The sequence below is a fragment of the Polypterus senegalus genome, chromosome 9 (genome assembly GCF_016835505.1).
Source record: "Polypterus senegalus isolate Bchr_013 chromosome 9, ASM1683550v1, whole genome shotgun sequence".
Taxonomy (NCBI): domain Eukaryota; kingdom Metazoa; phylum Chordata; class Cladistia; order Polypteriformes; family Polypteridae; genus Polypterus; species Polypterus senegalus.
In genome coordinates, this window is record NC_053162.1 from 27,234,145 (window position 1) to 27,378,323 (window position 144,179).

General features: G+C 38.1%; 1 protein-coding gene and 1 long non-coding RNA gene across 2 annotated transcripts; one reads left to right on the forward strand and one right to left on the reverse strand.

Annotated features, from left to right (window-relative positions):
- Positions 1–66,784: 66,784 nt before the first annotated feature.
- LOC120535155 lies at positions 66,785–105,007 on the forward strand. The gene is made up of 3 exons (XR_005634860.1): positions 66,785–70,210; positions 103,485–103,624; positions 104,745–105,007. It is a non-coding gene; the product is annotated as an uncharacterized LOC120535155 (long non-coding RNA).
- urm1 (ubiquitin related modifier 1) lies at positions 75,602–118,330 on the reverse strand. The gene is made up of 5 exons (XM_039762772.1): positions 118,221–118,330; positions 106,626–106,696; positions 88,440–88,521; positions 78,984–79,032; positions 75,602–76,492 (listed from the first exon to the last, which is right to left on the reverse strand). The coding sequence occupies exons 1-5, from the start codon at positions 118,259–118,261 to the stop codon at positions 76,424–76,426; spliced, it is 312 nt and encodes a 103-aa protein (XP_039618706.1). The 5' UTR covers positions 118,262–118,330; the 3' UTR covers positions 75,602–76,423.
- Positions 118,331–144,179: the final 25,849 nt, after the last annotated feature.

Below are 144,179 nucleotides of genomic sequence, written 5' to 3' on the forward strand. Positions count from 1 at the left end.
ACCGTTATGATAAAGAGTAAACCAATAGGTGTCATCAGCAAAACATGTGGTTATGGATTGTTGAGCCTGTGCTCTGTTTTTTGACTACACCTCTGGATTCTGTATTGGGACTTTGTTTACTGTGATCACCTTGCCTTTTCTGGCAATTCCTTTGAGCTCTTCTGAGCTTCATCTTCTTCAGAGCCTTTGATAAAGTAAACCTTTTATTTTAAAAAGATTCTTCAGGACCCTTTTTGGTGTCTAGTCAGGGTTTTGATGGTATTTTCCCCCCTACAGGGCAACTTTACGACACTGAGGAGCCGTGTTGACATTCATGAAAGGCATCGTAACATATCAGAATCCAGTAGCAACTTCATGTCATAGAGATCACTGATGGTTTCAAGGCTCAAATGCAGTGAGATGTACCGCCTAATGTCCACCTTGGTTACTATGATGTTGCCAGACACCCCTAGGATTAGACATCAGGAGGTGTTACCTCGTCTACAACCACAAGTCTGTAGTTTTCCTGCCTTCAGTGTCTTAAGCTGCGCATGGAAACTGAAGGCCTGTATGTGTTTAAGGAAACAGATTTCAGCAACACCCTGCACAAGGGAGAAACCAATACTAGATAGAAAGTTAAGTTCAAAATGGGCATTCAAACAGAGATCTACACTCAGTTTTACTCTGCAAAGCTGGAAAGAATTGCTGATGCTGTGATCATGGCCAATTCCTCTAGTATAAGAACACAAGAAATTAGACATATGAGAGGAGACCATTCAGTCCATCAGACTGGTTTGTTTAGCTACTAGGTACGCTGTCCCAATACCTCATCAAAGTACTTCTTAAAGATATCAATGTTTCTATGCTAGTGCATCTGAAAAGAACAAAAGAAAAGGATTCAAAACAGAGAGTAAAATAACTTCTCATTACAGATATCCAAAGAAGTAGACAAACATCTGGCAAACAGGTTAGACATCTGACATGGTTAAGTTTAGACAAGCTGCTGCCAACTCACCTGGCATCAGATCAAAGTGGGGAAAAAATAGTGCCGCACATCCAAGATTAAGGTGCTTAAATGGGGAATTAGCAACATATATGCTCTAAGAGTATTGAATACTTGCCAGTGAAGAGCTCTTCATGCTAGTCTGTTTATCAGTTGAAACACCATCTGGAGAAATACTCACTCAGTTTTACAAACAGGTTTGACCAGTTGGTCCTACGATGTTCTCATTGTCCACAAAGACTCAAATTCTGCCTTGTAGTTTAAATCAGTTATCTCTATGTTTATTTTACTTACTGCCATTCAGCTATGCTATTGATTCTACTTTATTGTGCTGCTCTTAACTCTTAAATTCAACCTACCCCACGTTTTCTTATCCTATTGTCAAAAAAAATCTGTAGTATTGGTGGTCCCATTTGTGCAAATTGTTGGCTAAACACTGAAATCTTACTATTGTAATATGGAATCTACTAAGGTGTGTGTGTGTGTGTGTGTGTGTGTGTCCGGTCCCTGAGCAATCTGATTGGTCAGTTTGGCTTTGATGTGATTGGTTAGTAAGGCTTTTATGATGCAACTGAAAGAGGAAGTGCAAGTGAGAAACACATGAGGAGGAGTAATGGCATAGAAGGCATGCTGAGAGAGTCGCCTTCAAAGACAGGAAGTATAAAAGTGGACAGGAGGCAAGCAAGGCGCCTTGAAAGGACAGTCTGAGAAGAAGGCTTTATGGGAATGCCCTTCAGAGATGGAAAGCCAGAAAAGAGAGGTTCAGACACAAGAGAACACTGAGGAAAGACGCTGAAGTTACATGTAGAACATCCATCCATACATTATCCAACCTGCTATATCCTAACTACAGGGTCACGGGGGTCTGCTGGGGCAAATCCCAGCCAACACAGGGAGCAAGGCAGGAAACAAACCCCAGGCAGGGCACCAGCCCACCGCAGTACATGTAGAACAAGAGAAATCAAATATAGGAGTTAATCTACAATGAAAAAGATGAAGTTTAAGCTTCATGACCCGTAATCCTTCAGGGGATGAGCAGGGGTTCTTGAATAGAGTTTACTGTAATTCAATACAAAATAATAGTTTAAATTAACATTACGTTTATTAAAGCATCATGTAGGCTAGCCGTAAATGAAAAACTTTTCAGATTAAGGTTGTTTCATTCTAAATATATTAAATATAAAATAATTATCAACATTTATGACAGAAATTACAATTTTTATTAAAATTACTTATCTTAGGCTAGCCAGAAGCGAAAAAATGAAAACATTTCTCATCTTGCAGTGATTTTAAAAGAAAACACTCCAGTAACTTTTTATTTATTTCTCAAAGGCGTCTAAAATAAGATTACTGTATATTGATGGTGGTCTTTTCTGTATTTTATTTCATCATTCTATGATGTATCATGCATGTATAATACAGAAGAGCTTCTGCAAAAAGCCAAATTTCCCCCTGTGGAATCCTCTGTTCTACCCAACCTACCTGGAAAGGGGTCTCTCTTTGAACTGCCTTTCCCAAGGCTTCTTCTATTTTTTCCCCACAAGGGTGTTTTTTGGGAGTTTATCCTTGTCATCTTCTTAGAGAGTCAAGGCTGGGGGTTTGTCAAGAGGCAGGGTCTGTTAAAGCCCATTGCGGCACTTCCTGTGTGATTTTGGGCTATACAAAAAATAAATTGTATTGTATTGCATTGCATCTCTTTCTCTTTTCCATTCTGTGCTAGCTTTCTTTAGAGAGCCTATCTATCTATCTATCTATCTATCTATCTATCTATCTATCTATCTATCTATCTATCTATCTATCTATCTATCTATCTATCTATCTGTTATATAGTGCATTTCTTATATATCTATCTAACTATCTATCTAAAATTTAGTGCATTTCATATCTCTCTATCTATTATACAGTTAGGTTCATAAATATTTAGACAGAGACATTTTCTTTCTAATTTTGGTTCTGTATATTACCACAATGAATTTTAAATGAAACAACTCAGATGCAGTTGAAGTGCAGACTTTCAGCTTTATTTCAGTGGGTTGAACAAAAAGATTGCATAAAAATGTGAGGCAACTAAAGCATTTTTTTTAACACAATCTCTTTATTTCAGGGGCTCAAAAGCAATTGGACAAATAAAACAACTGGAAATAAAATGTTCATTTCTAATACTTGGTTGAAAACCCTTTGCTGACAATGACAGCATGAAGTCTTGAACTCCTGGACATCACCAGATGCTGGGTTTCCTCCTTTTTAATGCTCTGCCAGGCCTTTACTGCAGCGGCTTTCAGTTGCTGTTTGTTTGTGGGCCTTTCTGTCCGAAGTTTAGTCTTCAACAAGTGAAATGCCTGCTCAATTGGGTTAAGATCAGGTGACTGACTTGGCCATTCAAGAATTTTCCACTTCTTTGCTTTAATAAACTCCTGGGTTGCTTTGGCTGTATGTTTTGGGTCATTGTCCATCTGTATCATGAAACGCCACCCAATCAGTTTGACTGCATTTAGCTGGATTTGAGCAGACAGTATGTCTCTGAACACCTCAGAATTCATTCGGCTGCTTCTGTCCTGTGTCACATCATCAATAAACACTAGTGTCCCAGTGCCACTGGCAGCCATGCACGCCCAAGCCATCACACTGCCTGACTCCACCGTGTTTTACAGATGATGTGCTATGCTTTGGATAATGAGCTGTTCCACGCCTTCTCCATACTTTTTTCTTGCCATCATTCTGGTAGAGGTTGATCTTGGTTTCATCTGTCCAAAAAACGTTTTTCCAGAACTGTGCTGGCTTTTATAGATGTTCTTTAGCAAAGTCCAATGTAGCCTTTCTATTCTTGAGGCTTATGAGTGGCTGCACCTTGCAGTGCACCCTCTGGATTTACTTTCATGCAGTCTTCTCTTTATGGTAGACTTGGATATCGATATGCCTACCAAGCCCTGGAGAGTGTTGTTCACTTGGTTGGCTGTTGTGAAGGGGTTTCTCTTCACCATGGAAATGATTCTACGATCATCCACCACTGTTGTCTTCCATGGACGTCCAGGTCTTTTTGCGTGCCGAGTTCACCAGTGCTTGCTTTCTTTCTCAGGACGTACCAAACTGTAGATTTTGCCACTCATAATATTGTAGCAATTTCTCAGATGGGTTTTTTCTGTTTTTGCAGCTTAAGGATGGCTTCTTTCACCTGCATGGAGAGCTCCTTTGACCGCATGTTGTCTGTTCACAGCAAAATCTTCCACATGTAAGCACCACACCTCAAATCAACTCCAGGCCTTTTATCTGCTTAATTGATAAGACATAACGACGGACTTGAACACACCTGCCCATGAAATAGCCTTTGAGTCAATTGTCCAATTACTTCTGAGCCCCTGAAATGAAGGATTGGGAAGATCTAAGGAAAATATAACATTAGATGTGTCTGTCCTTTTACTGTATTCAATAGTTTTATTTTTTCAGTTCAGAAGTGAAAATGCCTCTGCTTCTGTTGGGCAGAACCGGACAGTCCATTAGGAGGGTGCTGTCACTCAAGAAGCACCATATAAAAGTTAAGGGGTTTTTGCTCCAGGCACTGAAGTGACCTTTCCATATGGGCTTTGGGAGGCACTGTAATATAAATTAATGGCAAGAGTTTCTAAACAATTTATGACCTTTCATAATGAAGAGGAAGTTTTAAGGGGTTAAGAGTGCTGTCTGAAGGAAGACCAGCAGGCATCGGGTATTTCCTAAATTGCAAACCACTATTTTGAGTTACTGTTAAAGAAGAAGAAATGAGCAGTGAGTACAAGGGATGCACATTTAATCCTACGATGGACATACCATATCTATACATTGCTATAAAACAATAAGTTAACTTGATCATCATTACTTTACTTGCACACAGTTACAGCCAGTGCCAGAGCTAGGTTATTTTGTGCCCTAGGCCAAACTTATTAGTGCACCCACCAACTATTCGGTAGGTAACCCGTGCAGCTGTGTTTTTCCATCTTTGTGGACCTGGAGAAAGCATATGACAGGGTGCCTTGGTTCGAGAGGAGCTGTGGTATTGTATGAAGAAGTCAGGAGTGGCAGAGAAGTATGTAAGAGTTGTACAGGATATGTACCAGGGAAGTGTGACTGTGGTGAAGTCTGTGGTAGGAGTGACGGATGCATTCAAGGTGGAGGTGGGATTACATCAGGGATCGGCTCTGAGCCCTTTCTTATTTGCAATGGTGATGGACAGGTTGAAAGATGAGATTAGACAGGAGTCTCCGTGGACTATGATGTTTGCTGATGACATTGTGATCTGTGGCGATAGTAGGGAGCAGGTTGAGGAGACCCTGGAGAGGTGGAGATGTGCTCTAGAGAGGAGAGGAATGAAGGTCAGTAGGAACAACACAACAGAATACATGTGTGTAAATGACAGGGAGGTCAATTGAATGGTGAGGATGCAAGGAGTAGAGTTGGCGAAGGTGGATGAGTTTAAATACTTGGGATCAACACTACAGAGTAATGGGGATTGTGGAAGAGAGGTGAAAAAGAGAGTGCAGGCAGGGTGGAATGGGTGGAAAAGAGTGTCAGGAGTGATTTGTGACAGACGGGTATCAGCAAGAGTGAAAGGGAAAGTCTACAGGACAGTAGTGAGACCAGCTATGTTATATGGGTTGGAGACGGTGGCACTGACCAGAAAGCAGGAGACAGAGCTGGAGATGGCAGAGTTACAGATGCTAAGATTTGCACTGGGTGTGACAAGGATGGATAGGATTAGAAATGAGGATCATCTCAAGTCGGATGGTTGGGAGACAAAGTCAGAGAGGCGAGATTGCGTTGGTTTGGACATGAGCAGAGGAGAGATGCAGGGTATATTGGGAGAAGGATGTTAAGGATAGAGCTGCCAGGGAAGAGAAAAAGAGGAAGGTTTATGGATGTGGTGAGAGAGGACATGCAAGTGATGGGTGTAACAGAACAAGAAACAGAGGACAGAAAGATATTGAAAAAGATGATCCGATATGGCAACCCTGAATGGGAGCAGCCGAAAGAAGAAGAAGAAGATGAGCAAATGCCTAAATTGCCTTAATGATGGCGCTGGCCCGGTTACAGCAGACTACAGTAATCAATTTCAGAACTCTGGATGAGCTGCCATCTGGCGTTATCAAACACACCACAATCCAACAAACAGAAAGATCTTTACTGGCACAAACCCCCAGCTTGGGGTCTTCTTTCAAGCTTGCTCACCTGCAATATTTAAAAGGCCTTGCCTGTCCATCTACTTCTGTTATCCATTTTTCTAAGGCAGGGTGACACAATAACCTTCTGAACGTCAAACGAGTCCTAACACCTCCACAAAGAGACCTGACAAATAGACATCTGCATTTTAGGTGGTCTCTCTTTCTAAAGCCTTGTCGCTGGTGTTTTGTAAGGATTATTAAAATTAGATTAAGATTTCTTATTAAGATTAAACAACGCGTTTGTAAGGTCGAAGTTTTAACAAAAAAAAAAAAGGTTTAATTACTTATATTCGTACGCGTTTTATCTTAAGGCGTCCGGTAAGTTTGATGAAGTAATCGGAAATGTCCAGTAGATGGCAGCAGGTGACCGTTTCTAATTCCTGGTGGACCTCGCAGGCGCACAGACGAAACCAAAGTGTTGGGGTGAAGTTCCAAATATGTAATTTTATTGAATAACAAGTCCTGCACTGAAAGTTTGTTCTGTGTGCTATATTTATTTCAAAACACTTAAACCAAAAAAAAAGTTTTTTAATGCGATTTTCCTTTATGTTAGACATTTGAGTAGATACAATTATTATATAAACGGACAGATACAATATATTTATTTATTAAATATGTAAAATTAGATATATTTAAATAAACACGTACCTATTTTGTAAACACACATTTCTTGGCATGAAGGTTAAGTGCATTGGTGATCCTAAATTGTCCCAAGTTTTTACTTGGTGAGCGTTGGCAGATTCAGTGACTCGCTCAGGGCCTGTCATTAAGAAATGGTAGGCTTTGAATCTGGGGGGGGGGTCCTGCTGTTTTACAGTCCATTTTCTAAGCTCAGACCCCAACTTATACGCCTGTTCAAAAATGCAACACTTTTTTTTTTTACATCTTCTTGCCTCCTCTAATCCTGCAACAGTTTCTCAGACACTTTGAATTTTGTTGCAGCAGTGCAGTTACCAATTTCTTTCGCTACTTCAACAACGTTTAATTTAAAACCAGCTTCATATTTTCTTATGATCGAATGTTCCATCGCAGATATGGGATGCTCTTACGATAAAGGTGTATGAGGGTGTGAGATACAAAAAACACAAAACAGTGCAAACGTTGCTTCGGAATAGTTTGGGTATCACTGTGTGGTCACATAGGCACACTAGAGAGAGAGAGAGAGAGGTTAGGAGCAGATGTTGATACAGCGCATTGCCACACCCACATAGAAAAAAGGCAGTGGGCTCCATGGTTACTGTCTCAGGTGTGCGTTAGCATATCATAATCTCTTGGACCAATAGTGTGAGTTTTACACATTCGACTTATATGACCGACATTATAAAATACCAGAAATTATACAGTACAATCAAGTCCTGACTTATCCATGGGTATATACGGTATCTTATTTTTCTTAGATGCTCACACTTTGCTGTATTTTCATGCTAAAAGAATAACCTCCCCTGGACTCAGATTTTAGGAGATGGCCAATCTAGGTACTCTGAGGTGCCTGTTTAACTTTAGGACAGATCCCCTTTAGTCTCACACGCTTGTCCACATTAATTTCCTCCCAGTTTCTAGTCCAAAGTCCTAGCAGGGTCCACAAAGTCTAACCTGAAAGTCAGACATATTGAAAGAAGAGACAGAGCCCTGGCACTCCGGCTAGTTCAGGGGTCCTGGCTCAACTCCCTGAGAGGAGTTGGCCTGTTTTCTACGTCCATGTGGGTGCTTCTGGTTTTCTCCCACATCTCAAAGATCTGTGTGTTATTTTGCTCCTGTTTTGAGATGGATGGACACTCGTCCTAACTAGAGATGGTTCAAGGTGGGCACACACATACATTCAAACTCCACAAAAGGATTGAGCAGGCCGACAACTGAATGCCGGACCCTGCAGCTGTGCACCTCTGCTGTACAGAATAACAAACAATTCTAATGACAATTGCGAATAAAAGATCTGTTGGAATTGGTCACCATTTTGTTTTACATTCTAACACATTCAAATAACATGAATTATAATAATTAGCAATGAGCCAGCAGTGTATATGAAATTAAATTTGCAGCAAAACTCAAAGCTTCACTTCACCAAAAACATTCATGGAACTGTAGAGTTTTGCAAGTGGTGAATTTTGTGCCATTGACACAGGAAGAGAGATATTTACTTTAATTGGGAAGCATTCCCAGGATGCTTTGCAAGAAAGATGACATCTCAAGGCTCCTTCCAGTCAGCGAGGGTGAGGTGGGTATGGCCACACCCCTCTCTGCAAAAAGGCAATGCCACATGATATTGGCTTTAAACAATCATTTGTGCATTAGAACATTAGAACATGTAGAACGATTTGGATGAGAACAGGCCTTTCATTCCACCAAGCTGGACAGTCCTACCCACCTTAACTCTTCCAAAATGACATCAAGTCGAGTTTTGAAGGTCCCTAATGTCTTAACTGTCTACCACACTACTTGGTAGTTTATTCCTAGTGTCAATGGTTCTCTGTGTAAAGAGAAACTACCTAACATGGCTGCAAAATTTACCCTTGACAAGTTCCCAACTGTGTCCCTCTGTTCTTGATGAACTCATTTGAAAATAACAGTCTCGATCCACTGTATTAATTCCCTTCCTAATTTTAAACACTTCAATCATGGCACCTCCAAATCTCCTTTTGCTTAAACTGTATAGGCTCAGCTCTTTTACGTAATCTTTCCTCATAATTCATCCCCTGCAGTCCTGGAATCAGCCTAGTCGCTCTCCTCTGGAGTCACACTGCTCTGGGGGCCTAGACACAGGCGTGAGACCACCACATGTATGCCTCCCCACCCCCAATTAACACTTCCCAAAACATGAAATTGGCTAATAGCGGCACCAAAATTTTGTGCTAGCCATGTCACAATTCCATAAAACATTATTTTCCCTTCTTAATTTTCATCTAAATGTTTTTTCTGAAAAGTGTACGTTTCCAAAAGGGGTTCAAGGTATTGCCCAAACCAATATTATACTCAATTTCCACCCCAAAAAAACCTTTAAAAACTCCAGATAACCTCTGCAGTGAGTTTCACCTTTTCTGATTGTGAAATTGCAGGCAAAAAAATAATTTTAGTGAAGTTGCTAATCACTAATAAAAACAGGCAGCAAGTTATATTACATTGTGAATTTATTCTAATGCTTTGTAGAGGCTTCACCCTTAAATGTGTCCCATTTACAGGTCAACATGAAATGCCACACTTTAGGCTCATGGGAATTTCACAGACAACAGCCTTGGGTGTTTACTCAGAGTGGCATAAAAAAAAAACTTCAGTGAGTGGCAGTTGTGTGGACAGAAACACCTTGTTGATGACAGAGGATAGAGGAGAATGGCCTGATGGTTCAAATTAACGAATAAGCCACGGTAAGTCAGATTACCATACTGTACAACTAGGGTGAGCAGAGGAGCATCTCATAGTACACAAAATGTCAAACCTAGAGAGGCGGGTGGGCTACAACTGTTGGAAACCACATTGGGTTCCACTCCTGTTGGCCAAGAACAGACGCTTGAGGCTCTAGTGGGCACAGGCTCAACAAAACTGGACACCTGAAGACTGGAAAACTTAGCCTGGTCAGATGAATCTCGATTTCTGCTGAGGCACACAAATGGTAGGGTCAGAGTTTGGCACCAACAGCGTGAATCCACGCACCAAACCTGTTTTGTGCCAACAGTCCAGGCTGCTGGTGGTGGTGTGATGATACGAGCAATGTTTTTTTAGGCACACTTTGGGCTTGTCAATACCAATCAATCATCACCTGAATGCCACAAGCTCTCTGAATGTTGTTGCTGCCCATGTGCTTCCATTCACGGCCACAATTTACTCATCTTCTAATGGCAGCTTCCAGCATGATAATGCACCAGGACACAAAGTAAACATCATCTCAAACTAACTTCATGAACATGACAATGAGTTCAGTGTTCCTCAGTGGCCTTCCCACATTTGGGTTGTGGTAGAACAGGAGAGACACGCCATGAATGTGCAGTTGACAAACCTGCAGAAATTGAGTGATGCAGTTGTGTCAGCATGGACCAGAATCTCAAAGGAATGTGTCCAATATGCCCCCAAGAACTGAGGCTGTTTTACATGCAAAAGGAGGCCCCATGTGGAATTAGTAGAATGTTCCTAAGATTCTGCTGAGTGAGTGTAAAGCTCAGTGATCCTAACATTCCTGGTTTCTAATTCAAAATGGGATTTTTTAGATCGATACGTGAACACTCTAACAAATTAGCTGACGCCATTTTCTAATGAAAGGACCTTATGGAATAAATGCCACCTCTGTGAAAGGAAATTTTATAACACAAGCGTCGTCAGCAGCCTATAATACCAGACTGAATGAAAATATTTCTAAGGCACTATGTCAATTTGTAACGTCTTATATCTTATGTTATAATCCAGTGGTTCTCAACCTGTGGGGCAGGCCCCCCTTGGGGGGCACGAAGATAGGAAAAAAAGAAAACAAGAATCAAAAATATGAAAAAAACATCTGTTGAAACTAAAAAAATTAACTTAAACTACATTCTGATACTAGAACAATAAATATAGAGTTAGATAAATGTCGATAAAAGTTAAGTAGGTAGAATAAAATATACATCTACATTTCAAACAAATGTTAGGGGGGGCGCGATTAAAACTGTTATAAAAACTCGGGTCACAAATACTTAAAGGCTGAGAAACGCTGTTATAATCCATGGGACGGCAGAATGGTTAAGCAGCAGTCATGCTGTCACATATGCAGAGCACAGTGAAATTCTTACTTACAGTTTCTACCAATATGGAACACATAAGCATTCACAGACACCATGATGAGCAAGTTGGGTTTTGAAAATCTGAGTATCTATTAGTGGGCTAATTACTAAATTTTCATTGAAGCCCACCCATTTTCCTATACAGTCCCTATAAAAAATAATTGCTCCTTTGGAAGTTCTTCACATTTTATTGTTATACATATGTCTTTTTTGACAACTGGTCAACTGATTTTGACTCTTTAATATCAAAGTGAAAACAGATCTTTGCAAAGTGGTCTAAATTAATTACAAATCTAAAGCTTAAAACGGTCATTTGCATAAGTATAATTTGACACACCTAAATTACAGCTGCTGCAGCCAGTTGATTTTAGAAGTCACAGAGTTAGTTCAATGGAGACCACCTGTCTTGGGATTCAGTTGATTGTGGTATACAGTCAACTTGTAGTGAGTCAACATCTCATGTATGACCTTATAGAAAGCACACAGAAAATCCTATGATATGCATTTATCTTATTATGTGCTTTTATTGCTTCTTTATAAAATTCCAGCATATTAGTGAAATATGACTTCCCCATCTTCACCCATTTGCTAACACACTTACCTGTTCTTGACATGCACCACTCAAAATTTTCCTTAATAATTTCTTCCATTATTTCACCTCTGATGCATTCACCTCTAGTCTAAAGCTACTTGAATCTGCCCCATGATCCCAGTGATCTAAGAACGGAAGGTGCAGAAAGTAGACTGAGAGATGTTTATAGATAGATAGATAGATAGATAGATAGATAGATAGATAGATAGATAGATAGATAGATAGATAGATAGATAGATAGATAGATACTTTATTAATCCCAAGGGGAAATTCACATACTCCAGCAGCAGCATACTGATAAAAAAACAATATTAAAGATTGATAAAAATACAGGTAAAACAGACAATAACTTTGTATAATGTTAACGTTTAACCCCCAGGGTGGAATTGAAGAGTCGCATAATGTGGGGGAGGAACGACCTCCTCAGTCTGTCAGTGGAGAAGGACGGTGAGAGCAGTCTGTCGCTGAAGCTACTCCTCTGTCTGGAGATGATCCTGTTCAGTGGATGCAGTGGATATCCATGATTGACAGGAGCCTGCTCAGCCCGTCGCTCTGCCTCGGATGTCAAACTGTCCTGCTCCATGCCTACAATAGAGCCTGCCTTCCTCACCAGTTTGTCCAGGCGTGAGGTGTCCTTCTTCTTTATGCTGCCTCCCCAGTACACCACCTCGTAGAAGAGGGCACTCGCCACAACCGTCTGATAAAACATTTGCAGCATCTTATTTCTGATGTTGAAAGACCCCAGCCTTTTACGGAAGTTTAGTCGGCTCTGTCCTCTCTTACACAGAGCATCAGTATTGGCAGTCCAGTCCAATTTATCATCCAGCTGCACTCCCAGGTATTTATAGGTCTGTACCCTCTTCACACAGTCGCCTCTGATTAATACACTTGGCTGCATGATGGCTCAGTGTTGCTACCACTCCACATGGTTTCATTCCTCTTGCCTTATTGTGAAGTGTTTGCAGTCTCTGGGTTCATGTGGATCACTGCCCAATCTACAGTAACACGAAATATTAAAAATGTATATAATCCATTGTGAGGAGAAAGCAAAGTGTGCAAGTCATGGAGCCATATGCTCACCTTGTGAATGTAGACTCTTCTGAGATTCCACTACAATATTTGATGTCAGAGACAAGGAACAATCCCACACAAAGACAGGAATAACACACAAACTCTACACAGAAGACCAATGAGGTACTAGTCAAACCTGACTCCAAGCGTTAATGTGTCATATTCCAACAGTGAGACCTAACAGTTTGTGTGTGCATATACGGGACTTACATAACACTTACAAATACAAATTGTATACACGGTAGATTATGAAAGAATTTAGGACCCTTCACTTTATTCACATCTTATTATTTTGAAGCCTTGTGCTAAAATCATTTCAATTCCTTTCTCCCCATACCAAGCAACACTCAATAGCAAGGAGTGACAAAGCAAAAACGGGATTTTAGATATTTTTGCAGATTTATTTAAAAAAACCTGAAATTTTTGGACCCTTTACTCAGTACTTCATTGAAGCCCCACTGGCAGCAGTTACAGCCGGGAGTCTTCTCGGGTCTGATGTGACAAACTTCACACATCTGGATTTGAAGATTTTCTGACATTTGTATCTGTCGAACCTCTCAAGCTCTGTAAGGCTGGATGGAGAGCATCAGTGGACAGCTATTTTCAGGTTTCTCCAGCGATGGTCTATTGGGTTTAAGCCTAGGTTCTGGCTGAACAACTCAAGGACATTCTCAGAGATGACCCTAAGCCCCTCTTGTGTTGTCTTTCTTTGCTTTGTGCTTTGGCTTATTAAACTGTTGGAAGGTGAACCTTCAGCCCAGTTTGAGACCCAGAGTGATCTGAAGCACAGGCTATCTCTATACTTTGCTTAATTCAGCTTTCCCTCAATCTTGTCTAGTTTCTCAGTCCCTGCTGTTGATAGACAACCCCACAGCTTGATGCTTCCACCACCAAAATTCACTGCTGGGATAGCATTGTACAAGTGAGGAGCGGTGCCTGGTTTCATCAAGACATGACTCTAATTTTGGTTTCATCAGGCCAGAGGATTTTGTTTCTCACAATCTGAGATTCCCTGCCTTTTTTGCAAACTCCAAGAATACTTTCTTGTGTCTTTTAATGAGGATAGGCATCTGTCTGTCATAAAGTCCAAATCAGTGGAATGTTGTAGTGATGCTTGTCCATCTGGCAGTTTTCCACATCTCTGCACAGGTTCTCTAGAGTTCAGCTAGAGTTACCATTGGGTTCTCTGTCACTGCTCTTATGGTCACCTCTCTTACCAAGGCCCTTTTCCCTAGCTGGACCAGGCAGCCAGCTCTAAGATGAGTCATGGGTGATCTAAGCCATCAAGCTCACAAATGGTTAGTTTCATCCCACCAGGCCTCCCAGGGTCTTGTAAATGCTGTTCACATAAAGTTGTGCTTGAAAGTTTGTGAACCCTTTAGAATTTCCTATATTTCTGCATAAATATGACCTAAAACATCATCAGATTTTCACTCAAGTCCTAAAAGTAGATAAAGAGAAACCAGTTAAACAAATGAGACAAAAATATTATACTTGGTCATTTATTTATTAAGGAAAATAATCGAATATGACATATTTCTGAGTGGCAAAAGTATGTGAACCTTTGCTTTCAGTATCTGGTGTGACCCCCCTTTGCAGCAATAACTGCAACTAAACGCTTTCCGTAACTTTTGATCATTCCTGCACACTGGCTTGGAGAAATTTTAGCCCATTCCTCCATACAGAACAGCTTCAGCTCTGGGATGTTGGTGGGTTTCCTCACATTAACTGCTCGCTTCAGGTCCTTCCACAACATTGGGATTGGATTAAGGTCAGGACTTTGACTTGGCCATTCCAAAACATTAACTTTATTCTTCTTTAACCATTCTTTGGTAGAACGACTTGTGTGCTTAGTGTCGTTGTCTTGCTGCATGACCCACCTTCTCTTGAGATTCAGTTCATGGACAGATGTCCTGACATTTTCCTTTAGAATTCTCTGATATAATTCAGAATTCATTGTTCCATCAATTAAGGCAAGGCGTCCTGGCCCAGATGCAGCAAAACAGGCCCAAATCATGATACTACCACCACCATGTTTCACAGATGGGATAAGGTTCTTATGCTGGAATGCAGTGTTTTCCTTTCTCCAAACATAAAGCTTTTCATTTAAACCAAAAAGTTCTATTTTGGTCTCATCCGTCCACAAAACATTCTTCCAATAGCCTTCTGGTTTGTCCACGTGATCTTTAGCAAACTGCAGACGAGCAGCAATGTTTTTTGGAGAGCAGTGGCTTTCTCCTTGCAACCCTGCCATGCACACCATTGTTGTTCAGTGTTCTCCTGATGGTGGACTCATGAACATGAACATTAGCCAATGTGAGAGAGGCCTTCAGTTGCTTAGAAGTTAACCTGGGGTTCTTTATGACCTCGCCAACTATTACACGCCTTGCTCTTGAAGTGATCTTTGTTGGTCAACCACTCCTGGGGAGGGTAACAATGGTCTTGAATTTCCTCCATTTGTACACAATCTGTCTGACTGTGGATTGGTGGAGTGCAAACTCTTTAGAGATGGTTTTGTAACCTTTTCCAGCCTGATGAGCATCACCAACTCTTTTTCTGAGGTCCTCAGAAATCTCCTTTGTTTGTGCCATGATACACATCCACAAACATGTGTTGTGAAGAGCAGACTTTGATAGATTCCTGTTCTTTAAATAACACAGGGTGCCCACTCACACCTGATTGTCATCCCATTGATTGAAACACCTGACTCGAATTTCACCTTCAAACTAACTGATCATCCTAGAGGTTCACGTACTTTTGCCACTCACAAATATGTCATATTCGATCATTTTCCTCAATAAATAAATGACCAAGTATAATATTTTTGTCTCATTTGTTTAACTGGTTTCTCTTTATCTACTTTTAGGACTTGAGTGAAAATCTGATGATGTTTTAGGTCATATTTATGCAGAAATATACAAAATTCTAAAGGATTCACAAACTTTCAAGCACAACTGTTTTGTTAACACTTCATGCACTGAGTTGCACGCTACACTTTGTATGCATATATGCAATATTTCATTTATTTATTTTTAATAAACTTGAAAAAAAAATGTAAATCCTCTTTTAGCTTTGTCATTCTTGATACTGAGTGTTGTTTAATGAGGGGAAAAAGTTAATTTAAAAAATCTTGACACAAAGCTGCAACATAGTAAAATGTGAAAAAAGTGAAGGGGCCGGAATACTTTGTGAACTCCACTCTAATTGCACACTGTATATACAGCACACATGTTGCACGCTAATTGTTCTCCCCGTGTAGGTTACCTCTGTGGATTGCTAACAAACTAGGAGCTCCAAAAACACACAAGTCTCATAAATACTTCCAAACTTGCCCACTAGAGGGAGGATTACCATCAAAATCCCAACTAGACACAAAAAAGGCGTTGAAGAACTTTTATAAAATAAAAGATTTATTTCAACAAAAATGCTCTGTCACCCAAGAAGCTACAAGCAGCACAAAAAGGAATTGTTTAAGAAGGCAAGGCAATCCTAGGCAAACACAGTCCTAATAGAGAATTCAAAAACAGAGCACAGGTTCAAAAATCCAGTAATCACAATAGGCACCAAGCACAGCAAAACACAAGTAAACACTCCACTCCACAGCGCATTCGAAATGAACCGCCAAGAACTATAGAAGACCCTCCAGATTTACAGGGCGGAGGGCAGTTCCTGGTGGTGATCAGCAGGTGGCTCTGCCTGTTAAGGTCTCCATCCAGAAAACACAAGGTACTGATACATAGATAAAATGAAAAACAAAGAATAAGAATAAACACAAGCAATATTAATGTAAAGAAAATAATCAAAAATGATGAAAAAGGACATAAAATGAAGATTTGAACTGAGGGCAGAGGGGGAACCCTGGCTGAAACATGACACGAGTGCTCTGATCTCCTCCTATGATTCGGAGACGTGCAGGTTAGGTGAACTGGCGTTGTTAAATTGTCCCCTGGAGTGTGTGTGTGATAGGCTGATGCTCTCTCCATAGATTATTCCTGCCTAGTTCACTATGCTAGCTGGGATAGGCTCCAGCTTCCTCGCAATCCTGCTCAGGATAAAGTGGGTTTAGAAAAATGGACGGATGTTGCATGCTACGTGTGTGCGAGTCTTTTGTTTGTATTGTTTTATGGCCAGCTGACTTTGTACTGATTACACATGATGATAAAGTTGACTGGATTTGATGCACTGGTTAATTCCGCCACCTCATAGCTGCAGAGTCCTTGGCTCAGATCTTGTCCTCGTTTGCATGGCCTCCTTATGTCTACATGGGCCTTTCCCACACTGGCCCCACATGTATATATGTGTGTGTATTTGTCCTCAGGCGGTCCAGTGCTGGTCCCTGTCTTGTGTCTAATTCTGCTGAGTTAGGCCCCAATCTCTTGGACCGCATGACTGGAATAAATAATGTCAGTGAATATGTGGATTCATAATTGTGGAATGTTAATAATTGTATAATTCAATAATGATGTAGTGTTGTTAGAGGAGAGTGAAATCGGAGGTGGTGTGACTTAATAGCCTTTTTCATTTCATTTTTGTTTGTTGACTTAAATATTTTGCATGCTGTTACATCAGGTGTACAACGTGATTCATTGTATTTAATTCCATTATTATGCATGACTTCCAGTTGAGGATAGCTGAAGACTGAACTGTGGCTAAGGGGTCCGAGTGTAAAGAGAGTTCAGCACACAATTCAATGGGATCAGTGACATCCTAAGGCTGGGGGGACTTGTGTGAAAGAACTGATGCCCCCCTGACCCCGCCACCAACATCCCAGCCACCCTAATTCGACCGCCTTCTCAATCAAACCGCACGACAGCAGGATACTTTCCCAGGACAGCAGGGAGAATGGCGGCAAAAGTGCAGAGAGTGATCTAATAACTTTGCATAGCGGGGGCAAAGGTTAGCCACACAGGGCAGCAGACGAGCCCGACAGGAGGACGGCCAGAGGACGTGGGGGGTCAGCCCACTGTTGGCCAAGGAAATGGTTTCTCTGGAGTGCACAAAACCTTTCCCACAGAATTTCTCAATGGGAATTGCACTCGCTTTAACTTCTCACTTGAGGGTATAAAAGGTCATCCTTGGTGTGTTGGTTGTCTTTTTTTATAAAGGAAATAAAACTTCCCATTTGTGGTATCTTCTTCAGCTACATACATAGCACAAAACACGTGTTTATAAATTATAAATAAGGGCTTTTCAGTTCTTAAATAATGAGTATTATCGTGTTTTTGTAGATTTTACATATTTTGATAGAAGTTAATTGCAGTCCTGCCTCATGGCTACAGAGTCCTGGGTTCAAAAACTGGGCTGGGGAGTTTCCTGGACGGTGTTGGCACATTCTCACCGTGTCAGTGTGGGCTTCTTCAGTCAGGGAATGGTGACTTATAAGTTGTCTGGTGGGAGTAAGGGTGCCCTCAGCCAGAGTTGGTTCCTGCCTTACTATCAGTGTGTTTGGGATAGGCACTGGCTCCCTGTGACCCTGAACTGACTAAGTGCTAAACAAAATAGAAAGGTGGGTGAATGAATACATGGAGATTGAAATTGTACGTGTGGATGGGTGGCATGTTGGCGTGGTGTCTAGGGGCATGTGGAGTTTGTATGTTTTGTCTGATATATTTGGTTTCCCATTGTTGCCAGCGGTAAGGAACCAGTTCAGAATAGTATGAATTGCTGGGTTACCAACTCGGTAATCCCAGTTCAGTTGTTACAAAAGAAAAGATAAAAGGGTGCATGGTGGCACAACAAAAAGTTCACTGGCCGAAAAATCATACAGTACAGAGTTCTCTGTGGGTTTCATATTTTCTTGGTTTGAGGCCTTTGGTTAGTCATATATAAAATAAGGATAAGAAAAAAGGAATGTAATCAAAAAAGGTTATCATTAAAAGAAACATACCTTTTATGTGACACTCAAAGCCTAAATAACAAACATTAGAGGCTGATTAATAATACAATCTAATGAAAGTTTTTGCTTACTTGTTCTTTAAGACCTTATTTAATTAAGCAATGGCACTTACATCTCACATCATGAAGACCTTTGAGGGGCTGGTCCTGGACTATATAATTCCTTTTGTGAAAGACCACCTGGACTGAAAGCAAAGATTGGTATGGAGGATGCAATTAATTCTCTGCTCCACAAGGCTTATTCTCACCTGAACAAAGTTGGCAGCACTGTGAGGATTATGTTTTTTGATTTCTCTGGTGCCTTCAATATGATCCAGCCATCTCTGTTAAGGGGTAAACTCAGAGAAATGCATGTGGGTGAGCCTGTGGTGTCCTGGATAATGGACTATCTGTCTGAAAGAATGCAGTTTGTGAGACTCAAGGACTGTGTGAGCAACACTGGAGCACCACAAGGAATAGTCCTGTCTCATTTTCTCTTCATACTGTACACCTCCGACTTTAAATTTAATAGCAGGTCATGTCACTTGCAGAAATTCTCAGATGACTCTGCACTTATGGGATGTATTGATAAGGGGGATGAGAGAGAGGATGGGAGTCAGATGGAGAACTTTGTTTCTTGGTGCAAAGAAAACTGTCTGCATCTTAACATCAGCAAAACCAAGGAACTGGTTATAGACTTTCACAACACCAAAGAGCATCTATGGCCTGTCTCTGTTCAAGGAGTGGATGTGGAGGTGGTCCACTGATACAAGTACTTGGGGGGTTCACATTAACAACAGGTTGAATTGTTCTCATAACACAGAGGAACTATATAAGAAAGGGCAAAGCACGCTCTTTTTCCTTAGGAGACTGCATTCCTTTAATGTTTTGAAGTGACATCCTTCACATTTTCTACACTTCAAGAGAGGCCCACCAAATCAATAAGCTAATTAAAAGGGCAGGCTCAGTTATTGGATGCATTGTGGACCCCTTGCAGGTTTGAACAAAAGAGAAAATGAAAACAAACCTGAGTGCCATTCTGAACAATGCTGCACATCCTCTCTGTGACACAATAACACTGAGGACTTTCAGCCAACAGATCATTCGGCAAAAGTGTGTTAAGAAACGTTACCGGGCTCCTTTCCAATATTCCTGAATAATGCCTCTCTCTTTTTAATTTTTTTTCTTTTTAGTCATTCTGGTGTGTGTTCAGACCATAGTGTGTGTGTAGATCAATTTATTTATTTATACTGTATATGTATGTAATTATTTATTTAAAGAGCTACTTTAAAAAAGTTGAATTTCCCCCTGGAAACAGATAAATTACCATCTATCTATCTATCTATCTATCTATCTATCTATCTATCTATCTATCTATCTATCTATCTATCTATTATATAGTGCCTTTCACTCTATCTATCTATCTATCTATCTTTACTCTTCATATCAGACTATCTTACCTAACATATGCTGCACACTGTCTTTATGTAGATAGTGATGGGTCCACTCTGACTCTTAGATCCTTCTCATAAAAGGTGAACAGATTCACAGAAATAGATTAAAAAATAATACAAAACATTAAAAAGAACACCAGAATGATAGAGTCTGGATTTCTAACAAGGATTAGAGGAGCCAAAAAACACTGTGATGTAGTCATGCCCATTATGTGATGCCATAATGTCATTGACATCTTGGATTAGACTTCAATTAGACTTAAGGCAGAGTGCCATGCTGTGCATTTTCAAACTACCCATAAGCCATCATAAATGTGCTGTATTGTGTCAGCTTTTATCCATTACAGTTACTGCTTCATTTTCAAATTGACTTTACTGTTTTGATTTACCGTTGTATTATTCCACTTTCTAGTCTACCTAAGATTGAATGTTTTCTTGTCATGTTAAAATGTCTAAGTCACATTATTTCAGTCTGTGCTGCTAGGTTTCTTTTTTAGGATACTTTTGTGAATGGACACAGTACAAAAGATCATTCATTGAATTTCTTTAACAGAATTTCTTTCTCATGGCTCCATGTCTCCACCGCATGGCACCTGGTTATTCTGGTGGCGTGCCATTCAGGAATTTTGTTCAGACAGCTACTGTATGTTGTTCACATCATCTTGATTTTCAAAAACAGCCCCAAGGTAGAAGCAGGACTCATCACTGAAGCTGGTGAGTCCCACCTCTGCCTTGACATTGCAGTGCAATTCAGGCTTTTTCAGTCCAATGCCATTCTAGTCATAGTCAAAATGTATGTAAACAGTCTTTGAGAACATGGAGGGTATTCCACCTCTGCATGTTGTCAACTCATTGCCTAAGGTGTAACCCGTCGATCTACTGAGGACCCAAGCCCTGACATACACATGGTAACTGCTGTCCTCATGATCTTGCAGTACTCCCCTGGTATTGTTCCTTTGGGACTTCTCTCCGTTATTTCTAACACACTGGCTTGACAAACTGGCCTCAAGTGGGCTAGCAGTTTGACTGCATGAGTTCCATCAGTTTAACTGCCTTGAGATCACAAAGATCCAACCCTGTCTGACTAACTGCCCATTCATATCTAATGGTGGTCAAGAGCATAAAGGACATGCAAACTCAGTCCTTTTCATATCTGACCATGCTTATCTCCTACGATGAATTTTAAGACAATTTGACCACTATTGTCTTTGTAACCACACAGAGTAAATACTTGAGTGTAATGGCATCAGCGAAACAGACAAGTGTCTTGATGTTAGCAGCCATTGCTTCCATACTCTTCACAGTAAGTGCCTCTCCCCACTAAGCTGATTTGTCGCCAAACAAATTAAGATTCATTTCCCAAGAGAAATGGCTGTACCCTGATTCACATAGGCACGACTGGTGACATAATTGCAAGAAGACTCGGCCTTACCTCCTTACTTTTTCGTCCATCCTTTTCCAATCCACAAATTAATTGTGTGAGCTGTGATAAGAGGAATGGAAGCCCCGGTTTTAATTAGTAACCTCTCAAGACGACTCTGTTCAGATGTCTTCTGAAAATCTAAAGAAGCTATATATTGTGTCCTTATCACATTATCAATACTGATGACCTCTTTCAAGAAATCAATAGGACGTGTTTTCCAGGAGCATGCTTTCCGTATAACATGCTGATTATCCCCAAGAGTGCTGTTTTCTTTTTAAATATATGCTTTTCTATGGCCTCTCTTCCTAACCTTTCTTTAACCTTTTCAAGAAATGAAGTTAGCTTCAAATCTTTGTCATTCCTCTGGTCTTCTTGGTCAGTATTTTGAGTGGAGTTTGCATATTTTTAAATCACAGGAGACCACTTTGCATTGATTGTTAAATATCTGCATGGCAGTAATGAATACAATCTCCCAGTGAACTTTCCAGGGTGAAGGTAAGAGTGGCCCAGCTGGATTCCTAGGCTGGCACCTGAACTATTACTCAGTGTCTGCCACCTCCAAGTATAGCACAGCTTAAAATGGCATCTTTTTTAGTCTCTGGTACTCCAGCTGCCATTCCCTGCATTTGAAAAGTTCAACATTATCATTATATGAAGTGTGTCTTAACCAGCCACAACGCTTGATCATGCGATAAATTCTTTCATTTCTTTAAAGGATGAACACATTACTTACACTACAATGGGTGTATCATATGGATTATGGTCTTCAATCACAAAAAACACCTTAAAATATTCACCATTTTATTGCAATTGCCTATTTTCGTGATTTCTTCTCAAACATCTGAGGTGACCTAAAAGTAGTGGCACTGCTACTAGAAATGCAGGTCAGATGCACCAAGTACTGCAAATGGGACAGCCGTCCTAAAGAGTGTCATTATATTAAAAAGAATTGGCCACTGAGTAAGGTCAGAAAAGTGTGGTAACATAAGCCACTTGTCAACCCAACAATACATTTTTACCTCCTCTTCATATAAAACTTGAACTAATCAAGAATTTCATGAAAGTAATGAAGAAGGAAGGTGAAGGATTTCTATACTTGAGACAAATGTTCCCATGATGCCAAGAAAAAAGAAGGCATTTTTGTTGGTCCACAAATCAGACATTTCATCAATGACAAACAGTTCGAAGATCAGCTAGTAGGGCCAGACTAAATCATATGGAAGGCTCTCAAACATGCTGTTGAGAATTTTCTTGGCCAATTACAGAGCACAAAGCAAGGTTATGTTCAGCCAGTAGACAACATACTCCAAACATACTGGTCCCTACAAAAATTTTAATTGGTCACTTTGGTTTACTGCGATTTCTCAGTTGGACTTTAGTGACACGATTGAAAGAGGAAGTGCGAGTGTGATACAAACGAGGAAGAGTAAAGGCATAGGAGGCATGCTGAGAGAGTTGCTTTCAAAGATGGAAGCAAGGGGGCCTTGAAATGACAAGGTTTGAGAAGCAGGGTTTATAGGAATGTAATCAAGAAAGGCATTACCAGTCAAGAGAGGTTCAGACACACAAGGATACCAAGGAAAGGCGCTAACGGTACACAATGGGCAAGAGATAGCAAATATTTTTAATTGATGTTGCTAGTAGTATGGTAAAGTCCCATAAGTTTTTTTTCTCATCTTCTGGCCACTTTTTTCTTAGTTTTTATTGGTTCAATTGGTTATTTTATATCTAGAGAAGCCTGGAAACACACATTCGGTATATTATGAGTGGCTAAATTTATAATTCAAAGGAATCCCATCTTTGTATCTTAAAATGGGAAAATTCTCCTAAAAAAGAAAGCAGATTCTTAAGGCTATTCCAATACATTTTGTGAGCTGGAATGTTAATGGTCTCAGTCATAAGATTAAGTGAGAAAAAAAGTGTTTCACTACTTTAATAAGATTTAAAAATTACTTTTAAAAATAATGCATGCCAAGTTACTTACTCCGTGATGGACTGTCATCTTTGCCCTTCTTAGAAGAAATTCTGGCCTTTTTACTAATATTGTTCTGAGTAAACTGAATGTATACACTGCAGAGATATTAAATTAGATTAGATAACTTTATTGATCCCAAGGGGAAATTCAGAAATATCAGCAGACCTGTGGACTGAAGATTCAGAAACACTAAAGAGACTTTCTCTGAGAAACAGCACAGCACCACTAGCACTTACACCAGTCAGCACAGGGACAGTTTCTATTCACAGGTCATAAGGTTACTGTACAGCCAGCTGTACAAAGAAATAATGTACTTGTTCTTGTATATATGGTGTCACACAAAGTAGACCAAAGAGTCATAAAAAGGTTTGGGGCAGCCACTCATATATTGTTCCCTGGCTGCAAAAGGTTATGAATTATAGCACAGATCAGAGTTCAAGACAAAACTGATACTATAGATGAAAGATGGCAACTTTAAAGGCCAGCAAAGGAAATTAAGTTATCTAGGGTGGAACGGGAAGGGTCCTCGTCCATAGGCTCAGACCCAGACGCAACGTCATCCAAAGGGCCAGAAGGGTCTTCATCCATAGGTTCAGGCCCGGAAGTGACATCATCAAAGGGCCTGAAACCGGAAGTGTTGTCATTGAGGCCTGGCGGAATTTTCCATGAATGGTCTGCAGGAAAGTGAGAAAAAGTGACAGCGCACTCTGCCACCCCCTGGTCTGGTGTGGAATTACTCTTGTTCAGGCCCTTCAGCTGCCTCCCATGCGCATGTGTATGGCAGTGGTAAAAAAGAAAAGAGACCGCATAAGGGGGATCCATGATGTTGGGTAATTCTATTTAATTTGCTTAACATAGACAAAAATAAAAAACAACAGCAACAGCATAGAATAACTGAAAGAATGTAAAATAAATTGTGCTGATAACACTGATATGTCTACCTGGTCTTCAAAATGACACAGACATGATGTTAGTTTTGAGTTTTATCTGCTGGCAGAGGACGAGAGCGCAACTGAAGGTAGTTCAAGAGTAGTGACAAGTGAAACAGCCAAGTTCTGATACTCGTACAGTTAGAGCATGTGAAACTGATCATAAAATTGATTTTGCAGGTAATTTTGTAATTGCAAAATTCAAAGCTCACTAAAGTAATTTTTAAGGTGTTTTCTTTAGTGGATAGCAAGGAATTCTGATCCATAAAGCCTCTTTCACCCTCATGTGTTTACCTTTGTTCTTTTCAGCAGCTGCATATAGATGTACTATATCACTATGTAACAAATTTTTATTTTTATTTTGTTCCTGGGTACAAAGTGTGTTTTCCTAACCCATTATGCCTAAAAAAAAAGAAAATAGCTGTTGTTCCACAAAAACTTTGCTTTTGTGATCAGGACAATGATATTTTGAAATTTGTCTGTTTTCAAGAAAATTCTCGATTCACATTCAATACTGAGTAGTCTTCTAGAATATTCTTGAACTGTTAGAATTGTCCAGAAGTTTCTAGAATTTTCCAGAATTATCTAGAACCTTCAAGAAACTTTTAGAACGTCCTCGGACTGTCCAATAGTAGTCATACAAGTATAAAAGCACAGGTGACTCGAACCAACATTTCGGTTTATGTTATTTTTTTGATTTGATTTAGATGGCATCAAGAGGTTGCTTGCACCCAGCAGATGCATTTTGCTACGTCTGTGGTAGATTTATAAAGACAAGAGTGAGAAAGTATTCCGTGAAAGCATATCGTAAGATGTGCGAGGCCTACAAGGCATACTTCGGCATGCCTGTCTGGGATCAAGACAAGCCCTGGGCACCTCATTTCACATGCGAATATTGCAAGAAAACTCTTGAAGGTCGGTACAGGGGAGAAAAGAGAGCCATGAATTTTGCTGTCCCGCGAATTTGGCGGCAACCGACTGACCACTAAAGCAACTGCTACTTCTGCATGGTAGATCCTACCAAACGTCGCACTGGCAAGAATCAGCCATCTTCAGGAGACAGCACCAAGTCAGACAGCGAGGAAGATATTGCAGAGAGAAGGCCATACTTCCCTAACCAGAAAGACGTCAACGATCTGATCAGAGACCTTGGTCTTACCAAGTCTAATGCTGAGCTTCTGACATCCAGGCTCAAGCAGTGGAGCTTGTTGGATGAAACCGTGCAAGGACAGTATAACGAAAACATGATGGGGGACTACATTTGGGGGCTTCTTCGAGAAAGCGATTTGCAGTACAGTCGCAAATCTAGAAAACCTACTCATTTCTGAACCTTTTTGAGTGGTTTTGACTGTCTTTGTCTATTTACCATGCAAGCGTTGTTCTTTATCAGACCGCATGAACGAAAAGATAAAAATTCCCTTGTTTCGTCAATATAAATACAAAATTTTCTGGGCTGTGGTCATAAAATCAAAGTTTGTGCTGAATGTAGTCGTTTTTCCATAGACTTTAGACATAAGCAGTTGAAATATAACTCTTGGAAGCCATGAACAAAAATTGTGTTACATAGTGACAAGACCAGCAAAGTCAATTTTAGTTACGTCACTTGTTTATATCATCAGGGAAGAGAGCAGCATGTTTATTAAAAATGTTATGTACTGCCTATTTTCCACATGAAGATGCGCACATGTACTGCCTTTTCCCTACAGAAAATATCAGTACATAGAAAGTCACTGCTGCCAACCACCAGCCTTATCCTAGCTGAAGATATGAACAATTCTGGTAATTTTATGTAAATACTAAATGACAGGCAGAGGCACATGGAATTAATGTATGAAAAAAACATTTCTTTTTTTACTAGACGTGTTACTAACTAAGGTGAGTGGAAATAAAAGCAGTGAAGTAGAACCTCAGCGTTAACATTTGCAGTCCACCATGTCTCTGTTATATGTGCATTTGCTATGGGACAAAATAAATTAATGGCACAAATTTTGTAAGTAAAAATGCAATTTATTTTGTGAATTGTTTTGTAAAGTGAAACACTGATATTCACTGAGAGCTTAATTTCATATGAATCATTTCATTTATCACTATTCAAGAACAATGTCATTAGACATCTTCATGGGTGGGCTTGTTGAGGCTGAGGATGGAAGCAGAAGACAGAATACAGATGGTGTCACTTACAAATCCCTTCTCTGTTTAACCCTGAAATCAGTCTCTGTAAGAGATGTACCATGCTCATGTGCATGACAGTATACAGAGTATACTGTATATAGTTACGTAGTGGATTAGGTAAGTATTCACACCCCTTAATGTTCTGCAAACTTTATTGTGTTGTAGATTTAATTTTAAATGGATAAATCTGCCATTTGTACAAATAAATGTAGTACTAGGGTGTTGTACTGTGTTAGCCATTATGGATGTGGTGAGAAGTTACGCATCTTGGCTGAAGAAGAGGCCTGAGTCCTTGAAAGCTTGCATATTATAATCTTTCTAGTTAGCCAATAAAAAGTGCCATTTTGCTTAACTTCTCACCATACCCATAAATGTACACTCAATAACTCATAATGATAACATAAAAACATGTTTTCAGAAACATTTGCATATTTCTTAAAGATCAAAAACTAAAATCTCTCATTCATATGAATATTCAGACCATAATTTAATACTTCATGGAAGCCTCTTTGGCAGCAATTGCAGTGTCAAGTCTTCTAGGGTAATTCACTACCGGCTTTGCATACCTGGATTTGGGCAGTTGATCCCATTCTTCCTAGCAGATCCTCTCACGTTTCGTCAGATTGGATGGGAAGCATCTGTAACCCGCCATCTTCAGGTCTTCCATGTTTGTTCTATAGAGTTTTAGTCTGAGCTATGGCTGGGCCACTCACAGACTTGTCCTAGAGCCACTCCAGTGTTGACTCGGTTGTATGCATTGATCGACTATCCTTCTAAAAGGTGAACTGTCAGCCCAGTCTGAGGTTGTGTGTACTCTGGAGCAACCTTTTGTCAAGGACCTCTCTGTATTTGGCTGTATTCTCTCAATTCTGCCCAGTGTCCCTGATCCTGATACTGATACTGAGAAGCACCCCCATAGCACAATGTTGCCACCACCACCACCACCAGGCTTCAGTGAAAGTATGGTATTAGGCAGTTGATGAGCATTGCCTGGTCTTCATCAGACAAAATGCTTAGGGTTCTGCCCAAAGAGTACAATTTCGGTTTCATCAGACCAGAGAATCATTACCCTCATGTTTTCATAGCCCTTTAAACTATCATTTACTCAAAAGTGACTTTAATCTGGTCAGCCTACCACAAATGCCCTGATTGATGAAGTGCTGCTGAGATGGTCATCCTTCCGACAGGTTTTCCCATTTCAGCAAAGAACTTTTGAAACTCTGTTGAAGTGAACTTTGGGTTCTCTGTCACCTCCTTTACCAAGGCCTTTTTTTTGTCTGGTTGCTCAGTTTGGCTGGATACCAAACTCTAGGAAGAGTCCTGGTTGCTCCAAACTCCTTCTGTTTCACAATTATTGAGGGCACTGTGTTCCTGGGGACACTTACAGCTTTACAAAGGGCTTTATATCATTGCCCAGATATATGGCTCACCACAACTTGGTCATGGAGGTTTACAAAAGGTTCTTTGGCTTTCAAGGCTTAGTTTTTGTCATGATATGCAGTATGAATTTTGGACCTCACATCCAAGAGATATTAATATCTTTGGATGCATAAACACGGGTGTGTGCCTTTCAAAACAAGGTCCAGCAAATTCATTTTGCCTTGTGTGGACTCCAATCAAGTTCTCTGCATATCGCAAGGATAATTAGCCTCCTTGGTGTTAACTCTGGTTCAGAACTCCATGTAATTATAGTTAACCAATGATTTACTGATTTACTGTACATTTTTAAGCCTGCATAACTCTCAGGACTGAATTCTGCAGCCATCTATTAAATGAAATAACATCATGCTGCAGAAAATCATTAATTGTTGTATGTGTTTTGCCATGGTAAAGTAACTCATCCATATTCATAAGTGGGGCGGAGCCTTCAACCAAAACATAATGACCCCACTTCTGGTACCACTTTGTCATGCTTGGGTCACAAAGTTGCACAGGTTCATTCAGGGTTTTCAAGAGACAGAAACTTTATTCGAATACAGGCGGAACAAACACAAGTCTCTTTCAGGAGTGATCTGGGCACACTGTCAAACTGGTCGCCACAGCTCCACCTCTCGATCAAAAGAACACAAAATCTTCCTCCTCAAAGGGGTGTGGCGGCTCAGGAGTGCCAACCATACCAGAGGATGTCTGGGGGAAGAGAGGCAAGGCAGTGAGACTCTAGGACAGCCTAAATGTGGTCTTTTAAATATTCAAAGCCCAGCGCGAGATGCAGATCACGCGCCACGGCAGCAAGCAGCAGACTGGCAGAGATGAAACCGCTGTGTTTGTTTCCCATTGAATCACTGTTTAAGAGGGGGTTTCAGAGGAACGGCCATGTAAACTTGGGGCTATGTTCACCATGTTCACAGCATGTAATCGAGAAGCTGTAAAGCCAGTTTTAGATCCAACTGAAAACGAATCATTAGTTGAATCCAACGATTGTGATGATAATGTGAATTGGTCATCAGATATTGACTGAGAGAATGAAATGGCATAATGTATATAGGGTAAGTGCCATCATTAGGGTAAATTAGGCATTCACCTCAGACACAGATGATAAGTTGAGGGGGAAACCCAGCTGCTCGGATTAGCTATGGAACAGTCGGATTATGCAGTAATAAGCTTGGCCTGTGGCACAAAATAACCAAACACCAGCACTAAGTGCATAGTGCACGATACAGCCAACATGCATGGTGACTTCAGTTGAGTAATCCCCCAGCTGGGTATCTACATGGCGCAAAAAGACAAAATGATTGCGACAAGTAGAATGACAAGAAAGACATTAGCCCCCCAAGCACTGTTCACAAAGCAGCCACTGTCAATGTTTATGTCAGGGTAAATGTGGATGTCACTGTGCCTTGCTCAGTGGTATCCTACAATAACACAAGGAGATTGTGTCAGGCACTGACGACATTTCAACCCCAGTTTGGTGAATGCAAGAGAAAAAAAATCTAATAAGAAAAGTGTGCAAAGAAACACATCCCTACTGTCCCAACTGCAACACGGGGGCTGTGTGTTGGTCATGGTTTCAAAGCATCTCACATGAAGTACGTGAACTAAATCTGCATCAGTAAAGCAGTGGGCACTACACTAATCTTTCCTACTGTATTTATTGTGACATTGTGGTATTTCAATATTTCTGTTACACATAATGCCATTTTTTATTGTTGAAAAAAAAAATCAAGGCTTTGACTCATTTTCTTCTGGTAAACATAACACTAAGGAGTGTACAGCAAACAGGAGGCACCTGACCACAATTTAGACTCAAGAAAGTGAAGGAGTGTGAATACTTTTTGTTGCACTTTATCTATGTTGTGTGCTTGTTTATTTATTTCTTCATTTTGTGCGTGTGATTTTCTGACAAGAATTCCACTGTGCTATGTATACATGACAATAAACTTGAATTTGAGACATACTTTACCTCAAGATAGTGATGAAGGAGCATAATGTGGCTCCAAACATGCATGAGCCAGATGTGAGTTAGTAGGATGAAGGATGGGTAAGGATGATGAGGCTCTAAGGTGCCCTCAAGGGATGACATCTTTTGCAAGATTGACACTGCGTGAATGTTTGGGCTTAAAGTAAATGAGTCAGTCAGCAGTGTATTTTTGAATGTTGGATCCATATTAGAAAGACAAACTATCGGAGAGAGCAGAGACGTCGTCGCACAGGCAAGGGGAGGACAAAGAACAAGCTTAAACAATTGTATGAATTGTAGTCCGGGGGATAGCAGACACAAAGTCAGGAATATGTGAAACAGCGAGGGGCATGAAAAGGGGCATGAAAAGGCTGGGGAATGAGAAATGAACAATGATAGAGTAAAACAGCACTAACTTCAATCCCTCTCTTAAGTAGCAAATACTAATTAGGGTTGGAGCAAGTAGCCTGTATTGGGAGTGTACTGTTATTGGTGTTGCCTAGCAACTGGAAGTAGTATGCTAATAGAAAAGGGGTGTGGTCAAGGTGAAAAATAAACAGGGAGAACAACCACTGGGAAGTGGGACACTCCATTGAATTAGACCTGACATCATGTTGGTGCAATTGGGTAAAACTCAGATATACAGCTAAGGGCAAGTGAAGTAAATGGTCCTAAGATAATGAGTGGAAATGTACAGGGACTGCATGACAATTCTACTCAGAAGACACTGTAATCTGGGACTGAAGATGGAGCCATATAGCTGTGGGTTGACAATGCAAACATGTCATAGCAGATAATCGATTTTTATTTCAACACTTATGGATTCTGTTTTTTGTTTTTTTTCTTTTGTGAGTAAAGAGAAAAATTAATTGTACAAGATTCCTGATGGCAGTGGAGGAGGTGGACAGCTCAAGTGTCACATGTGAACCCTAAATTGAACAAACCCACCACACCAATGTATTGGTGCATAAGCAGAGTTAAAGCTGCGGCAGAGATTTAGAAAAAATGCAAAAGACTAATAAAGGGGCTTAAATAATCTACAGGTGAGGAGAGGGCCGTTCTCCCTCTTGAATCACATATTTAATGTTTTACCTGGGCTACACTAATACACGTTCACTTTTCTCATTTTTGGACACATCAAGTTTAGCAAGATTTGGCCAGACTGTAATAACTTAAAATGTGAGTAAATGTTGACAAATCTCTAACTACTGAGGATCTAGACTGGCTATGATTGTGGTCTGTGAGGAATCAGGAAATCAAATGTTTGTAGGGTCATTATTGTCACATGTACAGAGTGCAGTGAAATCCTTACTTGCATGTGCTAATCAGCATGCAAGACATCATCAGCACCATGATTAGTGAGTAGGGCCACCTTACCCTGAATCATCTGTCTTCCTTACCTTAAATATGTACTTACATCATGTTGTAATGCTTACATACTAATTGGATATCTGATGGAGATCTGCTGATTAGGGGCCACATCTGCATTTCATCAGTGAATTGCTCCCATTTTTGGAGCTTAGCATAGCTATGGACAGTTGTTGTCTATAGTGAGTTTAGTCAGTAAAAGTTTGGTTTGGGGACAATATTTGTTTAGTGATTGTACCAGCACTTTTACACCCCACGCAGCACTGGGTCTCCATCGAATTCCACTGCTTTCATAATCTCTAACCTGCTCTGCTTGTGTATAGTGCCAAAGTCCGGATTGGACGTGCTTTTTTTTCAATTCCACTTGTTCCAGGCTGATAATTACTTCCCTTATTTTCTGAATTTGCACCTAGATTATTCTTTTTCTTGTCTGTCTCTCCAACGCTTTTGAGTCTCTTTTCTCCACACTGCTTTCTTCTTCACTTTGTCGTCTACGTTTCATTTATAACATATTGTCCTTATACGCTTTATATGCCCTGAGAGCCCTGGATCTGTGTGTGCTCAAAGCCAAAATATGACTGAGTATGTTTGCTGGCAGCCCTTTCTCTTATTTATGTGTAAGCAGGGCGTGTCTTGCAAGAATCTCATGTTCTACCTCATCGCGAGACGGTCCTGGGTTAATCTCTTGTCACAAAGTCTCATGTTTAAGGTCCCCGCGAGACGCTCTGTTGCCAATCTCTCTAGTCTCATGAGTCTTTTAAGTGTCTTCTGTGATCTTAACGTGAAGATCACGTATCGTCGCCCTACTGTTTCTCTCCTGGATTTTTTTTATAATAGAGAGATATAATATAATATGCTACCGTGGCTGTCTGTTTGTCTGTCCAGGATTTTAAATCACCTGTAGCTCTCAAACCATTTGAACTATTGACCTGAAATTTGGTATACATTTACTACATGACATCTATTATCCGCTTTCAGTGAGATGATTTACCTCCAAGGTTATTCCTCTATTTATTTTTATTTTATTGTAGAATCAACTCTCTGCAGTGGCCAGCAGGGTGGCCGTGTGGTGCATGTGTGCGGGCACCATTCTCATTCCTACCATCTTCGCCGTCACTTCCCCTACCTTTTCATAGCTTAAATCATTCTTAAGGCAGATTGAACACTTAAGTGCCAGCTTAAGACAAAAATTAAGGAAAATGTACAAAGTAATTGCAACACAAACACTGACTTAATCAGTTTTAACGCGAAAAGATGCAGATGAAAGAAGAGAAGAAGCGGGCCACTAGGGTGGAGAAAAGAAGAGCTGCTCAGGAAGCAGCAAGCGCATCAACCTCTGAGCAAATGAATGGTAAACATACAGAGAATGAGGATGAAAACTATGAATGCTCAAGTCAAGTGTATTCAATGCACATTATCATGCAGTGTGCCATTACTGGTAATATAATATATACAGTGTTTCTAACCCCATTACAAGTTTTGCATTTTTTGTTATACAACATTGAATCACGGTGAATTTAATTTGGCTTTTTTGACACTAATCAACAGTAAAAGACTCTTTAATGTTAAAGACAAAACAGATTTCTACAAAGTGGTCTAAATTAATTACAAATATAGCATAGAAAATATTAGGTTTCACTGGTATTCATCTTCGTTAATATGACACACCTAAATCATCACTGGCATGGTCAAAATTGGTTTTAGAAGTCCCATAATTAGTACAATTAAGATCACCTGTCTGCGGTTTCTATAGATTGCAGGCTAAATGCTCCTGTAAGTGAAAGGATCAACTTGTACTAAGTTAGTATGGTGGACTAACCTGCACAATGAAGACAAAAACACATCACTGTGCTGCTCTGGTGTAATAGCTTTATGGTAAAAATATGCTTAAAAAAACAATAATACTTTAGAAACCAATTGTTGTACGTACTACACATCATAACTATTACAAATACAATCTTAGGAAAGATTGGTATAAAAAAAAAACAGGAAATGACTGGCCAGCTAGCCTGAGAGAACACAGGTGGGCTGGGATAAAAGGACATTAACAGGTCACCAACAAGGTTATCCTAAAATGGAAGGGATAGGATAAGTACATGAGTCTATGGAAAGGGGGTATGTTTTTAGAAAAAAAAAATATAAACATGGGCTGCAGTGGGAGGTGAGTCGTACATAAATAGGACTGGAATTGAGTAGGGGAGATGGCCTATCCTATTGATCTGGAAGATAGGTCAAGAAAGCTAGCCGTACATAAAGACAGGTCAACAAAGAAACTATTTTTTTCTGCCATTTTCCATCCTGAGAAGACCATCCCTCTCTGTTGCCATATTCAGGGGGCCCTGCTGCCTGACCGTGTGGGGACAGCATACTGGAATAAAGCCCAAGCTGGACCAGAGACAAATAAGACAGACTGCCCCGAGGTAGAAAGCATATGGACGCAAGATGAATTACTATTTAGATTGTAATGGTACTGGAATGGTGATCACACTCACATCTTTACTTTGCGTATACACTAAATCCTTATTATTCATTGTAATAAAAAGGAAAGACAGTGAGAAGTTTTGGGGCACCTGTTGGCAAACCCCATATAATTGATGTCTCAAAATAAAGAAGTAAAACACAGTTCAAAATGTTACATTATGTCTTTTCAGATGGGAGTCTAGATACAACTACCAAAGATGGTGGTTCTTCCAATTGTCACACACGTGCGAGTAGGAGGCAGCTATAGGGCCTGAGTAATTGTAATTCTACACCTGACCAGGGGGCGGCGGGGTGCACTGACTCTCTCTCTTTCTCATTCTCAGGAAATCCCGCCTGGTTCCGGTGCCTATGAAGACATCACTTCCGGTTCTGGGGCCTATGAAGACATCACTTCCGGTTCTGGCGCCTATAAAGATGCCACTTCTTGTTCCTGCGCCTATGAAAACGTCACTTCTGGTTCTGGCGCATATGAAGTTGTCACTTCCGGCAACTTTGATGATGTCACTTCCAGTTCCGGCACCTATAAAGTTGTCACTTCCTATTCTGGCCCAGATGACTTCACCTCCTCCTCCACCATCAGTGCTATTTTGGACTCTATTGTGAGCAACTCTGTTCAATTTTCAACCTTTTGCAGCCAAGGAATATTATACGGGTGGCTCCCCAAAACCTTTATGATATCTATTGGTTGTTTTTCTGACACAATTATGATTCTTTCTGGCACAAAGAGGCAGGTCCAGGTGGAAAGACACCTGAAGCGATGTCAGTGGAAGAAAAACCATCAATCTTCTGGTCTGCAGAGGGAGAGCAAGCGAAGGCATTACTGTAGAATTCCATCCCCTGGAGTGGCAAAGAATTACTATTCACCAGAGCCTTTAAACCATCGCCATGCTTGATACCATGGATCCAGTTTCTGAGAATACCCTAATCCACAATTATAAAAACGTATCCCATTTTGCGACACTGACAGTTTACTTGCGCCTATTCACAGCCATGTGTAGCAGAAAAAAATTCCAAGAAATTGGACAATAACAGGCCGGAAATGTCCTTAGACGTCCAGGGCTGTATGTGAACTACAGTGGATCAGTGGATTGGCATCAAGAGGTTTGGGTAAGCTGTTGAATCCAATTCGTGATGGGGACTGAGGCTAGCACTTGTTCCCCATGAATACGAAATTCCTACTAAAAGTGCACTGATGAAGTCCCTTCCCTTTGCAAACAACACCCGTTGCTACTACTAGTTAGATTGTTTTGTATGGTCCTCAAATCTGCCCTACTGTAGATGCTTGTGGCTTCTGGCAGAGCACCTAGAAGATTACCATATTTGGCTATAGAGGAAGTAAAAGTCGTAACAAATTTTTTGTATGTAAAACCTTTGGTGGGATCATTACTGAGCGTAAAGCGGCGAGAACAGAGGCCTGGGGTGTTCGCCTGACACGGACTTCCTCTCCTGGTCCTCCCCCTGAGCAGTTGAACCTAACCCCATTTTTCCTATAGGATCAATGGTTCAGTATCCATGTTTCTGTATTTGTGGGATTTATCAGGAACATAACCCCCACAGATAATGAGAATTGGCTGTAGTTGGGCACAATCAGAAATCTTAATTTAATCTGACCTAAGCATGAATAAATGTATAAACATTTCTCCTGCCTGTTCTGGCACTCTATTTAGTTGCCTGGTGTCACACATGCGCGACTAGGGGACAGCCGAGTGGCTGATCACGCATGAAACAACAAGAAACGGGGATGTGGAATGCGGCACTAATGCTCTCTTCTCCTTTACACCCACAGAGAAACAACAGAATAAAAAGCCTTACCGCAAGAAATGGCTCTGATCTTCAACAAAGAATAATGCCATATCGCTCCACTAAGTTCATTGCACCTTCAGCTTCCTCCATTCTCCAAACCCCGTCATTTCTGTCAACCTATTTCCTGTTTTCATTAAGCCTCCTCTATAAAAACTCAAAGAATCCATACTCTGTTGTCAAATGTGTGTTTATTGTGCAACTTTGACTGTGGCAACCTTGAACTGGAACTCACGGCCAGTATATGGGGAGGCTCTCCAACTCTTTACCTGTCTTGTGTCTCTTGATTTATTATACTGGGGATATAGAATGTAAACAAAAGGGAAACCAGGCTGGTAAGAATAAACATAAAAATGGCTATGGATAGGATTTGGGCCATTCTGTTAAGGTTTACATAATAATGACTTTAAAAGACCCTGGTAGGACTCTACCATCACAAAACATCCACCAGGTGGCATCAGGCAGTTGACAGTGAATTCTCTGAGGGCTAAAGAGTTGAGAGGACATTCATGACTTCATTTTCTTCTCTCTTCATACATCCTTTACTGTGCCTTGTGCCATTCACATAAAATATGATTATAAGGCAGAATGAAAATAACCAAATCTCCAAAGCAATTAACAAAAACAGAAGCACATCTCAAAATAAGAATGGAAGAAATTCACCTGAAGAACAGAGAATACTGCACTCTGGAAAATGATGAATCAACAGACAGGACAGCAGCATCTCTGCTGGCAGACATTGGAGTTTCACTTTGATAATTGGCAGTTAGAATGATAGATTAACAGAATTACTCTTCTGATTGTGATTTTATTTCTAATTCTCCCATCCATCCATTATTGAACCCGCTTAATCCTGTTGAAAATTACAACAATTGATTGCTACTAAAATTGGATTTTTGTATGTAATACTCAAGTGTGCTCATTAATAATTAATTGCCTATGATTACACTTTGAGACCTGTGCTCTCTTCATTCTTCTACACGTCTGACACAAAGAAAATTAAAAATCAGCAGCAGATCTCCGTGCCAGAGTCTCGAGCGTGCAATAGGATTAAAGACACTTCTTGTATGTTCCTCTAAAGCGTGGCTTCACAGAAGAAGAGCCATAGGGCTTGAGAGGAGCGTCTCAATGAAGACCGCTGTTTCTTTAAGAGATGACTTCCCAGCCTGCAGCTGTGCCTCTTAAAGGCCATGGAAGATGCATTACTCTCAACACAATAGCCTTCATTGCTTTTTTGTTACACATGAAAAGATCACAATTGTTGTTTTTTTAAAGAAAACAAATGTCCCCACTTGAGCCTCTGCCAGCTTGAAATAACTGGAATTCCTCTTTATCAGATATTTCTTTTTCAAAGAAGAATGTCTATTTAAAATATATAATGATATCAACCACAGTGGATGGCCTGACCGTTTTGTTCTTGCAGAAGTTGGGTCTCAATAATTTGTTCAGATATTGGTCAGTATTTAAAAACAAATATATTTTTTCCCAAATTCCATCACATCACCAAATTAGTGTCATTACTGAACTTATAATATTTATCTTGTGTATTACTGATGTGCATTAGCTCTACATTTAGGACACAGCCCCTGAGCATATGAAATGAAGAGTGTACATCCATTTCCTAAGCTGCTTATCCAGTTTTAGGTTATGGAGGAACTGGAGCTCATCTCAACAGCATTGGCCTCAAGACAGGAAACAGCCCAGAGTGTGGCAGCTCATATAAGGAAGATTAACCTGATGTGTACAGACATAAAATGAATACATGGAAAAACACGCAGAGACACCACAAACAACGACCAGATACAGGCCTCAGGCCCAACCACTGCACCACAAATGCAGAATTTGTCCTTATAAAATGAACAATTTGGTTGATTTTGAATTTAATATATTATGTTGATCCGTCTCTTCCATGTTATAACACATTAAGAGTGTCTATCTCTGCCCTATTGAATGGCTGCTACCCACACATACAATAAAACAAACGTCAATCACACTTGTCACACTCTCAGCAGGCCACTGACATCTTCAAATGGATTCAGAATACAGGCTGCCAGGGAAACAAAAAGACAACAAACAGGGCGAGGCGAAATTAGGATCTCACGTTCACTATTTGGAGAAGCCGGGCAGATGTGTGCTAAGAAACAGTATCTGCTCACATAGACACAGAAGGCAAATGTAATGCGACTCACACAGAATGCTCTTCTATTAATGGAATATCCTTTACCTCAATGTTAATGACCCTAAATGTGCACTCTGCATATTTTCTTCATTAAAATATTTAACATCCATTGAAGATTTCATAAAATGTCAAAATTTGGTTGGCACTGATTGGATACTGTGTTACATTTATAAATCAATTAAACATCTTTCAAGATACTATATCAATAAATAAGGCAGTGCAGTGGCTCAGTGGTTAGCATTGCTGCCTCAGATTTACAGATTCCTGGGTTTAAATCTTGTGGCGGTTACAGCTTTTGTGGAGTTCACACATTCCATCCATATCAGCAGGGCTCACTCTCCAGATATGGTACTTTAGGTTTTTCCCAAATCTTCGACATATAAAATGATAGCTAAGCTGATGACTACAAATCGACTCTTTGTGTGGGTGTGAGAGTTACTGGGCCTTGCATCGGCTTGGTAACAATTCTGCCTAGTGCCCTCCAACCCTGAAAGTGGACAAGGTGGGACCAGGAAATCGATGATAGTTTATGATAGTGCTACAGTGTAGTGACAAGTTGCATGTTGGTTGGACACACTAATCAAAACTGTACTTTGTACAAATGACAATTCTTCTACTACAATCTAAAATATCTACGACTGTCTCAAGGTGGACAGATAGATTACATACATATTTTTTGCTATTTGGTACACTTCATTAATCTCCAAGGGGAAATTGTCTTTTCACATGACCTTTGGAGGTCAGAGTGCAGGGTCAGTCATTGTACAGTGCCCCTGCACATATGAAAGATACTATATAACAGTTAAATGTGATAAAGAGAACAAGCCATCCTCTTTTCATAGGTGACAAACTTCGAGAAAAGAAAAAAAGATGACAATGATAGAAGGAAAAGTATGTTTTTTATCATAGTAATGGTAGAGACAAAGATAGGAATGGGTAAAGAAAGAGAAACACCTTCATGATTGGTGATGCATCAAAGATGAATGATGAAGACAGAGCTGTGAAAAATGAGTGAGAAAAGTGGAGGAACAGCATGGCCTTCATCAGAGGTAACAAAGTATCTATAATAAGGAGATTTATGAGATCTGAATGTGGATGGAGAAACACCTTCACTATCAGTTATTAATGGTAGACTCAAAATGAAGTCACAGATGAGATAGAGATGGAGGAGAAAGAAACGGAAATGAAACAAGCAATTTCCCCCAAAATGAGGCTTCTCTTGAAGGATGAACTGGACATGTTTTGTTTCACACTTTTGCTCTTTATATCATCTCTCTAGATCTGGTGTGCCAGCTCCATGTGGCCTCCTTTGGTCTTTGTAGATTCAACCAATTTAAACCTTCCGTGAGAACCTAGACTAATGCTGCTTGCCATCTGAATGGGCATTAGCCTCTAGGTTGCCATGTGTGTGAGAGAGTACTATAGGGAGCTCTCATGAATACATACATGAACATCCAAACCCCCGTTGCCTATCACAACTCATAGCAAGGGTTCTACATCAAGAGCTATTTCTTCCACCTGCTTAATACAAATCTAAAATAACAGTGAGATGATGCCAGTTCTAGACAGGATGCCAACCAGTGGCGGCTGGTGAAAATGTTTTGAGGTGGGGCTGTGGTACAGCAAACAATTTCTCAAACAATTCTTCACAAATCAAAGCAATATGATTTATTGCAATGCAGACAAAGTTAAAGAACATTATTAAATCATGTCTGATCAATTATTTCAGTATATATATATATATATATATATATATACACACACACGACAAATGTGAGGACAACCATGTACAGGAAAATAACTGTGGTGGGAAAAAAAAACTGCATCTTTTTTTTTTACTTATTTGTACAGGAACACACTGTCTAGCACACTGTCTAGCGAGGCAACAAAATCCACTAAACCCTTAAAAATGCCAGGGTTGTCTGACGAGTCAGTCTCATCGTGCCCACGCAAGGCCAACTCAAAAGCCCCACAAAATTTAACACAATCAATTATCTTGGATAAAATATACCGATTTTTATCTACCTCCTCGTTGTGTTTTCTTATCGCAATCCTGTGACCGTCGTCTAACTGAGTAGCGATGTTTACTCTTCCCAAAATGGCTAGTTTGACGGAATTATCCATGTGTGTCCTGGTGTTCTCATGTTTTCTTACTTTCTCGGACAGGTGCTTCATATCTCTCACTCCCGTAACTGTCCAAGCAGGATCTGTCCCAGTTGCTTTAAACAACAAGCACGGAAACAAAATAAGGCATTAGCAGAAACGCATCCACATAGCCAGGCCTTTTGGTGTACCAACTGGAAGAGTAGCTTCGTGTACTTCTTCCCTTTTCGCTTATCTGCTGTCTGATTAAGAGGTTAGGCTGATCTGGACCCAGCTCCTTTACCTTCAGTTTTTCTGCCAAAGTTCTCTTCTCAAACGGATATTGGAGTAGAGATTGAACAGAGTTGGGTTCGTGTCCGAATTAACAACACCTGAGTCCACCATTGTCACGTAATGTTAATTGAAAATTGCGCCACTACAGACCATCCTTGATTTTAGCTGCTTGGGGCGACAGAAAAATCGCCCATTTCAGTTAAGATTTGAGGACGCTGATTGGCTAAATTTTATGTCACATCTTGAATATATTTATATCTTGAATCAGCATTTGACTAAATTCTACAAAGACCCGCCTCCTTTGGGCGATATCTCGATCGCCCCTCAGCTGAAATTGAGACGTGCTGACAGGCAGAGAAGTTATATGGTGATGGTGAAAACATTTATTTTTACAGAAGATTTTCTAATATATCACATCATATAATTATACATTTAAATAATTTATATAATTATTATTTTGTGTGTGTGGTTCAGGGAGGGCGGCGCCCTAGCGCCCTCTATTGGCCAGCCGCCACTGATGCCAACATATGGAGAACATCACAAGTTATTGACTCATGAAGAAATGGGAGTGGTGTGGAGGTGGAGGAAGAGGTGGGCCTTTTGTAAGGCAATGAGCTGACTTGGTTAGCCATGGCCCTAGTTCTTCCCTGTATGCTTTGCTCTGTGCATCAATTACTGTTGATGACCACCAACACAGCAGAAATCCAGAGATTCAACACTTAGAATACGATACCATTGTAGGAAGGCTAAGATGTTACAGTCAATCACACACTTAAAATTCAATAGTATATTATGTCTATCCCTAATGTAGCCGATAATCTTTCACTTGCTATTGATAACTCCTTTGTTCCCCCTTCACCTCAGGTCAAGAATCTGGGTGTAATCCTTGACTGTACTCCATCTTTCCAATCTCACATGAATAACATCACCCAGTCTGCCTACTTCCACCTACGTAATATTAATCGCCCCTCCCTCACCCTCCATACCAGTGCCATCCTTGTTCACAGTCTTGTTACTGTTCATCTGAACTATTGCAATTCACTCCTCTTTGGTCTCTCTAATAGATCTCTCCATAAGCTTCAGCTAGTCCAGAATTCTGCTGCCCGCATCATTACTCGAACCCCATCTATTAACCATATTACTCCGGTCTTGCAGCAGCTTCATTGGCTCCTGATTAAATTTCAAATTGATTTTAAAATTCTTCTGTTAACATTTAAGGCCATTCATAACTCTGTCCGATCTTCTTCATGATGCCTTTCCTTCCCGTATCCTCCATCCACCTGACCGTCCCTCTTGCCCCTCTAACCATGGGGAGCATAGCATTCAGCTGTTCTGCTCCCAAAATCTGGAACTCACTACCTACTGAGCTTAAAAATATCAAATCATTTTCAACCTTCAAATATAAACTTAAAACCCATCTGTTTAAATTGGCTTTTTCTCTGCTTACAATGGCTTTGTTTGGTTTCAGCTTCTTATATTTTATGCATTTTCTGGTACTTTTAGTTCTGTTTATAATGTGCTTTTTATTTATTGTTTGTTTGGTGTCCTTGAGTGCTTAGAAAGGCACCTTTGAATAAATAAAATATATTATTATTATTATATACAGTATATATTTAATATACTAAGCAAATGGTGTTATAATCCTCAGAGACTGCTAAACTGACAATGACTACTACATGATAGATAGATAGATAGATAGATAGATAGATAGATAGATAGATAGATAGATAATACTTAATTTGTCCCTGCTGGAAAATTAAAACTTTACAGAAGCTCAAGAGGAATATAAATATTATAACAAAGCACAAGCCCCTGAAACACACACAAGAACTTCTGCCTTGGATAATAAGAGAGCTGTTGCTCTCAGATAACAGGCTTGTAGACAGCAGTAACATGTGCTCAGATCTGTCCAGTTGTACCACATTTTTACAGTTAAACACAGTAACATTTGGACATTGTGGCACAGTGGTAGTGCTCCTGCCTCACACTATGGAGACTGATGTTTGCATCCCTGGTCCTCCCTTTGTGAAGTCTCAGTGTGTATCACCCCGGTCTGAATTAAGTGGTTAGAAAATGACATGACATTTGGACGGAGCAGGTTCAGATTGTTGTGTCCACACATGAAACATGCTGGTAGAAGTTTGTTTCTCAAAAGTAGATAGATATTATTGTGTCAAAATAAAAACAAAATTCTAGATAAAAGTTTAATTAAAGAAAAAAAAGAGCAAGCAGCTCTTCCTCGCATTATGGCGACACATACAGGCTTTGGCAACATTTATTTTTTTGATGAATCCCTAGGTTCACTGGTGGCATCCATCTCTGTGTAATGAGGGTGGCTCCCATGATTTCAGATAAAATATGTAATCTTTGAGAAGCTTTCCTGTTGGCTAGCTTGGCCACCGAGATAAAAATATACTTTGTAGGCAAAGACTCTTTCAAAGCAAATTGAAGAAAAGTTTCTGAAAAGTCTCAACCAGGGGAAAGATAAAGCAACACATCCAAGGCATTGGAGATCTGCTAAACTACAGCAACATCCATTATATAAGAAAGAGAGTAGTACTAGGGTGTTGTATCATGTTAGCCATTATGGATGTAGTGAGAAGTTAAGCAAAATGACACATTTTATTGGCTAACTAGAAAGACTACGGGCGGCACGGTGGTGCAGTGGTAGCGCTGCTGCCTCGCAGTTAGGAGACCCGGGTTCGCTTCCCAGGTCCTCCCTGCGTGGAGTTTGCATGTTCTCCCCGTGTCTGCGTGGGTTTCCTCCGGGCGCTCCGGTTTCCTCCCACAATCTAAAGACATGCAGGTTAGGTGGATTGGCGATTCTAAATTGGCCCTAGTGTGTGCTTGGTGTGTGGGTGTGTTTGTGTGTGTCCTGCGGTGGGTTGGCACCCTGCTCAGGATTGGTTCCTGTGTTGGCTGGGATTGGCTCCAGCAGACCCCCGTGACCCTGTATTCGGATTCAGCGGGTTAGAAAATGGATGGATGGATGGAAGACTACAATATGTAAGCTTTCAAGGCAACCCAGGCCCCTTCTTCAGGTAAGATGTAATTAGCTTGAGTTGCCTCAAAAGCTTGCATATTCTTTCTCGTTAACCAATAAAAGGTGTCATTTTACTTAACTTCTCACTATAAGAAAGAGTGGAAATCGGAGGCGTCTGTTCAGATTGTGTTGTCCACCGAAACCTGAGTGGTTACTGTAGACGCTGCCATGAGTGCTATGGCTATTTTAAAGGGATCAAAGGACCCCATGGTTACAGCAAATGTAGTAGTAAGAAAAAACCGTTACAATCTGCAAGAGAGCTGGAAGTTACACTGCCTACCCTACCTGGTATGGTTTTGCAATGCAAGGAGTGGCACACAATAATGGACAGATGCAAATGAACTGGAACACCTACTGAGGGACGGATGGCTTTTTGAAATGCTTGTGTATGTCTCCTGTCCTTCATTGGCTATCTTTTGAATTGACAAAAATCTTTTTTTTTTAAGTGCATCTATTTCTGTGTCTTCTTTATTTAAAGCATAGTAAACATACAGACTCCGTATGGCTTTTTAAAATAAACATTATAAATCCAAAGTGAGCTCAAAGACTTGAATTGTCAGGACGGACTTCTTTGTCTCCTTAAAAGCTCCTTCTGCCTCCTCCAATGTTACTGCATTAACACAATAACGATATCCAGTGGAAGAACTGTTTTATACTGCTACTCCCACCAAACCCTCTAAATTGGCAGCATTTTAAATGCCATTTAGAAAATGATAATAATCATAAAATATTAATCAGCATGTTGTAGAGTGAATGCTGTCATACGGTATATGGACTAAATGTCAGAGCAACAGCATAGCACACGTCCAGAGCCTGAGAGCAGAAGGAGGAAACAAAGATGTCTAATGAAGTAATGACTTCACTGAAATTAAATGTACAAAAAAGGGTATGGAGGTGGCGCTTCACTGTGAAAGTCATGGCATGGCATAGTAGGCTAATAACAAGGCGTCCGTTAGTCCACATTACAAGCACACAAATTTTCATTTAGGTAGTTGGCTGACACCTTTGTGCAAGGCAACTTACAACATTTTTGATACAATTGGGTTACATTTCTTTTAGTTTTCCAGTTGGGTCACAGGCAGGTCACATGACTTGCTCAGGGTCACACAGCATCAGTAGCTGATTTGACCCCAAAACCTCAGAGCCTGAAGTCCAAAGCCTTAATCACTAAACCACTGCCTGTGTGGTGTACAGGAAAACTGCTGGAAGGGGTGTTGGGTGAGGCCATCAGGGGCACTTACCCTGTGGCCTGAATGAGGATCCCAATGCCCCAGTGCAGTGAGAGGGACATTGTGCCATATAAACCAGTGCCATCCTTTGGATGAGATGCAAAATCAAGGACTTGACTATCTGTGGTAATAAAAGGTCTCTGGCTATCCTTGATGTCCTGGGTAAACTGCCCAACACAGCTATAGTAGAACATTCGAGACCCCTACTCATCCCCTGTCCCCTAATTAACTCTCACCCCAGCACCACCAGTGAATGTACTGGCGAAAAAATGGTTGCCATCATATCTCCAGGCAGATGCTGCACATTGGTGGTGGCTGAAGTGATTCTCCATGGTCTATGTAAAGAGCTCTGAGTAGGTTAGAACAAACTATCAAATAAATGTACTTAATTGTCATTATTATAATACCACATCTTCTTACAGCTGGAGCACATTTAGGGTCACAAGATTCACTTAGCATCACTGTGAGCCCTAATGGTTACTGAACGTAACCATAAATCACAATTGATCTCCAACGTGGTTCTCATCAAGTCCCTTACCCAGCCAGACATGTAAAAACATGCACCCTTGTAATTAGGAATTATGTTTTGGATAAAACCACACGCTAAATAAATAAGGGTGGCATTATGACACAAATGCTAGTAGAGTTCATATCTGGCCTGGACCCTGTTTGTGTGCACACTGCATGTTCTCTGCATGTTCCTGTGGGTTGTCTCCCACACTCCAAAACAATATGCCGGGTGGGTTGATTTACAACTCTCAATTGAAGCTTTGTTTGAGGCAACGCCACAGTATACTGCTCAAGATATTCTGAAAACTCAAAAAGAGGCACATAGAAGGCATGTCCTGCCACAGCAGGTGAGAGTGACCGTGTGAAAGAGGCTGCTCCGTGATGGACTAGTGGACAAATGTGACTCAAATATGACATAAATGCACAATACAAACATCTTGGATGCAGATGTCATGGCCCTTCGACAAAAGAATGGCAGCTCCCAACTCTAAAACAGCCCTGAATATGAACATTTCTAGAAATGTTGATGTTGAAATCTACCATTTTGTGGGTAAGCTTAATGTCTTTAAAAAAGTCACTCGATGCTTATATCTGCATTTACTTTGATATTTTTATTTTGAACATGTTATTTGGATTATAACTAAACACATTCTCCTTTTAAAAGGGAACATTTGAAATATTTGTCAACATGTGAAGACCACACAGCCGCACAGCATTCAGACTGGAGCCTTTCAGGCAAGTGTTCTCCTAATATTTGTGTGGGTTTAAACTGAGCTGATTTTGATTAGATGTGAATCAAAAAAAAACAAGGCACTAGGAAAGCCGAACCTGTTACAGAATACAAAGAAGGAGGATTACAAGCCATAGATAACACAGCCATGTGCTAACGGCGCTAACAAGATAAACTGGCTAAGAGAATCAAAATAGTTATGTGCTATCAAATTCCAAATTAAATATTTTAAATCTAGGAAGTATAGACTTCCTTCTAAGAAGGAAGACTTTGATTTTAAATGATTGCCGGTCAAATTATCACAATTTCATCAACAAGCATCATCATATTGGAAAATAAACTACAAAACTAATTTCAGTCCTTATTAGCCTATTATTATTAGCCTTTATGTGTTAATTAGAAATAAATCACTGCTTAGTAAAAATATGTTGGAAAAGAGAATATGGAATGTGATGCCCTTTCTAGATCAGAAGATCATCAGTAAAATGAAGAATTCGATTTGAAATTTCACATATCAGTTGATCATAAACAATTCAATGATGTCATTAAAGCAACTCGCCAGTCAACAGTATAAAGCATCACAAAATGCTTCCAGTTCAGCACCATGTCTTCTTAAGGTTTTAGTAGATGGGCACAACTTCACTGGCCTTAAAACTCTCAAATATCATAATTTGGAACATTTGTTTATTTATTGATGATTTCCTTTTCAATAAAACTGAAATTTAATTTCCCAGATTTTTAAAAAAGCTGACATAGAAAAACTAAGAACATGTAATATCAAATTTTGCATATCACCAAACGTTAAGGAAATGTATTTCAAAATTGGGGATATAACCTTTGAGAGAATCATTAAGATTTGGGCTGGATGGTAATGTTTGTAGTTTTTGTAATAAAGAAATCAAAACAAAAAATCATTTGTTTTATGCATGAAAGTTTACGAAAATCTAGACTGAAAAAATGAACGGGGGAGTTTACTTTTTATATGTAATTCAGGTTAATTTAACTGCACATGATCAGGTTTGCTGGTATTACATAGCTGGTTCTAGTCATAGTGACATAAATCTCTCAAGTGTCAAATGAACACAATAACTGAAGTTGAAACAAAGCCGTCAGATTATTTTCTTTTAAACAGAGGCATCCTCCTCCTCGGGAATTGGTGTTATTACTCACCTGTTTTATGTTAATCTAACTCAAAACTGACACATTTTTACTCAACACATGGTCTGCCTATTTTCACTTCAAACAGTTGCATTGATTTAACTTAAAATAAACAAGTTATATATACATGGCTATCTGCTATTTGCATAAAGTATATTTTGCATAAAAATGTCCCTTTTGTTACACAGTGGTCAATACCGTTGCACAGACAGAATGAAAATGAAAGACAACAAACGGATGTTTTCCCAATGCCTATGACTTTCTGTGGTTGTGGAAACTGATTTCTCATACTTTTTTTTGGTACACAGGCAAGCTTGTCTCCCACCCTACATCACAAAAGCATCTTTATCTTCTTTTCCAATACAATATGACAATTAATGGTAGGATTACACAAAAGGTGCAATCATCTTAAACAATGATGTGTGAACCGTAAAAGAGTTTTAATAAAAGTTATTTTTTATTTTCTGTGTTGATGAAACATATGTGTCATTTTTAATGGCTCTGTTTAAGTGCTTTAACACGAACAAATTCATCTAATTTAGAATATCCATGCTCCATGGACTGAGTAAATCAAACCATTCTGTGGGTGCACTACACTACAAACTTAGAATATTTTAAGTTTATGTGTAAAACTGCAACAAAAGGTTTCTTACAAATTAATTCAACTAGTTACATGGACCTTTTTGACATAACTAGATTAAGTAGTCCCAACATTTTATTTTTTTCAGTGTACATTATTGGTGATTCCCAAAGATTTTTGATTTGAAACAATTTGGAAGAGAGAACAGCATTGTTTGTATTATTATGAAATACCATAAAGTCATATTACTCACTAATACAATCAATATGTTGGGAACATTCTTTTAAAATAATGATAGATAGATAGATAGATAGATAGATAGATAGATAGATACGTTGTCCCAAAATGGAAATTAAAATTTTTCAGAATACAAACAAAAAGCCCCCAAACACACATAACAACTTCTGACTTGGATAGCAGAGTGGTGTTGAAGTCAGCAACAGGCTTGTGGATGGCAGTGAGATGTGGTCTATTCTGCTCAGATTGGACCTCTAGACAGAGCCAGATTTCTGAAAGTTACACCACCCTTTATTGCCTTTAATAAGGAACTGTTTCAGTTCTCTTTATATCTGCAATCTCTGAGCATGAAAAATGGCAATCAATTGCTTAGTTTCGTTACTGAACTTAAAACTGTTAAAAGGCCCCTAGTATAAATGATTTCTCATTCTCTCCCATATTCTTTCTCATAATTTTATATTTCATTTTCTGTGTGAAGTTTCTGGGCATTTTATTTTCTCTTTCTAAACAAGTTGAGCCATTATTTTTAATTGAATTTTGTATATAGTATATACAATAAATATGTAATATACATATATATAATGCATTATATATGAAGAAGATAATATATATAGTATATGTAATATATATTAAACACATTTTAAAGTTTAAGAGACCTAGGTGCAATATGACAAAAAAATATAAAAATCATTATATAGATATTTAACACGCCACTGGTTTTACTATTCATTCTTATTCTAAAAATCATCTGTTTTGTAGAAAACAAACAAAAACATTTTGTCAAAACACCTTCAAATGTCAGAAAACGTTCAAATTCCGCCAATGACATGGTGTGACCATAAGCAAGTTATTTCATCTGCCTGTTCGGCAACTGGAAAAAATGTAATTAATTGTATATTAAATGTTGTAAGTCGTCTTGTATAATGGTGTATGTCAAACAAGTAAATGTAATTTATATGACTACAGGTTGTTCAGCATGTTTATAATCCAGTCTGCAGTAAATAAACATGAATTCATTGGGAATGTCAATGGCCAATTCAGCCTCTCTATTTTTCACCACCACTATGTTCCTCAGGTGCATCTCCACTCAAAATTTTTGGTGGTACAGAAGTGAAAGGACGTTATGGTATTTTTTGAAGCTGCCACTGGAAAAGAAGCTGCAGTTTAAGTCGTGGAGTTGGGATAACCATACTTCTGCTCATGCAACGAAAAAACAGATTTGGAGGTTTACAGTCAAACCATTCATATATTTGCCTGGGTTCCTACTCACAGTCCAAAACGTACTTCTGAGTGAACTGGTGCTTCGTGTTGGTTGTTTTTGCGGTTCCATGTGCACTGCGATGGTCTGGAGTTCAGTTTACATCAGAATTCTGCCAGTTATTGCCGATATAACCTTCAGTTGGCTTGTGCGTTGGTAGATATTAATCATCTATTATGTGAAAGGGCTTTTCATTTTAAAACTAAACGAATAACGCATATTAGCGAGGAACGGTTCAAACACAGTGCGCTTTAAAGCTCCCCGATTATAAAACTGCCGAGTTCTACATTGGAAAAGCATCTAAAAGCCTTCCATTTATGGCGCTCTCATCTTGTCTAACAAAAAAACAAAAGGTGCAATAAACTCGAAGCCCTGCCAAACGTTCATTTTATCCGCATGTGCATGGCATTCGTTCGCGGGTCGTCCTTTGCCAATGTCTTACTAAAACGGTTCTCAGAATTAACATATCTCGATTGCAGTTTTGTTACATTGGTGTCAGTGAGGGATTCAAGTAGTTTTCAAAACAGATTAAAAACTTGGTGTGCGTGGAAATGTCACAGCGCCACTGTTAGCCAATCTGACTGCCGCTCGTAACCTCGAGAACTGCAACACTTCAGCCGATTTAAATATCTGCTGTGGTATGTACGAATTTAAACGCGCTTCGTTACTTTTCGTTATCGGCACACTGTTACTGTAATGGGGAGGTGTCGGGGAGGGTAGGCGGGATCTTTTCCATTTAATACAATCGTCAACTACGCCAGTGAAAACGTGGTGAAGAGTTCTTGCGGCGCCATTTTGGCCTCGTTTCAAGCCATCTTCTTTAACGAACGCTTTGCAGGCTGGCAAGCACTGACTGAGCGGCTGGCACTTCCGAAGTGGCCGCTCGCTCTCAATCAAAATACCGCAGCGTGGACAGCACTCGCCCAGGTTAGAATGGACTTCGCGTGACACGCTTCAAGAATTAAATGGCCTTCCTCTTCAGAAGGGTAATGAAGTCTCATTAACGGAGGCGAGGCAACCCTTAGTGGGCGGTGCCTGAACGGAGAAGGCGGGGTCATCGCTATGCTGAGGTGTGCGTGGGGGTTGGGTTTGCCACTATTGGCTTTTTCACGCTGCTGACCGGGATTCGCGATCAGCGCTGCTAATTATATTATTATTAATATGGGTAATTATGAGCTTTTTGAGAAAAACGGGAAAGAAGTCGGCATTTCCATTGTAAGGCTGCGCCGCGCACATGTCGTGATTTCGAATGCTTTAATTATATTGGGCACTATTAATGTAAACAATTATTGATTTTATATTATGCATCTCTTTAAATACAGCATACTTAAGGAGAACACGTCATACAAATGTAATGTCATGTGTATCAGTTTTACTTCTCGACGTCAGGGTAACAGACGCCAAGACGTGTTTTTAACACTCACGCACGCCGTGGCTTTATTTTATATAGCGCCTTTTATAGTGTGCTATACTTGCAGACTCAGATAAGCCCATGCTTACTTAGATGTTAACAATGGCAGACTAAGGCACCTGCAGACTCTACTATTTCAGCCTCTGCTTGTTGGCTACCTGAACAGCCTTTTAGCAGCATCGTCATTCACACGGATCCTCCACGATACTGCTGAGCCTTTCCGTATGAAGAACATTGAAACACTACAGTTTAAAAATTAGCAGCAGGGTGTCACAACAAATGCAACTGAAGTCGCCTGCCTTTTTTCATTTTCTTTTTTTCCAGTGGCAGCTGGATCGACCTGTCTGGAGTACAAGTGCATATTAGTGGGCACTACATGTGGGTTTTCAACGGTGATAAGAACGGGCTCCTCAGAATCGGGTTCGGAAAACGTTTTACAAATACGCACACATTTTCTTATCACTTTGTTATCTTAGATTCGAAGTGTATCGCTCATGCATTGTTTATTTCACCTTAGGTCCTCTTTTTTGTCAGGCGTTACAGTTTATTACTTGTGTAAGGGTGGAGGTGGCAGCCCATCTTGGAAAGCGCATAAAACTCCTCAAAGCAGCAGCCGCCGCATACATTATAGTAATTATTGAATTGATTGGCTAGAGTAAGACTTTTAACCAGATATAATTGATGCTGTGGGCATGTTGCAAAGTACCAGGCCAAGTCATTGGGTTGTGTTTTATTATGAATTATAAACGGGGTTTTTCCAGTCGTGGAATGTTTAAGCATTACAGTTTTTAATGGACTGGCGCTCTGTTCCTGTCAGGTTCCTACGTTGAACCCGATGCTAATCCGGTTTTCCCGGCCCTGGACGGGATTACGTTTATCCTCTAATAGATGGAGTAAATATGCACCTGTGATGAACTATCGTCCTGTCTAAGGATGGCTCCAACCTTTTAATGCTGACGGGGAAGGCTGTGGCTCCTCGGTCAATAAACTGAAACATGAATAATAGGATAAATGGAAATCTGTTCAGTTCGTAAACACTGAAAGTCTGTGCATTGTTAATTGGCAGACGCCTTTATCAAAGCGACCTAAAACATTATAGTGACACAATCCGTTACATTTTTGTCCCAGTTGAAGCACAGACAGGTGAAGTGACCTGCTCACGGTCACAGTGTCAGTAGTGGGATTTGAACCCACAACCTCAGGGTTTGAAGTCCATGCCTCCATCTTCTTAGCCCGCTTATGCAGGGCAGGGTCGCAGAGAAGCCCATGTGCACGTTAAGTTAAATTTCGTTTACGTCTTTATAGCCTATGCCATCAGTGATAGTAAAGGCTCGTTTGTTAGTTTATTTATTTGTGTAGTGTATTGTTATACAAGTAAGTAGCCCATAATGTTTTGTTGTCGTTCAGTTCTGAATTATTCCAAATCCATTCAAAGTTATGTATGGGGGCTGACTTATTTCAATTGTTTGTAATTTCCCACCCAATCTCTTAACTGTTTATCGCTATTATTTGAAACACCAACTTGTTTTTGAAACCCAGTTTGGCTTCCAGATTTTAAGATGAATGATTTCTGGTGTAAGTCGCTTTGCCTTTTTTGTAAGTCGCTTGGATAAAGCTAAGCAAATAAATATAAATATTAATTTATATTGCAATGCAAAAATACTTAAAAACTTTGATGACTTAGAAATTTATCTGAGGTCAGTCTATTTTAATATTAAAAATTCAGTTATAAAAAGTTTCTTCTGAATGCGCGCAAGAAATTTAACAGAATTTCCGTTCCAAGTATAATAATCATCCAACAGTAAAAGAAAATAGCAAATAAATCGCTGTTCGGTAACAGTAAAATTTGAAATTGATAAAAACTCGATGAGATACACTCGTAGTTCAATGTAAATATCGATTATGAACTAACACCCTGATAGTACTTGTTTGGCAAACACTAGGCGTTTTGCAGACAGTATGGTGTAGTGGGCAGGGTTATGGATTTCAGACCCTGAGGTTGTAGGTTCAAATCCCACTGACACTGTGTGTCCATGAGCAGGTCAATTCACCTGTCTGTGCTCCAAACAAACAAAAAAGAATCAATTGAATCACAAATAATGTTAGTGTATAAAGGCATTAACAAAATTATAATATATGTTCTAAAAATAAGGACGAAGAAGAAAACTTGGAAGTACTGTATATCGCTGACGAGTTGCGCTTCGCAAGCCTGCTAAGCCGCCATTATCAGCTCCGTGTTGCAGAAACAAACCCCGGACTGGGCGCCAAACATGCAGCAGAGCACATCTACATGTACACTACTGCACAGGGCAGACAATTGAGTCCAAAGCAACGTACAAAATGCAGCAACATGATCACAATCACAGGCTATTAAAAAGAGCGAAACCCACAGCATGTGCAAATGACAGAGCGGCATACAATAACGCTGGCTCAGTTCAAGTTTTCTTGATCTGCTGTATCCTTCTCTACAGCCTACTATAGATTAAAGGTGCCTGTTTTATCCACATATTAGGAACCTTTTCAAAGCCCAAAGACCCAGTTTCAAAAGCAAATACCCCTTCGGAGAATGAAACGGTTCTTTGTCAAGCAATGGTTCGACGAGGAACTGCACAACCCAGTAAAGTGCCGTTATTTTAAAGAGCGAAGCACAATACAAGTATCGATTATTAAGTAATACCGTGATTTTACTTGAGGGCAAAAATAGTTTCTGAAATAAATAATAAGGAATAAGAATTTGGTGCTGTAGACTAAACGCGCTATGCCAAGCAGCCATTTTCAGACCCGCTTACAGGAGCCAACCCTGGACGGGGCGCCGGCCGTGTAATAACGAAACATATTGGGGCGCACATTTACATTTATTCGCATAACAGACTCTTTTATCCAAAGCGTCTTACAAATGAGGTTGATCTGAGCACAACCACAAGAATAAAACCTAGAATATGTTCAAATGACAGAATAGCGGCTTTTTGGTAGATCGCTACAAAGAGCTAATCTAAGTATATTAACCCGCTAGGCGTTTATGAGTTGAATTTCTTTGCTAGAAAAGGCACATCACACTTTAATCCAGTTATAAATGAAATCAACTGAAGGTGGGTCAGTTGCAGGGACGCTGGGACGATTCACTTTTAAATACAACGGTGCCAAAAAAAGGTTCTTCAGAACGATGACATCGAGGAGCCAGGTTGCAGAAAGAATATTTATCTTGAATTCCATAACAAGGTCCGTAGAATTTCCATGGATAACAACGCATTTATGAAATACCTCTGACTTCCTAATTTGAAAGAACTCTTAGTGCAGTAACGCAGGCTAAGTTTGGGCTTTCTCGATCTGTTTAGCCTACTATACATTAAAAATGGTTTTGTCCACAAATTAGGAACCCTGTCAAAGGCCAGAGAAAAAAAAATGACAAGCAAAGACGCCTTCCTACAATGAAATGGTTCTACAACTAGGAACACAACCAAGTGAAGTTCCATTAAAGTACCGTGATTCTTGAGAGCGGAGGTAGAACCAGTCCTGGACGGGACACCAAGCGTTCATTAATAGCCTCTTCTCACATATTTGTGTTGTCAACAATCTTCATCTTCTGGTTTCTGCCGGTCGATTGACACACAGTGCAGTACCAGTTTCAAACTCGGCAAGAAATATTGGCGTTTGGACGCCTGTACGCTTTGGTAAATTACATATTTTAAAAAATACAAAGTATATGAATCTGTATTACAAAACAGTGATGGGCGCTATATCATCCTGGCTGTTTTCAACTATAACATAAAATTAAAAAAAAAAGCCCCGAGTACAATATATTCTGCTGTCCGTTACTCAATAGACGAATCAGTCCTGACAGTTTAAAAGTTATTAACCGACGCGGAATAAACAAAAACGATTATTGCGGTGGTGCGCGTGCATGGAAATGTGAACGCGAATAAATGTAAATGCAATGGGGGGCTTTAATCCACGGCTCATTTGTTTTTTTTTTCTTTTGTTTTTTTTTTAAGATTTCTATATGATTGGTTGCCACACATCACACCGTTCTATAGCAATAAACATTGAGAAGTGTTGTGCGGTCACGTAGTTTTACTCCAAAAATAAACAGTGTACGAATTGTTCGTGTGTTTTCCAAATAGGAGTGTTGTATCTTTAAGAAGCGGTTGTTTCGTCGTTTGCAGCTGCTGGCTTGTGTGCTATAGGAGACAGTGGAGATTCATTACTTCTAAAGCACAATGGACATTTATCACCCTGTGGTGTTATTCAAATTCAGTACCAATTGAAGACCATCCCCATTGCCTCTCACCATCCTCCTCAGCAACACCGTTATTGTTAGCGAGGCTCAAGAAAAACCCCTCCTGGAGGAGATCTATTCCAAAATAGGCGTCCCATCAACTCGGCACCAGCCTCCGCCGCGCCAGATTCGCCGCTTTCTACCGTCTCTCCCTCCAAATCTGCGTCTGTTTCCGATCTCCCCGTGTGCGTTTCTGTGGACCCCGCAACAAGAGGATACAGTGCATGGTGGACAAAGAGAAGAGGAGTCAAAATGAAAGGATAAGGCAGCGTATCAAGCGATGAGATCATTCTTGCGATGGTCTTTTTTTTTAAACAGAAAAAAAAAAATCTAATTTTTTACGCACCTTCCAGAAACACTTCTTTATGGCCATAGGGTATCTATTAATTTGTTTTTAATCAGGGAGTATTTCTACCTGTTTGTCTCGATTTTGCATGCCTCTTCCAAGGGGGACACAAATCTATTTTGGTACAGGTCAGGTGCAGACATGGCGAAGGGCAGTGAAGAAGCCGGACTTTCCGAATCTCACATGTGCTTTCAAGAGCTTTCGAAAGTGCTCTTCACTGATTGGCACTGCAGAAACAAAATGTGAAAAGGTACTGAGAAAAAGGAGACCACCACTCGCGAATGTTTCAGGAGAGAACTTTAGTCGTTTTGTTGCTAGAACGACCGCGGCTTCTTCTTGTGCTTTAAACGCCTCCTGCTTGTAACGGTATGACGATGAGCCCGGGGAGTGTAAAATAGATTTATTTATTTGTAAAATTAGAAATAGCACAGCTGTTTACCTCGGAAGGGAATTCGAAAATTGTACAATGTTAATATTATAGTCAGAGGGGAAAAAGGAAAGTTTGGAGGTTATGCAATTTTTATTATTCTTTTTTTTCGGAAATGTTACCTTTTCATGGCTAGGTAGTGAATCAGTGGGCCAGTAGTTTAAATTTCCTTGAGCGAGTAGTGTGGCAGAAATTGAGCTTCTGTGCTCACACAATTGAGCTGCTTGTAATAAAAAAGTGTACAGTTGCAGCATTACAACTATAGGAAAAAACGAACTTAACCTGTGTAACCACATTAGAAGAGCGCGACTGTGTGTTCGCTGTAGAGATGTGCATTGGCATCATTGTTACATGTTCGTTAGTACGACTGGCACATGTAAGGAGGTGCGTTATTTATTAAGGCGTCTGTATGACTCGATGCTGTTTAAAATTTTAACCGAGACCTGCATACACAGCAAAGTATGTGATGTGGAAAGTGGAGAGAGCTGAGAAAGTCATTACAATGATAGAAAGGCACTATATGAGAGAGACACTTTAAGGCAGATATGTAGATAGATAAATTCATTTTACACTCTGGTCTATTTTATTGTAATATTTCAGCATTTTCATTTGCATCCTAATAAAAAAAATTACATGTATTCCATTTAAATTCGACATCGAGAAACGCTAGCTGCTGATTGTCCAAACGCAATTCTTGTGCAATTTAAAATGAAAATCCAAGAATTGTGACTGGACATCTGTTGCTGGAGTTTCAATTTCGTCCTCTTCTTCTTCTTCGTTTTCTTCTTCTTTTTTATTCTTACAAGCGAGCTCTTGCTCGATTTTTGCTGTTTTACTGTTTTTTCAGAAATGCGCAAAATTGGCAGTCATAAATTCTAACTGTCAGGCAGGGGGCTTTTGGGAAGAAAAAGAGTAAAAAGCTTCGTAGAATGTTATGTCATTCGTTTTAATGTGTAAAAATGACTGTTGATCGAGCTTTTAAAAAAATTAAATAAGAGAAGAAATATCAGAGCACGCTGTTTAGGTATAGCTTATTTACTAACGTTTAGTCATTCGTATTTGTGTTTATTGTGAGTTACATACTTGGTCTAATGAAGGTTTAGTTTAATATCTTTACCCAAAGGTTACATATCGTTTATATACGTAGCATCTGAATGTTATTGATATAGGTACAGTTATTTAACATTAACAAAACTGTATAACATATTTGAAGACTGCATTGATATAAATAGTAATTTGAATAAAATTTGCAAGTCCAAATCAAGAGTGTTCAGTTGCTAATGTGCTATTTTTTTATGGATATTCGAATATACATAAATGTTAGAATGCGAATGGCTGTCTTTAATGTCTGGTAAGGAATTGTAGAGTTTAATCCGATACATGAGGAGGTGCGGATAACGGTTAGCCTCAAACACTTTTTAAATAATTGTACCAATAATAATAATAATACATCCTTGAATTTCTATTTCTTTTTCCTTCACACGCCCACGGCCCGCTGAACTGACTATAAGTTTTTATTTGATGTCAAGTTTGTTTGTGCTGAGCTCTTGGACTCTACAGACAGTGAATTTATTTGCAGATCGTTTTTATCACGGTATAAAGAATTTTTTTGTGTACTTATTTTGTATGCATTGATTTTGTTAATCAATTTTCATTTCTGTACATATACAGATGGCTGTTAAATGAGTGGGCGGTTAAGTTAATTCAATAATTGTTTAGGTCAGATTTCTTAAATGCCTTTAAACCACAGCGCACCTAAAAAAGTCACGAAATGTTTCTGTTTTTTATTTTTCGTTCCATTATTATTATTATTATTACTATTATTATTATTATTATTATTTTGAAAGGGAGAGATAGTGACATTACCTGTTAAGTTTAATATTAAAGATTAAAGGTATATGTTACTATTGTTGTATACGTGATTTCAATAAAACTGCTGGTTGAAAAAGATGTGTTGCGGACATTGAAGTGTTTGGATGCAGCTTCAGACAAGTCGCTTCTTTAGTAAATGACCATAATGGCCACTTGGCGCTGAGCTCTGTTGACTTTGATAACCGCTGCTCAGTAGTGGAAGCCAACAGAGTGGCTCTTTTCAGGACACGTGTTTCGATTCTAAGATGGTGGCTTTATGCAATGACAAATGCCGATTGGCCCAAGCTGGACTTATTTAAAAGCCGAGGCCGAAACTAAACAGAGCCGAGACATTTCCAAGCGTTGCCTGGGGTCAATTGGGCGCAGGGCCGGCGGGGTTGTGCGCTTTCACCGTGTCTTAGGGGCCGCAAGTGACAATATTTTTTCTTAAAATGCACGTAATGTTGTAAGAAAAGATGTCACGTTCGCGTTTTTCTTAAGGAAAAACTGCTTAACATGCACTTTCTAAAAGCAAACTCGTATTTTTAAGCATTTAATGATCATTTTAGAATAATTCTTATTTATTTCATTTATATTACATTTTTAGGAAATTGTCATTTATCTGACTCAATAATGATAATAATAATAAACCACAACAAACGTTTTTTAGGATGACCAAGTAAAACATAACATTTGCCAATTCTGCATGTACATTGGTACACTCACAAAAATTTTTTTTTTTTCGTTTCACCCGACTCGGTGAGCTGTGCACCACGGACATTTCTTGTTCCTTGTGCATCACCCTTGGCATTTGCACACGTTTCCGTTGCCACAGTGATGCTTACAGAGCAGGTGCGCTACCTTGAGCTCGGTAGCACATTTCCATTCGTGTACTGTTGAGTTTCTGCTTGGCAGCCGAGAAGACTACTATCCAATGATTCCAGGAATGGTTAAGAGATGTTGGCTAACTAGAAATAATAACTTTGATGTAAGAATTTAGAGAATGTCCAGGCATGGCGTTCACGGTGTCTATTAGGTCTGGTCGGTGCACCTATATACTGGACACATAACACACACACACACATATATATGTATACCATACCATATTTCCAAAGCCGCTATATATATGTATCATTTCTAAATGTGTACTATGCCATACTATCTCCTTTTTTATTATCAAGAACACATCAGATCTTCGCCCTGCTGTTTTCGTTCTGTAAAGCTGACAGGTGGAACTCCGTGCAATGTACACAGCTTAATCTAAATTATCTATACTAGGATATGCATTACCTGAGCATGCGTCAAGAACACTGCACTAAACACAAAGTGACGAGGACATTCTCATTCAGCATACGCTTCTTCTCCAATCGCCCATCTTTAATGCTAATACCGAGGCTTCTTGGGCTATCCCGGTGTCACGGGGTGCCGTGGAAACGAAATAATTTCTGTTTACTTATGAAAATAATCCTACTTTAATGAGAGAGAGAGAGAGAGAGAGTTGGGGGAAGGGGGCGGTTTTGATTGAAGTTTGTCACTGTTGCTTATTAACAAACTGCTCCAAATGGTTCCATAATGAAACAAGCACATACACGCAGGTATAAACGTACATGAACGTTCAAATATACAGGCATATGGATATGTAAGCATATATACACATACTGTGCATGTGCATCAACACACGCGTATAGAAAAAGAAGAAAACAGGAAGGTTTCATCTAGGCTAAAAAAAGATAATAGATTACACACACTTCAGCATGGTAGGCAGTGTTCAATTATAACTCTTGGTGTAAATTAGCCCTGTATACGGAGTGCTTGTTTGTGTTCATTTTCAACTGATGACTTTCCTGATAAGGCCGTTTTTCTGATTTTATTTCTGCCCACATAACCACTTGATTTATACCCGATTAAGGGACAGTTTAACACTACAAGGGCTAATGTAAAACTGGGAATTTTATTGTGTACGTGTGCATTGTTCAACTACAACTTGGCATTAGTTATGTGAAAAAGGTGTCCTCTTAAATTAGTTTTAAAAGGTTATGTAACACTATATACAGTTAATTTAGCACTGGCGATTTTGCTGTACAGATCCCGACATGCTGCTCAATGCTGATTGCACACTGTAGTGTATAGATAGCACGTGGACATATATGTGAATGCATTATACTCGCCTACAAATAAAGACACACACTTACATAAACAACTATACGTATAGTTCATGTTTATATGCACATTTAGGCCACACATCAACAACTACGTTAAGCTACAGTTCTATGTGGAAGCTGGGATAGCCTGTACATTTTTGTAAAGGTGGACGATTAAGCTGAAAAAAACCTTTTAACAAAATGTCAACAGCATTTAACCAAGACAAGAAATCGTAAAGTAAACCACATGTGTATGAAGATTTTGGACTCGTATACACTTAAGTGTCAGTTTAACACTTAACGTTTAACAAAAACTTGAATTGAGTAAATGGGGAGAGCAGACTCGTGTATAAGTGTAAATATGTGTATATGGAGTGCACTCGCATATACACTTAAGTATCAATTTAACACTGACCGTTTAAAGTAAGCCTCAATTGTGTGTATATGAAAATAGTGGATTCGTATATGTACTTAAGTGTCAATTTAACACTGTGGACGTTACAAAACTGAAGTGATAAATATTTTTATTATACCTCATGGTAGAATTGCACTTTTTTAACAAAACATGAGATGTTCACGAAGGATATTTGCTTTATCAACTTACTGTTGGCCGTTTTAAAATCTATTTATTTTGTGTACATAAGTCTATTTATTTTAACTGTAATACCAGCAAAACAAACGAATTTTAAATCACAGCATATTTGTTATAGAATACCTTGGGCTCCTATAATCATTTTAAGGTGACTCATAAAGAGAGCTTTTGATAAACCGGAAACGGGTGTGCAGTTGCACTGGCGGTAAACCTTAAGATGCTTTCATGTTTTACGGCTCACGAAATGTCACTTCGGCGTCTACAGCACAGTCACATATAATAAACAGTAAAGCTCAAATGTAGATGTGGACTATTAGGGTCATGCCGACGACAGTACAGGTAAACGATTAAATAAATGAAAGGCAGCCATGAAGCAGGCGTGTGCATCAGGAAACTGAGTCGGTGTCAGACAAGCCGGCCAGCAAAACGGCGACTCAGCCGCTCAGACTGTCTGACTTAGCTGGCCGTTATCCCCAATCATCGGTTATTCCCAATTACACGTAGCAAGGCAAATCTGTAAACACTGGGGAGAAACAACAAAAATACAACAGTATTACACTACACACACACCTCAAGCTTTAAATAAAACGATCTAAAATGTAACGCTTATTCTTTTCAAAGAAAAGTTACACTGAAAGGTTATTTAAAAAATACTCATTATTAAGATACTAATGTATGTATCTTAACTGTTGGCTTACATTAACTTTTTTTTTAAACTTATAGTTTTATTTGTTCCTGTTCCCAGGAGGCTAACCACTTCTCAGCGTCATGCGTGATGCGCTTTCTTCTCAGTACATTGGCTCTTATCTTCTGCACGGTACAAATTCATTTTATTCTGAAGCACCAATTGAGTTATTCCGTTTTTTTGCGCTCTCGGCTTGGATTTCGTCCTCAGAAATCAATTAATAAATACACAAAGAAACACTATTAAAGAGGTGACTTTAATGAATAGACGCTTTTTAAAATTTTTTAACCTAGTTTTCAAATTACCTTGAATAAAACTTCAAATGCGGACGAAATGGTTTCATGCTCCCTCATCACGGTGCTGCCTGTTTAGACTTTTGCTGTTCCAGCATTGTCTGACTTCGTTTTAACGGCATAATATTCACAATGCGGGCAAAGAATAGCAAATGTATGCGTTAAAGTGTGAGGGAACACAATCTTCGAATTCCTATTTTTCTTCTTCAGCTTAATTTTGAGAAAGATGACTAAAAACCCATTGCAGCCATACATGTCGAAGAGTATTTCTATGATGATACATTTTCCGAATGTTTTACTACCTGGCGGCTGGTGATGTAAGCCACGGTGGGTGTACAGGTTATGTGTGTTTGACGCTATTATTTTTTTTTTTATTACATTGGTCAGTTATCAAAAATATATTGGAGGCGAGCCAGTCGTTTCAGCCTTGTAGGCCCAGCAGTTGGAATTCCGAGCCCTGTACTTCCGGGAGTGGGCTCTGCGGTGGACTGGCATTTCATCTTGGGTTACTTCATACCTTGTGCCCAGTGCTAAACTGGATGAGGGGCTTTTGTTATAAACGGTACCTGTATAGTACCTTTGACCTGTCTTCGTTATTTATTATATTACAGTCTACAGAATATGCCCATTTAGGAATGTAATCATCAATGCTGTTTTTACATAAAAATTCCATTAAAGAAGGTGGGACATAGTTTACTATCCCGGCGCTTATTATTGTTTTAGATCAAGCATAGATAAAAAAAAAACAATTTCAATGTTTAACACAAGTGAACAAATCAGCTAAAAAAATCCTTTTGACTTTGAATTGGTGCTCCTTCAAAATTCTTTGCATTAGTCATCATTGCATATAATATGATCATCACAATATAAAAATGTTATGAATTGTGCTTTCTTATTAAATGCTCAGTAAGCCATCCATGTAATGCACACAGAGATAAACCTATAAGGTAATATATACTAGATAGGTTGAAGGTTATGGTTGAAAGACACTATATAATAGACAGATATAATAGAGTCAGTCTATAATACATAGTGCACGATCGATCGATAGATAGATAAACGTTATCCACAAAGGCAAATTAACAGTTTATAGAAGCTCAAGAAACATAACTACAAAGAAAAATCTGAGACAACGCAGATATGAAAGTCACTAGTAATGCAGATAAATATGTAAGGCAAAATATACTAGATAGTTTGCATGATGGATTTTAGAAGCACTACATAATGTAAATTTAGAACAGTTTGAAAGGCAATATATACCAGACAGATTGAAGGATATTTTTGAAAGGGACTTATAACAGATAAGCTTGAGAGGCAGTGCATAAGAGATACAGAGACAGACAGACACATACTTTATTTGTCCCCCATGGAAAATTACAAATTTACAGAAGCTAAAGAGATATATAAATAACTACAAAGAAAAACAGAATATATAAATAGATATATTTGAAAGGTAATTGTATAATAGATACATGGGATGGTTTGAAAGACGCCAAATAAAACATAGGCGATTACACAGCATCCAATAATTAAATAATGTATTTCATAACCTTCATATGTCTTTAACCATTCCTTTATAAATTTGAAGTACCCCATCACACACAAACCATTAACTCCGCGCACCCCCACTTAGTTGACCCCCTACGCGGCGAAGCTATTTGTTGCTGATGATCATCTTTTTTATCCAAAGTCACATGTCCGGTTCCGTCAGACATGTGTCAGCTGATGTGCCCAGACATCATAATGTTATAAGTATGCGACTGCATTCGCGCGTTTTACTACCGATTGACTGAACAGGTGTGTCTTAACTGCCATGGTTCCGTTTCCTGCGTCAACATTAACATTTGCACTAACTCGTGCCCGGATAGTTTTACCGTTATCTAATGATGGTGTCTGTATTTCAAAGTTTTCGCTGTGTCTGCAGTTTCAAACGCCTTAACTAATGTTCTTCTTTGGGCCTCGACGAAGTTCAAACGGGCGTTCCGGGTTGCTAACGACCATTTTCAGTTCTTTAAACACAGTTGGTGTCGAGTTGCGTTTGATTGCAATTTGTGGCTTTCCGTTCGTGTAGCACGTTGCCTGATTTTGCGCATGAAGTAACGGGCAAATTATTGTTGGGCAGTTCGCTTGCGCGGCAAACGCCAGTGCCTCATATTCCCTTTGTAACGCAAATGGAAGACGCGTCTCCTATCGATCACATCACCATTTACTTTCCCGTCGTGATTCAATTTCCGCCATTCTCGGGACTCCGCATTTTTCCAGTGCTAAGGGGTAGGTTGTCCCACCCGCCATGCTGACCGATGCGTCGTCTCCCTCCCAACCACCGGTCGGGTCAGATGTAGATTTTTCAAACGAATAGGGACTGAATGTGTAAAGTGCGCTTGTCCACGCAGTACCGCGCCAGACTTCATCCCTCCCTATCTTACTTGGACTCCGTGGCTCAGCTTACATATAACAAGGAAGTACTTGTGAGAGTCTTAATGAATAGGCATGCAGAAAACAACTTATTTGAAATGATCGATCCGATTCATGCTGGCTGCATTTCAGACAGGCACATAAAATGTTGCTAGGGTTGAGCACTGACACGTTAATGGGGTGACGTGTATGGGATGGCGGCGCGAGCGAACGCCCACAGCCGTTTACACGTGGGAGGATGAGACGCGCGCCTTTCGTTTACTGCCGCCTAGAAGATGGTGCCCAAGCGGGCTTCCTGGCGGTATAGCGCCTTACCTGGTCAATGGTAGTATTCACCAGATTTCGTTTACTGCCGCCTAGAAGATGGTGCCCAAGCGGGCTTCCTGGCGGTATAGCGCCTTACCTGGTCAATGGTAGTATTGCACCAGAGTTCGTACTGTGCTGCTGAAATTAGGACATTGTGCAGAAAATGTGTACATGAGGCCTAGAGTGCTTTTCCGCCATTAAAGTGTCAACTGATGTTTTGTTATGAATAATCTATAAACAACGTTATATAAAGTTGTGTTGGAAAACTGTGCAATGAACAAGCAAATACCTTCGCTGATAACGGTCCGTAATGCAGTTGTTAGGGAAAATGGCAATATTGCGCTCGATCAACTGTAGTAATGCTTGAATGCTTTCATCATTGCTTTCATATAAAAGAAAGGGTTGGCGAGAAAGACACCTGGGCTGTCCACCTGTTTTATTACCCGTTCCGTTTAGGCAATAGAAGAAAACCACACAACGACAAATGACCACAGAAATTGATAATCTTGAAATTATTTACCCCGAAGACATGTTCTGTCAACGATCTGAGTGCACATACTTCACGGCCGCCATTCCTTCAAAGGTGTCGAGTTCGCGTGGCATTCGCCTGCACTGCGCCATAAAGCGCGGCCCGGCTATGGGTGCGCCTTGTATGTTTGTGATGTACCTTTGACTTTGATACTGCCGTGGTTAAAAAAAAAAAGAAATCAAAACATGTTTTGGACATCACTTCCCTCGAGGAAACACTGCATTTTGTTTTACTTCACAGTTGTGCACCTTGTCGCGCCGCACATCAGCCTTTCTGCGCACGCGCATTCTCTTGCCTGTTACATACACACGTCGCAGCTCGTTTATCATACGTGTGATATCCAAGAGTGCGTGGTTGCCACAAACATTGCGCAATATTTTCAATGTATTTTTTTTCTTCTTCGGCGATAGAAAACAAACCCACTCCCATCCTTACATTCAAACAGCATCCCCACTTTAATATTTCAGTATTAACGGCAGAAATGATCAATAATATTAATTGACTTTTCCTTATTTCTTCATTTTATTTGCGAAAAGCAGAACATTACAACGGCATGCTATTCAAACAAATAAAGACATAACAGATGCAATCATTTTAAAATCAATACAGACGAGACAAAAAAGGGAAAAGGCTATGCCAGATTCAACCCCCACCCAAGATGAAGAGCATGATTTTATGATTTCTGAATGTTCTATTGCCCGGTGACTCTAGATTGGCCCAGTGTGAGCCACTGTGGGTATCCTGGCTATGTGTTGTTGTGTGCCTTGCACTCTTAAAAATACGTGGTTCAGTAAGGGCACTTTACTGGGTTATGTGGTTCCTCATAGAACCAATGATGAAAAAGAACTATTTTGTTCTAGAAATGATTGTGTGAGTATGACAATGGTTCTTTTGGCTTTGAACATGTTCATAAGATGTGGATAAAATAGAAATCTTCATTTTAAGGTACCTAGCAGGATAAAACAGATAAAAAAAAAAACTGAACTGAGCCTGTGTTGTTGTAAGCAGAATAAAACCCTTTGCATTTACAAAGCCTATAGCATTGTGAAGGAGTGCCCCCACCCCTCCCATGATCTCTTTGTCCCTCTTCCATCTGGAAGAAGGTTATATAGCATCTGAATCAGGCTGTCCGACCTCTGAACTCTGTGCTGCTCCTCTGCCTGCTGATATGCCCCTAGTAGTTTATTTATATGCAATACATTTGTTACACTTATTGCTAATGTTGTTTTTATTATTAAAGGTAGTTGTTGCTATTATTTATTATCTTTTTCAAATCATTACTATCTCTTCACTTACCTATTATGTACCTGTCTATCTCATAGTATAGACCTGTCTTGCACTTGTCCTGTGTTTATGGATATTTTGCACTGCAGTCCTGGAGAATATTTCATACCACTGTATGGTACAATAATACAGTGTATAGATAGAATGAAAATAATGCCAATTGACTTGAAAATCAGGAACTCAAACTGGATTTCACAAATCTGCTGTCATTTAGTCACAGTTAATTATGGAGCCAGTTACAAATCTAAATAAGTAAAGGCTCTTTCTTGAACCTTCATGTAGATAGAGGAACTGTTTTTGGTTCCCAAAAGAACTATGACACCTTTACTTTTAAGAGTGTACAGTGAACTGGTGCATCATTAAGGGTTTGTTCCTGCATTGCTCCTTATGCTACCACAGCCAGTCTTAGCCCTTCAGGACATTGACAAGCCCTTTAGAAAAATCAAATAAATGGGCCATTAGGGTTTGGTCAATCAGTAATATATTGGTGGTCGGGTACACTGGCACAGTAGGCAGAGCGGTCACCTCAGTCTTGCAGATCCAGCAGTTCAAATCCCATTCCCTGTGTTTGTGTGACTAGGCCCTGATGTAGACTGGCATTTCTACCTTGTGCCCAGTGCTGGCAGGAAACATGAACTGGATGAATACGGTTTATTATGCATTGTAACTGTATTGTGCCTTGGGATTGTTTTCAGTATTTATTATATTACATATAATATGCTCATTCAGGTACTGTATTTAATCCTTAATGCTGTTTTTCTATAAAAAGTGGGTGGTGCAACCTTTATCTTTTATTATGATTTAGATTTTAGAGCAGGGATAGAGAAAAAAGAACTTTCAATGATTAACATAAGTAATAAAATCAGCAAAAATGATCATTGATTTTGATTATGAATAGATAATCCTCAAAAATTCTTCCCCTTAACTATCATTCCATATAACTGGTGTCCAGCTTTGATCCTGGAGGGCTGCAGTGACAGGTTTTCATTGTTGTCACATTCTTAATCAGTGACCAGTTTCTGCTATTTATTGACTTATTTTTCCCCTTTATTTTATTTGTCATTTTTTAAGACTTAGTTCTCTGAATTGCTTCTTTCTTTCCTTACATGGCCAACCAAACAAAAATGAGATGTGAAGTGAGCCAACAGATGACCAGTTAAGATGGGGCTTCAGACTCCAACCAATTTAATTTCCACCAGTTCCTTGAGTAGAACCTAACTTTTGATTTTAATTAAGCCCATTATTTAATGGTTTAATTCTCATTTTACCACTGCAGACATTTCCAAAACTGTTGATTTTCTTTTTACTAAGCACAGTGTAAATGTTTTGGTGATCTGAGCTGATCAACATTACTGAGACCTTCACCTTTAACTATTTTAAGATATTGTGTAATAGACACATATTAGCTGGTCATCTGTAAGCTCCCTTTGTATTTCATTATTGTTTAACTGCTAATTAAGGAGAAAAAGAAAAAAAATAGGGGTCTAAATCTTAAATAGCAAGTCAATTAAAATTAAGGCAAAAGAAATTAATTAGCAAAAACTAGTCATTAATTAGGAATAGGGTTAGAATGAAAAGCTACAGCCATTGCAGGTTGAGACAATATGATCAGCACAATTGCATACTGAAATGCTGTGACTTGTGATTTCTTAAGAAATATTCTGTAACTCATGACAATAGATATGATTGAAAGGCACTATTTAATACATATATAGATACAAATGTAAGGTAATTTAAACTTGTTAGGCTGAAGAATAGGTTTGAAAGTCACTATATAATATATAGGCCTAAGAGTCAGTACAACCATTTACCTCAAAATCAATGCAAACAAAAGAAAGGAAAAATAGAAATATAAAGGAAAACAGGACTGAACCACAAATTAGGAGAAAGAGAAAAGAACAAAGACAAGCAAAAAAAAAAAAACTCTCTTTAATGAATAGCACAAAATTGTCAATCACAAGCCCAGTATGCTTATTCTATAATGATATTAATGAATTCTTGCCATGTTTAAAAAAATTCTGAACAAATCATTTTCTAACTTGAGAGAATACTGAACATCGCTTACCTACTGAATTACATATGGTGAGGTGGGATTCTTCCATTTGAGAAAGATAAGTCTGTCTGGTAGTAGTGTGGTACAGACTATTGCGATTTTTTTATTCATATGCACTTTAATGCCATCCTGGATTATGTCAGATATCACCATTGATGGATTGTGAGTGGGTGTGACACCAAGGCTGTCTGAGAAGTATATAAAGGTTTTTGTCCAAAATGATGTTAATTTAGTACATTTCCAAAACATGTGGCCTAGTGATGCTGGAGTTAGATGGTAGCGCTCACAGGTACATCTTGCCCTGGGTATATTAATTAATAGGTACATGAATTGATTTTTAGATGAACACAATCAAATCAGTGCATGTAACTGAATACATGACACACTCCATGAGGCTGATACACATATATTCTTCGGAACAATCTGATCAGATTGATATTTGTGTGCTAGTATCTCAATTATTTTAATATTAATTTTAATTACTTTAAGTTGACTAATTTATAGTAAAATACTAATTCAGATTTTGATGACATTTACATTATTTTAAATTTATTTAGCATGGCAATCACCTTTTTTAATGAAAATATTTATTTAGATGACACCGTTATCTGAAAGACCGTATATACGTGCTAAAAAATAGGTGTTATCCGAGTATTGCCATTGATTACATTCTCTCCTTTGGTGCCCGAGTACCTCACACGTTTCTCACTCACCTTCACGTAACGGGAGCCTTGAGAAGTGGCGCCCGTGGCCGCATGCACAGTAGACAAGGTGCGTTATCTTCGAACGCGCGACCATTTCATTGTTTTTATTAAGAAATCACGTATTTGTATTCAAAACGTCAAACTACACCACAATGCATCTTCAGAATATTGAAGAAGTTAAATCAGCCGTATCTATCCCATTGACTATTCTCTGTAGGCACCCCTAATCGTTAAAGCACCATTTTAATCTTTAGAGGATATTCAATTTGAATGTAAAACTGAAAGTTTATCATTTTATTTATTATCATGGGTTAACCTACTATAAAGAAGAATTAAATGTTTGGGATTTCTGTGTTGCATATTTTATTTCCATTTTCCACCTTTCATCTGAACATTTGACAGGCTTTGTAGATTTATGAATGACGTTTATCTAATTATCTAATTATTATTTCCTTCGTTTATTTTAGGAACACTTAAAACTGCATGTCCTCTTAAAAACAAAGGTGCTAAAGTGGTTCTTCTGAGCGATATCATATGGGAACCTTTTTTGGTTGCCTACATAAGTGAAAAATAAATAACAGAAAAAAGTGAAAAACCGATGGGTTTTTAATTCAAAAAAGATTCTTGCCGCACGCAATAACACAAGCCATGTTCAGGTTTTCTTTATTAGCATCCTCCTAGTTTTTGGTTTTGTCCACGTATAAGGAACTTTCTCAAAGTCCAAATACCCAATTTCATATTAACAAAATAGAATGATGCATTGTCAAGCAATTAATATACGGGGGACCACACAACCCTATAAAGTGCCATTATTTTTAAGAGTGTATAATTATAATATATTTATATTGAGTCTTTCCATCTTGTTCAAAGTGCTTTTCACGGACATTGGGAGTTTTTAAAGATAAAATAGGCCTGACCCGAGTACACGAGAAGTATTGAGAAGTGTATGACTTATATTTTAAAAATGACAACAAGTTTAACTTTATCCCTTGCATTTAATCTTAGTTCAACATGTAATATCTTAATCTTGTAAAACGCGAACGTTATCTAGATTTTACCTTTCGAGTACGGGGTAGCCATTTAAAACTATAGTGTAATTTAAAAATCAGTCACATGTCGATCAAAATGCATTCATATCACATAAAACGTTTCAAATGAAATCAGCCTAAGTTTTAATGATTGTTTTATATATCGATAATAAACGAGGATCCTTCGTTAGCACCGGGCACAATGTAAACTTTCCCAGGATGCACTCGACGCTAAAACTGACCGCAGTCTAAAGTTTAAACTGACAAATCGGGCTTATCAAACGAGATGGACAGGGTTACTCCAATTTTGTGAAGTGTAGCGGCACTTGACCGCTGCCTTACCTTCTAAAAGACGTGAAGCTGCAATCGTACTTTAAATTAATGAAGAAAACCACCACTCTGTCTATTGTTACATCAGGGCACATCAAATAAGTAAACATTACACGGCAAACTAAGCAGAAGTGATGCTGATTCGTACTGTAGATGTGTACAATGGTGTGTCATCTCTGATTTGGACCAACAAGACCAACTGGGCACAGAGGTAATGAGCCCTGAGCTTATCATCATCGCCCGCACTGCCAGGCCATGTTATAAACCTAAGTCCCAACTATTTGCAAATATGACACACTGTGAAGCCAATAGACCTACAATTGTACATATGCAGCTCAAAATCAGCAGCTGTTAAGGCATTCACGTGTGCTGGTGCAACAAAGCTACCTGGTTTTCTACGCCTAAACAGATCGCTGTACAGGTAGTCTCTTTTTCACGCACAACCTTCACTGGATGAACCGCAAACACTAAACTATAAACGGGCTGCCTTACGCCGTCTGCGCCTTCTTGTTGAAATAAACCGCTTCAGAAAACGGATGGACTCATGTAGTCCGACCGCGCGGCGTGATACAAGTCTCGCGAGAGGCCGAACCTCACGTGTGCGCCATCGAAGGGACGTCGTTACGACTCGCACTCACACACAGACGCACGTAGGACCAGTTTTGAATCGCCAACTAACCCGCCACCCGCCATTATCAAGCTCGTATAAACGCTGGGAGAACATGAAAACCCCACACGGAAAAGTGCACAGGACACCTATCTGTGGGGCAGCCAACTACAATGAAAGGTAAGGGGAGTTTTAACAAAAAGCGAACTGTAGTCAATTTCTGTGAAGTAGCAGCGATTTTCACATTGTAATAAACACTGACACAGGTCTGCAAAATTAAATTCATAAAAGTGTTTTAAGTGTGTATAATTATTTTATTTGCATTCATGGACACAATTAAAATACAATCAGAATATCGCCATTACTCACATTCACATACAGAACTGAAAAGTTTAATTAAAGCATAATAAATTAAACAATTCATATATATTCATATATACAAATATGTTTTTAAACATATGTAAAGAAAACACCAATACATATTCATTAACTTACATATAACTTCTTGTCACTTCTTAGTTTTCTTGATCCACAATTTGGTTTGGTGGCCGATCCTTTGTCCACTTTTTCATCCAGCTGTAGTATGACATCATACTGACATACCAATGTCCCAGATACCTTCTTTTCATGTCCTTGATATCCTGATGGAATTTTTCACCCTGCTCTTCACTCACCGCTTCCAAGATTTTCAGGGAAATATTCCAAACGAAAATCCAAAAATCAAACTTTGAAATTCATGTTGCAACTCAGTTCCTTAAACTTGAATAACTATCTTCTTCAGAGTTTATAGTATTTGGACCTTTTTTGTTACATCTTTGAATGATACCCACCTCTCTTGTTCAGGTTTGCTCATGGCACCATCGAATTCTTCATCATTTTTCTAATATCGGGTTAGAGGAAAATGCCCACTCAGTGTAGCCTCAGACAAACTTGGGAACGTTCAGCACAAATACATAAAACAGCCACCATCTTTTTGACAGGGCTTTGACAAACTGCTTCATTAAACCAAGCTTAATATGAAGTGGTGGCATCAGCACTCTATCTGAATTCACCAAGCTAGGTTTGACAAGGTTTGTGGCACCAAGATGTAGCTTTATTTCAGGCTGGTCATTCCTTTTGAACCCAAAGGAAATTCTTGGCTATGCTGTTCCATTCACGCAAATAACAATGAAATTCTGTATGTCCTGACTGCTGACCCAGAAAGATAAACTTTTACTTATATTTTGACCTTATTATTGAATAAAATAATTGTTTTCTTTTAAAGATTTTAATACTACAAAAATATAAAATGAAAATAAATTGCCATTAAAATAAAATAATGATTTTTAATTATAGTGAATAAATAATAAAAAATAGTTGACAGGTCAAAATGCGTTTTGTGAAAAAATATATGGTTTTCATTTTTTAATTCAGCACCCAAAATATATTAAAAAAATCACATGAAATAAAACCGTTTTTTCAATATGTATTTGTAATTAGGCATATCACCACTTTTGCAAAATGTCCTTGTAAGACCGAGTTTCTGTTACCATAAAGTCAAAGAGTAGGCAATGATCGTATTCACCACAAGTCTAAACAGGTTTTAAAACTAAGAGATGTGGACACGGCCCGGACACAGACAGGCGGACATGTTGTTAATCACCACCACACGTTTATTTTACAATATTTACAATACTAAAGTCCGTGCACACACACAAACCCCACACAGTCCTGGCCACACAATTCCTTCTCTTCGGGCCGCCTCCACTCTCCTCTCTTGCTTTGCCCTGCTTCCACCCGACTCCAGCCTCGAATGAAGGGAGACGGCCCCTTTTATTTCACCCCAGATGGGCTCCAGGTTTTTCCCGGCACTCCTCCCTGGACACGCCCCAGTGTGGCGGAAGTGCCGGCTCTTCTCCCGGAAGTTCCTTCTCCTCTTCCCCCCAGCACTTCCTGGTGTGGCGTAAGTGCTGAGGTCCAGGGTCCCCAAGGCATTGGCGGTGCCTACAGGGTTGGGCTTCCAAGCCCCCTACCCGTGGACCCCAACGCAACCAGGATGGCGGCCCCCACGTGATCCAGGGTGGGCATAGACCCTCTTCCGGTCCCTCAAGAGGTCCCGGCCGGGTCGTAGCCCCTGGCATCCCTGACAGAGTTTTCAAAATACTGAAGTTTCTTGGTAGGTTGCTGCTGATGGCTCGATTTTCAGAGTGGAGCACCAACTTAAAGGATCCAAAGTTTCAAAGGAGAAGATGAACACTGTAGGATTGTCAAGGCATCAAGCTGGCTTGGAATTAAAAACTGCGAATCCTATTTTCTGTCACCTTGTTTCAAGTCATTGTATAGATCATGCTTTTGAGTGGTGTGTAGGCTGCAGGTTCAACTTGGCACTGTCTATATTCTTAAAAATAATGAATTTTAATGGTTATTTATGGAAACGAATATTTGTTCTTTCTGGGACCTTCATGTAGATGGTTCTTTTGGTAAAACAGAAATAGTTTCCCTATGTCACTTGTTCAGGACCATTACTCCTTTTTATTTTTAAGAGTGTAAGTGGGCTTGCTGTCCACATCCCTTTTACAGGTTGGAAAAATGTATCTCTTCTGGCTTGTGCCAGGGAAGGTGGGTGCATGAGTGGCATCCCATCCAGTGTTTATTCTTCCTTTAACCCTAGTGGCTGTCAAAAGTGGCTCTAGAACCCACAACCACAAATTGGATTTTATGGGTTTCAGAATGTCACCTTCCAATATGACATTTAATCCAATTAAAATTATGCATAAAAATGAATGATTAACCGCTTTCTGCATATTGATTACCTTCAACAACAATTTTTATTTCTAAAGCACATTTTCATAAAAAGAATGTAGCTCCAACTGCTTTATAAGACATCAAAGAAAAAGTTGCAAGAAAAAAAACACATTAGAAACAGATAAAAATAAATCACATGCCAAAAATATGAATAAATGAATATGCACTTACATAACACAAATGTTGGGTTTTTGACTGCTGTTGGACCTTTCAATTGACTGAACAAAAAGCATGAGGCACTGAAATGATCCGGCGCGCAAGCTGTTGTATGAAAACTAAAGTGCAGAAGATGACCAATACTTTAGCAAGGCATCCGTGACAGATTAACCAGTGACAGTAGATTGTCAGACTCAGACTGAAGCTGGCATGCGATTTGGCACTGGCCACTTCCTTGTACCCAGTACTGCATTGGCTGGCTCAGACGGCAAGACTGACAGATTCACTGCATGGATGGGCAGGCAAATTAAGTTACTTAGTAAACTGCCATAAGCATGTGGTGATAAAGTATATAACACAAAAAAAATAATTACTCTAAGTAAATGAAGGAAGACATGCTTGATAAAATATATTTCAGAAATATTATGTAATGCAACTACCCTGAAAAATGAGAAATAAATAATGAGGAACAAAAGATGTTGTGTTGCACTACTTATTGGCATTTATAGTTTGAACTGACATTACATACTGTTTTTTAAACTTTACTCCAGTGTTGCATCAAATGCATGTAAAATGAGTTCCAAAGTACTCTTTTTATTTCAAGATGAAGGAAATTATTGGTTGTAAACTGACCTAAGGTAGAGAAAAGCAAATGCAAACTTGCACAATTCTACACTATTTGTATGCTTTTATGGACACATTTGGTATGGGGAACTAAGGTAAAAGTGTACAAGTTTTACTGGAATAGGAGTATTACCTGTGACCAAGTCTTTCGGTGGTCATACAAACTGCCCTCTTAAAAATTCTGGTTCTTAATGGATCTTTCCTGGGGTTTGTGGGTTCCACGTATAATATTGCTTAATAAACTATTTCATACATGGAATGGGTTCTTTGGGCTTTAAAAAAAGGATTATAATACGGGCCCCCAATGGTATTTCACAAATCTGTTATCTATTCATGGCTATTTAAGGAGCCAGCTATCAATCAAAATAAATAAGGGTTCTTTCTCAAATGTTCATGTGGATGGTCCTTTTGGGATCCAAAAGGTCCGCCTATAGAATCTCTCTGGCAACTTTATTTTTAAGAGTGTAGGTGACCAACACCTTACACCCAGTGTGACAACCCACCTGTAGTCATTAAATACCAAACTAATTTAAATGAGAAAAATGCAAGAAAGAGAAATGAAATCTAATTATGTAATGTACAATGACATTCAGAATGCCTGTTTAAATTAAAAATGATATAAAAAGTAATACTGCACTGGTTAGCTAATGCAGTTTCTAAAACAGAATGAAGCAGGTAAAAAAAACAAAAAAAGTCAACTTAAGTAAACATCTTCTCTACATGCTGCACTCGAACACCTAAGCAGAAACACATTAGTGCCCAGCTTGTTATTGCTCCTCACTCCAAAGCCTTTAAATTCAGCACCCTGCCTTCTGTTTCTATATCCATTTGACATAAGGCGGTAAGCTACCAATACATGTTGCCTCTGTTTACCAAGATTAATTTCTCTTGAAGTGCTCCAAGTGGGGACACATCATCTGTGCGAGGTCTGAACACTCACTGTCCAGTCTTTATAAGCAGAATCTAACAGTACAATGTCTACTAGAATTTCCTCATAGGATATCTGTTGTCAATGCTTTTTGTTTGAATTTTATAATACCTAAAGCAATGAAGATTTATACCACCTAGCTAAAACATTTAACACTAAACAGAAAAAAACTGCTTTGAGGATAAAGTAACTGAACTGGCATGCTATAGAAAATGCAATTATTCAATAATGAAGACCATCTTAAGCAGTTTACAAGTAGAGTTTTGCATATAGGTGTACAATAGGAAATGGCCCAGACTTGACGCCAGCCTATCACAGGGCTCACTGACATGTGTGCACACATGAACACTTGTACTGGAATCACCCATTAGTCTTATCTGTATATCTTTGGGGCTCTGGTAGACAAACCAGTGTACCTGAAGGAAAACATGCTGACATGAGTAGAACATGCACACTCCACATAGACAGCATCTGGGCGTGAGTCTCAAACCCTGGACATTGGATTTGTGACGTGGAAGCATTACAAACTGCTTAGGTACACAGCAACTGTTTCACTTTGAAGGTGAGCACTGGTAGCAAAAGAGACTTGCCCATGGTCACACTGTATATCAGTGGTGGCAAATGAAAGAGCAACTTATATATTTAAATAGCATGACCTACAGATGACAATGATCTGTCAAGTGAAGGCAAACAGATTTACAGTAAATAAGAAATATTTTAAAAAGCAAAATAGTGCATAGCTTATTTTATATGCAGTTCAAATTGATTATTTATAAACATTTATTGGTAGATGATGGCACTTGAGTTTCAAGAAAACAGCAGCAGGATCTTCTGAAAACTTCAAAATCCAAGGCTGCAGAGCAAGAATGCATAATGTTCAGATACATACTGTGTGTAACAAAGTGTCAGTTTTATCTTTCACTGACATGCAACATGAGACCACTCATAACATAAATGACTATAACACACTTTTAAGAAGGAAAAACGTATGAGAAATGAATTGTAATAAAATAAGGCAAAGAGGAAAAATGCTAATGAAGGTGACAAAAAATGATACACAGGACTGTTAGACTCTACTGAAGTGCAAAAGTAAATAATATCATTTATTTTTATAGCATCTCATCAATAGAATATTTAGTCTCCACAATGGAGTTTAATGGTCAAGTATACTTTAACTGCTCAATACATCTGAGCAGCAAAGCACTGGTGTCTAATAGCACTGAGATCAAAACACTTCAATTCCAAGAAATCCCAATTTAATTAATAAAAAATAAACAAAAAAAAAACCCTTACATTTGTAACTTTTATTTTGTAAAAAAAACCTTAGAATTTTTATCCCTGCACTCATGCTTCAGCAGTGCTTTATTTATTATTAGAAACCTACAGTAAAGATGTTTACAAAGTAAATAATATGTAACAGTTTTCACTTCAATGACATACACTTTACAACTCCATTATTCATGATTTGACAATAAAACTATTTTCTGGATAAATTCTAAAAACCATTTATAAAATGTAAAAGCTGTTAACGACAATTAACAGCTTCCAACATTGGCAAAACATTGCAAATGCTTTTTCATATACATATATAAAGGAAAAAGTTAAATTAATATTTAATTGAAAGTGACATTTTCTATGATCCCTTTCAAAGTGGCATAAGGTTTTTTGGTTATCTTTCTTTAATCCCTCCCTTTAATCCTGCCCAAAATGAATTCCACAAACCAGTCCAAATTTATCTGCCTGCTGAATTAAATCCTGTATGTAAGAACAAGACTGACAGACAGACACATCCATTAAAAAAAACGTAGACCTCTTCAACAATCTTTGGATTAAATGTGGAGGAGATTCCTTTTTTGAATAAGTATTTGAACAATGTTGGCTTGCAGTGTTATCAGTCTGTTTTAACCTCCATGTAGAGTGGAGATGAACACAATGTTGTCCTGATCTTGAAGTTTGTAGTCTAATTCACCCTGTAGTTGGAGGGAATGTCAACTTAGTTAGAAATGATTCAAGACATGCTGTTTATCAATCTATTTTAACAGTTCATAGTAATGGCAGTATTCTCAAAGATTCACATACCCCAATAATATGCTGTTCCTAAAATAAGCAGGCAATCACTACTCAATACTTACAAATGGAGCAAGAAAGACTAGTTCTCTGAAATATTGCAGTCATAAAATTGGTTTATATTAAATTTCAATGACATTTACAAAATATAAATACCTAGTGAAAAATTACAGAATCAAACATTTATTGGTAATTCTGCTCTTAATAAAACTATTTCACACAAGTCCTCTACTGTGAAGTTTATGTACAAAAAATAAAACACAGCACAATGTCCAATCTTTCTATAAATTATAAGATAGTATTGGACATTCCTCAAAATGTACTAGTTACAATTTACAGATTATCAAAAGTTCGACTGACAGAGTATTATTTAAGGCAATAATTAACAGTGTGTTAACTGGGAATACCTGAAAAAGTTCAAAATCTTAATGGGTCCTCATTTGTCCTTCATCTACTCTTAATCATGCAAACTTAAGTCAGTGCCTACGTGATTAAAGTTGTTGGCATTAAAACATAAACCGTAAATAACAATCACTCCTTATAAAAGTAACAATAAATAAATAAAGTAAAACATAGGAGCAAGTTTCCAAATATCATATTTGCATGTGAGATACAGAAAGTCTGCCACAGTATATGCTGTTATGCATTTTACAATTAGTCTGGGCTGAAAGCCCTTCTTTGTAAATAAACAGGCTCATGTATATATAGGTTATTTCACACTGCATGTTTAAGATTAAGAGAAAGAAAATAATAAACATCAAAATAATAATTTGATTGAATGTAAATTAATAAGGATAACATATTTTTTGAAAATAAAAAAACTCAGTATAGCACACTATGTATAAAAAAATATCTAGATATTGTTAACATTAATTTATGACAAAGTTGGGTAAAAAAGCCAGAAATAAGCCAAAGAAACCAGAAGATGAAATGAAAGTGCATTCACTATAACACTACAGACATACAGTATGTTTTGGTTATTTTGAAAATCTTGGGGGGAAAAAAGCAGACCAAGTGTTAAACACATTGTAAACACTGTTCAGTTTTAGGCAAGTTCTTGAGGAAATTTCTCTGTCTCTCTTTTACTTGGTATTCTACAATAGCCTGATAAATCTATTTTTTATAGAAATTGTAACTATTAACTACAATGCAGCACTAAGGCATAGCTAATATGTTAACTCATGGCATACAATAAGTACTGGAGTCGGAACATGTTAATTAAAAGTGCATTAATATATAAAAATGTTGATTTGAACTTAGTTTTGTCAAGTTTGACTTGCTTGTATGGAATGCTGCTTGCTTTTAATAAATTGAATATAATATAAAATAAATATGTCAAAATTTTTTTTTGTTTAATTAAAACAATACATAAAAAAAAATCAGCAAATGATTGAATACAAAAGTGCAGCATTCAAATTACATAATGTACAGAAGTAAGAAATACGGTATATTCAGAAGGAATATATTTAAAAGGGCAGAGTACCAATTAAAATGCACCTCATCTCAACACAATTCTAATCACTTCATGTCCAAGTAGACTTTTCCTTCACATAATTTGCCATGGATTTTTCAAGATAAATTACAGATGGTAATCATGAAAAAGTAATCGACTTTATAGAGAAGTTATGGACCTTTAGATAATCGAATTAATAAGTTCTTTCTTATCTTAAAAATTAGCACAGAATAAATAGAGTGCCCAAGTTACTAATGATACACCTAGAAGTGAGTAGCAAGAACATGCAATCAATCCCACCTTTAAAATCCTGATAATGGCATGTCTATTCAAGGCACATTCAAATAAGATTTCATACTGTCCTTGGATAAAACTATCCCTTAACAGTAGATTAACTATAATTCTGCTAGTTGACAGCTACACTTGATTCCTCGTATAGTGTATTCTGACTACCTTTTTCAATCTCCTCACAGCATACCCTATCTATCTATCTACCTACCCACCTTCTTGATGCTTCTTTACATCCATTAACACCTACAATATGTGCATCCAAAAGACTTAATTATTACAGTGGATTCAGAAAATATGCAGAGATTTTACTTACTGGACTTTCTTCTCCATTTTAATACATTTGCAAACATGTTTCTATTTTGGCATTATGTGTTATTGAGTGTAGATTTATGGGTAAACTTGTCGTCAAATTTATCCATTTAAAGTAAAATTTACAGCACAATAACGTTTGCAGAAAGTGAACGGCTCTGAATACATTTTGAATCCACTATATATATTTCATAATGCTATCATAGTTGCCCAAAGCAAATCTTCCTACTAGAAAACTATGCATCCATTACATTATTTGCAACAGACAAGTAAACAGAACTGTATTAGAATGTAAAGTATAAAAAGTGTAAATAAAAAGCTCAAAAACAGTGATGACTGACCATCAACTCCCAGTCTGCATCATTGATCAATACCAAGATCCCAGGTCTCCTAAAGGAGTGAAAAAAAAAGATACCGATATGATATTCTTGCAAAAAAAAAAAAAAAAAACATGGAAATTACAATATTTCAAATGTAAATGGCTAATTAAATCAGTTCTTACTTTGTAATGTTTTCAATATAAAGGTACTACTATATTTTATGCACACATCACAAGAATATTTCAAATCAATAATGATGTAGAAAAAGATTCACACTGTGTGAAAGAACAAATTTAATTGAACCATCACCAATATATTCACAGATGAATGATTATAAAAGACGTTTCTACTATGATTAAATAAGTTTAGTTCTAATGTTAAAGATTGTTAGATATGCTGCATGTCACTGTCAAGTAATACACACTTTAGTCCTCAGAGTTTAGCCCTCTCTATGAAATATACTATAAAGACTACTAAAATCTTTGTGAATAAAGGCGTGTACTGCTTACATTATGGATATACAGAACCACACTTCACTCATACACTTTGTAAATGTACTAGAAGAAATGTACTGATATTTTGCTTAAGATTGTATGAAGCAAACAGAAGTCAGCTATCCTCAGGATGCATTTTTTTCAGTTTATGTAGCTGTAGATGGTAAATTACACAAAATAAAGATGAAAATTGTACTAGCACATGCTTAATTATAATTTAAAACAGTAATTGTATTGAGAAATGTCAGTTATTAATATAACACATTGTTATTTCTAAAGGCATGTACAAATGCAGAAAATTCACCTACACTTCAACTGTGTGACTTTCATAGATATAGATGTACAGTACTCAATTGTTTGTATAAGTGAGTATGTAAATCTTTTTATACTCTTATATAGACAGATGAATGCAAGAGGGTTCACATTAACATTTTTGAGACAATTTAAGACATTTTAAATTTTATCATAATTAAAAATATACACTACAACATTAAAGCTACCGACAGAGGAACTGAGTAACACCGATTATCTCGTTATAATGGTACCTTTCAAGGAGTGGGATATATTAGCAAGTTAACAGTTCTTGGAGGTGATGTGCTGGAAGCAGAAAAAATGGGCAGCAAGCTTAAGCATCTGAGTGATTTTGACAAGGGCCAGATTGTAATGGTTAGATGACTGGGTCAGAGCATCTGAAAAATAGCAGGTCTTGTGGGGTGTTCCTAATATGCAGTGGTTTGTCACTACCAAAATTAGTCTAAGTAAACACAACTGGTGAATTGGCAATAGGGTCCTGGGTGCTCAAGGCTCACTGATGCATGTGGGAAGGGAAGTCTAGTCTGTCTGGTCTGATCTCACAGAAGAACTGCTGTAGCATAAGATGCTGAAACTCTTAATGCTGGCCATTAGAGAAAATTGTCAGGAGATACAGTACATTGCAGCTTGCTGTGTACTGGGCTACATAGCTGCAGACTGGTCACAGTACCCATGCTGACCCCATCTAATGCATTTTACCTTTTAAGCTTTAATTTAAAAACTATTAAGATTAGTGATCTGTCCACACAGAGATTACTTTCTACACACCAAAGACATGGGTGTGCAACTCAGTGGATAGCCTAAATTACTCAAATCAGAGTGTGGATGAGTACTCTGCTGTGTCCAAAGGTGGACTGACATCTTAGCTAGGGCTGGTTCCTGCTTTACGGCCAACTGTGTCTGGAAAATGCATCAGCTCCTTGTAACCCTTTAATGGATTAATGTAGCTATAAAAATAAACAAATGAAACTTGGTTACTATATTATATCAAGGATGATGCTACTGCACAGTAATCTAAATTATATCTCTCTATTATGAAAAAAAATTATGGAAAGCAAAAGCAAGTCGACAATACGTGATCTTCTTGGAATTTCTCGGAAGACATTTAAAAGACCCGCGAGACAAAAGAGACTTGCCATGGACCATCTCGTGGGGACCATAAACAAGAAACTTGGTACCAAGAGATTGTCCCAGGGACGTCTTGCGGGGACGTGGAACATGAGATTCTTGCAAGACACGCCCTACTTACAAAAGATATCATATAAGTGCACACCCTTAAAAAAATAATCAGTCGTGTAAAAGCACGTAGCATACACACATCCTGTGCTCTCAGCACATATAAAGCGTATAAGGAAAATACGGAGAATAAAGACCCAAAGGCATTGGAGAGAAAAAAAGGCAGATAAGAGATTATGAAAGCATTGGAATTTGAAAGGCTCAAACAAACGGTGGCGCGATACACATGCAGAGAAAGGTACAGAATATGAAAACAGTAAAATTCGAAAATATTGTAGCGTCCCAGACAGGTTGAAGCCTTTTTGGTTTTAAGTGACTGTTCGGTCCTATTGAGGGAGGGCGGAGTACAGCATGGAAGACTGATAGTGGGGTATTGATTGATGTGGTAAGGGGGGGTGAGACCCGGGGCAGGAGGGGTTGGAGAGGGTGCTAGAAAGTTGTGTTTGAGGTTAGGAAGTCAGCGATTGTTCAAGTAAAGCTTTTGTGACACAATTATACACAATTCAGTCAGGTGTATATTGATGATCATGGAGAAGCAATGCAAATTTTAACAGGCAAAAAGAAAGGTAATGTATATATTCCGGGAATAACATCACACACCAAAGGAGATTGTGATATGCCATTCATATTAAAATGTTTACAGTTTACCGTGAGAATAGCTTTTGCTATGACAATCAATAAATCACAGGGACAAATATTAAAAAAAGATTATTTATTAGAGAAACAGAAACAATAGTCACTCACGGGCAGTTATACGTTGCATTGTCACAATGTGTCTCCAAAAAATATTGTTTTTAATGAAGCTTTAAAGTAAAAATGTAAATAATGAAATTGAAACAATTCCAAAGAAAAAAATATTTAAAATTATATATATGATTAACCAAACACAGGGGTTGGTGAGTAAAGCAAGCAGGGGGTGAAGCCCCCTAGTCTTTCAGAAAAAAAAAAAACAGTCCACCTGGTTACTAAATTATTCTTGTTCTACTTACATTATATGTCACTAAATTTCTTTTTTGTTACATTAAAAACTGCCTGGTACAATAAGTACCAATACAGTGAACATAGTAGGCTCCTGGGAAAGAATAATAGAAACTAAAAATCATGGAGATTGGTCATCTGGGTACATAGCTATCTGATCGCAAATGCATTACTACTCTTATAATAGCACACAAAAATACACTATGGCTCTTCTCCTGCTTCTTAAAAATGACATACTTTACTTTAACATATTGGGTATGTGAAAAACTAACTAGAGCTCCATTAAGAGAAAATTATCCCAGTTAGGAAAGAGGTTTCAATCTCTACGCTATAATAAAATTGTTAAAGCCAAGGTTCAACTATTAGTTTTTTATGTTATCTAATTATTTGTTTATTTACTTAGTTTACTTCTTTAGTGGCAAAATGAGTGACTGTTTAACTTCAAAAAACAGAATGAATATTTTGTTTAGCTTTCTTCAATGATTCCCATTTTTTGGCAAAGTTATGGAAAATGTTTATCTTGCTCTTGGAGGATTTTCAACACAAGACCGGAGTACTCTCCCAAACATTCAAACTTTCTTTTTTGGGACAACAAGGTTAGATTCCCAACAATTTAGAAAAGTCTTTGTAAATATTGCTTTCTATACTGATAGATATCAGCAACTTTTCTTTTTTTGGCTTGATAAACAACAACTTCAAGTTCACTGTGAAAATTAGGACTAGATCCAATCAGATATTGGGCAGGGCTCGTCTAAATTAATTTTGATTGTTAATGAGAGTATTCATATAGTTGACTGTAACTGGCGATTTCGTTGGGTGTACATTAAGTGGATAATAACATATTGATATCTGAAAATGACTTACAACTTTGAACTCCAGACACATGCAAGCAAGCTTTAAATTGTTGGTACAGTATTTTTTCCACACATATTCTATGTCACTAAATCTTATGACAGTAGGACCTAATTATGTACGTAAAAGTGATACTTGGACTTTCAAAACTCAACTTGATGTTGTTTTGTAAAACCTACAATAGGTGGTTAGGACTGGCAAGCTTTATTGGAGTGAATGGCCTGTTGCATTAAAATTGCTCTTCTGTTCTAATGTAGATACTGTGTATTCTAAAATCCAATTACTGCAATTCACATTTGCTTGGTGCCAGGGCATATCCCAGCGATACAGAGCACAAGAAGGACAGAGCCCAGGACATGACACCAGTCCATCATATAGCTTGCAACTAAACTCAATGTGAAGTATTTGTAATATTTAGAAACATCACATCAGTTCAATACTTCCTCACTCTGCTCACATTGAGCACTTATGAGATTGTACCTAAGTGCACTGTGCCACTATGACATTCTTTGGAGTTAATAAAGCTATTGTAAGAATCATAACCATCACAACCTATTTATTTGAATATATGTATTTATTTTAATATATGTATTGCTATAAAATTGTAATTAACATGTTCATCTTGTCAGAAATTAACAAGGAATGTGTGTATAATATGGATTTTCAGTAATTAATGATTTAAGGTCAAAGACAGAACCAGAACATTGTGCTTTGTTACTGTTAAGAATGAGAAAGTGAGGTATATAGGTATATATATATATATATATATATATATATATATATATATATATATATATATATATATATATATTATACACACACACACAATACAAGTTCTTTGGAACAGACCACTATTTGAAAAAAAAATCTGGGTGGGAATGAAGCCTCCAAGGAGTACTTGGTTAAATGTAGGAATCAGTCCACTAATATCCACAACCTCATTTACAGGGAAACAATTACAAGTCATCAGTTAACCCAAACATTTTGTGATGTGGGAGGAAATTGAAGTATTAAATGAAGAAAAAAAAGTATGATGAAAAAACACATAAGGAATTTCTTAATGAAAAAACAAAACAAAGCAAACATCATTTTGAAATGATTACACCTTTTTATTTCACAAGTGAGATATTTGGGTACTTTTCAAGACCTTATATTGTGCGCAACAGGTTCACTCAAGAAACTGTAACTTAGAAAACTACTGCCTAAAATATATACTATTGGAGAAATGTCACTCGCTGATTCTTAAAAAAAGACATAAAGGAAAACTAATGAGCATAACTGTAAGAAAAATGCTACACTCAGGTAGAAACAGCTACCATAGAGAGAGAGAAATTTTCTAGTTTGTGCTTTACCTTTAAAGCAACGCGTCCTTCAAGTGGCCATCTTTGCACAAAGATTTGTAGCTCCTTGTACGTAACAGTCCATGAAGTGATATAATTTGTTGTCCGACTACCCCAAAATAGCAAGCACAAGAAAGAAGTTTCTTTGTCTGATAAGAAAGTTACAGACTGCCAGAGGTAGTAATTTAAAAAAATGAACATATAAATGATGGATAAAGATTTGATTTTGTTACAGAAAAAATAGTTAGGAAAAAACTAAAATAAGTTAAGTAAAGTTGACTAAAACATCTGTCTTAAACATGACAGCATTCATGACATTCAGAAATGCAAAATGCACTGATGAAACAGGGAATTGATAGTTTTCTTGAGAACAATGAAATTCACTGTTAACTTTTAGCCTACAAACAGACCTTTGGGCAAAAAAGCTTATGAGAACAAGTTTCAGACTTTGAAGAAATAGACAACATATTTATAAAACCATAATAAAAAAGCTAAACAGAAAGCCCAAAATTTAGTTTTTAAACCTTCTCCACTCAAGCTCAGACAAGGTACAGGTAACTGTTTTACGCAGCAAAAGAAATTTTTAAAAAATTGTTCAAAAACTCATTTCATAATCCAGGATCCACTTTAACAATTAACATTTTGAAGCAGTGCATTTTACTTTTTTCCATGTTGTGTACAGTACTTACTTTTTATAATAAATCTTTGGGCCAAATGTATGAGATCCAGAATCTGAAGAGGCATTAAATATTTCACATGCACTAATAACACAGTACAGAGTATACCACAGATCAGATCAAGGGAGAAACGTATTCTCTTTGGGAAGCTAATAAATAAATTTATTTTTACGACATTTATACTATAATCATGGAGCAGAAGCAAAGGGATTTGATAATAATAATGCTGTGTATATATAAAGATGGATGCTTGCAATATAAATCACACAAAGTATTTTACGTAAGCATCACAGTTTACTGATTATGAGATTTTTAAAGAGATGCTCATGTTTTCATAGAGAATAGAAAGTTAATGATACAATGGGCTTCACTGGGGTCCAGCAGCAAAAAAAATTTAAGACACTCATGAGAATAATTTGGGTCACATAATCCACATATCAGTTACCCTATTGTATATACACATTATACAAAACACTTGCATTTTTGCTAAAATACTGTTAAATAAATACTGCTGGAAAATGACAGTAGTGCACTAATTGAATTACTTTAAAGCAAATCTGAGTTTTCGAATTCAGGAGAGGCCTCTTGAACAATGAATGACATGGCGAGGTTATGATTAATTTACTATACCGTTTTCATATTTTACTGAGAAAGCATATGTAAATAAAAAATTTATTTTACTGAAGCTAAATTGCTTACTTTTAGAAACAAAAACTATGAGAAATTAATTAGTAATAGGGTGCATTACAGTGAAAGCAAAATAGATGTTTGATTATTGTATATGCCTTTCATAAAAACAATAAAGAAACATATGTTAAGATAAATATATAAATACACCCATATTATACATATTATACAAATATTATACATACAAATAAGCTTTGGATTCAGTGTAAAGCTGACCTAAATGACACCAAGACTATCTTTTTAGGATGAGGGTTACCAGCTACTGTCTATAAAATGTGTGATTTTCTCCAGCTTTTTTTTTTAAAGATTGTTGTCATAGAGCAGTTAAGCAAAAAGCTTTTCAGCATCATAAGACATGCTTTTGTTATAATACAAAATTTACTTCCCCTTGAAAAATACGACTAGTATGTTGCAAGTGGCACTTGACACTCAAAACCACAGCCTACTTCATCTCTAAAGTGGTTTAAATGAATAACTAAATTAATTTGATTATTATGAACAAAAGCATTTATACACATACTTCAGATCAGCTGTATCGAATCTTGGTTCAATTTCATAAACATTTTTTTTCTGCTTAATGGAACTTGTATTTAATTAGATGTTCTGTTCCTCCTTGCTGTTATGTTTCTGCTGTGCCTAAAGTTCCTACAAGTGTGTATTTTATTTACTTTAGAAAAAAATCAAGACAATGATTTATGGACTGGAGAAAAACAGAACCCCACAGTCCGTAACATTTTTAGTTATTGACTTATTGAAGTAACTGCTTGATACTGAACATACTCAGAAGTGAAAAGGTACTTTTTGCGTAGTCAGCTATTGATGTTTTTGTTGTTTCTTATTTTCTCAATAAACAGTCTTTCTAAAAGTTTGAAGTTAAGTTCTTGAATTTCAGACCGCCGCATTTGAGAATTACATCCATTATTTTAAATATCATGCATGGTTTAACTTAATAAAGCAGAAAAATCTCTCGGCTCTTTAAAGATAAAATATACTTTGTTACGGTATTTTTTATACCAATATGGAATTATTTCAAAAACAATTGTGTACCGAGAGCACAAGGATGTGACCAATGACCAGTGTATTGCAATCCTTTTAACGAATGCCCCCCATTTAAATAAGGCACTTGAAAATGATAGAAAGATTAACCACTTTGTAATATAGCACCAAACATAGCCCCAGTAGAGCAATAGAGGGAATACATTCATTTTATTAAAGTAATGGAAATAGCTACAACCATCATCCACTTTCTAACTAGCTTGACCAGTTTAGGATCACTGGAAGCTGGTACCTATCTCAGATGCACTAGGCTTGAGGCAAGAACCAACCTATGCCACCCTCACACTTACTCATGTGGGGTCGACGTAAAGCCATCAGATAATAACCTAACCTGCATGTCTTTAGAATGTGGGGAAAAATTGGAGTATCTGAAAGAAACTGCATATAGGTAATAGCAACTACAGTTTTATCAAGTAAATAAACAAGACAAAGTTCATACCAAACACTCATCTCTGCACCTGTGCCAAGTCTACAAGAATGAAGACATTAGCAGCTTCATATGTTCATTCAAAAATAAAACTAATTTTATAAGCGTTTCAAAACTCCCCCATTGACCAGACATTCATGAGGCTCAGCTCACTATGCTAAGAATTTCTCAAATGATAAAAATGCAGAGACGAGCTTTAACAGTAGATGTCCCGGCCTTAAATGAAATAGCAAATGCTAACATTGATGTCTTTAATTGTTTTTTGAAGTTAAAAGTCCATCAGTATAACAACTAAAATGTGAAAACACAGCGAAAGCAAACATTGACACATATGTGAATGGCACAGGAATGAATGAGAAGAAACCAACTGGTTATGAGCAATCACTGCAGTTAAGGACCATTCACTTCATGGCTAATTGTAGATTAGTACACAGAAAGAAGCAATAACAAAATCTGATCACTTATGTAAAGCACTCTGAAAACAAGATAGCAAATCTGCTTTCAAGGAACTCGGAAAAAGTGAGCTCATCTTCAGTTGACAAGGAAATAAGTGGAAAATTAAAACATTAATTTTTGTGACATCTTAAATTTGAATAAAGTGTTACTTGTACATTAAATATTACTCTTTATTAAATATTATTATTCAGCTGATGTTTTCTCCATATGCAAATGCAAACACCAATCTCATACCAGTACCTGTATATGTAGCAAACCTGGTATACTGATTTTCTAATAAATCTGATATGAAAAGTGTGTTGTTAAAAGAAGCTTTGTTAATGAAATATCCTGAATAATCTGGGTATTTACAGATTGATTTTTATTTTCTTTAATATTGATTATGAAACATAAAATACAATTGAATACATTTAGCACACAGTAAGATAAATCAGGTATTTCATGATGACCATATCATTCTTTATCAACCCTAAAACAATTAATTTCCCCCCATTTGTTGTTACATTGTGGGGGATAGTGCACAGAAGTTCCCCTCTAGCCCACCTAAAAGAAATTCAGCACCTCAAAAGTGATTATAAATTAACCAAAAGTTAAAAGATTATTGTGTCCTGCATGCCATAACATCTACAGGAGTCTTCACTAATACCAAAAAATAAAAATGTACTATTATTAATGTCTTAGTTTTCAGTCAGAGAACTGGTAAAGGCTCTCTGATTAAACAAGACATTCAATTAACAACAAGTGCTGACTTGAGCCACTGCGGTCTCCCAAGACAATTTTTGTTCACCTTTGTTTTCGAGAGGTAACAAAGGGGGAAATGTAGTACTTGGCTGTAAAAACATGGCCATTCTATTACCACAAACAGTTCATTATCTTCTCATCAGACAGTCTGTAACACATACATATGATAAGTGTTTTTACAATGTCCAAAGCAAAATAACAAAAAACAAAAAGACACTTACACTGTAGTTCCCTGGATGAATAGTTCTGGCCGTTCTTTCAAAAGGTTGGCTTTAATCCATTCTAACAGTTGTTTCACATCCCCTAAAAATAAATAATTGTCAGAATAATGCCCAGTGTTCAATTAAGCTTATGCTACAGTAAGCAAAAAGCTGTTTACATTCATTTAAAGTAATTTCATGTCACAGCAGTAACATTGATCAGATCTGGTCTGAATTCTGTTTGCAGAGATCTGTTGTTAACATCTTTATATGTGTGTATATGGCTGCAGGAACAATCTTAGTGATTTGATCACCTACTCTATACCTATACTTAGAAATCCACTTGCAACATGTGGTACTGTAATGCATTTTCAGTATCTGAAATGCTATGCTATAATGTCAAAGCAAAAACAAAATTCTTCAAAAGTAGAAATAAAAATAGGAAAACAAAATTTGTTAAACACTTATGACCACACTTGTGTCCCCTCACTCTGCAAAACATATTTGTTTAGTTGATATTTGATAGAAATACTTTGTAAAAGTCTTTTACAATAAGCATATGTTTGGTTTGCAAGTCTGAACAATAGAAATTGGAGTCTTCACTGCAAAATTATTCAAGCTCCATCATGCTGGATGGTGATCATTGGTAAACAGCAGTTTCAAACACTTATGTTGTTTTTATATTCCGAATGAGATCTAGACTTTGACTTTTTTCCCTATGAGACTGATTTTTTTTAGGCACTGTGCTAATGCTGTGACTATATTTTTTGTTTTATTAATTAGTTAGACCAACGTTTTTCAACCACTGAGATGCAACCCACATTTGGATTGTGGGCTATGAGTGGGTATTGTTTATAATGTTAGTGGGTTGCAAGTTTATTGCTGCTCTGACAGAATCGTGCTCGATTTAACCAAATGCCCCAAAAGCAACGGTGGGTCACAAAGACACTCATACTGTATGTGGACAAAGTGGGTCGCAACACATAATTGACAGAGGAACACTGACTCTGAGAAATCTTGTCCTAGCTCTTAAGTGGTTTTCCTTCAATATTTCTGTGTACTTTTTTGCAATAATTTTGCCTTCTTTCTTTGTATGTCTTCCTGTCTCTAAGGTACAAAACCATCCTCTTAGGATAATATGTGGTACTATAGTTTACTAAAACAGCAACATGGACAAAAAGGTCAAATTAGATTTTGTCAAATCATAGAATCTTCATGATGTTCCAAGCCTCCCAAGTTACTTCTGCTCATGGATGAGCTTTTTCAGAAACATATTTGCTATTTTTTCCACTCGGCAAAGAATATTATAATTATTAAGATGGCTTCTAAATCTTGCACATAATTCCTTCCATTTGTGGAAGACGTTACAGTGAAATGTGTATATAAGTCCTATCTAGTGCCCATGTGAATATTGCCATATTTCCTCCCTTACTTAATATTAAAATGTACTATGCTTTTACAAATTTTCAGTGCCTTAGAACTTTAAAAATGTTTAGCCCAACATTCGCTTTCAAGTAATTCTCACAATTTGCTTTCAATGTACTTTTGTTTTGATGAGGTTGTTTTAAGTAGGCACTTTGCTAATAAACTGTGGGAAATGCAGAAGGCATGTGTGCTTAACAAGAACTAATATGAATAATCTTCACTGCACAAATGAGGACTTTTTCAACTAATTACAGGTATTTTACTAAATGTAACCTGGTCTAAGATATGAGAGAGAGAGAGAGAGAGAGAGAGAGAGAGAGAGAGAGAGAGAGGTCAGGAGTACATGCTGATATAGCTCATTGCTGCACCCACTAATAAGTCATAACAAAAGTATTTATACTTTTTTTTCATCATTTTATTGAAATCACACAACATTCCATACAAATAAATCAAAAACATTTTTTTCTTTTTTTCTTTTAGGATTTATTTAGAAGGATGAAATGAATGTACTTTTCCCAATTACAGCACAAACATTATAATTTCCCTATTGTAATAAAATATGAAAATTGAAGGGAAGCGAAAATCATATTTTTTTTCATTATACAGTCTAGGAATATATTTGAATGATCAGAAAAGCAATTGATGATTGCCATTACATAATGAAAATCAAGAAATTCAAATAATTTGGGGAAGGGCGTTCAATATACATATCAAATCAGCCAACCCATTTCTGCAGAATTATCATAGCCAGGTTTGACAGTGCTTTTGATAAACATTGGGTACCAACGTTAAAATTCATTAAAATCATATTTATCAAAACCTGGGATAATTGCATTCTCATCCCACAGAACCTTTCCAGTTTGTTACACTAATAAGAATGTACAGTTATGTAAAGTCAGATCTATTTAAAAAGTGCTTTAAACAAACAACAGGCAAGGAAAAAAAGAGTAAAAACAGAATACATTATAATAAAAGGATAAAAGCAACAAATCTGGACAAGGAAGTCTCTCATGTACACACCTACTTTCAATCATACAGGGCCAGTAGTGAGTCATTAATTCACCTAATGGGCGTATCTTTGACGTGGCAGGAAAACCAACACAGACACAGAGTAAGCACAAACACCACAGTCAGTACAGCGGGCAGGATCTGAATTAAATACTAGTATCAAATACTAACTGCTGACCTAGACATGCAGGACACAACAGTCTATTTAGATTCACTGGATTCCCCAATGTAACTTTTGAATTGTAGATAATAAAACAAAATATATTTAAGTGGTCTGCTACACAGTGGACCCACATATATTCTAGAGAATATAAAACTATGAGATGTTACCTTAATAACAGCTGTTGCTGGAGTGTAAAAACTGGATTACATTTACAAGTTTTTTTTACTATTCAATGTCTCAGTCTCTGTTGTTGGTCTATTCATTTTGAGTCTTTAGAAATACACATAAACTTTTAAGATGCTCAAGTGCAGCTGAAGCAGAAGGCAAGCTAACCACAAAACCTATTAGAGTTGCTATTTTGTGTAAAGGTATACCTAGAGGAAAAACAGTTAACTGTTTGGTTAAGACTAACACAGATATTTGCAGTCAGTTTTATATCAGGACACATCGGATAGAGTGTGAACATAATGAAAAAGTAATGCACCATTGTTTAGATTAGACAGAGTGAGCTTAAGTCTAAGGGTGCCAAGTCAATCGCTAGTACTTGGTCACAGAACAAATCATTTAACACTGGTGCTCCATTGGAAACTCCTGTACTCTGGGTAACTGCATGAAAACATGACTATGTCATCAGAAAGCAACTGTAGTGTTTTTTTTTTCTTCTGAGCAAGCCTCAGAATTAAGATATAGCAGATGCCGTCCCTCTCCGACAGTCCATTCTGGATTTCTAGGTAGTTTCTATCTTAGAGCTGAAGGCTCATAACAAAAATGAAGTAGGTAAATGGGTGACAAGTTGAAAGGAATCACTGAGATTCTCATATCTTTATAACCAAGCTTTGTTTTGTTTTTTTGTTTTTTACACGGGTTACTGTGTTACAATATCATACAGACAAACTAAAGAAACCCAAAACTACTCAGTTGGAAATTGCTTTGATGGAGGCCAGAAAGAACTACCATGAATCTGGGATAGTTACAAATTTGGCAAAGACATGGTATGGGTATGCTCAATAACTTCTTTGAGCAAGTTAGTATATTTAAATAATAAGAGTTTAGGACATGCTTTCTTTTGTTATATGTTATATTTAAATTAATTAAAGTATGACTATGCATGATAAAACTATTTAAACAGCACAAACCAATATTAAGATCATTCAGCAGAATTTCAGTCTGTACTAGGACAGTTTCGTTATGTAATTAATTAAAGTACATGAACCAAGACACATTAATGTTTCTACAGTAGTGCTTTAAACTGTTAAGATGGCCAACATCCAGTTCCCGTTGCTACAGCTTCAGCTGTGGAATCATTCTGCAAAATAGGATGCAGCTTCAGCAACCTGCCACATTGACATATTATTGTCTGAATTCAATTCCTGTTCTCCTGCTATGTAACTTGTCCTCTCGTTTAGCAACAAAATCTCCTTTAGCCGGACTAATTTATACAATGCTTTGATTCAGGACCCAAGTCAAATTTCTTGGCCAGACATAAGCAAAAAGTGGGTGAGCGCAAGATTATTTAATCAGAGTATACAAGTGTGGTCTTTATTAAATAACAGTGCTATTTGTGACTACCAAAATATTAAACTAGACCTGGTGAACTGCATATAACTAAAGAATTTATTTTATTCAGTACATGCTCACTTATTGAGATACACATATCAAACAAGAAGAAAAGGCACTAATATAATGTAACATATGCCACACTTAAATTTCTTACAATGCCCCAGATATACATAGACAAAGCTGCTGTTCTTTGGGCATTGTACTTAATATTTCTCCCATAAATGAAAAATCATAATATCTGGTACTAAATATTTGATAACTAGTGCGTTTTCATCTACTCATCCAAGTTCTTGATATTCTTCTCCCCAATCTGTGATAATCTTGATCTACTCAGTCAGTGACTGAGATTAACAAACAATGGCTTTAAGGTTCTATATATTGTTGGTTCATGTTCTTGATGACTGAAAAAACACAACTTTGTACAGTGCCTAATGCCTTACTGTAATGAGTCCAAAGAACTTTACAGAAACTGAAACAGAAAAACTGCTTAAAGAGTTTTTTCTTTTTAATTAAAACACAAGTTTTCTGGTTTTAGCCACTTGTATTCCATATTGTCACTCTTCTGTTCAGCTTATGCAACGCTTGTTAAAACAAATAAAGATGACATACACTGACAGGAAACTGAAGACTGTGTCTGAATGCCCACACTGCTGCCATAACCTGCTGGTCAACTGCACATTGCTTTTTACCCTCATTTGATAACTTGATACTAATTTTCTTAAAATTCCTCAACTCAAACCAGACCAGTCAGCTATTTATGTAAGACCGCTCTGACTTCCTATTAGGTGGATGTGATTCTTAATCATTCCATTATTGTAGTAACAGGATTGGGAAACTCACTTAACCATTGTTCATTAGTCCTCCTGAATTAGAATCTAAAGTGCTAGCTGGAGTCTATGGTCCAATTCCCTACATAAACTCTCCTAAGGAGAATGAAGAGTTCAATACTGTACCTGAATAACAACTGGAACATACCCGGTTTCTTTGCCTTATCTGACAATGGTGTCTTCCCCATTCAATTTGCCTTAGTGGGACTCAAAAACAAAATGTCCTGCTTAACCCATATACATCTTTCCAATGAATGAAAACTTATAATAATGGCATTATTATAATTAGAACATGCTTTCAATATTAATCACAATCTACCATATCTACAAAGGACATGCCTTTTATTTAAGCACATACAGAGTTTATTTTTAGTATGTTGCTTTGAACATGCCGCAGAAATCAGACAGTAAAACTGATGAAATGTGATTATTTTTCTTTCTACAAAAAAAAAACAAAACAGTGTGGTGATAAATCCACAATGTAGTAATACTAGCCTACTATTAAGAGCAACTTTAGAACACCACTGTCTTTCCACATCTCAGCTTGTGTATAATTTATTGCTCTAATTCTTTTATTTATTTTGCAAGATTTCAGAGAGCTCAAGTGGAAATGTTGTCCAGCTTATCCTCATATGAACATTCAAAACAGAGCCAGCTTCACAAATCTTAAATGCTTTTATTATGAGACAATGTATTACCGCATTTTCTTAGATTTAAATATTATTTTTTAAGCCTGGTAACGCCTCGGTATTCCCCCGGAAGAGCTGGAAGAAGTGGCCGGGGAGAGGGAAGTCTGGTCATCTCTGCTCGAGCTGCTGCCACTGTGACCCGACCTCGGATAAGTGGAAGAGGATGGATGGATGGATGAACTAAAAATACTGTTTTCGCTCTTGTCAACATAAGTAACCTATTCTACAGTGAAAATGACATCAGCAATAATATCTGCACTGTTCCCAATGATGTGCCATTGAAACAATTTATCTACAATATGTAGAATGTAGAATTAAATACATGAAACAAGGTAGCTTATTAAACTTTAAAGATGGACATTACTCGACACTACCTAAATATAGAACAGTCATAGTACAGTATATACAGCAGGCTGTGTTCAGGAGCAATAAAAGAAATTCACAAAGATGAACTTTCATAGAAAAAAAATCAATCTCTTAATATTTGCTATTTTATAGAAACCCTACAGAAAGTACAGTGCAATTTTCTATATTTTATCTAAATTACCTAATGAAATTATTTGAAATATGTAAGAAATGAAACACACACACACATTATATATATATATATATATATATATATATATATATATATATATATATATATATATATATATATATATATATATATATATATATATATATATATATTACCATTATTATGATTCTTTATTTACCAGACTCCTTTATCTCAGGCAAATATAATACAATAAATGGCAGGGGTTGACAAGAATATAGTAAGTTGACAAGCAATAAAGAAAGAAAATTACAGTACATTGAGAGAATCTTGGTGTTTTATTCAGTCCTAGAGTTTAACAATAAACTAGCAACATAACAAAAGTGCAATTAGTTGATGAGTAATAGGATTAGAACAAGCTGTAGAAATCCAGGAGTATAAAAGAGCAGACAACTTAAGCAGGTGAAGACAGCATTTATAACAGATGCCTCAGTATTTTTAGAAACCATTAAATAGGTAAAACCAGCAATTAGTTACAGAAGTAAAATAAAGCAGGTAAACATGTTAAAGACAAAGCTCATCTTAGAAGGTGAAATATTTTGAATGTTTTGCTTATACTAGTGAAGCCCCTACTCCGTGTTTTCAAAAATTAAACAATATAAAATACACAACTAAAATAATTCACTGGTAAGCTGAATAAGATGTAAAGTAATTTTATACAGAAAAGCGAAGACAGGGTTGAATGAACATCTGTGGTGACCCCAAAGTTCATCTTTGTGGAGACAGAGTGGGGGTTAGAGAAATAATTAATTCTACCAGAGATGGAGAAAACAATTTCTTTCTTTAGAATATGAGTTGAGCTAACGGGGTCATTAATCACACAGAGGCAGGAAGAAAGACCAATGTCCTTTTTGATTATTCATGCAGAAGCCCCCCACTAAATTTTACCTCATTTGCTTAGGATGCTAATCACCCTCACCAAAAGCAGGTCATTTGTCACTGACCACAGTGTCCACCAATGGTCAAGGTCAGTCTCCTAGTCCAAGCTTCTTAGCTCTACTTCCCACATTCCCCTTAGTGTTGACCTATTGTGGACAGGTTGCTGTGGAGACTGCATTACAGCAGAGGTCTTTTGTGCTGCCTTTACGTTTTTGAAAAATGTGAGGGGGTTTGTGGGGGAAATCAGGCAAGGAGTTAAAATGTCAGTTAATCCTTTTTCATCATCCATTCCCTCTAGGTTATGAGAGCAATGGTTCAAAACAGTTGCACAGTTACACTGAGTAGAAATATAAATGATATCTCCACTGTCTATAGAGAAAAGCCAAGCAAAATGACACCTTTTATTGGCTAACTAAAACGATTACAATATGCAAGCTTTCAAGGCAACTCGGGCCCCTTATTCAGGCAAGATGCCTATAAAAACAGATGTACACAGATAATTAAAACATCATATTATCAAGTCAAAAAAAAAAACTGAAAATGATGTAGGTTAATGAATTATATAAAAAAAATTGTGAATTTAATATACATTACCCTCCACACTTATTGGTGCCCCTGGTAAGGAGGAGTAAATAAAGTTATATAAAAATAAACAAACCAACCTTTGGGTATATTACCCTAATCTCACACTGAAAAAAAATAGAAATCCAACTTTTAACTGAAGCAGATTTATTCTGTGAAAAATCAACTCCTTATCAATAAGTAATTATTTTTTAACAAAACCACATGTGCCATGATTATTGGCACACTGCATAGTGTGCTCAAAAAATACCCCTGATAAGGCTGGAGAATACAGAGTAGGTTAATCTGAGACCTTTCCTCTTTACAGAATCTCTCTAAATCACCCAGTGTCCTTGGTCCTTTCTTGTGCACTCTCCTTTGCAGTTCACCCCACACATTTCAATGGGGTTTAGGCCCAAAGACTTATATGGTCATGGCAGAAGTTCGATTTTGTGTTCCTTTAACCATTTTTGTGTTGATTTGGACATATGTTTTGGATCACTGTTTACTGGAAGATGTAGTGATGAACCAGTTTCGCTTTCTTGGCAGAGGCAATCAGTTTTAAATTTATTATCCTCTAGTATTTCCTAGAAGTCCATGATGCCTTGTATCCCAAGAAGGTTCCCAGGGCCTTTGTAGGAAAACATCCCACCACATCATAGAATGTCCTCCATACCTGACACTGAGGATAAGGTTCTTTTTTGTATAGCCATCCTTCTTATTACATCAAACCCATTTGAGTATTTGTTGCAAAAAAGCTAAATTTTTGTTTTGTCTGATCACAGAACATGGTTCCAGTTATAGTTTCAGTAGGATTTAGCAAACTCCAGGCACTTACTTTTGTAGCTTTCCAAATAATCTGTTGGTTCTGAGGTGGCATCTAATGGTAGTATGGGCATTTCACATGAGAACCTTTTTTTCCCTTCTTCTTTTGAAATAGCCATTCCCTGACGTATGAAGGTCAACATACTTTTCTCTCATTTGAACATTTGAACAGTGTGTTCTCTTATCTTTCCAAAGTTGATGAATGAATATGGGAATTTGGTCTCTGTGCCACTACATATTTACACCCCAGTGAAACAGCATTACTGTTTGAAACTTCACACTCTGACCAACTGAAAAAAGTAAGATATAAATGGAAGTTATGCTTCTTTCATTTCTGCACTTTAGCAAAATGCACTTTGTTCATAAGAATTTCCAGGGGTTCCAATAATCATTGCATATGAGCGTTTTCTTTTCTTAGAATAAATTAAAGGTTGGATTTCCCTAATTTTTTTCAATGCAAGATTAAAGTTAAGATTATTTTACAACCCTTTTTACTCATCTTTACCAGGGGTGTCAGTAATTGTGGTGGGGACAGTGCATATTGCATGGTCAACATATTATTGTTGACTATCAATATCTTAAACACATCATGAAAATAAATGGTTTGCTAAAAATATGAAGGGTTCTTGTAAAAACAACCACCATAATAATAAATTCCAGAAATCATTGTAGTACTTGGAAAAACTGAAGACTGAAATCATCCCATTTCATTATGAGTTTATGACAGTTAAGTGAATCTGATCCTAAATCAGTAAAAGTGTTTTAAAATGGAGTGCGGAGACCTCCACATTATAAGCAAGATGGGCAGAAACTCAACAAAACATTGTAAATTAAATAAAGTAAAAAGTCAAAAAATGTAAAGTAAAAACCACAAAGTGCTATTTTCTTTTGAAATACTGAATAAGATAAACAATAAGAAAACAGTATCACAATGCCTATGTGCCAAGTTCAATTCTATGGTTAGGGGCCTTGTATAATTTCTACAGGCCAAAGCCATGCTGCCTAGTAATTTGGCATCTCTTGTTTGCTACTTTAAGCAACTGTTTGAGGTGGCTCTGTTATGAGCTGGAATGCTGGCCATATCTACTTTGCACCAAATGGTGCCAGAACAGGCCCTGGCTCTCCACTTTCCTTAAATTACATACAGTGGAAATAAATAAATAAATAGACATACATTTTCAAGGGAAAAATATGTTTTCAAAACTTTTGGAAAATTCATGTCCATGTGTCTCTGATGTAATAATTGTGGGTATTGTATCTTGAGAACAAATTTAATTATTCTTATAAAATTTAGTAGACAACTTACAAATAAAAAAAATGTCTAAGTATTTAGGACAAATTTTTGATGTTGACATTCAGTATATCAAGTCTTCAGGTCACATTCATCAATACCTGAATAAGAATAAATGACAATTTACAATTTAAAAATCACTTGCAAATGAATTGCGCTCTTATTTTGTGATGACAAAAACAACAAGCGAATGATTTTTTACAGTAAGCCCTATAGTGAAGGGAAAGTGTTTCTACATAACATAACAACTCTTATACCCATGTAAGGCAATTAGGGGTTGGAGCCTGTTCCTGCTGTTTTACGTAATTGCAAGCCTCTTTCACATAAACATCCACGATCACAATAGGCAAAGTAGGACTCATAAATGAACATATAACCTGCTTATCTTTTTGGATGTGGAAGGAAACCCAGAGAACTTTGTGAAAAATGGGAATAGCAACCATGTGCAAACTTCACATACACAACAACTACCAGATCCAAGATTCCAATGCAGGCTACTAGGTCTATGAGACAGCTGCACTAACCACTGCACCACCATGCTGCTAAGTGTCTCTACAAAAGTTCTAAAATAACTTTCACAAGTTATACAGGATTACTTTTTTAAGTATGGGTTTCTACATTCTATGGAATTCAATGGGTGGGCTCTCCACTGATAAATAGGGGTCCTGAAAAGGTCAAATGAATTCATTTAAAACTTCTCTTTAAAGACAGCTTAACAGCAGGAATCCTTAGACTGTGACAGCAATGAACACTAGCCTTCACCATAAAATCTCAAATGCTCAGGATGTAGCAAAGGGAAACCTAAATGAAGCAAGAAGAGACTGACAAACAGTCAATCCTGGGTGTTCACTAGTGATATGTCTGGTGACTTGTAAGATACAGTTCTTTTTTTAACAAATCATTATTTGTTTTAACTTTTATTTCTTTACTCAATTGAAAGTACATATTAAAATGGGCACCACATTTTGACAAATTCATAGAAACCCTTGTACACATTAGTAAAATACCAAGTAGTTTAATAAGCTAACTTTCTCATCTATGAAACTGTCAAATTCCTTGCTGACAACAGATCTAACGTCTGACATAGGTAAGTTGGAAAGGAAAGATATTTGTGATAAAAATGTTTGACAAATATAAAACTTAAACTTGTCAAGTATATTTTTGACAAGGTTAAAGAAGCAAAATACAGCAAGCACCGAAACAGATAAAGCAAATATTCCATTTAAACAATACACCATGTGTTTCGAACCATTGGAACTTTCCTTATGTGAAACTATATACCAAGTACTTTCACTGTGAATATGCAAAGCCATGGGCAATAGCACCATTAATGAGAGACAGGAAACAAGACCAAATCAATCAAAATGTGTGGAATCAACACCGTTAGTATTTTCAGGATGAAACTGTTTATTTCTCTGCCATCCAACCTGCCATTTCCCAATTCTTCTCTTAACATAGAATGCATGTATGGAAAGGAAGGAAAAATAATAATAATAACAATAATAATAAAAAAAAAACCTACTTAAACTGGTGCTGGCATGGCTTGTTCCATTTCTCCCTTTATACCTTTATTCAATCACAGACAACTGAGATTGTGTAGGTTTACATCTCTTCATGCAACTACATGCCTCACAGTAATGTATACATCCTGAAGATTAGGCAATTTAAATTAAAGCAGGAAGCTGTAGTCTATCTTATGGATATTATTGATAGAACTGTGTGCAGTGCCTGTTTCACACAACTGTATAGAGGCTACATTTTTAACATGGATATTTATAATTCCTTATTCACTACTGTTAAATTGATATAATTACAAAAAAAGCATTTGTGTGGTTTATTAATGTTTTTAACATTTAAATGACAAGTCAGTTTTATAATGCAAATTTCACTTTACATAATTACATGAAATCACTAGATATAATTATAGTTACTCTCAGGACTCTCTTTCAGTTAAAATTATTTTTAAATTTGTAATTTAAAATTTTTATTTTACACATTCAAACAAGTAGTGTCTAGTTGGTAAATGCCCAAGGAAAGCAAGCAACAGATGTGTTTACTTTTTCTTTGTCAATAACTATGCATTCAGTTCTGGATAAAGGAGCATTATATAATGCATACATGTAGGAGAGCAGCATAAATGCACTTGCAAGGTTAACATTAGGCACAGAAATGCCTTTATTTCCTGAAACTCTTTCGTTCAGAACTGTAATGTTAATTAGTCATGGTTTTCTCGAACAGAATCAAACTTCATCCACAATTATATGTATTACTCATGCAATACGTACAAATTATTTATGAGTTGTAAACTAACACAACTCGGCACTCTGACACAAAAGTATACAGCACATTGTTTGATAAAATAAGATGACAACTTCCAAATCAATTCATTTTTGCTTATTTCAATGCAGGGTGATGAGGGCCAAAGCCTGTCTTGATAGCATTATGGATCTCAGACAGACAGCAGGTCACAGGGCACACTCATGCACACCCAGCTAGTTTAGAGTTGACAGCTGGCTTAACTAGTATGTCTTTGGGTTATACTAGAAAGCCAATTTACATGCAGAAAAAAAAATTGGGGAGAACATGTAAACTTCAAACAAGTAATGCCAAGGTCAGGATTTAAAACTATGGAGCAATGTAATAGCACAGTTAAAGAGTTCAAGGTAATGATGTTGAATCAAAAACATACATTTTAAAAGAAAAATAATCATACAATAAAAACAGTGTAATGCTTAGATCCTCCAAACACATTTATTACTAACTGCCAACATAATGCTCAAAAAAGTCTTAATTGGAGCTAACAAAAGTGAAAAACACTACAGACTGTATGTATATCAGTGAATATAACACTTCAAAATGCTTGCTGGTTGGAAAACAACTAATTCATGAATAAAACTGGCCAGCATTATGTCAAAATCATTTTTCATTTTTATAACTTCAGCTTTTACAGGTATTAGTATTTTCATGTAGAGTAAATAATATTTTAACTGGCAATAACCTGCACTAATTTAAAAAGATAAAAGCTGACCTATGTGACGTCTTAAATTGTAAAAAAAAGAATTTTAAATGTAGCTAGATTTTATATGTGCTTTTAAGAACAACACGTAATACTAGGAAATGAATGTTATTTAAAACACTACGTAGTCACCATTAGTGTTGCCTGAAAGTGCCTACTTTTTAAGTGAAGTAGAATCGAACACAGGATGAGTCACATATTTTCCGATGATATGTGATTTTTAAATGCTATATTAAAGAAAAAAATGTTATCTAGTAGGTTTCAGCATTCAGTATTTGTTAGTTATAACAGTCATCTAATAAACCCAAAAATCTGGCTTCCACTTGATTTTTTTTTTTTTGGCCATGGCATAATTACAACTAATGCAACAAATGTATAACAACATTTAGAAGATCACTCATTAAAGAATCTTACTTCCATTTTAACAGAAATTGTGTGTCTACTACATTTTGTGTTATACCAAACTAATAAGTCATATATATTAAAACATTTAAGCAATTCATCATTTATTTAATTTTAATCTGGTATGGCTTCTGTTTCAGCAACTGTCGTTTTATGACTCTTAACATTGGTTGTGTGCCACAGTTAGTGGAATTAGAATTATAAAAACAGACTGCAAACATTTTCACCTATACTAAAATTTGATTTGATGCTACTCCTCAATGTGAGTTTCTGACTCCATTCATCTTTTTTTTTCTTCCACTTTGGTTGATTTGTTGATTAGCTGAATATGGATGTGTTAATTCTCTTTAAATTTAAATGTATATATTCTTGTAGAAAAGTGCTTTCCCTCCCATTAATTTGAGAGTATCATTTTCAGAGTTGCAAAGCCGTTTCATAATTTATTTTATTCTCTTCAAGGCTTCTGTAAAAAATGAACTTTAATTTTACTAATAATTATTGTTAAAAATGAAGTTGGACTTTGTACAACAATTACATACTGTGGAAAAAAACAGCAAAAACAATGGAATGCTTGGGGACAAGATAAAAGTCATCAGACTAGCACAGTCTGGGGACTGCCAACTAAACAGTCATGTTATAAAGTCAATTAACACTCCTGCATATATTTTTTCTTGTTGTATGTCATTTTAAGACTGCATAGATTCATTTCATTATTCCACCTTTAACAGAGCACATCACTACAAAGCATTTGACAAAGCACATAGAATATGATTAAAAGGACAAAAACAAAATTCAATATATGATCATTCATATCTAAGACATTAAAAACAAAAATCAGTGTAAAATTGAACTGAATATGCATTTTGGTAAACTGAAATACAACACATTTGACTTATGAATAGTAAGGTGGGTACAGAAACATATATATTTTTTTCTGCCCTGTAATTTAGTTCAAGATCATAAAAAATTAAACACACTGCTAATATCTCTTTTAGTTAAGCTTAAATTTAAAATGCAAGATGAAACTCAGAATATGTCTCATTTTCAAATTTGGCCAAAAGCATGGTTAGTTTTTGGCAACTACTTAGTTTTAAATTATAATAATAATGAAAAAACTACAACTTTTCATCAGTGTAGTTAATAAGGATGAACATCCAATTAACAAGGTTAAAGAAAGCACTTAAAGAAACATTTCTGTTTATATACAGAAATATATCAAATTGTTATCTGAAAAAACTCAGAAAGAAAAATTATTTGCAAAGTCAAATTAATGCTTTTAAGCAGGACATTTGAGAGAAAAGGTTGGATGTTCTGAGTCTTAGCTTTCCCATGGGCTTATTTATGCTGCATTTTTGTTAAGGCTGAATATTGTTCTTTTTTTTAATATATACATATATATTTTTAAAACTATTGATTTATGAAAAATATTTTGCTTTGGAAAGAACATTAAATAAGCCAGACAATTTGTATAAAAAAAGAGAAAAATGGCCTAAAGTATTGCCAGAGTTCCAAAATGTGATATTATATATGCTCAGATGTGAAAGCATGGACATTGAACCTAAGAGAAGTGGCGTTACAGATCTTTCAAAAAGCCAGTTCCATAACTGAGCACAAAGCTGTTCTTTCACCACGATTCAAAGATTTGGTTAAATACTTCAATAAAGTATTTTTGTTTGAAATTTTCCATACACCAAGCAAGCCATATTGCCAAGAACCTTGGGAGAATGGAACGGAAGAATCGGTGTTTCAGGGAACTATACTACAAAAAGAGAATAGATTAACTTGAGCTTTGAATATTTACCATGTTCCAATGAGCTTTCTTTTGTTACATTAATTCTGAATATCTCTACTGCTCTTCTGACAGAGGCAGGAGGGGTTGATTCTCTTCTCTGCGTTGACCAAATGAAGAAGAAAAGATCCAGTGACCTTACTACATTAATGAAAAGCATTAAGATCACATTTTTTCATGCTGTCTTCCTCTGATGTCCTTTTCAGTTCTATAAGGTATTTAATTTGATAAAGCTAATCTTACAATGACTAATTATGGATTATTTAAACTTCTACTGATGGAATTTGCTACATATTTTAGTTTTTTGGGGGAAGGGTGTTTCAGTGTTAAAACCCCTTGTGCTCCTAATGGTCCGAAATGATTGCAAACAAAAAGTATTGAATTCTTTGACACAATTGTTCCTACATCACTCCCCCACCTCATCTACCTTTCCTATGACCCCTATGTGCAATATAAAGAGCCCATCAGCAGTATCACTGACTCCATTTACAAATGAATACCGTACCATAATGGAGCAGTTAGGGAAAGAATAGGGAGGCAGAAGGGGGCTCACAGATGTTGGGAGGGAGTTGAAGCCTATTGTTTAATTGGGTGGAAACAGAAGAGAGGGGGGCCTGCAGCTCCTTTTTAAATACGATTTGTGATGGAGTTCAGAGACTGGCAAACAGAGCTTGTGTTCGACTGACACCGAAAAGAACAGCTGGCCCCAAGGAGCGTGTGAAAGGCATCTCAATGAGGGAGGAAGAAGGGGGGAAAAAAAGCTGGGGGTATTTTTAGTTTAACATAGAAACAAGATCAATGAGAACTTCCCCACCCATTTCAATGTGTCACACATGTATGTAAGCATATCAGAATTAAGGATGAATCATCAAATCATTCTACATAAAAATCAGTAACCTCAGAAGGCGCTAATTTGAACAGTAATATAAAAATATTTTATTAAACTTTGATAGAATCTTTATATACCCAAAATGCAACATGTTTGCCATGCTAAATGTTTAAGAATACATATTTCACTGTTTACTAATCATCACCCCCTTCATCATACTTTTATATAAAATGGTCTTCACTAAGGATCTGCTTCTCCATCACCAACACATAAGTAAATTAAGAAAAAAAAAGGATAGTTGCCAGGAAAAAAAAAAAAATCAGTACAACTTCTCTTATCTCTTATTATTAAACAACCTTTTTCATTACAGCAGCCATTCAATAGAACACTCTTTACAGGAAGTCATCTCCCACAGTTCTGGTTTCTAGTCTGATCTTTAATTTACTGACTCTAAGGTACATCTGAGGAAAGTTTAGGATTATCTCTTATGTTTTCTTTTTTGACAGGAATATAGCTGCCACACAACTGGTCTCAAGTGTACCATCTAAAAAAGTCAACTCAAGAAGAAAATAGCGCTACATAAGAAGTAGCATTGTGTGAAAGTAAGATTTTTGATGGTTATGTAAGCTCTGAATATGCAACTGGATGAACAGGTAGATCCCGACTTCAGTAGATTTATATAATATGGAGGACCAAAGTGAAGTATCTCTGTAAAGTGCAGCAGCTACTACAATGAGAGGAACACCTTCCATGATGCTAAAAAAAAAAACCATTAAAAACACCATTATACTGTAATTAATTACTGTCCTGCAGCGATAGTGTAGTGGTGAAATGCTGCTGCCTCACAGCTCAGCATGGACACTGTGAGGCATCTGTATATTCTCCCAGTACTCCTGCGTCCTCATTCATGCTAAAGACTGATGATCTTAATTGATCTGCTATTAGGGTGGTTATGTGTCAGTCAGTGTGTGTAAGCAAAGTGGTGTGTCATGCAGTACTGGATTAGGTCTTGCTCACAATGCTGCTGCAGAAACTTTCAGTCCTCATGAATTTGGATGAACAAATCAGTGATTGCTGTCCAAGGTTACTTAACTTAAGATTATTTGTTGAGGTTGACTGTCATTAAATGTGAGTAAATCAAAGAGGGAAATGAATTAATAAAATCAATAAAAGAATCCATTCATTTATGTCAGAAAGAACAACGTAATTAATTGTCCCACATAAAGTGACATTTTTTCTCTCAAAGTTTAATAATTTTATAGCAATAAAGACTTGGTTTGAGCCAGTTTTTGTTAGACATCTTGGCAAATATTAGAAGAGAGCTCTTATAAAGGCACAACTGACATATTTTACACACTGTCAACACATTATATTAATTATAAGCTAGGCATCAGGGTCATACAACTATCATAATTAACTGTGGGCTTTTACAATACAGGTTACATTTATCTTGGTTCCATTGAGACAGTATTCACAGAAGATAAAACAGGACATCTGAATTTCATTACATACTTAGAATTAAGATACTATTTAAGAAAAATTCTAAAACAATTCAAAAATAACTACACAATTACGGTCTACTATCCAACTTTTTTTGTTATTACAATACTGAACTTTACTTTTAGTACCTTTACCAAGGTATAAAATGATAGTTGACCCAAAATACTCAAAACATGGGAAAGCAATCATCAATGCTCAGCATTACAGGATTAAAAAAAAGGTACAAACAGAAGAAAGTGGCTAAGCATATGTTTAGCAATGGCTAGATTTAGAATCTGCTTCATCATTCCATCTAAGCAATAAGCCACTTCTTGAAGTCATGCTCCAAAACATTGAGTGCATTTACATGCACACACAAAACAGGCGAGCAACCAGGCTAAGGCAGAAACCTAGCTTCTGGTTAAAAAAAAACCCTGTTTACATGAGCAAGTCCACTTATGTTCTCCACAGGAAAAATGCTCATTAAATTGTGCAAAGAGTTAAACATCCTTAACAGCCAGCGTGAATCTGAAAACAAGCATGGAGCTGGTGCTTTAGAGTTTAACATTGTATGTTCAGCTCATCTGAACATAAATTCAGAGATTCTTGAAATACTGAGACAGATTGGATAATAATGGATAAACATTTCTCTATACAGCACAATGTAAGAGAACATCTGAAGAGAATGCTTCTTGCTGTAAGACATGAGTGACAATCAACTCTGGTAATAATGGGGTTTAAAAGTTTATGGCCATAGTGCTAATTGTGTATTTGCATTCAACACACAAGTGATTTATATATTTAAAGTCTGAAACATGTGCTGCCCATTATTACATAAACATTGTGTTTAATTCTTATAGACAAGGCTTATTAAGGAAATATTTTATAGGTAATGGTACACAACTTACATGGTTCAGACTGAGATGGCAGTGTTACATGATGAGTCTTAACACCATCAAACAGTAACTCAGCTCCACCCCTGAAAAAACAACAGAAAAAAGTTTATTAAAGATTAACGGAGACATGCAATCATAATAGCTGTAGTGTCAACATGTACAAAGCACAGTGAAATCCTTACTTGCATGTCCAGCAAAAATAAAACAAGTCACCATTCCCAGGTGCCATGATATGTGTAGGGTGCAATGATACTACACCTTAACATAACATTACAGTGCAAACAAAACTGTTATGTATGAAACTGAATTTACTAATGTGTTCTTGTAAAAGTATTAAGAAATCAAGTCAATTGCACATTCAGGGATAATCACCAGTAACATAACATTTATAACTTTTGTAAACATATTTGACCAGATCTTCTAGCCTATAAGCCTTTATTTGAAACTCCAGGGAATGCTACAAGTATACATATTATCACAAATGATTGGTGTACGTATGCAAGAGTGGCCTGCAAGGGTCAAGGAAAAGAATGATCACTTGCTCACTATCCATTAATGTCTGTTGTAGTTTACAAGTGGAAGGCAGAAGGACACAAAGACTAAAGAATCACAACTCCTTGTAGCTAAAGGCCATTATGAAATCTCAAATCTTGTCAAACTAAATGAATGTTCATCCTTCCATTATCCAACCCGCTACAGCCAACCTACAGGGTCACGGGGGTCTGCTGGAGCCAATCCCAGCCAACACAGGGCGCAAGGCAGGAAACAAACCCTGGGAAGGGCGCCAGCCCACCGCAGATGAATGTTCACATTAATGAAAAATATTGCTTGCTAAGGCTATCCACTCTCTGTTGAATGACTAGGGAACCAATGATCAAGGACCCTTAATCACATATATTAGATGTAACTTCATTAAAAAAAAGAAACATTTGTTCTCTTTTATGAAGACCAGTAAGCAAATCACTATGTTAAAGTTATTTGTTAAATCACACATTTCCAAAAGTTTCAACCTAAAAATTAAATATTAATTAACAGTGCTTTGAAAAAAACATTTTGCTGAAGAACCATTTTCATTTTTACTAGTAAAATACAAACTACAGCTTTTTTCTGCTTGTGGTAGTCAATCACATCAGTTTTCAATTTAACAGATAATAATTATTATTCTCTTGCCAAGTTCTTATTTCTACTAAGCAATTTACTGAAGGTGGGACAAAAGTGCAATATATTCCACCATCAGTAAAACCCCACACAATATGAGTGGCATTTGGGCTCATGGGGTAACTGTCATTTCACAGAATTTGGCCCAAAGTTCACTTAAGAACTGGGGTATCTTCTGCATGATTTTTAATGCTCTTTCTGGGTTTGTCTGGAGATCCATCCACATGTCTGGAAGAAACTAGCACAGTCTAAAACATGTGGCTACGTTAATTGGCATTGGTACATTGTCCCACTGTGACGATGTATACTGACTATTATAAGCCAACATCTAGTGCAGTATTGTTCTCTGCTTTGCACCCATTGCACCTTGAAGAGGCACTGTCACAGTTTCACACTCACATTCATTCATCTGTTATCTAAACAGGTTATGAATCAACAGGTCAGTATTTTTCACTGTACTTGGGAGCAGGTGTGGTATAAAGTACAATATGTATAAATTAAGGACTACCATAAAACAAAAAAAAAGGAGGCGAAGGAATCGTGATCCACAAAAATGATACTGTCCTTATACTACACTCACCTCATGCAGTCTAAAATTGGATTCAAAGGCAGACCTTTCTTTCATTAGAAAGGCAAGAGTATGAAAGGGTATAAGAACATGAACAACTCATTATTAATTCTGATAAGTGTTTAAACAATCTTGTATAAGATGGTACTAAATACATTATCATGTGGAACAAAGTATTAATTTGTTTAGTTAGCTGCCTCTCTTGATTTGTGTCTTTTGTCAACCTAATTGTCACAACACTGAATTTTATCTCCTGCTGGCTGGAGAACAAGCAGGAATCAAGCGTTCCCAAGTGAATTAACTTTTAATATACAACAGTAACAGCTTAATGATTTAAATTGGTATAAATGTTTCCTATAAAACTCTTCTCTACAACATTCTTAATTATTGAGGTCCGCAGAAATGGGCAAAGTAAAATAATGTCTTCAAATGCCACATTATTCATAGTACAATAAAACCAAAGTACTGCAACCCGAGGAAAAATAAGATGGTACAGAGAATTTGTTAGGTTTTGAAAAGAAAAGTGTTCATATAAATTATACATCCTTGTCCTACAATTGCTGAAGAAAAACAAAGGAGTTTAAAGTGAAAAAGCATGCAACTATATTTTCATATAATCTAAATATGACTTATCATTTATCAGTTTTTTAAAAACCTCCCTATGTCATTAAAGGGTCAAAGAAGGCAAAGTCTACCAAAGAAGGACTATCAGTCCATTGCAAAGGACAATGACACATGTGCCACTAAACTGAGACATTTAAGACATGCGAGTCACCATTAAACATACATCTTTGTCAGGTGGACAAAAACCCATGTGAATAAACAGAAAAAAATGAAAAGTCCACATGGACAATAGCCAGATTTGGAATTGGACCCGGGCGTATGAAGCTGTGAGGTGGCATCTGAGCCATCTGCTGAAATAAATTATAGACACAATAATAATTTTTAGATTGTTGAAAATTATCTAGGGAATAATACCATTAATTACTTTCTAATAATGTAACATTATGTTAAAATTTCTATATCAAAAATCTAAAGTACATACACATAATATGATAAAGATAAAATCAGAAACATTCACAACTGCAAAAAAAGAAATAATTGTAGTTGTCTTGAATGTAACAACTGATAAAACATCCACTGACTTACACCAAACCACACACTTATTCTGAGAGAATCAGGGAAACATCCAGCATTATTGAATAATAATAAAACACAACACTCAGGTATGAGTCAGGCATGTGAATGGTTAATGGCACCATTTACTCGTGGCTATAATATGTAGAAAGGTTTAAAGTGGAAAGGACAAGGGTAACCTGCTGAGACTCACTGTAGGATTTTGGCTTGTGTAGATCAGTAAGCTGTTCAAGTACCCATCTTGTGCAAACTTTATGGTACCCCAGGTCATCGTACACTATGGCAGGTGCAGATCCATTGCTGACATCCAAATGTGCAGCAATTATAGACAATGCAATCCACCAGTCTTCTCTGATGAAGGCATTTGCCATGTCAATGCAGACTTGTGTGCGCGATGATGATGGTCAACCAGATTAAGATTCAACTGTTACATGTGTTCTTCCCACTTTAAACCTTTCAAGCCATTCATACATTTTTTTCATTGACTCGTGCTGCTGTCACTTCAGTACTGAGCCAACATCCTTTGGTGAATTTCAGCAGGTTTTACTCCTTCTGCTCACAGAAATCTCAATACAGTGCATTTTTCAAAGGTGTAATCCCGCAGCATAGCATCCATGTTCATTTGACCTTGACTTTAACTAAACTAACGGCAGAGTGCTGCACTGTGCATGTTCAAACTTCCCATAAGCCATTGTGAATGTGTGATATTAAGTCCACTTCAGTCCATTGCAGTTACTGCCTAATTGCCTTTACATTTTGATTCACCCTGTACTTATGCTTTTCTTTACAAAGTAATTCGTCACCACCCCTTGCGTTATGTGTTTGTCACCTCCACATATAGCTATTACTTACATTTTGCACATACCACCTTTTAATTTCTGCTGCTTATAATGTAGGGCTACAGTAATGCACCTCGCTTTACACTAACCTTAGCCCAATTTTTTTTTTTCTTATCAAAGAGGAAACCGCTCAAGTCCCAAGCTAGAACAACCAAACAATTTTTGGGTACATATTACACTGTGAGATTTTACACCATTGATGAAAATCATAAATTCACCTGTGCATGAAGCACAAATCAGCCTTGTAGCTCCATGTTAAGCCTGGATGTCAGACATAGACCTGCTGACAATACTGAGCCATTAAGCCAACCCCCTTTTTAGCATTGCTGCATATAAAAAGAGACCCTAGCTTTTGTTATTTATCAGAATTTCACACATTTACCAGCTAGTGAATGTGATAACTGGCTAGAGAATACAAAATTACTAATCTGATCCAAAATTATTATTATTCATTATTGGGCTCACTAAATGCTTCACTTGCAGCATTCACAGCCCCTCTTCACAGACCCTTCAAGTTCACTTATTAGAAATTGTTTCCATATTTAAAATTAACTTGGGGCATGGAATGGCCAAGGCGTTTTAACAGCATACTTCTTTGTTTTTTCTAAATTTGAACACTTTTAACTAGAATTTTTCTTATGGTAAGATGTAAGCTATGTTTAAGACTTAACCTAATACACCAACATCTTGATTTATGTTTAAGTATGACTCATCCATATAACTGTTTTTGAAATAATGCAAGTTGAGTGCAATTGCAAGCTAGCAACACAGCTGAAAAGTACCACTTATTATAATGTGGCTTGTCACCATGTGTTAGAAACATGTACACTTCACTGGCCTGCTCCTCCACCTAACAAACAAAAGTAACAGCTGCACCTCATCAAGCCTTGTACCATGTGAAAGTGAAACAAAAATGATGAATAAAACAACATTATAGCATGAGGAAAGAAAAGGCCATAGGCCAACCAGATTTCAGCTTCCCAGTTGCTATACAGTCACTGGACTAATGAGGTAATAGTGAATACTTTGGAAATACTGAAAGTTTTGTAGGATTTTCTTTTAAAATGGAAAATAATGGAGAAGACTAACCTTTTTAGCCCTCTATGATCTATCACCTGCTTTTTCTCTAGAACATTAGAACAATCTAGATAGGAACAGGCCATTCACGCCAACAAAGCCTACCTTGGTAGCTTATTCTAAGTGTCTGTGGTTCTCAGCGTAAAGAAAAACGTCCTGATGTTTGTGTAAAATTTACCTTTAACAAGTTCCCAACTGTGTCCAAGTGTTCTTGATGAACCCATTTTAAAGTAACAGCTGAGATCCATTGGACTAATTTCCTTCATAATTTAAACACTTCAGTGATGTCACCTCATAATCTCCTTTTGCTTAAACTGTAAAAGCTCAGTTCTTTTAATCTTTCTTCATAACTCATCCCCTGTAGCCCTTGAATCAGCCTGGTCGCTCTTCTCTGCACTTTTTCTAGTGATGCTATGTCCTTTTTGTAGACTGGAGACCAAAACTGCACACAGTACTCCAGATAAGGCCTCACCAGTGCATTATCAAGGTTGAGCAGAACCTCCTTGGACATGTACTCCACACATCAGGGTGCTATCTATATGTATAAGATTCTTTTCGTGTTTGAAAAGGGAATTGCGTATGACCACGCGAAACGGAAATTACGTATGACCACAGAACATATTATAATACAGGAACTAATCACTTCGTTTGTGGACGCCATTTTTATATCGTCTTTACAAATTGTTATTATTTGTGCGAGAGTTATTTTACTGATATTGAAAAGAAGTAAACACAAACACACCGATCTATCCCATAGAAGTGCACCCCTCGTCGCCCTCCTCTCTCGACTCCAGTGCTAAACTGTCTGCCGCCAGGCGCGTTCTGACAGAGTAGTTTTACTTATTTGTCCAAGTGACTGTCATGGAAACTGCCACATTGTAACTTTTTTTTTAATTGGCAGTACTTAATAGTAGAAGAGATGAAGAAAACAGTTTTGTGTCTTTCTACTTTTTAACTGCGCTGAGCTGTAAACAATGTGAAGACGAGACCGCCTTCAGCATCGAGGGGTCGTGACAACAAAGTGGACACTGGGAGGCGCGGAATGTCGGGCTGCTCTGCCGGGTCGAGAGCTTCGCAGTTTTGGGCAGCGTCCTCTCTTCTCGCACTGTTTGTGACACTTCCAGTGCCCCGTTGGCTCCTGGGAGAGTGGAAATCTTTACGAAGGAGTGTAATTCGCGCCATTGAAGTGCGACTCTCTTGTTAAATTGCGCTGCACGACTACCTACTGTCCCTTAAGGTGAGTTTGGGTCACTAAAACCCCGCAACATTCAAGGTTGCTTTTGTGATCAATTCTTTTAAGATGATGGAGGGTTTACATCTAAGAATATGTACCAACCTCTTCATGTAAAGTATTGGACTTGGGAATTGTTTGGACCTTCTGCCCATTAAGCACAGAAGGGCAGCTTCCACACTTCTCAGAATATTTTTCTCTTAAATCACAGGCACGTAGTGCAACGTTGTCAAGCAGGTAGTTTACCCAAAACCACTGCAGTAGTACTCAATGCATCTTTACTTCCTAAATGTTAATGTTTTACTGTTTAATAATTTATACGCTTCTTATATATTCTTCAAATTCTTTTATCAAAATGTTTTACTACTTAATAACTTATTTTATAAATAATACATTTTATTTTTTTCCCTTGCACTTAGTGAGCATAGCCACTGGGTAATCAGCAAGTATAACCTAATATTCTAATATTCTTAACAGCTTCTGAACACTGTCTGGAAGTTGATAGCGTCAAGTCCAGTATGACTCCTAATTCCTTCTCATAAGGTGTTCATTTGATTTTCAGACCTCCCATTGTGTATTCAAATGTCACATGTTTACTTCCTCCATGCAATACGTCACATTTACTGACATTAAATTTCATCTGCCACAAATCTGTCCAAGCCTGAATGCTGTCCAGGTCTCTCTGCCAATCCACCTATCTTGGTATCATCCGCAAACTTAAACAGTTTGCTACTTATAATCCTATCCAAATCATTTATATATATTAAAAATAGCAGTGGGACTAGCTCTGACCCCTGCTGGTCACCACTCTTAACATCAGCCAATTCTGATGAAGTTCCTCACACCATCACTCTCTGCTTCCTATGCCAACTCTGCACCTATCTACAAACCTCACCCTGTACTCCCACTTTTTAGTTTGATGCCCAACCTCTCATGTGGCACCTTATTAAATGCTTTCTGAAAGTCAAGATAAACAACATCATATGCTCCACTTTGATCATACCCTTTTGTTGCTTCCTCACAGAATTCCAGCATGTTAGTAAAACACAACCTCCCTCTTCTGAGCCAATGCTGACTGTTCAGAAAAAAAACTGTTCATGCCATGTGTTGCTCACTCTTATCCATAATAATCCCTTCCATTAATTTTCCTGTGATGCATGTTAAGCTTACTCGCCTATAGTTGCTTGGATCTGCCCGGTCACCCTTTTTATGTAACAGGATATTTGCTAGTTTACAGTCCTTCGGAACCTCCCCAGTGTGTCAAGGGTTAATATCTGTACTTGCTAGCCTCCTTCAGGACACAAAGGTAAATATTTTCTGGTCCTGGAGATTTGTGCGATTTCAACCTACTTAATCTGAGCAGCACTTCTCCTGCTACAGTTTCCAAATCAATCAGTACCTCCTTAGTAGTCCCATTTACCACTGGGAGGTTATCAACTTCCTGACTTGTGAAGACCTCAGAAAAATGCCGATTTACAACATACGCTATTTTTATTGTACTTTTTAATTCCCATTTACTCTAACTTTGTGGCAAAACATATTGTTCGGGTGAGGAATAAGTCAAGTCCAAAATGATAAATGTTGAGGTGCCAACCCAGCCACCCCTTTTAATAATGTAAGGTTTTAAACAAAGTAAATAGGTGATCAATGGTGCAATACAGAAACAGAAATGCCTTTCCCACACATTCAAACAAGCTTGACTGAGCGGTCCGTCTCTGGGGTAGAACTGTCCTGCAGCTAACCAAGGTCCTTTTGGAAGTGTCTTGGCCGGAAGGGGCAGAGTCAGTTACACTCATTGGACTGCTTCTCTGAGCAGTGAAAGGAAAAAGACGATGCTGTTAGCGACAGCGCCCCCTTGTGTCCCGGAGCGGTGCCGTTTACCTCCGATGAGTCCGGAAGATGACCCTCTTATGGGCATGCATGACAACATTTATACTTAGAAGCTTTTGAAATACACAGTCTCTAAGAGCATAACCATTTTTACATAAAAAATGTGTATACTGTGAAATCAAAGGCAAAATGAATAACAGTTATCTTATGGCTACAGATTTTATTACACTAAAATACACAGTACATAAGCATAATATTTTTGATTTTTAACCAAAAGTCTCTTTATTCTAAAACAGAAATGCCAATAAAACTTGTTCTTGTTTCTCTTCCATATACCTTCTCTACCAGAAATGACATTACAAAATATGGTCAGCATACTTTGAACTCTAGACTTTACAAAACACAGCAAAGAGAATGCCAGGTGGAATTTTTAACAATTATTAAACACTTGGATGACTTTTTCAAAAAAAAACTATCACCTTCTTTTATTTGTTTTCCTGTAGGAACCAACTGCTTTTCTGATTGTCAAAACTGAATTTATATTCCAGGAGACAACTAGGATCATTAAGGATTGGATAAAGCTCTTTAGGACATGATCAACTCCACTGATGTTTGATTAACCTTAAACAGTAAGCTTAAATAGTGAGTTACTGTTGAAGTTTATGTTGCATGTATCCAAATTTACAGATCAGTCAAAATGATAAAATACTCTACAGAAGAGATACATGGAACATTTATAAAATACAGAGCTGCCACTTAAAGCATTCAGTTAAAGTATGAAAATGGCTCAGTCAGAAAATTGCACTTGATCACTAACTGGATTCCTAAATACTTGTACACTGCGACTAAGTGATCCAGTTCTCCGCTTCGTTTATCTTGGGACTACCGTGTTTAGCAACTGTCAGCAGCACTGCAGGATACTTGGGTCTCAAATAAGAATAATGTGATTTCTTAAATATTCTTCAATGTATTTATTGTATTTCTGTCTGTTGTCTGAGGTACTATGTACACATGTCAATGAACCTGGCATAACTTGATATATTGAGTATTTTGATCCAGAACTACAATAATGCAATTTATTATGTCCTTTATCTGACATCACATTCCTAACACAAAAACATAGCAACTAATTGCACCAAATTAAGAAAAAAGCTTTGACTCTGTATAACCTACCTCATCTTTTTTTATTTTTTTATTGCAGAAACAGAATTTAAATACCCCAGTAGTTTTCACTAAGTTATGGTACAAAATGCATACTGTTGCTGTCTAAACTTAGACCTTCAAAATTCTGTATTCACAATAAAATATTTTCTTTAATTTCGCACAAATGAGTTCTGGGCAAAACACAGAGCTGCTGTTCCTTTATTGCTCAATAACAACAACAAATTATTTCTTGTATAGTCCAAAAATCACACAAGGAATGACTCAATGGGCTTTAACAGGCCTTGTTTTTTGACAGCCTAAGGAGACAAAAAAAAAAAAAAAGGAAAACAATGGGAAGGGTAATTCAGACAGACAAACCCTATTCCAGAAAGGTTGGGCATGCAACGAGTGTCAACAAATGGGCTAAATACAACACAAAACAGAACACAAGTAACCCTCCCAAAATGCACAAAAGACAGTTAAAAATGGCTTAGTTTTTTTCCCCCCATAATTCACTTCAGTCTGCAAACTGACAAAGGCCATAAATGGCAACATTCTGAGCTAGCCTATCCTCAGCAACTTCTTTCAACCCATCCTGCAGAACTCCCGTTAGAATTCCTCAGTTGGTTGTGTCTTGTATTCCTTCCAAGGGCGATCATTAGCCTTTTGAGAGCTGAAATTCTGAAGAAGGAAACTAGAGTCATTGAATGTAGATTTTAGAGCACTGAATCCACGGTCTCTAAAGCAGTCAAATATTTGTAACGTACAGGAGAACAGCAGTCAAATGTTTCCTCTGAGCAACTCAAAGTCACATTGAAGATATACCACCCTGCACTGGAGAAAATTCCAACTGCGTGGCACCCAACCAGGGGCTTACGAGTATCCCCTGCGGGCCAAGTCCTGAGCAGAAGAAAGACTTCATTTGATTGGGAACTTTGGTTAGAGAGACAATGCTAGGAGTACAGGCAACTCCAAATACATCTACACCAGCGTCTTTCAACCTCATGTATGAGGTACAGTGTCTTCCCTTTTGGAGATTGTATGGCAAAGTCAATGTCAATATCTAAATCATCCTACTCCTGCTTGTCACCTGACTGACACTGCACTTGACCCTCACTGTTCATCTTGTAGGTGATCAGTCCTTATTGTGGCTCAAACATGACTTTTTTTCATGACTGAGCTACATGGGTCCCCAGCCACTAGGCACTTACCATTGAACACCACTCTCAGTCCCGGCTCCAAGAGTGGCTCACAGTATCCCTGATGTGGGGAAAGTCCTTAGTGATATAATCAGCACAATCATAAGACTCACTTATGGATTTTTATTTGTCAGACCCCTCCTCTTACACCAAAATGTCATGAGTAACCCTATTGGGAGCACATACCTCCAGACTGTATAACCCTAAGGATCACAGAAAAAAAGGAAACCACACAAAAGTATAACAGCAAATGAAGAAAGTGTTCAGGTTATAATTCATGAAGCTGATGAGGTCAGGGACAAGTCTGAGTGCAATGAACAGGCAGACATAGCACCATCTTCACTCTGTGACACATAGGAATCAGTAGAAGTAACTGGATGATTTACATAAAATTCTGTCGGTGCAGGTAATGCTGGCTTAAATGTCTGTGAAAAACAAGTTAACAATAGTTCCATGTTTGGTAAACTACAGTCATATGAAAAAGTTTGGGAACCCCTCTCAGCCTGCATAATAATTTACTTTCAACAAAAAAGATAACAGTGTTATGTCTTTCATTTCCTAGGAACATCGGAGTACTGGGGTGTATTCTGAACAATGATTTTTAGTGAAGCAGTATTTAGTTGTATGAAATTAAATCAAATGTGAAAAACTGGCTGTGCAAAAATTTGGGTATCCTTGTAATTTTGCTGATTTGAATACATGTTACTATTCAATACTGATTACTTGCAACTCCAAATTGGTTGGATTGGCTCATTAAGCCTTGAACTTCATAGACAGGTGTGTTCAATCATGAGAAAACCACCCCCACATCAGTCAATAAGGCATGCGCACTGCTTTCGGTATAAAAGAACCAGAAATATAAATCCTAATGCATTTTGACAACGAATCACGGAGCTCGATGGCCGGACATACCCGGGTTGTTTGTTCGCTGCCTGTCGCCCTACAAACTTCGTGTCGCAGGTTCTGGACTGCGGGTCAGACACCACACAGCCAGACGGGTGACGATATCCAGAAGCTACTTTCGTTCTGCCCACCTAACACTCTGCAAATGCCCGATCTGAATCGCCAAAGAGGAACTTACATCGAGTTACTTATGTGTATGATAGGCTATGCAAAAACCTTTAAAAAAATGAATTAAGTGCCTCGTATAATAACGACATACAATCGCGACATTAATAAATGTATGCTATTTTTACTTTGGCTGTCTAAAAGTATATATTTATGTCACGCACACTACTTTCAAAGTAAATTTCAAACTTTTTTTAGGAAAGAGTTGATTTCTCACGTATCTTACGAGGTAACCGTGCTAACAATGCAGTGCAACTAAACTCGGGCGGAATTCATGTCGCTCTAGGCACATTTAAAAACGTTACTGAGAAGGAAGAAAATGAAAACATACAAATACAAAAGAAACTGCCAACCCACCCGAACTCCAGGTGTATGGATATGGGCGCTGCCATCTTCATCCGATGCACAGGAAGCGTCTCCTCAGCAACTTTAATGCGCGTGCTCAAACTGGCCGTTTGGATCTGCGCATACTCAAACTGGCCGAATGAAACTTCGCTTGTACGTACAGCACAATGGAACTGCGCATGCTCATATTGACAATGAACCTGCTCGATTACACTAGAAGCTGCCTGTCGCAGGACGCGTGTGACAGACAGTCCGAGATCATAGATGTGTAAAGCGGACTCGTTTGCAGATGTTAATAGAAAACGCTTTTTGGTTAGTGACGGAAAGGGATCGATTCTTTTCAATGAATCGTATGGTATGATGTCTGTTTTGGTTTGAATTAATACCTGCTATGGATACGATAAAACTGTTGCTGTGAATGGATTCTAAATAATCCCTAAATTGCACTGGTTACTGTGTGCCATTGGCTGAACTAACGAGTCAAATCCATTTCTAACCGATGCGCCCTTTCATCATTCATTGACTGTGATCACGGCATGTCCGTCTGGATAAGAATAAAATGGATATTAAGTTCCATTTGCCGGGTTTAGGGAATTTTTTTAATACTATTAAAGTGTCCCTTTGACATGAAAGAAAGCCCAGGAAGCGGGCTTAGTTGAAACATCTTGCACTAATAAGCGTCTGGTTATACTGTACGTAGTTCCATTACTTGACAGGTGACCAGACGTCCCGGACATGTCATCCTTTAGATGCCTAAAATATCGGTCCTTTCGGGATTTTATAAAATTCTTAACATTGTCAAGGATGTCGTATTGTTTACACAGGTCTGGTACTATTACTATTATTCCAGTAGATGCTTTGAACTTCCACATCCTGTAACCTGATGCGAACATTGCTAGAAAACTGACTAAGTGGTTTGTTCAGAGAAAAGCATGCATGGCAGTCTGACATCTCCTAGGAGGAGCATAGCCAAAGTTCAGTGTCATGAAAAGTATTTACGCCTCCCCGATTTCCTCTGTTTTTGCTTCTTCCTAATACCTAATTGTTCCTAATCTCCAAACAAATCACTATATTACCTTCCAAAATTCTGAAGGGAATTAGTCCAGTGGATCAAGGCAGTTACTTTGAAAGTGAGTTCATCAAGAGCATGGGGACACAGTTGGAAACTTGTTTAGTTTGCACAAACTTGAGGACATTTTTTTCAGACAGAGCACCACAGACACATGAAATAAGTGACCAAGTAATGCGGTAGACAGGAGGACGTTAAGGACCTTCAAAGCTACTTGATGTTATTTTGGAGGAATTAAGTGGATAGAACTGGCAAATTCTCTTAGGCTGAACAGCCTGTTCTCCAGATTGTTCTAGATAGATAGATAGATAGATAGATTATTAATCCCAAGGGGAAATGCACATACTCCAGCAGCATCATACTGATAAAGAACAATATTAAATTAAAGAGTGATAACTATGAAAGTATAGCAGATAGACAATAATTTTGTATAATATTAACGTTTACCCCCCTGGGTGGAATTGAAGAGTCTCATAGTGTGGGGGAGGAACGATCTCCTCAGTCTGTCAGTGGAGCAGGACGGTGAAACAGTCTGTCGCTGAAGCTGCTCCTCTGTCTGGAGACTAATGTTAGTCTAATGTTCAAATATATAAAATGACACAACATCCAGCGTCCATGCATGGCCATAATGTTGTCAGGTGTCCACAAAGAAAGAGGGATGTAAAGGCTAGCATATCCAGTGAGCAGAGGTTCATAAATACATGACAAGTTTGAAACAGACGGACCTGTCATTGTACATTACCATGGTGTTCGTTTTAATTAACAGGGTTTTCTCTGTGCTAGTTTAACACAACCGGAAAAAACAAAATGTACAGTTTTTAAATGATCATTTGATTTATCGAAGGATTAAAGTTCACCAACACCTATATCACCTGTGTGAAAAAGTATTTGCCCCCTAAACTTAATAATTGGTTGTTCCACTTTTAGCAGCAACAGCTGCAACCAAATGCTTCCAGTAACAGGTAAGTCTCTGGCATGACTGTGGAGAAGTTTTTGACCACTCATCTCTACAGAATTGTTTTACTTCAGCCACAACTGATAGTTTTTGACAATGAGCTGCCCATTTAAGGTTCCAGCACAACATTTCAGTGGGTTCTAGTCAAGACTTTGACTAGTCTCCTGCAAAACCTTTATTTTGTTTTTCTCTAGCCATTCAGAGGTGGACTTGCTCTTGTGCTTCATATTGTTGTTGTGCTACATAACCCACTTGTGCCTGAACTTCAGATCATAGACTGATGATTGGACATCCTGTTTCCATTCTTTTTGGTGGAGAGCTGAGTTCATGGTTCACTCCATTATGCCAAGTCTCCCAGGTCCAGAAGCAGCAAGGTATCCCCACACCATCACACTACCACCACCGCCGCCATGTTTATCTAAGGGCATGATGTTCTTATTGGGGAAAGCTGTTCCAGCTATACGGCAGATGTCTTCCAAAAAGTTCAACTTTTGACTCATCAGTTCACAGAGTATTATCCCAAACATTTTGGGGGTAATCAAATTGTTTTTAGGCAAATATAGACAAGCCTTTATGTTCCTCTTGTTAAGCGGGGGTTCTTACCTTACAACTCTCATATGGGTACCATTTTTGCCCAGTGTCATTCTAATGGCGGAATCATGAATGTTGAGCTGAGAGAGGCCTGCAGTTTCTTAGATGTTCATCCTGGTTCTCTTCTGATTTCTTGGATGAGTTTTCTACGCAGTCTTGGAGTCATTTTCCTAGGCTGGCCACTCCTGAGTATATTTACCACTGTTCCACATCTTGGAACTGCTGATGGCTCCCACTCATAGTGTGTCTCTTGAGTCTCAGGGATTTAGAGATTGCTTTGTATCTCTTTCCTGAGTGATATATTTCTGCAACTTTTTTCCTCATGTCTTCTGGAATTCTTTTGATCGAGGGATGATGTACTGCTTGTTGAGACCTTTTAACCAGCTGCACATTTTTGGAACAGTTCTGTTTAGATTCAATGGGGCTGACAGCAGTCAAGCTTGGGTGTGTGTGGTCTCATTTAATCTGCTAGCATTTCAATTTGGTTCATTGGATGATTGAGTGACTAAGGGGGCAAATACTTTTTCACATATAGGTGTTGGTGAACGTTTATCTTTCAATAAATCAAATGCCCGTTTAAAAACTGTGTATTGTATTTACTCAGGTTGTCTTGTGTATTGTAGTAAACAAGTAACGGCATACCGCACCATAACATGCAGTGAATACACTTGACGTGAGCATTCCTAGTTTTCATCCTCTTTCTCTGTACATTTAGCATTTGTTTGCTCAGAGGTTGATGCGCTTGCTGCTTCCCGAGCAGCTCTTCTTTTCTCCACTCTAGCAGCCCGCTTCTTCTCTTCTTTCGTCTGCATCTTTTCACGTTGAAATTGATTAAGTCAGGGTTTGTGTCACAATTACTCAGTATGTTTTCCTTAATCTTTCACTTAAGCTGGCACTTAAGTCTTCAATCTGCCTCAAGAATGATTTAAGATATGAAGAGGTAGGGGAAGTGATGGCGAAGGTGCAAGGGGTGGCGCCGCACGGTCGCCCTGCTGGCCACTACAGAGTTGATTGTACAATAAAATAAAAAGAGGAATAACCTTGGAGGTCTATCATCACCCTGAAATTGGATAGTAGACGTCATGTAGTATATGTGTACCAAAATTCATGTCAATAGGTTGAACAATTTGAGAGCTACAGGTGATTTAAAATCCTGGACAGACAAACGATCAGACACAGCAGTGTATTATATAAGAAGATTTGTTTGGAGATCACAGACAATTAAGTGTTATAAATCAGCAGAAACAGAGGAAACCAGGATGGGGACACATACTTTTTCACAGCACCGTACCAAAGATGCATTAAAGAAAGTGTCGGTTTAAAGATTAGTTGATAAAGAAATACGCTCGAGCTCTACGCCACGAATAACAATGCTGAAAGTACCTGTAGAGCTGCCCCATACTGTAAGTGTCAGCAGCAAAGAAATTCACAAGCAGCTTCTCTGATGTCCACTTAACAAAGCCTGAAAAGTGAAAAGAGCACCTCAAGGGGTTGACTTGGGAGACCCCAGAAAACAGAGGAGCTCCAGCTGAGGAGGACACAGAGGGGTCGATGGAGTGTGGAACGTGCAGCCCAACTGGATGTCCTGCTGGTTTCATGGGCAGAAGAAATGATAAACCTTTAAATTCTTTCACTGTTTTTCAAAACGTTTCATTTAAAACAGATTACTTTTACAACTGATTAGGATTTCCTTAAAATTATGTTGCATTTAATTGATTTATTTCATCAGATGCTACAACGTTTATTGCGTTAAAAGGGGAAAAACAAAATTAAGATAAAAATAGGGCTATACTTATTTATTTATTTTACCATTATGGAAATAATATTGTGATACTGCAACTGTTTATGAAATTTACTAAAGGTACAATAGGCCGATTTATTTTTTGTTTTGTTAGAAAAAGTAACAAAGACTTGTTTCTTTGTCAGAGTGTGTCGAATGTCAGTTGCCATCCCCTACCACTGTTATGGGCAGATCCTCCTGAGCTCTGTCAGGTTAAATGGAAACCATCAATAGACAGCTATTTTGAGGTCCCTCCAGAGATGTTCAGTATGGTTCAAATCCGGGCTTTGGCCAGGACACTCAAGGACATTCCTAGATTTGTCCCTAAAACACTCCTGTATTGTTTTTACTTTGTGATTAGGGGGATTGTCCTGCTGTAAAGTAACTCTTCAGTCCAGGGTGGGTTTTATGAAGGATATCTCTGGACATTCAGCTTTTCCTCAGCCCCACAGGATGGAGCTCTGCCACCATTGGAATTGTATTATGTAGGTGATGAGTGGTGCCTCGTTTCCTGCAGACGTGATGTTTAGAATTGAGGCCAAACAGTTTTATCTTGGTTAACATGAGACCAGAGAATCTTGTGTCTTTTTGCAAACTCCAAGTGTCATCTGGCCACTGTGGCCCTTACCCGACTAGCACATCCAGATTCTGAAAGGATCGGGGGAGCGAATAAGCATGGGACATTATGTCCCCCGGAACACTAGATGGCAGCCCCCCTGGGTTGTAGCGGCGCCTTGCATTCCCACAATGCTTCATGGCAGTTAAAGTTTTGTACAGCCCTGTTGGATTCTTTGGGTGCTGCAGAGCCCTACTATGTTGGGCTTCCGTAACTCAGCCAGAAGTGCTTCTCGACCCAGTACTCCCAGGTGTAGCATAAAAGAAGCCCGCTGCCAGTGTTAGGAGGGAGAGGACGAAGCTGAGCAGAGGAAGAGTAAAGGTGGAAGGACAGAGAAGAAAAAGTGCTATGTGCTGAATCATTGACTGTACTGTGCAGCTGAGCAGTGTAAGCGAAGCGTTTCCCACACCTAAAATAAACATGTGTTGTGCTGGACTTGTGAGAACATTTGTCTGTGTCAGGGAGCTACAGGGCCCCTGGTGGTCATACCACTCTGGCAGGAGGCCCTGATTGCTGCAGTGTTGCAGGGATGGTTGTCCTTCTGGAGGTGTCTCCCATCTCCACACAGGAGCTTAGGTAGAGTGAGCATTGGGGTCTTAGTCAGTTCTCTTACAATGGCCCTTTCCACCCCGATTTCTCAGTTTGGCTGGATAGTCAGCTCTAGGAAGAGTCATGGTTGTTCCAGACGTCTTCCATTTAAGAATTGTAAAGGCTACTTTGCTCTTGGGAACCTTCAGTGCTGGAGACATTTTAAGTAGCTTTCTTCAGGTCTGCGTCTCTAGGCTCAGCACACAGTTCCTTTAACTTCCTGGCCTGGTTTTTGCCCTGATACACGTTATCCACTGTTGGGCCTTCTGCTGACAGGTGTGTGTCTTTCATACTCAGCCCAAACTGCTGAATTTACCTTGGGTGGACTCCCAACAGGGTGCTGAATGGGATGCCCCTGAGCCCAATTTCAAGTGTCATAGCAAAGGTTCTGAATACTTCGGTCAATGTCATATTTCAGCTTTTTATCTATACTAATAAAAGGCAAAGCCCTCACTTACTGACTGACTGACTGACTCATCACTAATTCTCCAACTTCCCATGTAGGTAGAAGGGTGACATTTGGCAGGCTCATTCCTTACAGCTTAGTTACAAAAGTTAAGTATGTTTCATTTTGAAATTCTATGCGTGACGGTCATAACTGAATCCTACTTACCTACATATATACGGCCATAGCCTGCAGCTCGGTCGCTGTGTGAGGCGGAGTTGCGTCCCCCATCACCACGCCTCCCACATAGTTGGCTGCCTGCCTATATTGCGTCCCCCAAACCCACGCCTCCCACGTAATTAAGTGCCTGCCCATATAAGGCCGTCCGTCAGCAGCAATCTAATAGACACACTGCCGCTAAATATTCGCAGGCAAATCAAAAAGTTAATACTGGGAATGCCTGTTAAACATCTTAGATTCATGAGTAGCGATTTGGGTGGTAAGATTATGACTGTTTTGTGGCGTTTGTCATGCCTAAGACGAATACGATATTCATGTGATACAAGTTTAATGAGAAGACGCAGTGTATAAACGAGACTTTTGATCAATTTGTAACTGAGTTAAAATTGCTGGTGAAGGATAGTGCTTATGCAAACGAAGATGAGATGGTCAGGGATAGACTAGTGTTTGGTACAAATTCAGCGAAAGTGCAAGAGAAACTTTTAAGTGCCGGGTCTGAGCTAACATTAAATAAAGCCGTGGACATCGCAAGATCGCACGAGATATCACAAGCACAGCTGAGAACCTTCGATGCATGCACTCCGAGCGGCTCACATGAACTGACTGTGAACGCAGTATGCAGACAACAAGCAAGAGCTTCAAAGAGTGCTAAACAAAAAACGCATTACACAATTGAGAAGGAAGCAAAAGAATATGAAGCGAGTGACGCATACAAGCATATTCATAAGTGCAGCTACTGCGGAAACAAAGCACACGGGTGAAAAAGTCAATGTCCAGCTAAAGGAAGACAGTGTAAAAAATGTGGTAAATTGAACCAATTCACTATAGTTTGCAAGACTGAGAAAGGTAAACTTGTGCATGCAGTGTGTGATGTCTCAGATAAAGAGGAAGACAAGCTGTTTATTGATGCAGTAAGAAAGGAGCAACCCCCTGAAGCTGAACAAGCCTTTGTAGACATATCAATAGGAAAGCAAGGTGTAAAGCTTAAATTTAAATTAAGTTCATAGACACGCTGCCGCTAAATATTCGCAGGCAAATCCACAAACTAATACCGGGAATGCCTGTTAAACATCTTAGATTCACGAGTACCGATTTGGGTAGTGAACACTGCGATGAATGAAACCTGTTATCTTTACAATGGTTGACAAACACGGAATGTAACTTGAACACAACACATCCTTCAGATACAAACCTGATTGAAAGAAATAATGATAATCAAATCCTTGATGACAGCAACACTCATAACAGTGACAAAACAATTACAGTGGTGTGAAAAACTATTTGCCCCCTTCCTGATTTCTTATTCTTTTGCATGTTTGTCACACAAAATGTTTCTGATCATCAAACACATTTAACCATTAGTCAAATATAACACAAGTAAACACAAAATGCAGTTTTTAAATGATGGTTTTATTATTTAGGGAGAAAAAATCCAAACCTACATGGCCCTGTGTGAAAAAGTAATTGCCCCTGAACCTAATAACTGGTTGGGCCACCCTTAGCAGCAATAACTGCAATCAAGCGTTTGCGATAACTTGCAATGAGTCTTTTACAGCGCTCTGGAGGAATTTTGGCCCACTCATCTTTGCAGAATTGTTGTAATTCAGCTTTATTTGAGGGTTTTCTAGCATGAACCGCCTTTTTAAGGTCATGCCATAGCATCTCAATTGGATTCAGGTCAGGACTTTGACTAGGCCACTCCAAAGTCTTCATTTTGTTTTTCTTCAGCCATTCAGAGGTGGATTTGCTGGTGTGTTTTGGGTCATTGTCCTGTTGCAGCACCCAAGATCGCTTCAGCTTGAGTTGACGAACAGATGGCCGGACATTCTCCTTCAGGATTTTTTGGTAGACAGTAGAATTCATGGTTCCATCTATCGCAGCAAGCCTTCCAGGTCCTGAAGCAGCAAAACAACCCCAGACCATCACACTACCACCACCATATTTTACTGCTGGTATGATGTTCTTTTTCTGAAATGCTGTGTTCCTTTTACACCAGATGTAACGGGACATTTGCCTTCCAAAAGTTCAACTTTTGTCTCATCAGTCCACAAGGTATTTTCCCAAAAGTCTTGGCAATCATTGAGATGTTTCTTAGCAAAATTGAGACGAGCCCTAATGTTCTTTTTGCTTAACAGTGGTTTGCGTCTTGAAATCTGCCATGCAGGCCGTTTTGCCCAGTCTCTTTCTTATGGTGGAGTCGTGAACACTGACCTTAATTGAGGCAAGTGAGGCCTGCAGTTCTTTAGACGTCCTGGGGTCTTTTGTGACCTCTCGGATGAGTTGTCTCTGCGCTCTTGGGGTAATTTTGGTCGGCTGGCCACTCCTGGGAAGGTTCACCACTGTTCCATGTTTTTGCCATTTGTGGATAATGGCTCTCACTGTGGTTCGCTGGAGTCCCAAAGCTTTAGAAATGGCTTTATAACCTTTACCAGACTGATAGATCTCAATTACTTCTGTTCTCATTTGTTCCTGAATTTCTTTGGATCTTGGCATGATGTCTAGCTTTTGAGGTGCTTTTGGTCTACTTCTCTGTGTCAGGCAGCTCCTATTTAAGTGATTTCTTGATTGAAACAGGTGTGGCAATAATCAGGCCTGGAGGTGGCTACGGAAATTGAACTCAGGTGTGATACACCACAGGTAGGTTATTTTTTAACAAGGGGGCAATTACTTTTTCACACAGGGCCATGTAGGTTTGGATTTTTTTTCTCCCTAAATAATAAAACCATCATTTAAAAACTGCATTTTGTGTTTACTTGTGTTATATTTGACTAATGGTTAAATGTGTTTGATGATCAGAAACATTTTATGTGACAAACATGCAAAAGAATAAGAAATCAGGAAGGGGGCAAATAGTTTTTCACACCACTGTACATTGACAATCATGTTACGTTATTTTTAAAATGTTTTCTTTTCTTATTCATAACTTCTTTAACACACTACTTCTCCGCTGCGAAGTGCGGGTATTTTGCTAGTTTTTTAATAAATCTGCAAAAAAAAAAAAAATCCTAAAGTCTGTTTTTGCTTTGTCATTCTGGTGTATTGAGATTGACTTAAACAATTTTAGCATAAGGCTGCAACACAGCAAAATGTACAACAAGTGTAGGGGTCTGAATACTTTTTGAAGGCCCTGAAAATCCATAATTAAACAGGCAATACAGAATACAGAAAATCAACTGATAGATGGAAGGAAAGAAATTAATTTGTCCCCGGTGGATAGATTATTGCCAAGGGCATGTCAAGTTTCATTTATCGGCTCCTTGTGCCCAACTTACTTATTCACTTTCAAAATTTAAATGATTCGATCTAGAACTGCAGCTAATGATCATTACAGTACGGAATTAACATTAATAAGCATTGAATCCATTAATCTATGGAAATAGCTGTCCATTTTTCAGAAAGCGCAAGTTTAACTGGCCAGTCTGTAGTTTGTGCGACTTCTTTTGAAGTGGCCTGGTGATTGATGTGGCTGCTGTTCTGTTTTCCTTGACACCGGGGTGATTGTTCTGCTTTTGAAGCAGGTTAATTGGCATTAATTAAATTACACTCAGCTTAGCCACACTGCAGTTATCAGTTGTTGTAGCTGCTGTAGGTTGAGCCGTTTATGTTGGCCAAGTCACCATATATGACTATTGCAGTGGCGTAGCTAGGGGCGGCAAGGGTGGTTTGTGCACTTTTTGAAGGGCCTGGTGATTGATGTGGCTGCTGCTCAGTACAACTTTGTGTGTAAGCAGCAGGGTTCGGAAAAATTTTACTCATGAATGAAAAAAGTAAAATTCTCTGATTTTTATCCACAAATGCTTCAAAAATAATTTTCACACTGTCCTTCTGTGACAGCATTTATGAGGCAATAACAAAAATAAACAAACATTACACCGATAATAATATCTAGGAAGATAAACAATTAATTTACAATTTATAATTTTGTTTTGTTATCAATCCAAATGCATTCTTGCTCTGTGCAGAAAACATCCCCACCTATCACTTGTACACTACTCTGGTTCTGGTTTTCGCAGCGTAATTATATTAAACTAATAATCAGAACACAACTTATCAGTGCGTCTATACTATATTCTTGTCTAGTTGATGCTTATAAATAATTACATGTGAAAAGTTATTGCTGTTTCTCTATATATGAATAAATCTGTGCAAAATGTATCTTAATTTTTCTCTATACATCATTTTAATTTTCTATTTAAATAATACTACTTCTTCCCAAGCAGCACAAACTCAAGCTACGCCACTGGACTATTGACTCTTTACCGTCTGTGTGAGCAGAAGAGGACCCCACACTGATTATTTGAGACAGAAAAGGAGTCCGAGGCCTTGAAACCTAAAAGGTCCAGTTAGACAGGCACCAGTACAGTCCACCATGAAGACAAAAGCTCTAGTTGGTACCTCTTAACTGTTTAGTTATGAATTATCTAATTATTTAATGATTTCAGCCTACAGAGAGGAGGTCCAATACCTGGCAACATGGTGTACTGACAACAACCTCACCCTCAACACCATAAAAAGATTTAGTCCCTGAAGTGCTACCAAACTGTCTTTTCTACATTTCTACATAAGTTAAGTTGCTTTTATTTTTCACTTTTATAGACATGAACATAATAACCTTGAAGCGGTCAAGTGACAAGTAGCAGGAGAAGTGAGCTGCTGTTACTGAGGCTTGCACAAGACGCTATGTAGCTGCAGAGAGCAGCATGGGATGGAGTGGAGGCAGAAGGAGACTTAATATAAATTGAGTGCCACTCTGGTACGGTAAGGGACAATACTCACCTAGTATGGAGATTAAGAATTATTTCTTGAGTAAATCAAGAATACCAGTGCTGCAAACTGACTAAATACATAAACATCTAACGTCACACCCTCCTTTTATGGCAACACTCAGTCCTCTAACCACACCTGTGTCCGACCCTGTCCTAGAGCGAGGTGTATGGCTGTCATCTTTCACTGCTTTGCTATCAGGAGTACCTGTTGAATGAATAAAAAACAAGGATACAAAAAAATACAAGTTGAAATAACTGCTCTGCAAATAAAACTGAAACAGTGACCTACTCTGTAGCCAAAGTCGCATAGAATTTTCTTTTTTTTTTTTTTGTTTTAAAGCAGATGCAAATTCCCAAACACTTTTCAAAAGGGAGATGACATGTACAGTGCCCTCTATTTAAGCTATCCATCCATCCATTATCCAACCTGCTATATCCTAACTACAGGGTCATGGGGGTCTGCTGGAGCCAATCCCAGCCAACACAGGGTGCAAGGCAGGAAACAAACCCTGGGCAGGGCGCCAGCCTACCGCAGGGCACACACACACACACAGCAAGCACACACTAGTGACAATTTAGAATCGCACCTAACCTTCATGTCTTTGGACTGTGGGAGGGAATCAATTAATTAATTAATAATCAATAATTTTGATTATTGGTATTTGGATTGCAGACTTGATTTTGCTATTTTTATAACCCTATTTGTCAGTGTTGCTCTGGCTTTTTTCATTTTGATAATAAACTTTGATACAACATTATTAATTAATCAGGTCAAACAAGAAAAATGACAAAAGAGAAGGCAACCAAAACACAAGGCCAAGATGAAAATCACATGATGAAGTCAAAAAAGAGATGAAAACCGGAGAAAGTAAACCTGAAGCTAGGGCCTCCTTGAAATCGAAATGATGCTAGATTGGGGTTCATGGAGTGTTATATCCACCAAGAGATGATCACCACCACTTGTATGAAATCACATCCCGTGGAGTCATTGATGCGACGATGGACATGTGACTCATACAACTGCATCGAGTAAACAAAGAAATTAAAAACGGAACAAAACATTTTCAGTTCTCTTTGATCAAACAACCTCAAAAGTATATATAGTAAAAAAAAAAATACAAAACAAACAAAGTTAAAAAATATATGAATTGCTACAAGCATCTGTGGAATGAGATGGAATGAACTATCCATAACAGAAAGCCAACTGCAGCTAATTTGCGTCCGCTATGGTAGCCATTGGAGAGGACAGGAGCCCCGATCCCTGCCACACTGCTGGAGTGCAAATGGAGTGTCAAACCACTAATAGGCAGATGTATCCAGTAATGCAGCCTCTCAAGGTTGGTGTTTCTGTGTTCTGCTGTACAGGATCCTGTCAGTTTCTACAGCCATGCCATGTTGAACGAACTGCATGAGTTGTGCCCTCCAGGGTGGGTTGCTGTCTTCCATTTGTCTGCTTACACACACTGTTGTGCGATGTCAACTCAAAAAGAAAAAGCAAGTTCAGAAAACAGATGGTTGAACTATTTGAAGCTCCATTTCTTCATTGCTATTTTGTTTTCTTTTTTCCAATTCTCCATTGCCCCCTGGTTTTCTGCTTCCTCTTTTTATTTTATTTATTTTTTTTTTTTCCAAGGGACCCCCCACCCCACCCCAGTGCCGCATGTTTTTTCCTGAATGCTGCTTGAATTGCAAATCTCACGCCGTCTGCTAGAACACCACGGCACAGCCCTTTCCAGGCAGCCATTCATGTGGTAATAGAGGTGTCAAGACAAGATCGGTGAGTGGCTGACCTCAGACCTCCAGCCGGGAAAAACTCAATGAAAATAAAGGATTAGCCAGGGCCCCTGATGCCCTCGACTGTGGAAAGGCCCCCACCTTTACCGCCACTCCCTTTCGTAATACTGAGGAACAGAAAACGTTTTATATAAATAGGACATCAGGGAGCAGTGGGTGATACAGAGAAGCCAGATGAAATGGGGTTCCCACAACACATTCTGTGCGATTAGTTCTTAGAAAATATTCAGATATGTACGGCTGCCTCATGTCTGCTAAAAACGGTGTTTCTGTCAGTGCAGAGTCTGTGTGTTTTACCCACATGACAAAGACGCGTGTGTATGCGTGTGTGTGTAACATTAACTGAAGACTCTAAACTGACTCAATATGAAAACGTATAAGTGCCCCTTCCAGAGATGGGCCCTGCATGGAACCATCTGCTACCAAGATAGGCTCTGGTCACCATGACACTGCAATGATTTAAGCAGGTTGGAAAGGAATGGATGGATGGAGGTCTAATAAACAGTAAACAAAGAAATCTCCAGAATCTTAGTATCTTGGATCTAAAACAGTACATAGAGTCGTATTAAAGACTCTGCTGTCGTATTTGTCTTTTTCCCGAACGTATTAGCTGTGAACAAAAGGTGCATTGCAATCCATTTTCAGAAGATGTTTGCCGTTTTCAATTTACAGTTTTGAAATGAAAAGTCATTTTAGTTTGATAGTTCTATAGCTCATGGCTTCTTGGATTTCCTTTTCACGTGATATTTATTTGACACCAATTATTCTATGAGTTAGCACGATGGTTCAGCAGTTACCATGGCCTGACTTCTACTGGACCCACAATTTCGTTCCCTGCTGTTGTGCTTTCTGTTTGGTTTTATCTCCATTGGTTTTCATCCTAAAGAGAGGTTAGAATAACTATCAACTTTAAATGAATGTACTATGAATAAATGAGGGTGCGTTCACGAAGGTTCTCCAGCTTTCCTTCTAGAGTTGGATTCCTACCTTACCCAAATAGGCGGAAATTCTGAAAATGAGTGTGGGTATGCATGTGACTGTATGATGGACTGGCACCCCAGTTGCTGCCTTTTATCTAATGCCACCTTGGCACGTGGTGATCCTGTATTAGAAAACACACGGAGACGGATCAATCCGTGTGCCTCTCTGACAGAATTGTGTTATACTTGAGGTTGAACTCTACCTTGTGCCAGATGTCACTAACCCAGACTTCATGTAGTGTGTTATGATTTACACGTTTCTTTTATTTTTTGGGCTTTTTCTGAGGCGTTTTCTATAAATATCTACTCTCTATATATAAAATCCTAAGCCTAAAAGTGCAATGATTTTATGTGATTTTTTTTGTCACGCTTTAAATCAGGCGGATTTTAAAACCTACATATATATGTTTGGTATCATTCTTTTCAGAATGTATCAAACTTTAATGTGATGTTGTTAGATTTTCAGATTCTTATTCCATTTTTAAATTATAAACTAAAAAAATATCAAGAACTCACGTCCCGCAAGACAAAACTTTGTGCCAAGAGATTTAACCACACCAGGGCCGGAAATAAAAAAAAAAAAAAGAGTAGGACAGCCACTGTACGGGCTTTTAAATGTTCAAAGTGATGCGCAAAATACAGACTATGTGGCACAGCAGCAGCTGATCGAGCAAAGAGGAGGTTAAAAAAAAAACTATTTGTTTTCCACTGTATCACCGTTTAAGAGGGGGTTTCAGAGGAGCGACTGTGTCTCCTTGGGGTGCATTCAGCAACCCCTCTTCACAACATGAGCAGCGAGTAAAGCGAGCAGGCAGGAACACCCTAGTGTATATATATATTTTTTATATATATTGTTACAAATGTGCGCATGGGAGGCATCTAAAGGGCTTGAGTAAGGGCAATGCCGAATCAGACCGGGATGTGGCAGAGTGTATGGATTCATTTTCTTGCTTTCCTGCAGACCATTCAAGGGAGATTCCACCTGGCCCTGTCAACATCACTTCTGGGCCCGAGCCTCTGGAGGAAGACCTTGCCAGCTCCAGCCCCTTTGATGTCACGTCGGGGTTAAATGTCTATGACAGAAGACCCTTACGATCCCGGCCCCTTTGACTTCACTTCCTGTCTTGACCTTTAAAAGCCTCCACCTTTCCCCTATTCCCTCAGTTCTTTTTTGGACTCCATTTTGTGCACATCAGTGCTGTCATTTATTTGAAACTTTGCAGCCAGGAAACCAAATATACAGGTGGCTGCCCCAAACCTTCTTGATGAATTTTTGTCGTTTCTGTGACAATATAAACGACTAGGAAGAGTAGTGTGTGTGTGTTTGTCTGGCCTGGAAGTGCGAGGCTTCAGCATGAAGCTCAAAGAGCTGGCAAGGTGGCTTCAAGTTAATGAGTCAGAGACAAATTCGCTTAGCCGCTGATAGACAAGGGGGGCAAGCACGTCCGCAAAACTAAATCGCCGACTCTACATTTCCATTTTTTTTCTGATGATTTCAATAGTTTCTAGGTGCCTGGGCTTTTTACAGCACAGGCTTACACAGCTAGTATATATACACACATAGTTAGGTTTTTTTTAAGCCAAGGATTCTGAATGTGGTGTAGTTTGCACCCAGAAAGTACTCTTAAAATGTAGAATTTGTCTACCATCTTTTCTGTGACGCTATTTTGTTTTTTGTGGGTGCCATCATTTTATGGAGAAGCTATGGCTGCGTTGCATGATAATCAAACCAGTAGTGCACTGCTGGTGGCATCATGGGGACATGCAAGTAAAGGTCATGATGGACACTTCCTATTCATCTGAGTTTGCGCCGTAGATACAGTCATATGAAAAAGTCTGGGAGCCCCTCTTAATTCTTTGGATTTTTGATTATCATTGGCTGAGCTTTCAAAGTAGCAACCTTTTAATACATGACATGCCTTATGGAAACAGTAGTATTTCAGCAATGAAATTAAGTTTATTGGATTAACAGAAAATATGCAATATGCATCATAACAAAATTAGACAGATACATAAATTTGGGCACCCAACAGAGATATGACATCAATACTTAGTTGAGCCTCCTTTTGCAAATCTAACAGCCTCGAGACGCTGTCCTCCTATAGCCTTTGATGAGTGTCTGGATTCTGGATGAAGGTGTTTTTGACCATTCTTCCATACAAAATCTCTCCAGTTCAGTTCAATTTGATGACTGCCAAGCATGGACAGCCTGCTTCAAATCATCCCATAGATTTTCGATGATATTCAAGTCAGGGGACTGTGACGGCCATTCCAGAACATTGTACTTCTCCCTCTGCATGAATGCCTTTGCAGATTTCGAACTGTGTTTTGGGTCATTGTCTTGTTGGAATATCCAACCCCTGCGTAACATCAACTTTGTGACTGATGCTTGAACATTATCCTGAGGAATTTGTTGATATTGGGTTGAATTCATCTGACCCTCGACTTTAACAAGGGCCCCAGTCCCTGAACTATCCACACAGCCCCACAGCATGATGGAACCTCCACCAAATTTGACAGCATGTAGTAGTTATTTTTCTTGGAATGCTGTGTTCTTCTTCCGCCATGCAAAGTGCTTTTCATTATGACCAAATAACTCAATTTTTGTCTAATCAGTCCAAAGCACTTTGTTACAAAATGAATCTGGTTGTCTAAATGAGCATTTGCATACAACAAGCGAGTCTGTTTGTGACATGAGTGCAGAAAGGGCTTCTTTCTCATCACCCTGCCATACAGATGTTCTTTGTGCAAATTGCGCTGAATTGTAGAACAATGTACAGATACACCATCTGTAGCAAGATGTTCTTGCAGGTCTTTGGAGGTGATCTGTGGGTTGTCTGTAACCACAATCCTGCTCATATGCCGCTCCTATGTTTTTCTTGGCCTACCAGACCTGAGGTTTAACAGTATCTGTGCCTGTGGCCTTCCATTTTCTGATTCTGTTCCTTACAGTTGAAACTGACAGTTTAAATCTCTGAGAGAGCTTTTTGTAGCCTTCCCCTAAACCATGAAACTCAATAATCTTTGTTTTCAGATCTTTTGAGAGTTGCTTTGAGGATCTCATGCTGTCTGTCACTCTTCAGAGGAGAGTCAAAGGGAAGCACAACTTGCAGTTGACCACCTTAAATACCTTTTCTCATGATTGGACACACCTGTCTATGAAGTTCAAGGCTTAACAATCCAATCCAACCAATTTGGTGTTACAAGTAATCAATATTGAACAGTTACAGGCAATCAAATCTGCAAAATTACAAGGGGACCCACGTTTTCACACAGCCAGTTTTTCACATTTGATTTAATTTCACAATACTGCTTCACTAAAAATCTTTGTTCAGAAAACACCCCGTACTCAGATGTTCCTAGAAAATAAAAGACTTTTTTTGTTGAAAGTAGAGTAAATTATTATGCAGGCAGAGAGGGTTTCCCAAACTTTTTCATATGACTATATACTAAAAAAAATTTGCATCTGTCAATTCTATTAGTGTTCCTGGTGAAATGACCTCTGCTGTACATTCTTTCCACAGTCAATTTGGGTTTTCCTTTTTAGCTTTAAGATAGTGTACATTTAGCAGCCCAGTTACAAATTTTGCTTGTCTTTTGGCTTGCATCCCTTCTTATGGTCCCCTACCCAAAAAATCTTCTGTCAATGCTTCCTTGGCAGAATATGGTTGCTCAGAACATCGCTGGATGTGAAAAGCCATTTGGTTTATTAGTACTGCCAAGCGTCTTGGATTCTTTGCTCACATAACTTGTCTTTCCCAGGAGGCTTGGTGTCAAGAAAGCAGAGTTGCGGCTCATATCTGTTGGACTCGAATTCATTTTCCATCAGGTATGTCCTCAGCAAGACGTGGGCTGGGCGGCCATGTAAGTTCTATCCTGTTATTTCGATGACCTTCCCTTGATCCATGCTCTTACAAAACTAGGCAACTGGTCCAAAATTAGTGAGCTGTGGGTTTGAATGTGACCTGCTGATGGTCCTGCCATGGAACATCTTTAGCTTAGACCAGTCCCAGTTTCCGGTGACTCTGGATTTGGAAAAAGGGAGATTTAGAAAATGGATGGAGGGATTACTTGTCAGAAATAAAAGCAAACAAAACACGAGGCTGGCAGGGACAACTATAAGATAATCAACATCATCATCTCCATCTTTCTGAACCAGTAATTTGTGTTGTACATGCTGAACCTCTTTGATCAAGAGGGCAACAGATGATCATCTAACTGGTGGGATTTATGTATGTCATAAAACAAATCAGGATGAGAGTGACACTGTGGTGGGTGCTGCTGCTTCACAGATCCAGCTTCCTGGTCACTGTGTGTGTGTGGAGTTTGCGAGTTCTCCTTATATCAACAAGGGCTTTACTTCCACATCCCCTCAGACGTACAGGTTAGGTTAACTCATATAGGACCTGTGAAAATGGCCCTGGCAGGGGTGGACTGGCCATAAGGGCATTGCCTGGTGGGCCACGAACCCTGGTCTAGTCTGGGGCTGGGCATTTCATGAAATACATTTTATGTACTGGTTACTGTTTGACATTAAAATAAATTTTCTAAACTACTAAACATTATCTGTCCGGTACTGTGATTTATATAGTCCTATATAATATTCCGTATTACGTCATCAAGTTGTTTTAGTTGTCAGTACACAACATTGCAGCGAAAAATGTGGTCAAAACTGCCTTTTGCCGATTTCTGTTTCGATACCTCTACATTTCGGTTAGCAGATACATTATTGCAATTTATTTTATTGCATATCTAGTATTTAAATTCTTTCGTTCTAATAATTAGTTTAGATTATGTGTTATGCATTTTATTTTTCTCTGGTTGCTGGCGTGAGTGATAATTAGTGGTTTACAGCTGTGATTATTAGTATGATGAAATAAAGTTATAAAGCACAGGATAGGCATTTTTCATATTAGGATGGAACATTTATAGATTATCGTTATGTTAATGGAACATTTCAGTCATGTGAGGTTTTCATTTTATCATGTATCACATTGTAAATGAGCAGCTACTAGCACTTGGACAGGACATCAACATTTGACATGTACTCTAATAACGTGTAAGCCCTGTTACTACATTTTTAGTTTTCATTAAATTTTATTTCTAAGCATGTAATCAAATTTTAAGTTGTGTCTAAACAACAGTGTACAGATTAGGTTTGGCAACAGTCTAGATAGAGTTCATATCATAGGCTCATAGCAAGTAGCGAGCTGCGTACTCATCATAAATTTTAAGAAAATTACAACGAATAATCGGCCGAGTGGATCGACCTCGTCACCTCACTCGTTGAAGGATGCCCGGGCCAGTTTTGAGACCCAGTCTGCTCCTGGGCATTGGCACCCCATCTAGTACTGCTTCCTCTGTGCTGTCAGGATAGGCTTGGAGTTCCTGAAACCTGAAGAGGATGAAATGTTAATTTACATTTATTTATGGCTACAATTAAGCAAGCACAGACTGACAAGAACTCAAAGACCATCCAGCAGTTAGTTTTCTGAAACATACATCTCAGGCGGAGTGGGAGAGACACAGCCAGTTTAATAAAGTATAAATCAATCCTGCACTTATAAAATAATGCGAGGTGCCCAAAGACACTTGGAGGCTTTTTCATTTTGTACGAGTCACCCACTGTTAACATTTGCAGTTACTGCACTTTGTCGTTTCAAGTTTGAAATTCTAATTAAAACGCAGGGAGACCTGAAACAAAGCACGTCTCTCAACCATACTCTTGTTCCACTAAAGACCATATCCCTCTCCCGGAGAATGACTGAAAAGTGAAAAGCCTGAAAAATTGTTTGCAACCGACTTGAGGATTAAAGGAAATAAAAAGCCTTAAGGCACCAAAAACATGTCAGGCAGTCAATTCACATTTGCTAAGCACCCCGGTAAATGCAACCCAGGCCTATTATTAGGGGGCGCATGCTTTTCAATTGACATTGAGCAATCTTATCAACACCGCTCGCCCTTTTTAATAAACCTTGTCACTCATGTTATCTACAAAAAGCATGAAAATTACACCAAAATGACTTAAGCAGGACTCTTCTTTTTTATGTAAAGTTAAGTGTTTCTCCATAGTTTGGTATTTTGCAGTTCTTATGACCACTTGGTATTTGTAGATCCAATATTAAAAAAAAAAAATCCCTGGAGGACAATGGTTTCACATTAACAGAAGAATAAAAGTAAAATACTTTAGCTGGGGAACTATTGTGGCCCCTAGTTGCACACTTTGTTGTCCTAAGTTGTTGTTGTTTTTTTTGTGATCAACTAAGTACTTATGAAGTAACAAAAAAAACACAAAAACAGGACAAACCCCTGCCCTCATGCTGCCCGACCCGCCAACGTCACATCCCAACTCACCCCATGGCAGCAGTAAAAGTTACCGCCCTGAAGCTTCATCTTAGGAATAAATGGCAGTGCCAGGGAAAGCAGCAGCATTAATGTTGATAACGCTGGCCAACAGGCATTTTGCTAATGGGAGTCTTTCATTTGCCGACTCCAAATCTGAAAACCGTTTTCATCCAGCACATCCAGTTTTTTAGTTATGATGCTCCAATAGGGTGGACTGGACAGTAAAGGCGATGCGTTTCAGCATTTAAGAGATAAGTTTGGTCTCGAGAAAAGTGAAGCCAAAATTAAGGAAGGTGTTGTTGTTGGCCGTGAAATCCGTGAACTGATGCTTGACGATGAGTTCAAAAAGAAACTGAAGTCAACTGAATCAGCACCCTCATTCGTGCAGGTTGTCCAGAATTTTCTTGACAGTCACAGGGCAGATAATAACGGTGAGCTTGTGGAGAACCTGCTGAAAGTATATCAGCTTATGGGAGCCGGAGTGTCACTCATCTCGACTTTTTTCCACCAAATCTAAGTGATGTCAGAGAGGAGTATGGGGAAAGATTTCATCAAGATATAAAGGCGATGGAAAACTGATATCGGGGAAAAATTCACTCCGAGCATGATGGGTGACTACTGTTGGTTCGTGCAAAAAGAGACAAGTGCAAAAGCGAGTGCCTCCAACAATTTTGGGCACGCTGACCTCACTTTTATATTGAGGTAAATTGACATAAATATGCTTTAACGTGTCTCTGGTATCGTCTTCTGGTTTGTTTTCAGAATCAACACATCAAAACAATTTTGGTGGGCCAGAGTCCAAACTGCAGATATCGTGTTGATATATTATATTGATATTCAAAAGTGTCAAAACGTCAAAAACCTGACGTGTTAGCTTAGTTCCAAATTCATATATGAAATCAGTGTAAAAAAACTCAATAAAGAGAGAGTTCCCAGAAGCAAACAAAAAATATTTTTTTGTAGACCAGTGACTGGTGATCCCCATTTTGTAATGTTTTCTTCTCCTGGAGTTCTTTGCTGAACAGATCGACAGAGCATCAAGTTCACAGGCCTAAGTGGATCCCCTTGACCATCCATGTCTGAATGTTTCTGAGAAAGCTAGTCTTCTCCAATAAGCTCTAGAATTATGGACCCTCTATTGTAGTACCAGTAATCCTCCCATTGGCACTTCTGTCCAATCAGGAATCACATATGTGTGAGCAGGGGTGGGGAGCATTATCAGAGCTTGTGTACAGATTGCAATACCACTCCCGGTCATCGGAGGGCGCACTCACTCACATCTTCTCCTCTTTTATCCTGCCTGCTTCCTCCAGAAACCCCCGTCCTTCCGAGAAAGAACCAAGATAAGCCCCACGACTTTATCTAGCCCACAGTCTAGTTATGGACTTTTCTGAAATCTTCTGCTTTGTAATTGCAGTGTGTATCTTTCTGATACAGGGAGCACTGGCCGGTGCTCCAACCCTTCTTTGGTGTGTTGCCTTGTCATTTAACACAGGCTGTTATTATCTTGACTCCCTCCTGCACTCTTTATATCTCTGCATTGCTGTGGAGTAACCGTGATTAAAACTGTTATAACAGTTCAGTTTTCTAGAGAAAATAACAGTCGCCAATCAGCAGTCAGTGTGAGGTTTGGCTAATGCATCACAAATCTGTCATCTGTGCCTCACCCTGGCTTCATTTTTTGGTATCCCACCCCCACCCGACCCCTCCTGACCACCAGGTTTCCTTTTCCTTTTATTATTTGCAGTTAAGGTCCGAGCGATGCTGATATTTGGGGGTGTCTGGAAGGCAGGCCTTAGAGGAACAGTCCACCCCAGAATTCTATTGTTATTATGTTAATTACCACATGTGCTTTGTAGTGATGAGTGAGAAGAATTTTTTTTTTTTTTTTTAAAGTCTTGTTTTCATTTAGAGCAAAGATACAAATGTACCTCAAAGTGTTTTACGTAATGAAGAAAGAGAAAAAAGACAAAATAAATAAGAATTAAAATAAGGGAACACAAATTAATATACAGTAGAATAAAAGTAAGGTTCGATGATCAGGAGGACAGAAAAAAAACTCCAGACGGCTGGAGAAAAAAAATAAAATCTGCAGGGGGTACCGAGGCCACCCAGCCCCTCTGGGCATTCTACCTAACATAAATGACCTCAATGGAAGAACTTGATGATGACGGTCATGTGGACTTCTGGCCTTTAATCCATCAATGTAGTGACATCACGGTGCTATGATCAGGTGGTGATGGCGCATGCAGGTCGCCACCCCAGAAAAACGGAAAAAGAACAGAAGAGAGAGTAGGGGTTAGTATGGATTTTGGAGCCACCATGAATAATCATGATAATTAATTGAATATACATTAAAGAGCATCAGGATTAAACTAAAATGAAGCTCTGAGAAAGCCATGTTAAAGTAATGTGTTTTCAGCAGTGTTTTAAAGTGCTCCACTGTATCAGCCTGGCGAATTCCTATTGACAAGCTATTCCAGATTTTAGGTGTATAACAGCAGAAGGCCACCTCACCCCTTCTTTTACGGTTAGCTCTTGGAATTCTAAGAAGACACTCATCTGAAGATCTAAGGTTATGATTTGGAGTGTAAGGTGAAAGACATTCTGAAATAGAAGATTATTTAAGACTTTGTAAACCATCAGCAGTATTTTAAAGTCAATTCTAAATGACACAGGTAACCAATGTAGTGATATCAAAACTGGAGAGATGTGCTCGGAGACAGTGAGTAATAACGACAGTAGTGATCAAACCTGTACAACAGCAAACAATATTAAAAAAATATCATGGAAATGTCCAATTGTTTATTCACAATATGCAAAACATGGAATTGTTGCTATTTCGGTGTTCATAATAAATAGTTACGAATGCTTTGAAATCACTTCCATTTTCTTTTGTCCGATGCTCAAGAAAACCTCTACATATGACATATACATATGTTCAACTTGTCCTGATGCCTGGTAATGGAAGACTTTGAGCTTTTGAGGGTTCTCCACTATTTTTGGCTCTCCAAAGCTGAAGACCCCCTCTTTTTAGGCCATTTTTGCACCATATTATGGGCAAGAAATCATGATAAAGCGTACATTTACTTATTTGGCTGATGCCTTTATCCAAGGCGACTTACAACATTTATGATACAATTGGTTACATTTCTGTTGGTTTTTTAGTTGGAACACAGGCAGGTCCAGTGACTTGCTCAGGGTCACACATGGTGGCAGTAGAGGGATACGACTCCACAACCTTAGGGTCTGGAGTCAAAAGCCTTAACCACACTGTCTCTGGTCTAGAAATCAATAACTGTCCAGCAAAAGCAATCAGAAGGACTTGAAGTTGTTCATGTCACATCAAAAGACCCCAAGGTGCTAATCCCCTAATGGGATACGGAAAGGAAAAATCTGCTCCTTTCTACAAAACTTCGAACAAATGGGGATTGGTACCAGAAGCGTAAGTTTTTTTATTTTATTGCTAATTTTTGAAGTTGCTGGTCATGAATATGATCATATTTGTGATATTCGATTCTTTATTGGTGGTCCTAAGCCTCTAAGAGTCACTCCCAGAAGGTTGTTAATGACAAATGTCAAACATATGGACGTGGAGTATCATTTTAGACAATTTCAAGGTCAGCGATTATGAAAATGATATATTTGACTTTTGATCTTTTATTAGGAGTCTAGCCCTCTATAGCCTCTACTGGAGGGTTAAAAATGACAAATTTCTTTAAATTTCAGTTAAATTGAAGCACACATTTTATAAATGTAAATTATTAAATTTCTTATGATCACCAGGAATTAGGGCAGCTTACTCTATTTCAGTAAACACATCCAGAAAAACCAACACACATCACAAACAGAAAATGCAAATCACAGAGACTGATGTTTTGAATTGAAGAGAGGACTCTTGACCAATGAATGAGGGGGAGAGGTGGGTGTTTTTATTTAACAATGTTTTTGCAGATATGCAAGTGTTTTGTATGTTGAGAGCAAACGACTAAACAGTAACATGATTTTTCATTTCATTTGCTATTGTACAGCATTGGTCACCACTGGCTTGTAATACAGCAAACATTTTTTTTTTCCTCAAATTCGTACTCCATGAAACACGTGAGATTAAAAACTCTTCTTGGTCGTCAGAACAGAACACAAGGGGTGAATAACATATGCCTGTTAGAAGTGGTTTCCAGACACCTTGAACAATACAATCACTATAAAACAACAAACACCAAGTTTGGTGGAGCGTAGCTTTAAGGGGGCTTTTGTTTATTTTGTTATTTTGTGGGGTTTATTGTCTTCTTATATAATACTAGCCAACCCGCGGCATAGCATACGCCACCTAATCAGGCTGCTTTTTAAATGATTTTTAAGCACAGAGGAAATAATAAACATTTGAAAAATCCGTAATTTAATAAACCACCAAGAAAATTAACATTGCAACAATGCACGCTACGAACCAACATACAATTGTCCGTGACTGAAAACCGGAGGAGTGCCGTCGCGCTTTCTCCTTCCAAAGCGAAGGACGGGGTTGAACGGCGCTCGTTCAGTACGCACTGCCCGCTTATGTGCCCGCCCCCAACTCCCTACCTGAGTCACTTTCGTCTGTGTACAGTCCACACGCACCTGTGAGTCACGTTGACTGTTAATTTTCCAAACACCGCCTCAGTCATATACATATATATATACATATATATATATATATATATATATATATATATATATATATATATATACATATATATATATATATATATATATATATATATATATATATATATATATATATATATATATATATATATATATATATATATATATATATATATATATATATATATATATATATATATATATATATATATACAATGTATATACATTGTATATATATATATATATACTACCGTGGCGGTCCGATTGTCTGTCCAGGATTTTAAATCACCTGTAGCTCGCAAACCGCTTGAACTATTGCTAAACACATATACTACGTGACGTCTACTATCTGCTTTAGGGGTGATGATTTTTATTACTTTTTTTATTTTTATTTAATTGTAGAATCGACTCTCTGCAGCGCTGCAAGAGCAGCACTGAGCGGCACGTGTGTATCGGCGCCATTCTCATCCCTTTGCTGTCACTTCCTCTACCTCTTCATATCTTAAATCATTCTTGAGACAGATTGAAGACTTAAGTGCCAGCTTAAGTGAAAAATTAAAGTAATTGCAACACAAACACTGACTTAATCAGTTTTAATGCGAAAGGATGCTGACAGAAGAAGAGAAGAAGCGGGCTGCTAGGGTGGATAAAAGAGGAGCTGCTCAGGAAGCAGCAGGCGCATCAACCTCTGAGCAAACAAATGCTAAACGTACAGAGAAAGAGGATGAAGACTAGGAATGCTCAAGTCAAGGGAATTCACTGCATGTTATTGTGCAGTCCGCCGTTACTGGTATTTAATATTTGTTGATATTATTATTCCATCTATTTATTTACTAAGCCGGTATCATGTGTTCTCCTTTGTTTCTTGTGTTTTGTGGGTGAACTCCCAAGAGTCAGGGCCACCCCGCTGGCACCACTGCAGGGCGGCTCTCTGCCTGAACATTTGGCAGCAGAGTCTGTGGCGAGTATTGCTTTTTCATTTGGATTTACTGACTTAGTTTATTCTTTGCTCTGTTTACTGGACTTGGCTGATGGATTTTGATTTGGGACTTGTTCATTTCGGATTGTCTTTCTTTTTGCAGCTTATTTTGAAGGACTGAACCCCTTTTTGCTCTTTTTGTAATCCCTAATCATAACATTGTGCCATCATGCTGCCCTTGAAGTCAATTATTGCAATCTAATTATTCATTGTGGATGGCATGATGTTGCAGTGTGTAG

Excerpts from the sequence above, each read along its gene's own strand:
- urm1 (XM_039762772.1), bottom strand. The coding sequence starts at position 118,261 with ATGAAGATGGCAGCGCCCATATCCATACACCTGGAGTTCGG. Across the intron at positions 106,697-118,220 it reads TCCATACACCTGGAGTTCGG|GGGTGGAGCTGAGTTACTGT; the intron begins GTGGGTTGGCAG and ends TTGTTTTTTCAG. Across the intron at positions 88,522-106,625 it reads GCCATCTCAGTCTGAACCAT|GGGATGTGAAACAACTGTTA; the intron begins GTAAGTTGTGTA and ends ATTTATTTTTAG.